Raw genomic sequence first — 121896 nt, 5'->3', positions numbered from 1 at the left:
AAACCTCTAATAATAATTGCATATGTGGAAAAAGCATGTTTTGCAGCTTTTCCACATAGCATAGGGACATTACACCCATGAAGTACAAGGTCAAATTCTTGTACTTCATGAGTGTCACAGCTGCCAATTACAAATTTAAATATAGTTTAAAGGGTCACTGTCAATTAGTTTTGGGGCAAATGTTTATTAGATTTCTTTTTTTGAGGAAAAACTTTTGTTATTTGAGTGGAACTATCACAAAGATGGCATTTAAAAAAAACACTTTTCAGGAAAAACAAGGATGTGGAGGTAGTATTGAATATTTCCATACAGTCCAGTAATGGCAACCAGTTGGAAGGGAGGGATAGCTCAGTGGTTTGAGCATTGGCCTGCTTAAACCCAGGGTTGTGAGTTCAATCCTTGAGGGGGCCATTTAAGGATCTGGGGCAAAAATTGGGGATTGGCCCTGCTTTGAGCAAGGGGGTTGGACTAGATGATCTCCTGAGGTCCCTTCCAACCCTGAGATTCTATGAGAAGAGCATTATGTCTGTGCATGAACTAAAAATGAAGGAGTCTGTACTAGATTCTTTGTCGAAGGAGAGTGGAATGCAGAAAGTAAACAAACAACATGAAAGATGACAAGTCCAAATATTTGGACATAAGTTTTATGTTTACAGTGTCCCTTTTGTAAAAGTTCTCTCTCAGATGAAAGCTTCCACCTACTGCAGGTCTCTGTTTTTCACTTAATACTTGTATTTGTGTGAGGTTGGTGCTAGGCACTGTCACTTCCCCAATGGTGCAGGGGACTCCCTCAAAGGCCTCGTCTAGAATAAGACTTAAAGATGTGATGTTAGTTCGCTAGGTTTCCCTCTTCAGCTTTAATTCGACCAATTTAGTATGTGTTAAAGGCAGTGTGCCTTGTCTACATTAGACTTTAAAATGTGTTAGCTTCCATATGCTAATATCATGCCTTAAATCCTAGTCTAGATTAGGCCAAAGGCCCAGCCCCAAGCAATGTCCCAGCTGGTGGGGGTGGATGGTCCAGAGCTGTGTTTAGTGGTGACTCCTGGCTGTGACTTTTGCTGTCTCAACAGACCTCCTTCCTGAAGCTGTCCCAGCTGGTATAGGGGAACAGGCATCTGGATAGAAGCTTCCCCTAAAAATTAGGCCTCTCTATTTCAGTAGCCCCCAGCTTTGGCCCTGTTACAGCTCAAGTGCTAGCTGCAAGTCCTGAGACCTGTTGGACACTCTCAACTGCCTCTGACTTTGAAATCAGGAAGTTGAGAATCAGAACAACTCAGGCCATGTCTATACTATAGCAAGAGAGCTAGAGTGCTGCAGCTGTACTCCTAATGGTGACACAGCTGAACTAGCAAAACTGCATTTCTGTCAGTATAGTTTACTCCAGCTAGAAAGAGCAACATAAGCCATATTGGCAGAAGCATGGTTTTTCTAGTATCGCTTTTGCCAGCACAGCTATGTCAGTAAAATACCATATCCCCTCATATCCCTGATTGACATAGCCATGCCAGCCAGGCCTTCTAAGTATAGACAACCTTAATCTTTTTGTGTCCTCCTTTATTTCAGCGTCATGGCCATTTTCTGTGTTTAGATATATGTAGCTGTGTTGATCTAATGCAACAGCAAGGCTAAAGCAGAAGAAACAAAACAACATTGCAAAGATACTATAGACACAAAATACTGATAAAATTTGCAGACAGTCTGCTTGCCTTTCCTGGAGTATAACATCTAAATTAAGAAAACTTTAGCACTTTAGCTGAGTATTTCCAAATTTTCTAATAATCAGGGGTTTTATCTAAATGTTAGTACAACATTCTAATTTAAAATGTTTGTATTTTAATGTGAATTTTGATTCTCTTTATTTTCATTTTTTAAATAGTTACAATATTGTAATATATGTAATTACAACCTTAATTTTATCTTAATGATAGGCCATTTCACATGTATACCACCTTCTGTCCAAAATCTGTGTGTAATACTCAGTAAACTATCACTCACCTACATATAAAACAATTAAATTTCACCACTTAAATTATACGTTCTTATTTAGATTGTAGGTTCTTTGGGGCAAGGACGGTCTTTTTGTTCTGTGTTTGTACAGTATCTAGTGCAGTGTGATCCTGGTCCATGACTTGGCTCTGATGTGCTACAATAACACAAATAATAAATAATAATGAGAACAGTTTGCATCTTAGAAGTTATGCTAGGCAGAAACTCTGCCTTCAGCTCCACTCTTGAGGCCTCATCCAAAGCCATAAAGCCATTGGGAGTCTTTTCATTGACTTCAGTGGGCTTTGGATCAGGCTCTTAAAGACCTTAGAAACTCTGCAGGAGTCCCAGCCCCAGCATCTCTCTTTGATCTTGCACAGTGTATAATCTTTGAAGGCTCCCTAGCACTTCTGTCCATATGGAGCAAAAGGGACACCCAAAAGCTGCCAGGACACAGACTAAGGAGACCCAACAAGACAAGGCAGCCTATAGATTTTATAAATTGTGGTGTAACAGATACACTTTTGCTTCTGGCTGCTCATGGTCTGGAATTTAAAAGACCCACAGGTGGTCGGTCTTTCTGTAGCATTTATAAACCCTGCATAAGTCCCTGCCAGCTACCCTGTATTTAAAAAAAATCTGTGGGACACCTTGCAGAGTTATCGCAGGCTAACATTAAAACATAGCAGATAACTAATCCACCAAACATTCTACAAATGATCAAATCAGTTCTCATCAATGACAACAAAACAGACCAAATCTGGGATTTCCAGGCTGTGTCATTTTTGAGATCAGCCATTCTTAAAAAATGTTGTCAAAAGTGAAAAAACCCACAATTTAAAATGGTTGCATTTAACAGATCTCTTGTTGGTTGCCTGCAACATTTCTCAAAAAAACCCAAATCCCTCCTCTGTCAGAAGATTATACATGAGAGACTTCTGGTGGATTGATTTAGATTTGGCAGCTACTAGAATTGGGTGGTATGTGGCTTATCCTTTGCTATGGAAAAACTAGAGTCTCTGGGTTTGTCTACATGGGGAAATTATTCTGGAATAAGGTAAGGTATTAATGTAAACTGCTATCTGTGCAACTTTGAGTCTAAGGAGTCCCAATCCAGTATCCTGTTCCCTAGGCCACACTACCTTTCAAATGAGAAATGATGTAACACTTCTCTCAGCATTTGAAATGAACCTCAATTTTATTAACTGTTTTGTTTGTTTTCATGCACCTCTGCATTTCCTGCACCTCAGGCATGAAGGCATTTGGTTTGTTTTATACTAGGGCTTGATTCCCTTCTGGTGGAGCAGAAGAATATTGCCCTCCTGCATCACCTCAAGCTGGCACTTCATGCCCAGAGGAGGGCAGATGGTGGTTTTGCTGGGGGAGGTCAGTTTTAAATTGTGATTGAAACCCCATGGAGGCTACCCTAAGGGTAGCAAATTGATTCATCTCCCAGCACCCTAACCACATCCTTCTCTGACATGTACCAGCCATTCTGGGGACTTCAGTGACCAAATCCAGGCCCTCTCAATCAAAGTGGATGTTGTAGGTGTCTTATGCCACCACAATCACCATCTGAATGGACTGTTTGCTCCTGGGAGCATGGTATGCTGCCTACAGGCTGAATCTAGCTCTGCACGCAGAACTGCTGCGAGAATAGGGGTTTGTGCCCCTTCCTGAGGTCCTGCCCCTATCCTGCCCCTTCCACCCCCTGTCACCTGCTGGAGCCCTAAGCCCTCACGCCCTGCCCCGAGCCATCCTGTCCCACCCCCGTGGCCGGAGGAGCTCCAGCCGAACTGCCCCAGGCCACCGGCCAACCCGAGCTTTGGCCCAGCCGCCCTGACCCCTGGCCTGGGTTAGGGGAGGCTTAGCCTTAGCTCTTAACCATTCCTTCAGTTTTCATACCATTGTTAATCTCCCCAGCCTGAATTTCCCCAGTCAGTACATTGCTGTACATCATTTAATGAGACATTTCTCCAGTCATCATTATTCCAGATCAGTGGAAGCAAATCCCTGTCTCCTGACTGCTTTAACTAAGTATCTCACACACGACTGTCTTTCCAGTCTGATCCAGTTTAACAGTCTGGTTTTCTCTTACTACATCCCTAATCTGGGGAGATGGATATAAATCTTGAGCCAAACTCCATAGGGCTTCTCTTGCATGTTCTTTTCCCTATTTGTGCAAAGTGTTCTTGAACCAGTTGGTTGTCATTGCCAAGCAAACAGCTTAGAGGTAACACTGAAAAATAGAAAGCAGGCCCAGGGGAGGAAGTTTCAAGACTCCCCCTGGTTCTTGTTCACTTTCTTCATTTGAGAAATTCACAAAGCTAATGAGAGATCATTGCTGGAGGGTACATGTGAATAACCTCTGATCTTTAGGAAACAGTGACAAGCTTTCAAGCCCAGTGATTCTTTGCATCACTTTACATTTTCAAGGCTATCTGCACAAGAAAAAGGCTTAGGAACTTCTCGGTAAAAGTGGAGATTCTCCTTTTCATTTCTAGGCCCTACAAATTGGGCTGGCTGGACTGTGGCTGTGGGATTGGTAGCCTCCTGAAAGACAGGCTCGGAAGATTTTTGTCCTTCAAGGAGTTTACAATCTAAATCAGAAACAGACAATGCAGTTCAGGCAGAGGGCTCAGGTTCAGTTTTACCTAGGTGCAGCTTTTTAAGGAGATCCCCTCCACCCCCCACCTTAAATTGGGATTTGAATGAAGTGAGGTTGTTTGGCACCAGAGACGGGAGAGTGCTTCAAAGACAGGATGGATGGCTTGTAGTGAAAGCACTTGACCGGAACAGAGTAGATGTGAGTTCTGCTACTGACTCTGTCACAGAGTTCATGTGAGACTTGGATCAAATCACTCAGGCCCTGTTCCAGCTAAGCATAGGCTTAACTCTAAGCGCGTGAGAAGTCTCACTGATTTAAGTGAGGTTATTCGTGTGCTCAAAGTTAAGTATATGCTTAAATGCTTCGCTGGATCAGGTCTCAATCTCTCTGTGTCTCAAACCCCTTATCTGTAAGATGGGGACCGTGCTTCCCTAGCAAATAGGGGTGTCATGAAGATAAATTAAGTGACATTTGTGAGTAAATACATGAAACAGGTAAAGAGTGAAGGTCGTGTGCAAACTGAGAATTTTAATAGAATCTGCTGTTCTCAGCCAATTAAAGTGTTTTGTCCCCTCCGCATTGCGTTATAAAGGTAAAATTTTATTAATGGACTTCAAAAGGGTTGGGATTCACAGTTCTGGGCCAATAGGTAGCCATATCAAACGGAGCAAAAACTGAATTACCTGTACATAGAATTTCACCATTTGTGAACTCTAGTCAAGAGACAGTTTCCTCTCTTGAACTCCAGTCTCTAAAACCCATAAATAATTTCCTATCTGCAGGCACTTCTTGGTATTTAGATGATAAATCCAAAGGCTTCTGTGCTAAGGTGAATATCATTACTTGTTTGGCACATGTATTATACTATATTAGCTCAAACAACAAGAAAGAAAAATATTTACCTTTGTTTTCTCTCCAGCTTGATTTGTGGTATGTCACAGTGCCACCTGGTGGAAAAGAAAATACGTCCTTTAGTAAGGATTTCTCTTACACTGCCAAGTTGTTTCTGGAAACAAAAGCCTTTATTATTATTACATTTGTATTGCAGTCGTGTATAGAAGACCCAGTCAGGGATCAGGGCCTATTGTTCTAGGCACTGTGCATGCGTGTGTGAGCGTACACCCATACAATGTTTCTTTATTGATATTTACATAGATAATTACATTTAAAAAGAAACCTTCAAGTGTATGTCACTGCTTGAAATCATGTACAGAGTTTTATTCCTTCAAAATACAGTGGGTCAAATTGATCCCTTGAGTTACACCAGAGGTGAAATTTACTCCGTGTATACAACTCAGTGTATACATCATGCATTGTTTTGTGTTTGTACAGCACCTAACATAATGGGGCACATGTCCATGACTGGGACTCCTAGGTGCCAACACAATACAAATAATAAATAATAATTCATTAGTATATAAGAATCACCCCATATAAACAAAAAATAACTATATTATGGCCTTAAATTTTTTCTCCTGAACTTAGACACTGGTGCGTACCTATGCACCAACTCCCAAGGGCAGGGGCGTGTGCAGGAATTTAAATTTGGCTGCTTTTGGATGGGCACATTCTGTGCCCCTGCTGCAGCCCTGCAGGAGCTCGCTCTCCCGGCTGCAGCCCTAGGGCCGGAGAAGTTCTGTGCTCCTGCTGATTACTAGAGGGGAGGAGAGAAGGGAGTGCCTCTGCTTTCCCGCCTTTGTACACAGCCCTGCCTGAGGGGCATACAAGCTCCTTACGCTCATGAAAGGGAGCTCAGCACTGTGACATATTGGAAACTGTATTAAAATGACAGGTTTCAGAGTAGCAGCCGTGTTAGTCTGTCTTCGCAAAAAGAAAAGGAGTACTTGTGGCACCTTAGAGACTAACCAATTTATAAATTTCTTTTCCTTTTGTATTAAAATGATAAGCTATTACTTTAGATGTTCCGTTCTTTCCCCTGGTCCTGCTTGCAGGCTAGGGAACTCTGCAGGGTGTGTGGTGGGCCTAACAGTAGCAGTCAGTCTGCAAAGAGCAGCTTAGAGTAAGGTGGGTGGGGGAGCTGTCTTTCTTTTAGGAAGCATCCAGCTTCATGTGTCTCTATTTTTGGGTTCTTGTGTATCTGGCTTCTAAAGTCTAAGCAGTAAAGCAGGGTTGTGTTGCAAGCTTCCAGTAAGAGTATTTTATGCTTTGTATCTAATTTCTTGGTGAGTATACTGTGAAGGTAACAAGCACAAGCTTGACCAATGCTGAGGACTTTGATGCTGGCATATTCCAGAACAGCTCCAGGGTCAGGCCGTGAGGAGTTGTTGAAGGGAAGGAGTGAGCTTTGTTCCACAAACGGCTTCAGTTGGTATATTCAGGGTACTCTGTCTCTTTTTAAATTAAATACCACGGCCCTGATTTCTGTCTGGGGCTTCATCAGCCTTTTCCAATATTGTGGACACAAAGTTACAAGTTCAATTGTACCAATTTAGGTGTTCGACTAACAGATTGTGCCGGATTATCTACAAGTTAATTAGATGTCTAAACAGATGACATTGCAGGGATAATTAATTGAATCTGCAATTTTAGACCCCCGGGTTACTGGAGGCCATTTTAGAAAATTGAGCTTCCTAAAATTTAACATCTATTGATCTTCCTTAGAATTTAAGTAAGCTATTTAGGAAAGGTACTGTGTCTTTGGGCTTGTCCACATGCAGGCTTGCATCAGTTTAATGAAACTGGTTTAGTTAAATCATTGTAAACCCCTGTGTGGATACTCCTATATTAGTCTGATTGGCTTATTTCAGTTTAGTTTAAATATTTTCCTAATAAATATAAGAGAGATCAAAATAAGGCACTCTTAAACTGAAAATGTGTCCATTCAACCTTTTGCAGCAATACAAAGTCACAGCGTAAGTTAAACTGGTGCAACTTCCCAGTAGGCAAGCCCTTTGTATGTGTTTGTAAAGTACCTAGCAAAATGTATGTTAGGGCTTCCTGGTGCTACCAAATATAGATATTTTTAAAATAGTGATAATTATAACATCAATAATTTTAAAAGTTAATGGGATCAGTAGACAACCTATTGTCATTTCATGTATAGCCCAACCAAGCATTTCAACTCAGATGATATTTTGGGTTTGTATGTGGCTTAGGGTTGCCAACTTTCTAATTGCACAAAACCGAACACCCCTTCCCTGCCCCTTCCCCAAGGCTCCACCCCTTCTCCGAGGCCCCGGCTCCACTTGCTCCATCCCTCCTCACTCCGTTGCTCACTCTACCCAGAATGAGGCGTTTGGGATGCAGGAGAGTGCTGGGGCGGGGGGTTGGGGTGCAGGGGGGTTGAGGGCTCTGGCTGGGGGTGTAGGCTCTGGGGTGGGGCCCAGGATGAGGGGCTTGGGATGCTGGGTCCCAGTGGTGTTTACGGCAGCTCCCAGGAAGCCACCAGGTCCCTGCAGCCCCTAGATGCATGGACAGCCAGGGAGGCTCTGCGCACTGTCCCTGCAGCTCCTATTCATAGTTCCCAGCCAATGGGAGCTGTGGAGCCTCCCTTGGGGCAGGAGCAGCACACGGAGCCTCCCTGGCTGCCCATGCATCTAGGGGCTGCAGGGACCTGGTGGCCCTACCAGGAGCCGCATGGAGCCAGGGCAGGAAGGGAGCCTGCCTTAGCCCTGGGCCCCCGCTGTACCGCCGACCGGACATTCAACGGCCCAGTCGGCAGCCACCAGGGTTCCTTTTTGACCGGGCATTCCAGTCGAAAACTAGACACCTGGCAACCCTTACCAAATTCATGGTCCATTTTGGTCAATTTCACGGTTGTAGGATTTTAAAAATCGTACATTTCATGGTTTCAGAAATTTAAATCTGAAATTTCACCGTGTTGTAATTGTAGGAGGTCCCAAAAAGGAGTTGTGGGGTGGGGGTCACAAGGTTATTGTGTGGGGTTGCAGTACTGCTTCCTTCAGTGGTGCTGCCTTCAGAGCTGGGCAGATGGAGAGCAGTGGCTGCTGGCAGGGACCCCAGCTCTGAAAGCAGAGCTGCCGCCAACAGCAGCACAGAGGTAAGGATGGCATGGTATGGTATTATCACCCTTAATTCCATGCTGCTGCCTTCAGAGCTGGACCCTCAGCCAGCAGCCGCCACTCTCCGGCTGCCCAGCTCTGAAGGCAGCAGTGCAGAAGTAAGGATGGCATAGTATGGTATTGCCATCTTTATTTCTGTGCTTCTGCTCGTGGGGTGCTGCCTTCAAGCTGGGCGCCTGGCCAAAAGCCCCGCTCTCCGGCCATGCAGCTCTGAAGGCAGCTCAGAAATAAGGGTGTCAATACCGCGGCCCCTCCATAAAATAACCTTCCGACCCTCCCACTGCCCTCTTTTGCGTCAGGACCCCCAGTTTGAGAAACACTGGTCTTCCCCCTGTGAAATCTGTATAGTGTAGGGTAAAAGCACACAAAAGACCAGATTTCACAGGGGGGAGACCAGATTTCATGGTTCGTGATGCGTTTTTCATGGCCGTGAATTTGATAGGGCCCTACTTATATGGCCCCATGTACCATATTTGGAAACAGTTATTAAAAACGGTCTCGGCTAACATGGTTGTGCTGGCCAGTGTGGACTATTTGTTAAAGATGTTTTAAGAAAGTTATTCTCCACCACACCAATCAGCACAGCTGTGTTACCTAAAGCCATTTTTAAAAACAAAAAGTGATTAAAAATGGTTTCATCATAAGAGAAAATACAAACAGGGCTCCTCTCTCTCTCTCTCTCTCTCTTTCGCTCTTCCTCATTCACCATAATAGCAGGATAAGATCACTCCACTTAGTTTTCTTTTCAATGATAAGGAGTCATGTGCCCTTTCATTGGTCGGCACCTTTGTCTGAGTGGTTTAATAAGAAACTGTTAAATAGATGTTGTGCAATTTCAAAACAAGTGATCCAGGAAGCCCCAAAGCCATAGAATGGATGGATTATAAACAAGGATTTTATTAACACTTAGAACATAGAAAACTTCCGCATTTCAATCTGGCATCTAAAATCCAAGGAATCTATGAGGCTGAGACAAGAAAAGTAGCAGACTGCCAGATGAAACTGTTGTTGAAGCTATGAGGAACTTTAACCTGTGGAAGCCTAAGATAGTCAGTCTTCTTTCTGTTTACTGCATATGGATTTCTACAGTATATTGTTCTTTCCTGATTAATTGTCAGAATTTATGTACAGGTGGCCTGGTAAGTTTTGGAAAAAATTATACTTAACTCTTAGATATATGATGGTTGTTACCACAATTAGCATTTTCTAATGCAAACCACTTTATTTGAAATTGTACGTAAAGAATCTATGTGAGCAAAACTGGGGGCTGAAATGATGTTTTTAAAATTGAGTTTGCAGTGGAAAAATGGATATCGTATCTATTAAAGGGGAAACCCAATTAATCATATTCCATATGAATTTTATTTCCCCTCTGTTACAATGACACATCAGATTATTATAACTAGAAGAGACTACAGGAAAAAAAACAAACAAAAATTATTTTTTTTCAGTTTCTTTTTTAATAGACTATCTAATCTACAGCTTTTGCTGTAAAATTAGCTAGTCAAAATAGCCTTCTATTTGTATGGGTCTTTCAGACAGCAACATGGAAGAATAAAACATTTTAAAAATAGGAAAGTGTAATTGTAAAATCACAACAATTGGCAGGGGACTTAAGTGCAGAAGTGGTATCTAAAACTGTCTAGCTTTCAAGTTGTTGGTGTCCCTTTAAGTAGAAGAGTGGGTTGTTATATCTTTAATCTTATGTTTTTGCAGTGTTCCTTTGGGTAGTGAAGTGGAACTTATTTGTTTTCCTTCTGCTGATGCATAAAGATGATAAGCCCAAACTCTTACTGAAACCTGATCAATAACTATGCTTCAAATTTCATTTTTATTTGGCTTACTATGTTGACTGATCTTGTCTAGAAGACCATGTACTTGTGCTCTGTAGAAATGATTTTGTGTGTCTTCTGACTAATTAGCTCTGTCAGTACTGAAAAATATACTGATTATGGACATGAAATGTACAGGATGGGTGTACCAGGTACACAATCTTATTAAAATGGCCAGTCTTTAAAACCTGTTTCTGATGCATAAAAGAGCCCTGGCAGCAGTGAAAGGGTTACTCATCTTTCCTGCTATGAGCTTAGGATGTAATAATATCCCGAACAAGGATTCTCTGATTAATTTTTAAATAAATTCTTGATGAGAAATGCTCTGTCACTCTTCATAGCACTCTTCTTTAAAAGCCAAACATGTGGCATCCATGTTCCATACGCCACTTAAAAATATTGTGACAGGTACTGAAATGAGAAAAAGCTGGTCTCAAGGTCAGTACAGTTCAAAGTTTCCATTTCCCCATCCAAAGGGTACATGTGTGATCACACCTGCTGTGGGACTGTTTTGCATCAGACGGGGGTTCTTAACCATTGCCACTCTATACGCCTCTTATCCTGCAAATGCTTGTGCATGTTCAACTTCTCTCATGAGACTACTCCTATGCTTAGAGTTCAGCACATGCCGTAAGCGTTTGTAGGATCAAGTCCTATGACCCCACATTCACCTACTCAAAGCTGGTTAGATGCATCCCAGAATCATTTGCACTTCTGAAGAGGTGCTAATCTCGCACACTTCAAACTATGTGCTCTGGGAATAGGAACCATAGTTCTGAGGCACTTTTGGTACCAGAAGAGAATCAGTTGCCATGTGATTAGGTACAGCCATTTCAGAAGGAGGCCAGAAGAAAAGCATTTGTTTTAAAGAAACAAAATCTAGAACACGCATTTTGGAGGTCAGACCCAGTTGGACTTGTGCCATTTGTGTTCCAGGTTTGTTTATGAAGCATTTATTATTGTCTCAGTAAATCAGAATAAATCGGAGACCGCTCAGAGAAGAGTCACAAGAATGATTAAAGGATTGGAAAACATGCCTTATAGGGGCTCAATCTATGTAGCTTAGCAAAGACAAGGTTAATCACAGTATATAAATACATAGGGAATGGGAATTTGATAATGGGATCTTTAATTTAGAGACAATAGTATAGCAAGACCCAATAGCTGGAAGTTGAAGCTAGACAAATTCAGACTGGAAATAAGGCATAACATTTTAACACTGAAGATAATTAACCAGTAGAACAATTTACAGAGTGTCCTGGTGGATTCTCCGTCACTAGCAATTTTTAAATCAAGATTTGAAGTTCTTTTAAAAGATATGCAGTAGTTCAAAAGGAATTATTGTGGGGAAGCTCAGTGGCCTTCAGGAAGTCAGACTGGATGATCACACTATTCCCTTCTGGCCTTAGAATCTATGAATCAGGAGACAAAGGTCCACATTCCTCCTTGAGATAACTTAATTGGCTCCAGCTGACTCCACCAACTTCCATATCCTAATGAGTCTATGATTCAAGCAAGCAAGAAGCAATTGACATTTCAATAATGGTTTTAAAAGTTTCATGTGAGGGGGAAAAAAATGGAAGGAAGGAAGGAAAATGCTGCTATTTTGCTATTTTTTTTTTAGTGGAGGAAGTACTGAATATCTAAACTAACTTATAAATACATATATTTTTTCATTTACAGGAAGGAGAGCTTGTCATTAATACTTGCAATGTTAGTGACATCAGTGTAGCTGTGAGTAATGGTTTGATTTGTTACTTATATTATTTCTGTGTAGATAACTAGGGTGCAATGGTCACATTATCTGGTTATAGCTTTGTCAACATGGTGGATCATATTAAGACTTGACGTAAGTGGTGGCAATTCCATTGATTACAGAGGAGTTACATCTAATTAGTGCAGGCCTGAATTTGGCATATTCTTAAAAAGACAGAGGTTATTTTTTTAAAAGTAAATTTCCCTCCCGGCCAGCAGGGCTTTACAGAGCTGCTGCCACTTGGGGCTGGAGCTGACTCCCCCTTTCACCCCCCCATGCCACCCAGGCTGGGGCTGAGCATCCGAGCCCTGTGCTGATGAAGTCTGGGGCTGACCCCCACAAGCTCCATGCCTTCTGTGGCTGGGACTGGGGTTGAGTGGCCAAGCTCCATGCTTCCGGACTCTGGGCCTGGGCCTGGGTCCCGCTGCCTGGCGCCTCGTGTTGCCACCCCCACCCCCAATGTTCCTCTGTGCCCCACTTCCGGTTGCGCTCGACTTTTTTTGTAAACTGAGCATTTGTTCGTTTGCTCTTGCCAATTGATCAGTTTGCAAGAGCAAACTGGACAAATGCCCAAGAAATCAAAGATGTCAAAGAAATCAGGACAGCCAGCACAGAACTTAAAAAGGGGACTGTCCCGGCCAAAATGGGAAGTATGGTCACCCCACCCATGAGAGGCACATAATTGTTACTATTGCATTCTGGGTAGTCTAGTGAATTTAAAATAACACACCCATTTTATTTTCTCATAAATTTGACAGGGAGGAAACTGAAAATACTATTTTTAAGATGTTGTGTTAGACTTCTATAGAGCTATAAATGTTTGGGTTTATACTGGAGATCTCTACCAGTTAACACAAACTTTTGATGGGGTGATTTTTGGAAGGAGTAGCAGCCTTCAGGAGAGGTTCCCTTAGAGATCTTGGATCTCTAGCACAGTTCATCTTGATAGCCACAGGCCCCTTAAAGGCTCATTCCCACTTATTTGCTGGATGCATGGAGGATTCAATATCAGTGTTATCCACAATCTCTAGTGAATTACAGTCTCTCTGCAAATGGCCTCGGGTACGGCTGGGGTTGGGGGTGGGGGGAAAGGGGAGGTGGCAGGGGTCATAGAATCATAGAATATCAGGGTTGGAAGGGACCTCAGGAGGTTATCTAGTCCAACCCCCTGCTCAAAGCAGGACCAATCCCCAATTAAATCATCCCAGCCAGGGCTTTGTCAAGCCTGACCTTAAAAACTTCTAAGGAAGGCGATTCCACCACCTCCCTAGGTAATGCATTCCAGTGTTTCACCATACTCCTAGTGAAAAAGTTTTTCCTAATAGCCAACCTAAACCTCCTGCACTGCAACTTGAGACCATTACTCCTCGTTCTGTCATCTGCTACCACTGAGAACAGTCTAGATCCATCCTCTTTGGAACCCCCTTTCAGGTAGTTGAAAGCAGCTATCAAATTCCCCCTCATTCTTCTCTTCCGCAGACTAAACAATCCCAGTTCTCTCAGCCTCTCCTCATAAGTCATGTGTTCCAGTCCCCTAATCATTTTTGTTGCCCTTCGCTGGACGCTTTCCAATTTTTCCACATCCTTCTTGTAGTGTGGGGCCCAAAACTGGACACAGTACTTCAGATGAGGCCTCACCAATGTCGAATAGAGGGGAACGATCACGTCCCTTGATCTGCTGGCAATGCCCCTACTTATACAGCCCAAAATGTCATTGGCCTTCTTGGCAACAACAGCATACTGTTGACTCATATCCAGCTTCTCATCCACTGTAACCCCTAGGTCCTTTTCTGCAGAACTGCTGCCTAGCCATTCAGTCCCTAGTCTGTAGCAGTGCATGGGATTCTTCCGTCCTAAGTGATCATGTGAGCATGAAAAGCTAGATAGTCACAATGTTTACTTGGCCATGCAGCAGTGCCCCCTTACTCACCTAGGTGTCTTTGCTCAGATCGAGAGTTGTCAATTATCATGATTTTCTTACCCTTTGTGATTTTGGTGTTTTTCGTAAAGCCCCAGCTCTTGGAGTCAGGTGATTGTGAAAGAATGTCAACTTTCTTTTTTTTTAAAAAAAGGAAGTTTGTAGAGTTCCTGGATGGAGAGAAAAGATTTAAATGTAATTAACACAATTTCAAAACCAGAAGATAAATAAAAAAATCCAACATTTATTATTATTTTTTTTAAGTCTCATGATGTTAAGCCAATGTTATGATTTTTGGAGGGTCCGTTTGTGAATGTTTTGGGCTGTTTATGGCAAATTTGTTCCTTCTCTCTATCAGTGAGTCAGGAGTAGACTTGAAAGGACCACTTGCTCCACCCTGGCCAGATCAAGAAAAGAGCTTTATGATGGGGGTGAATTAATTAATTTACTTCCTTCCTGGAGCAAAAGAGAAACTGGGGCTCCCTTGGCCAAAATTCATTCTTTGCTTTGTTCCTGGAACTTTGCAGCAGGTACCATCCCTCTCTCAGGGCAAAGTGTAAAGCTACAGTCTAGACCAAAATGATGGACTTGCACACCAGCCATTACAGTAACCTCAGTCAGGATGGCTGTGGCAAGGTCCTGTCTAGAAGTGGCTGTGTGGATCACTCACACACTCAAACTTCTGTGTTTATTCATTATATTAATTTTTAGGGGAAACTTTCAGGAGTTTTATCTGTCTATCTAGGCCCCATTACCACAGTGTCTAAGCATCTCAAAGTCTTTGACGTATTTATCTTCACGAGGTAGAGAAGTGCTGTTACCCCATTTTACACATGGGGAACTGACGCATAGAAAGTCTACATTTGCCCAAGGTAATATCAGAAGTCTGTGGCAGAGCAAGAAATTGACCCTAGGTTTCCCAGGTTAGCATCCTAACCACTGGACCATCCTTCTTCCTTGTTTGTCTGACTGCAGCTCTTTTAAAATACTAACTATTCACTGTCTTTCTTGCAGTGCACGCAGGGATGTCGATTTTGGAATGCAACAGTACAAAAAAGCTGCTCACTGCAATGTGTAAGTACTGTATTAGTCATGGTTCCACTTCCTATGCTTTGATTTTGTCTGATAAATTATCCAAAAGTATTCTACCAAACCAGTCTTTTTATAATAAAAAATGTAATAGCCATAATTTTTTCCCCAGTAAGTTGATATGTTTCTTATTGGAATATGTAACATCATATTATTAGTTCAGAAGTCTTTGAAATAGAGTACATTAACTTGGGAACCACTAGTTCTTGGCAAGGGGGTACCTTCACAATACAAATCTGCAATATGTCTGCCACAGTGTGGTGGGAACAGAGAACACTAACATTCAATGAAAATTAAACTCCCCTGCTGGGTTTTCAGTCCGTTAAATTGTCAGTGTTCAACACCTTTCTGCACCAGGCCCTTTTAGACTCCTATCTGTACAATCCATGTTATCACCATGTTTCCTGCTGTTAACCAATAGTATCTGGACAAGAACTAGCACAGGTTCTGGGACAGTTGCCAGGGAAAAGTTTGAAGTCGCTTTCTCTCTGAGGGGAGCTGGGTTCCTTTTCTTGAAAAATCTGGAGTTCAGTCAGACTTGGCGTAATTCAAATGCTGGCCTTCCCGTTTTGAATTTGGATTTTCTTCTTTTTAGCCATTTGTCACTGAAAAGCTTTTGCTGTGTACTCTCTGTGTGTAAGAAATGTCTGATGATACTACCTTATTTGGACTATTGAAGGACTATATTCCTGCTAAGCATATCTCTTTTTGTTTGCTTCGCTACAGAATCAGACCTACGTCAGAGCATGTGAGGTAAGTTAAATACCGATGAGACCAGTATAAACACCCTAAAATGATAACTTCAGTTCACACAGCAGAATGAAACACAGCTAAGATTTCCAAAATTTTAAATCCAGGTGTCTGATTGTGTTGTGCAAACCCTGTGGCATTACATCACTGTTTTCTTGTTAAAAACATAAGATACACAGTGTACATTGGCCCAGAAGTGAAGCTTGAATGTAGATGTGTATGGATGAGATTTTCAAACAGGGGCATAGATTTTCTTTCTAATTTTAAGCCTGTGAAGGAGAAAAGATGGTCTGGTGGCTAAAGACTGGACTGGGACTGAGTTCTGTTCTTGGCTATGCCACAGATTTCCTGTGTGATTTTGGGTAACATGTTAATCTCTGTGGGCCTCAGTGTCCCTTCTGTAAAATGGGGTAATAGCTCTTTTCCTCACAGGGACATTATGAGGCTACTTCATTGATGTATGTGAGTTGCTCAGATACTGCCATGCTGACTGCCATAGAAAATGTCTATAAACAAGCAATGCAATATTCTCACAGCTGTTGAATAGTATCTTTTCCCAAGAGTAGTCCCATTAAAGTTAGTGGGAGCACTAATGGAATAAGGTGCTACTCAACATGAATAAGGGTGCCAGAATCTGGCACTTAAAGGGGGAACTTCCACCAATAAGGATTTCTTGGTTTCATGGGGAATAGATGGCAAATTTGCTTTTAAAAACCTCCAGGGAAAATTTTTTTTTATTCTTCTTCTCAGCAAGAGCCAAAATCAGTTTTAGGGCTGTAGCAATTAATGTTCAGTAGGAAAAGGAAGAAGGAAAACATGAAATAAAGAAAAAAGACAGGAAATATGTCTGTTGAATGGAGCACTTTACAGTTTCTTCAAAGCAGTACAAACCAGTTGATGCGCATATGTTTAAAGAGAAGGTGTGCCCATAGCCTAAACATTCTTGACTGTCAATGATTAAGACATTATGTAGACCTGCAGCTGACAGTTTGTAAAGGATCAACACTAGGGTGACCATATTTCCTATGCTGAATACGGGACACCTGGTAAAATTACTCATATTCAAGTGAGTTCAATGGCAATCAATCAGAACTATGCAGTACAAACATTCAAATTCACATCAAGTTGACTGAGCCCCTGTTTAAAAAGAAATACTTCGTAGTTGGATTCTTTTTATTTACCTTCTTATCTTTAAGACTTTAGGGTTCACACGGGGAGGGGTGACCCCCCCACTCCCATACACCTCTCTCACGGGGTGTGGGGGGGCGACAAACCAATCCGACTCTCTCTGCCCTCCATGCCTGGCTGGGCCCCCGGGATGGACCCACCTCTCCTGGTACCTGGTGCTGTATCTTCCTGAGGCAACATGTGGTGCTAGGAGGGGTGGGACACAGGATCACATGCCCCCTCCCCAGATTTCTGCCAGGTTCACACCAGAATGTGGCCAGCAGCAGCCTTTTGGCACTGTGTGGGAGGGAGGGGACGGGAGCTAGAAGGTATGACCTGGCCCATGTCTTTGCAGAGCTCATCTCTGCTTTCCCGACTTTGTCCGTCTCCCCCCCCGCCCCCCGCCCCATATGTGGCTGGAAGCAGCTTGTCCCTTCCTGCCTGCACAGTGTTGAAAGGCAGCTAACACCTCCAGGCTGCTACTGGCCACCGACATATCCCAGCTGCCCTGGCTACAGTGCGGGCTGGAAGGGGTTGAGCCCTAACGATGCATTGTGCACCAGGGCCCAGGGAACCTCACTGCAGGGGCTTCATGGAAACCAGCCAGAGAGGTGACTCAGCAGGGGAGGGTGCCTGGGGCTCTGGGGGCAGGACACAGGGCAGGGGTGGTGGTGGTGAAGAGGATACTATGCCCCTCTCCCAGGGGCTGCTGTGGAGCCTGCAGGTTCGGGGTGGGCACAGGATAGAAATTGCTTCCTCTCCCCCCACCCCCATGCTCCAGAGCTTACCTGAGTGGCAGAGAGGCTTCCCTGTACTGCGCTGTGCGGGGCTTTGCCACATGCAGGGCTTGGCTCCTCCTAGCCAGCACCCTGGGCCAGAGGATCTTGGGCTTTCCCTGGATCTGGCCAGCAGCAGGACTCCCCAGTACTGATGCGGAGGGGGGAGGGGGAAAGAAAATACCAGACAATTTTCCCATTTTTAAGAAAAAGTCTGGACACCTACAAGAGGGCTTAAATATGGGATTGTCCCTTTAAAAATGGGACAACTGGTCACCCAATTCAACGCTGTCCTAGCAGCACACAGAAGCATGAGTGCTGGGATTTGTACTGTTTGCTTTTCCTTTACCAAGATATTTCTCTTGGAAACATTGTGCCTTGCTAATAATATTAAAACACAAAGAGCCACTTCTTTAATGCATGAACTTGGGAAATAAACCTCTACTTTGTGCTAGGACAATTTTCTCTTATCAGTTTCAGTGAGCTGCAGGAAGTGTGTACAGTTGAATCTTTGAAAGTTACCAAGACAAACAATGCCACCTAATATAGCACATCACCTTAATGACCCCAAAGTTAATTATTACTTGAGAGTTGTTTGCTGTATGAACAGAGATTATAAAGCTGGGACATTTTATCTTCTTCAGCTTTTGTAAGCCAGACAATCTTGCAGTGTAAATGACCTTAAATAAAATACAGCAAAGCAAATGCATTCTCACGGTGGGGGAGCTTTGTCTGGACTGGCATAAAAAACAGGATAGTAGCTCCTTTAAGGGTTCCCCTCCTTTGGGAATCGGGAGGGGGAGGGGAGAGGAGAAGGCATCACCTGAATTGATGGGCAGGCCGGTGGGACTCAGGTAAGCGATTGGCCCCTGCACACCTGGGGGAGTGTATATAAATCCTGCCCCTCCAGCCTGAGCCCCCTCTCATTCCTGACTAGCAGTCAGAAAGGCAAGCTGGAGTCATTGCTTATTTAGTTATTGACTTTCAGTAAGACTCAGGCTCCTATGTGCTTAAGTCACGATTAAAAGTAGGCTTAGGATTGTCGGTCATTTGGGTGCCTTAGAAAGTTTTACCCTCCGCGTCTCAGTTCAGTGGAGCTGTAAAATAGAGCTAATGAGGCTTCCTTTGTCTGTCTTCTCTATTTAGATGGTAAGCTCTTTGGGGCAGAGGCTCTCTACTTACGATATACATTTTCAGTGTGGGCTGCATTGGGGCTCCGGGGGTGGTTAAGACCTATAGACACAACTATAACACAGACAAAAAATAATAACAAGAAGTTAGATGGTAGACGTGTTTTTAAAGAAACTTCTAATACAGCGTATTGACCAAGAGCAAGGAGCATTTGTGAGAAATAGGTGGAGCAAGAAGGGCTGGGCTCAGTGTTCAGGCCTTCTCATCAATAGTAAGTTAAATGGGCTATATTCTGCTTCCCTTCCTCAGATATTCTCACTGAAGTCTTAAATGTATAAAGTGAGCAGGAATTGTCCCCAGATTTCTGCATTGCAGCAAATGGGCAATATAGGGAATACAGAGCCTGATCTAATGCCCATTGAAGTCAATGGAAAGACTGACAGGTTTCAGAGTAGCAGCCATGTTAGTCTGTATTCGCAAAAAGAAAAGGAGGACTTGTGGCACCTTAGAGACTAACCAATTTATTTGAGCATAAGCTTTCGTGAGCTACAGCTCACTTCATCGGCCGATGAAGTGAGCTGTAGCTCACGAAAGCTTATGCTCAAATAAATTGGTTAGTCTCTAAGGTGCCACAAGTCCTCCTTTTCTTAATGGAAAGACTGCCATTGATGCCAATAGATTTTTGGAATGAGCCTAAGGTGCCAATGTTTTTAGAATGAATATAACTACTTTTGTGGTATTCCTGTGTATTAGAAATGTGTCTGGATGCTTCTAACAAGACATCCCATTGAAGCAATACTAACTGGCAAGCTCTCTGTCTTATACAGAGAGTTTCCTGTAAGTTTGGCTGCAGCTGTGCAGAGGAAGCTTATGGTGCTGAAGTACAAGGTAAGCATGGACATAGTGCTGTGTAGTAACCCAGGGTCTGCTGAACTCATTTCTAGGAATATCCTTTTGCTTTTGTTATATGATTTTCTTTGAACAGGGCCAGGAAAGTCTTGTTCCTTTTCTGATTCTTACACAGCTAGTGTAGCTTAAAAGTAAAGAGATGGCTGCTGTATTACAAAAGTAGGCTTTTTCTTCCAGAAACTTGGGAATTTTTGGATATAAATGCAGAAGTTTATGGTGGGATTTTCAAATGCACTCAGCTATGGCCCAACTCTGCTTCTGTTGAAATTAATGGTAAAAACTCCTTTTGATTTCCATGGGAGTAATTAGGCCAATGCTTAGTGCATTTGAATCCCACCCTGACTGATCTATGTAGGAGTGCTGGAACAATTTGTCTCGTGGAGGTGCTGAGAGCCACTGAACCAAACTGAAAACCCTGTATTTGTTGGAAACCAATTCAAGCTGGGGGTGCGGCAGCAGCTTCAGCACCCCTAGTTCCAGCACCTATGGATCTACCCGATCTGACTGGAAAAATTTAGGGATTTCCATTCAGCAAAGCTTTATAGTAAAAGCTTTGCTGAGCGCTGTATCATAATAAAAATATATTGAAGTGTTCGCATGCTGCCCATTGCTTTGGGAACTTGGTGCCTCACATTCAGTTTCAAAACAAGCATGTATATACTAAATATGGGTGATACCAGGGGAAGAAGATTTATATAAAGTTGCACAGTGAACCCATGCTTTGCCTGAATGGAAATATATTCAAAGGCATGACTGAACAGGTACACTTTACTTTGTGTCCTAATATGATCAAACCCTATCTCTGACAAGATGTCGGAGAGCAAGTAATACAACTGGTTGCATTCTTCTGAAAAGTTTTGCTGTCAGCCCCAGAAAGGTAAATCGGGGGGACTAAAAGCATGAATACCCCACATCAGATCTTCCCAGCTATGACAGGACATAGGGAGGGAGCCATATTGCGATGGTTTTAAGTTACAGTATAATTCTGGCATTCCACAAATATGCATTGAGAAAAGCAGCCCTGATTTTGTTTATGGACTAGGGACTTCACTTAAACCAAACCAAACCAATTAAGAAAGTATTTCTGATTTTGTCACACATAGTACTTTCATCCTGGTTGCAAAATTCTAAGTAGAATGGTATCAACATTTTAAATGGAAGATGTCCTATTCTTTATTCCGTGTCTAGTTTCTGTAGTGTCTGTCATCTGCAAGTTCATCATTTGACAGGTCATCCAATCATGACCTTCCACAGGATCATTTAAATATTGGTCCCCAATCCAGCAAAACACTAAGCATATACGATAGTAAAACACTTCACTGGGACTATGCATGTGCTTAAAATTAAACACATGCATTAGTGCTTTGCTGGTTTGGGGACCAGTATTTTAAAACATGTGTTTAACTTTGAGCATCCGAGTAATCCCATTGAAGCATGTACGTGACTGCACATGTGCTTAACCTTAAGCACATGCTTTAATGTTTTGATGGAAGGGGTTTCCCTTCAAAGTTTTACCCATCACTGAGTGGAGAAGGAAGTGAGGACAGTAAAGAAATGGACAGATCTCCCAAAGCTTCCAGTTAAGGGATATAGCTTAACATAATAGGCCAGATTCACCACTAACATAGATAGGTATATCTCCATTAACTTTAGTATAGCTGCACCCACTTACACCAGTGATGCGTTTGGCCCAGTTAATATTAATATCAATTGTCTTATAACATTACTGTGGTTCATTCTGTAACTCTTTCCCTGATATGCATGTTTTCCATGTTTTTATCAGCTTCACAACTGCTGAATGTGCCAGGTCCCTGGGGCAAGATGCACTTTACTTTTACCCAATGTACTAGGTGTGTCACCACCAAAGTGTATTCCAGCTGAACATCAATCCTTCAGAGAATGCTGCTGCATTCTCCTACTGCCCAGAAGCTGCCACAGAATACCACTGAGAGAGGATTAATGACTTAAGCCCTGTTCATGTTTTATTGATTTTTCCCCGCAGATTATTTGAACTCACCCACAGCACCATTTGCATCTACCATTGGAAGCCACAATGTGGCACTGAGGTGGAAGTCGGCTAATATCTCTGGGGTGACATATATTATTCAGTGGAAGTATAGTCAGCTCCCTGGAGACTGGAGGTATGCTGAGGTAAGGGAGGACAAAATAAGTTCCAACTTATTTTTTAAATTAATCTTTTAATAAAACAACCTAGTCCAATTTATAATCCAGTCTTGATTCAATTGGAAAGGTGTTCTTCACTTCCTCTCCTCACCTATTCTCTATTATTCTTGTACTCTATAAAATAGTTGCCACATTTCACACTAGAAGTGGCTCCATTTGAGTGGTGAATGACATGATTCTTGCGTATAATTTTGTTAAGATTGTAAAGCATTGGGGGATTCTTTGTGTATTTTTTTTATGTTGGTGGTGGATTGTTGGGGATGTTTTTTGTTTATTTTTGTTCTTGGATTTATTTGGATAAAATGACTATTATGTTAAGTTTAAGTGTATTTGTTAAGTACCCAGAAGCCTGTGGGTGAGTGACAACAATTTAAAATTTACTGATGTTAATATATTTAATATTTTACTGTTTTAAGCTATTATTTGCTTAAAATTAGAATATTCTTTAAAATTAATTCAGGCTGGAAATTAGAAGGTTTCTAATGATCAGAGAAGTGAGTTCTGGAGCAATAGGCGTAGTGGGGGCAAACAACCTAACTAGTTTTAAATGGAGCTTGATAACTTTAGGAGCAGGAGTATATGTTGGGTCGCCTGCGATAGCAGGGGATTTGATCTGACCCAGGGTATCTCTTCCAGGCCTATGTCCTATGTACCTAATATTGTGGTCCATCCATCCAATATTTGATGAAATTTGGCAGTGGGTTTTGAAGGAAGTGTTAAAGGAGGAATCAGTACATACTGTTTAAGGAAAATGAATCACCTAAAACTTGTTCTGCTTATAAGAGAGTTAGGTCTGTGACATTCTAATATGTACATGTTTTATGTTGTCATATCAGGCTAGACTGACATCCTACATGGTCATTTCAGCTAGAGGAACAGTGATAATGATTATATGTATGTGTATTGATCTAGGTAGTATCTGAGCATTCGTACACAGTGAGTAACCTTCAAGCCTTCACAGAATATGAGTTTCGAGTAGTTTGGATCATCACATCTCAGATGCAACTCTATTCTCCATCTAGTCCCAGTTACCGGACTCATGCATTTGGAGGTAATTACACTGTTGGTCACAGTTCAAGGGCAGTGCTAAAAAGTTTTAGTTTCTTTTGATGTCATGATTCTAAAGTAGAAAACTACTTACCATTGACTTTCATAAGAACAGCCATACTGTATCCTGTCTCTGACAATGGCCAGTGCCAAATGCTTCAGAGGGAATGAACAGAACAAGGTAATTTTGAGTGATCCATCTCCTGTCATCCAGTACCAGCTTTTGGAAATGGAAGGTTTAGGGACACTCAGAGTATGGGGCTGTGTCCCTGACCATCTTGGCTATTGGCCTTTGATGGACCTATCCTTCATGAACTTATCTAACTCTTATCTGAATCATACTTTTGGCCTTCACAACATTTCATGTGGATGAGTTCCACGGGTTGATTGTGTGTTGTGTGAAGAAGTACTTCGTTTTGTTTGTTTTAAATCTGCTGTCTATTAATTTCAATAGCAGAAGAAAACGTAGCAATGGCTGACATGTTAAATGCCTTTTTTGTTTCAGTTTTCACTAGAAAGGTTAGCAGTGATTGGACGATAAACATCAGTGTAAATTGTGTACGATCTGAGGCTAAAATAGGGGAAGAACAAGTTAAGACTTACTTAGACAAGTTAGATGTCTTTAAGTTGTCAGGGCCTGACAAAATACATCATAAAACACTTAAGGAACTGTGTGAGAATCCATGGAGGATGGGAGAGATCCCAGGGGCCTGGAAAAGGCCAAATATAGTACCTATCTATAAAAAGGGGAATAAGGACAACCCAGGGATTTATAGACCAGTCATCTTAACTTGGGTACCCAGAAAGAAAATGGAACAAATAGCCAATCAAGTTGTAAGAACCTAGAAAATAATAAGGTGATAAATAACAGTCAACATGTATTTGTCAAGAACAAATCATACCAAACCAAGCTGATATCCTTCTTTGATAGGGTAACAAGTCTTATGGATGGGGGGAAGCAATAGATGTGATAAATCTTGATTTTTCAGAAAGGCTTTTGATACTGTCTCACATGACCTGCTCATAAGCAAACTAGGGAAATACAGCCTAGACTAACCTACTGTGAGGTGGTACACAACTGGTTGGAAAACCATACTCAGAGAATAGTTATCAAAGGTTTGCAGTCAAGCTGGAAGGGCATATCAAGTGGGGTCCCACAGAGACCTGTCCCATAGGTTCTTGAAATAAGCATGCCGAGGGTGCTGCCGCACCTCCTGGTTTGAGGTGGTTTCCATCATATGAAGCATTTACAGTTTGGTTCAATGGCTCTCAGTAACCCCACTATACAAATTGTTTCAGTACCCCTGATCTGTCCTGGGTCCAGTTCTATTCAATATCTTCATAAATGATTTGGATAATGTCACAGAGAGTACACTGATAAAATTTGTTGATGATACCATGCTGGGAGGGGTTGCAGGCGCTTTGGAGGACAGGATTAGAATTCAAAATGATCTGGACAAACTGGAGAAATGGTCTGAAATAAAGAGGATGCAATTCAACAAGGACAAATGCAAAGTACTCCACTTAGGAAGGGATAATCAATTGCACAAATATAAAATGGGAAAAGACTTCCTAGGAAGGAGTACTGCAGAAAAGGATCTGTTTGTTATAGTGGATCACAAACAAAATATGAGTCACCAATATACTACTCTTGCAAAAAAAAAAAAAAAGCAAACATCATTCTGGGATATATTAAATACAAGAGTGTTGTAAGCAAGACATGTAAAGTAATTCTTGCAGTCGACTCAGAACTGTTAAGCCTCAACTGGAGTACTATGTCCAGTTCTGGGCACTATATTCAGGAAAGATGTGGACAAATTGGAGAAAGCTCAAAGGAGAGCAACAAAAATGATGAATGGTCTAGAAAACATGATCTATGAGGAAAAATTGAAAGAATTGGGTTTCTTTAGTTTGGAGAAGAGAAGACTGAGGGGGGACATGGTAACCGTCTTCAAGTACATAAATATTGTTATAAAGAAGAGAGCAATAAATTGTTCTCCTTATCCACTGAAGACAGGACAAGAAGTAATGGGTTTTAAATTGCAGCACGGGAGATTTAGGGTAGACATTAGGAAAAACTTCCTAACTATAGGGTGTTTAAGCACTGGAACAAATTACTTAGGGAGGTTGTGGAATGTTTTTAAGAAGAGGCTAGGCAAATACTTGTCTGGGATTGTCTAGATTATATTTAGTTCTGCCTCAGTGCAGGGAACTGGACTACATGACCTGTCAAGGTCCCTTCCAGTCCTATATTTCTATGATTCATGGGTGACCCCCAGTGTGATGTTGCACCCCATAATGCTTTATGGGAATATACTTATTCCAGTTATGTCATATATACTTTCATATGTTTTATGCTACATATGCCATGTAACATATCTCTGTAAAGGTTTGGGTCTACGGAATATATTTGTAGACCCCTTAATCATCTCTGGTTTGAGATAAAGAGTCTCAGTCTTTTTAATCTTTCCTCATAGGGAGGCTGTTCCATATCCCTAATCAGTTTCTTTGCCCTTCTCTGAACCTCTGCACCAATATTAATATACCTTTTCTGAGACAGAGTAACCAAACCTGCATGCAGTGTTCAAGGAGTCGGCGTACCATGGATTGATCTAGTGGCATTATGATGTTTTCTGTCTTATCTATCCCTTTCAGAAGCATATGTTCATTATATGTTGTAAAATTGCAGACTGTTGGGTAATATTACTAAAGAATCTTTAGCTTAATCTGAAAGAGTTTTGGCTGAATTTTCAGTTATGATTCCTATGAGGACTTGTGGCACCTTAGAGACTCACCAATTTATTTGCGCATAAGCTTTTGTGAGCTACAGCTCACTTCATCAGATGCATTCAGTGGAAAATACAGTGGGGAGATTTATATACACACAGAACATGAAAAAATGGGTGTTATCATACACACTGTAAGGAGAGTGATCACTTAAGATGAGCTATTACCATCAGGAGAGTGGGGGGTGGGAGGGGTGAGTGGGGAAAGAAAACCTACATCTTAAGTGATCACTCTCCTTACAGTGTGTATGATAACACCCATTTTTTCATGTTCTGTGTGTATATAAATCTCTTCACTGGATTTTCCACTGAATGTATCCGATGAAGTGAGCTGTAGCTCACAAAAGCTTATGCGCAAATAAATTGGTTAGTCTCTAAGGTGCCACAAGTACTCCTTTTCTTTTTGCGAATACAGACTAACACGGTTGCTACTCTGAAACCAGTGACTTTTAGGTGAGGTTCAGAGCACCAGGGCAGGAAGAAACTATCAATTTAGTAACATTCTTGCTATGGAAAGAAGCAATATTAGTTTAAGCAAATTTCACAATATTTGTCTGCAATTTGGCTTTAAGTAACCATTTAACTTAATGGCTACTTTACCAGTTTGTCATAAAATGGACATAAGAAACGATGCACTAACTGGAGCGTTCAGATAGAACCAGCTTCAGGATATGAGCTCTCTTTCTATTAGTGATGTAGAACCTGCTTCACATTGATAGGAAATATGCTTATATATATCAATAAGACATAGTGAAGGTACACCTTGTTACTTTTTCAACTCGCATCGAATTGCATGTTAAATCTCATCCTGTGGTAACACTGGAAGTCACCGGAGATTTAAAGTTCCCTGTATTTGCAGAAGTCTTCTTCCTAGGCTATGCACAACATGCTTCAGGTGGCACATGACCAGGATGCATCACAAAAATTTGGTCCGCTGGTTGGATCATTAGCTTCCTTGGCTTGGGCTGGGTACTGACGGGGAGTGCGACATGAACACTGATCTGTGCTCCCCTTTGCAGAAACTGATACTGGTGTTCAGTAGGGGAAAGGAGAAATAGTACTTGTTTTAGGCTTTAGGCTTCAAAGCTCATTGAAATCAATGTGAGTCTTTCCATTCTATTCTCTGGGCTTTGGATAAGGGTAGACCCTTAAGCAACTATAACTAAAGTGTTAGTGCAAACCCTTCGTTTGAGGCATAAAAAGAATCTTTGTTCAAGTTCCTTTTTGTTGCATTCACTTGTATTGCGCTGGTTGTGAGCCTGTTATGTAAATCATTAGATTATATTTAAATTAGACGTGGCTGAACCTCAAAAGATTTAGATGTTTAAGTGGCTAAGTTTCTAAAAGTTTAGACATTAATAGTAATAATGAATTTAGATTTATATAGCGCCTCTCGTGCTGAAGGAAATGGGGAAAAGCTTTCAGAACTAAAGGCAGTGCTATCGAAAATTAGCCAAAGGTGTAGGCTACATTCTGGAGGTAGGATGACAACCAAATGGGTGCACAACACTTTGTACAATGGAGTGGAGGGCAATTTTGGCTAAGGACATGTTCTTACAAAAAGTATCTCAGGATCTATAGTAACTAGTCACAGCAGATAGCCCCATAGTTTTTAAAGTCCCCTCCGAAGCCCCCTCACAGAAAGTTATGTGGTTCTAATTTGTCTATCTCAGAACGATGGAAGGATGGGCTGACTATTGGGATTTTGACCCGTGGCTTCAGGTGATGTGCTGACAAAACAACAAAGGTTCCCGCAAAATTTTCCTTCTTTGGCTTATGATAAACCCTGTGACCCAGGAGTGCATCATACTGCCAAGAGGAGTGTGGGATTGATAAACCTATTCATATGTTTTTCCAATTAAACAGAGATGATTTCTCACAGCCACAGGAAGGGAAGGTGACAAAGAAACAAATCTATACTAAGTACACCTCACTGGAACCTGGTTCTTCATATGTATTTTATAAATCCTAGGGATGAATCATCTGTGAGAGTGATAACTCAACAGTATCCATGAGATCTTAAAAAAAAAAAAAAAAAAGATGGAAAGTGATTCATTACAGGCAGAGAGATCACCTCAGTCTTTCAGTTTGTTGGTAAGATTAAAAATAGGGGTTCCTGTCAGTGCTCTCCAGAACATCACCGAGTGTAAGCATTCCAGACTTGATGTTTACACTACTGGGGCATCTCCGTGGTTACGTTTGGGTCTTATGATGTATCAGAAACTTGTCTATGGATTATATGAGATTTATTCTCCCCCATTTAGTGCTTTCCTTGCAATACTTTTTTGCTTTCCCCTTGGAGCAAAACTAAGAAACACTGAGACATGTGGGGGAAAACTATGTATGTCTATATAATGTCATAAAAGGTTTGAATGTGCTTTTTGTCCCTAAATGAAATGTTGATGTTTTAATTTTCCTGGGCCAGTTTGCATCCTCCCATGGAAAAACCCACAGGATTTATTTAAAGGAAGGAATAAAACTATGTGAGATGTACTTCATGGAGACTTCTCTACATGGATGTAGTGGATGTTGGAGGCCAAGCGCCCACCAGACCCCTGGATTTCAGGATCTGTGGGTCTGGGAACCTAAATCTGTGTGGAATCAGAAGCCACCCTGTAGCAATGTGGTTCTTGCCTCCCTTTCCTTTGTGTAGCTGGATCACTCCATAAACATCTGAGAAGGAATCTAAGGGTCCAGCATGGAAAAACAGGCACTGAGCAGAGGCTGGTGCCACATAGAGCTGACCCTTTCCTGCCCCAGTTCCTAGAATTCTGCAGAGCCCCTTTTGCTTGGAACAGTCAGTGAAGGGCAGGCATAAAGGGCCAGGAAAGGGGAAGAATGTCACACAAAATTGACACTCTCCACCTTCCATGATGCTGCATGGAGGGCATCTTCCATGCATGAAACTCCAGGACATGATCCTGGCCCTACTATTTAACTTCTCAGCAGCATATAACACCAGCAAGAATGGACTATTATATTAACTCATCCCCCACATCTTCTCCCAGCCATCCCCAAAAAATCACTTCTGAAAAACCATGTCTACAGTAAATGATTTCTGTCTTTTACAGTTCCTGTTTCAGCTCCTATCATTAAAGATATTCAAAGTTCGGGGCCTGAAACCGTGGAAGTCAGTTGGTCTCCACCACTTTTCCCCAGTGGATTGATTGTTGGATATAATTTACTGTTAACCAGTGAAAAGCAGGAACTGCGCACAGCATCCAGAGGTCAAAGTTTCCAGTTCTACTCCACCTTTCCAAACACCACTTACAGGTACAAAAGAAAAGGTGATCAGCTGGACAGAGTGGGCCCTTGGTGTCATGAAGTGGGCAGTAGAGTTCCTACAATTCAGAAACCTCTGTGTGTGTGTGTGTAGGTGGGGTGATGGTGGTTCTGACTGACAGAACAGCGTGCATGTTAACACTGCTTTTGCAGAATCAGTGGGCAAAATTCTCTTCCCTGTTGTGCTGTTGTGAAAATTGACGTGTCTCACATTTAAATTGATGGAGTTGTTTTAGATTTCCTCATGTATACTTGAGATCAGAACTTAGGCAAAAGCAAATCGATTTGGGGAGTGGGGTGACAATCTGATGCAGTGCCAGAATGTGGAATTTTGAATTCAGTAACCTTTATATTCTTATTTTCCCCCTCTTGGTGCCCATTTCTGTTATATTCAGAGAATTATAGGGGAGCCCTCTTCTAATTAATTGAGCATTTGTAAATTTCCCTTCAGTTTAGTTTAACTCCAAAGGCCACGTTCTGCTCTCAAAGGTGACTATAGATCTTCCCTTGAGATGAAACTGAGTTGCCCACGTAACTCTGAGGGCAGCAGAGCTATAGCTATAGGGTAGCTATGTAATTTATTAGATTGTGTTACCTTATCTTGCAAAGCTAGTGAGTTCAAATCCTCATGTGATTATATTTGTATTAGAATTTGTCCCTGACTGACTTTATTTCAACAGCTTCTTTCACTGGAGAAACATGATAAAGTACGTGAGACTCCATTGTTCTAGTTGAGAAGGCATTTTTTCGAGCATTTATAACGTTCCGTAAGATCTCTCTTTGATTTACTTTAGGTTTACCATCGTAGCAGTAAATGAGGTTGGTGACGGGCCACCTGCAGAAGCTAATATCACTACTCCAGAACACACAGGTAAACATGCAACATATTCCTTATATTTCCTGGTAACTGGTAACTAATTCTGGTTCACCTGGATTATGGAGTGTATAGCAGAATAGAATGATAGTTAGACTGTACGCTCTTTGGGGAAGCAACAGTCTTCTACTCTGGGCTTATACAGCACCTATACAATGGAGCTCTGTTCTTGGTTGGTCTCTAGGCACTATGGTAATAAATGTAGTAACAACAACAGCTTGGTTGTTGGGCACAAAAACACAGGCTGGTACAAGTGACAAAAAGGTGAACCAGTATCAAATGGGTTTAACAGAAGATGCTTTCATTTTCTGGAACACATGGTATCATTGGAGCATGTGGGGAATTCATGTTAATATTAACACTGTGACCAGGGCCACAGGGGAGCCAACTGAGGTCACTCAATTAGGGTGAACTGCAAAGAATGGGGTGGCCAATCCCCAAAACTGGTGGATATTCCAATACTTAGATTTACCAAGCCAGCACAAAACAGCTTCTACAATACCTCACAGGTTACCTAGAAGCCAACAACACAGTTCCCTTACAGTAACCCAGCCTCAGGCCTCCACCCAGATACCCAAGTCAGACACGATGAAGACTACTGAAAACCTTATTCATCATATAAAAAAGTTCTACCAATCCCAAAGGATCGGACATTACCTCCCAGGTTAATGAATATTCCAGATCTTACCCAAATACACGCTTACAGCTAATTCTTATTAACTAAACAAAAATTTATTAAAAAAGAAAAGAGTGAGTATTGGTTAAAAGATCAGTATTCATTCAGACATGAGTACAATTCTTGAGGTTCAGATTCATAGCAGAGATGGTGAGCTTTGTAGTCACAAAATTAGTTCATAGGTTATAGTCCAATATTTATATTCAGGGTGGTCCAGTCAGAACTGGGATCTCAGCCCTATGGCTTGAGCTTCCCTTGCATGAAGCCTCAAGCAGATTGAGATGACAGGATCAGGCCCCAAGGGTCTTATATACAGTTTTAGGCCATCTTGTGACAGTTCTTAGGTGAACAATAGGCACTTATGGGGATTTAGAAGTGGACCCTTTTCCTAAGCATCACCAGTAATTATCTACACAGATTAACATAAGGCAATTGTTCGTTTTCCATCATTCTCAGGTGATTTGCTATACATTTCAAAGAGAGATGAATACAGCGATATCTTATGTTCACAGTTCATTTAAATGTTAAGATGTCCTTTTGATCTCTGAATTAACAGAATACAGTATAGACAGGGACTGTTTGATTACATTGTTAACCTCTACCATTATATATGTAAACACACAAAACCACAAACATTATCTACCAATATGTCTTTAAGGGTTGAATCTGAGTCATTTATCCTGCAGGATGCTTAATCCTTTCTGACCAAGCGTCACAAACAAATTTCACATTAGACTTTCAAGTAAAAAATTCCTGAATGATCTCATGCAAAACAACATCAGATCATATCCTTTTTTTTTTTTTTTGGCTATTTCTCTTCCTTTGTTCTTTCTCCCCCCACTAATGGCATTTCACTATACAAAAAACAATACATTATAGCCACCTATCTATCTGAGTCTCGTAAGGTATTTTACAAATATTAATTTATTCCCAGGGAGAAATATATTAAGATAGAGTTATGGATGGGCATAAAAGTATTGTTACCAAGCTTAAAAAACCTAAATGCTAGAAACTCAGGAAATTCTCCATGAAGGTTACAACAGTAGCCTTAACTCTGTTCCTGTATCCTCACCCACCTTCCACCTTCTGTGGGTTGCAGACACTGAAGCTGTGTCTACATTAGTGTTTTTTAAACTCATGTTAGTTGATTGCCAGTTGACTCAAGTTGGCTAACACACTGGTACATGCTGGACTGGACACTCCACTAACATTTGTTCCAGGGTTAACTGAGCCCTGATCACAAAAATGTGTGTCCTGGAACCAGCATTTGTGGAGTCTCCAGGTTAGGATGCACCAATGGTTTGGTTAACTTGAGGTAAGTGACAAGCAATTAATTTTAATTAAAAAAATTTCTAGTGTTAAACAAACCCTCAGTAGCTGCCACATCAGACTGTAGTTTGTCCATTTGCGTATCTGAATTCTAACAATATGTATATGATTTGCATGATGATATAACTTGGACCTCTTCAAGCCTATGTCAAATACAGAATGGTTTTTGGTGCTGCCAGCTATGAGTCTGTCCCAAACCCTTGTGAGGGGCCTGGGCATCCACTAGGGGGCTTCCTCTAGCTTCTCCTGCCCAATTCGCCCCACACCCAGGGCCCAACATAGCTGGTAACTCGTTTACCTGCAGCAGGTGATGCCCTGCAACGGCAATTCCTGACCTTCCTAAAGGCACTGAACAGCGAGTGACAAGCACCCGGTATGTGACCTCAGTGGTTTTTGTTACATAAAGGAAGATCTCTGAGTACTTAGGATTTGAATCCCATACATTAAAAAGATTGTGTCTGGCCATTGTGCAGGTATATAGGTATGGGGCAGAAGTATAGGGGTTTAACCACCACAAAGGCTGCCTTTCCCTTCAAAACTGCCTGAGAGGACTGTGTTCCTGGGGGATGATGTAGCTGAATAGGTCCAGGTTCCAAATACCAAGCAGCGGGAAGAGAGCATTCTTAGAGTTAGGATGCTGGTTATGGAGCTCTTTGCCAGAAGGAATCAGACTGAGTCCAAGTCTGATTGCGTTCAGATCAAACTTCAAAACACGCCATTTGATACAGCCCACAGAACTGATACTCTTTAAAAATATTATAATAACAATTCTGAAAGATGCAAACAAACCAAACTACAAACCCTGCAATCACAAAGCCATTCTCCTCTGCTCTGGAAGACTGGAGAGAGGAAAAAAACCTCCATTTTGGACTTTTGGGCAATTTTGTGTAGTGCTTACATATAACAGTGATAGTTGCTATATAAATCTCACAGAGAAGGGGCTTCCTCCCTGCTCCCAACACAGAAGCCAGGTGCAATTGCTGTCCCTGCGCTTCCCCTTCTCTAATCACTAGGCAACATTTCCTGTACTGGAAGACAGAATTTACCTGTACATGAAGGCATGGGGCCTGATTTCCCCTGTGTTACCCTAGTTTTGAAATGAATTAAATTATACCAGTGTAAAACTAGGTTAACACAGTGGCAAATCAAACCCAAGATCTTTGTTCCTTATTTCACCCACTGCTTCTGATCTAGCTGAAGATCATAGTTCTCATCACAATATTTTCCCCAGCAAGAACCTCATTTCCCTTTCTCTCCCAAGTTCCTGTCTCACTCTCCTGGGTTGCTAGGTAAGGTGAGCTCATTTGAACAACATGTGTTATATTACAGATAAATCCAAAGTTGTACATCTAGTAATAAAGAATGTAGGTTGTTTCTATAAGCTAGGGGACTGTATCCTGGAAATCTGTTACTCTGAAAAGGACTTGGGGGGTCATGGTAGATAACCAGTTGAACATAAACTTCCACTGCAGGGTCCAGTCCCTCCTGCTCCAATGAATCTTTAATTATTTATCCACAGTTAACAGCTTCAACAGGAGAGACTGATGGAGCCCCACATCAAAATATCTCATAGCCCAATGGTTAGGGATGGTTGCAGATCCCTGTTCAAAGCCCTGTTCCTCCTCAGGCAGAGGGGGGACTTGAACAGGGGTCTTCCACATTCCAAGTTTGTAGCCTAACCACTGGGCTAAAAGTTATGAGGCGGGTTCTCCCCGTCCCAGCTGTTTTGTGTGAACTCTCCTGAAGGGACCAATCCAGTAGGTGTGCTCATAGGGCGCCTTCTGGATTGGGCCCCACATACAATTTATGTGGCCAAACGCCTTTTGTCCCCTGTGAATCACTTAAACGGTGATGATAAGCTGCGTAGCAGGAAAGTATATATTTCGCAAAAGTTGTCTAGCCTTAGTAATTATGCATATCATTGCAGCACTCAGGAATTATGTTTTTGCTGGATGTGGTGGTGGACTGCCTTGTGTCTGTGGATGTGTGTGGGAATGCAAATGGTGAATTGTGGATTAATGATGTACAAGTTAGGAAAATTGCCCTCTGATTTTCATTTCTGTCTTCTATCTTGATTTTAAAATTGTCTTTTTAATTGTCAGTTAAGGAAAAAGTGAAATGGCTCTTTCTAGCCAGAAACCAATCTCTAAGAAAGAGATCCACGGAATCTTTCTTGGAAGTCGCACAATGCCTTCAGAATGACATCATACACCACAATATTACAGGTCAGTTCTCTTTCTTTCTCTCTCCACCATTGGTACTGATACAGCTCCAACTACTGCATTATGCAAGTGCCTCCCAAACACCAGTGTGAGGTAGAAAGCTTGTCTGAGTCAAAGTGCAGAGTTAACAAAAGAGCCTATCAAAAGTGACTTGGGCACTTAGGAGCATAAGTCTCATTGCAAGTCAGTAGAACGAAATCCAAACTCACTTGAGTGCTTTTGAAAATGTTATCTTTGGGAGATTAAGTGGTTTTCCCAAGGTCACCCAAGAGATCTTTGGTGGAACCTTGAATGAAGTAAGATCTCTTGAATCCCAGTCTCATGCCTTATAACTACAAGACCACCACTCCTCCATGCAGCTGCAGTCTCCTCTTTGTAGCAATGTGGGTGATCTCAAACTCTTACCGGTTTTACCCAGACATTTGAAATGATTTTAGATACCAATTGTATGTATTGAAGGAGTTCAAGGGGCACTAGGAATCTGTTGAATGAAACTGTGGAAAGAGAGGCAAAAAAGAAATCTGGTGGGTGAGATATACTGCAATGTGGAGGGTGGTTTGCTATGGGTGGCAGGCTTGTTAGGCAGTGGAGGGACTCAGTGAAGAAGGAGGAACCAGGAGAGAGAGAAATCTCACAATGGTCAGGTGTAGGTACAGCTCAACAGCTGAAGATGTTGTGCCTTTGCAAATGAAATCTCTGAACTTTCTGATGTTCACTGAGCCATAACCAGAAAGGAAGACAGTAGAGGGGAGTGTGCTCTCAGGGCTATCGACATATTGGGCCAGTTTCACTCCTGGTTTATTCTGATTTCTGGCAGAAGAATGTCCTTTAGGGGTGTGTGTAGATAGAGGGAGAGAAAAATGGCCACAGCCTCCTTTGACCTGGTAGAATGCATGAGGGGGCCTGCACCACCTAGAAATGGTCAGCACTGCTGGGGAAAGGATGTGGCCAGAGCTGGAGAATGTGCTGATTCAGCCCCTTCTGCCTCAGCAGTATATGGCTACGTTGTCGTCACTGCTGGTTAACCAGGAGCTAAGCAATCATGGGTTAGTCTGTGCACGGTAGCATAACTGTTTAGAGCGGAGCCATATTGTTTATAGCTGCACGTTGCTGTAACACCCGTGTGTCCACTGATGCTTTGTCTGGGCATGAGACATAAGACAGGTATCTGGGCTCCTATCCTAACACCGGTGCCAACAGGGCTCCTTGGGATGCTGTACCCAGCAGAAATGAAAGCTGCCTCAGGCTGCAGTAATCGCCCATCACATGGTGGTGGTGCAGAGACCGGTAGTTCTCTCCCAGGGGATGAGCCCCCACCTTGGAGCAGAGTGAATTGTGCTTTGTGTGGTGGGATGCAAATTGCGTCTTTGGGCCCCAGGTAGGGTGAATTGCTGTCAATTGGTCTGTCTACCCACTAATTTTGTCTTTCTAGCTAATCTGTTCATTGGTTTTCTGCAGTGCCCACTGTAGTATCAATTCTAAGGGCCGTTGTGTACAATCGTGCCCCTTTCAAGGATTGTGGGAAATATTGTATAGTATGGGAATAAATACTAGAAATGAGGGAGAGAAATGTTAATATTTTTTCAGGTCATGTAAGGGTTCAGACTGAGAGCTGCTCACCGCATTCTATGACCTTATTTTTAAAAAGTAATGAAAAATCTAAATGTGTTTCTCATATTAACCGTGTGTATGTGTGTTGTTTTGCTATTTCTAGGGATTTCTGTGAATATTTACCAGCAGGTTGTCTATTTCTCAGAGGGAAATTCGATCTGGGTGAAAGGAGCTGCCAGCATGTCTGAGGTGTCCGATTTAAAGCTCTTTTATGCAGGCCCAGGGAAAATTGCATCAATCTCAGTCGACTGGCTTTACCAGCGGATGTACTTTGTCATGAATGGAAAGGTTGGGCTCCGGAGCTTAATTATTTTCTTAATACTCATGAGCTACGCATGTGTGCCCTATTTTATAGATAGCAATAAAGAGCTCAGGGGTTATGGTAGGGGTGTATGGCATACGGTTGATTATTATAATGTTTTTATTTTTAATGTGATCTTTTTTTTTTTGGTCAAAGGAATAGAACAAAATAGTAACGTCTGCCTCTACTGGGGTCTATAGGCATCTCCGGTCACGTTAAAAGTAAACTGACGTCTTAGAATTCCAGCTTCTTAGCTAATTCTTATCCTCATGAAAGAAAAAGTCATGTCATTTCCGAGACTGACTCCACTCGTGGCTCATGCCTTCGGTGGCAAGTCGTTTAACCTTTAGATCTCAGTTCCTCATGTGTACAGTGCTTTCTTACTGTACCTTGCAGGGCTGTTGCGAGAAGTAGTTAGTTAACAAATAGAATGAAAGTGATACGAGAGATTGAAGTGCTCAGTATTTTCTTGTGATGATGAAAGTGATGCAGGATCACAGCTGTTTTGTCCTGAGAGAAAAAATAGATGGCAGCCCTGCATTTAATTCTTCAGTCTTGAAACTTTAATGACTTTAGTGGTGAGGTCTTGGTTGGCTCCTTTGCTCCTCTCATGCATATGAGACAAAGGGTGAGAAAGCTGCCATAAACAGGGATTCCTTGTGCCAGTGCCATGCCACTCCACTCTCCACTTATTGCCCAGGGTGCTTATAGGTACAGGATGAGATGTGGCCAGAGATGTCTGCACTCTGGTAGCCCTAGGTTAAAACAATGGCTGTAGGAGTCCACTGCAGCTAAGGTAAGTTAAAAAAGTTATGAGGACAAACTCATGTCCCAGGCTGCTCACAGGATCAGCACAAAGGTAGTTGTAAACCACCTCTTCCCCGCCCCTGTCAGGTCCTGCTAAAAGCATAGCTTGGCTGGACCCCAAAATCTGGACCTTCTCCAGCCTGGAGACAACAAGGTAAGTGCAAAGCGAATGGACAGTTCCTTCATGGTAAGCATTAATGGATGCATTCAGGCTTGGCACAGTGAGCAAGCCTTGTAATTGAATGACTGGAAATGCAGGTGCTTGGAAGTGCCTTAGGTTAGTGTCTGTCTCTGTGGTTCCCTGTAGGATGCTCAGGTCATGTTGCTGCTCATCAGTAAACATCCTACTGATACCCAAGAGCCTTTCTCTTTATTCTGATTCCCTAGGTATGTGTCTGTAATTTAGAGAACTGCACTGTAGCTGAAGATATCACTTTTCCTTCCATTACCTCCCCTAAGAAAATTGTAGCTGATCCATATAATGGGTAAGTTTTTTCTCCTTTGATGACTTGGTGTCAGATGTGCTGTTGATCTTTTCAGCAATCATCTTCACTTGGTTAGCTATCCAGTTACTAACTTCTTCAGAAACCGTCCCCCACACCGTCCCCTGCCCCAGTCGTACAGACTGCCAAGTTTGCTCCTCTGTTGTTCTTCAGCTTGCTCACTCCTCACCATGTTTGATTTGTTTCAGGGTATGAAGTCTTTCCGATGTGTGAAGGCTTTGGAGGCATTGTTTTTTTTTTAAAGACATTGAATTCTTTCATCAAAACAATTGTTTGAATTTTAAATATCTGTGTCTAACATTGGAGCTATTATATGAGTGCTCTTTTCATTATTCTTCTCATTATTATTTGTATAACTGTTATCACCTAGGAGCTCTAGTTGTGGATCAGGACCCCATTGTGCTAGGCACTGTACAACCACAACAAAAGACAGTCCTGCCCCAATGGGCTTATAATTTAAGTATAAGACAAGAGACAACAGATGGTTACCAACAGAGGGGGGTGGGAGCACAAGGAAACAAGAAGGCAATATTGATCAGCATGATAGGCTCAGCATACCAGCTTGACTGTTGTCAAGTTTTGCTAAATTTTTCTTCTATAAATCAGGGGCCAGACCTTCTGCCAGTGTAAATCAATGTAGTTTTATTTTATATTGGCTGAGAATTGGGCTTCCTGTATTTAATTCTCGTAGGATATAAATAAATATGAACCAAAATAATTTCCCTATATTTTTTTAGAAGGACAGGTGTGTCTCTGAGCCAATAGACCACTAAAATATCAGTGACTCATCTACACTGTGTTCTATGGTGTAACTACTGTGGGCTGTTTTGTTTCATTGCTAGGTATATCTTTTATCTGCTGGAGGATGGAATTTACAGGGCAAACCTCCCAGTCTATCCTGGTCAGGTCCCTGAAGCTTTGCCAATTGTGAGAAGCGACACTCTGAAAGACTTTGTGATAAACTTCCAGTCCAAAAGACTAATTTACTTCAACAAAATCAATCAATCCTTTGTGTCTGGTTTTCTGGATGGCTCAGAATTTAATATCCTGCGACCTCAAGTTTCATTTAGAGACATAGAGAGCTTTGTTTATGAGAATAATACTTTCGTTGTCACAGACGGCAGGGCAGTTTTCCGTGAGGAGTTGTCTCCAACTGGGATCAAAGCCTTTAATGAATTTGTGGTGGATTGCGATTTTACCCAGGCCGATTATTTTGGATACAACAACTTGCTTTCTTATGGTGCGGCAACGCAGCCTTATCCTTTGCCAACTCATCCCCAGCTTGTCACAGTGCTGTTTGGATCAGACCAAGCTGTGGTCTGCTGGAGACCACCTGAACCTACTATTGGAACCAGTAAGTTCAATTACTCCATCCTACAGGTCCAGTCCACGTTCAAGTGTACTTAATGGAAAGATCTTCCTGATTTTCCTTTCCCTAACACTGGTGTAAATCAGAAGTGACTCTACTGAAATCTGTGGAGTTACATCAATATGAAACAGGTGCGAGAGAAAAACCAGGCCCAATAGTTTATGATAAAGCTGCCAAAATTTTAAGCAAAGATTTGCTGATAAAATAAAGAACACACCTGGCCAAATTAATGGAGGCTTACTTGAGTGAGTCACTCACAGTCTTTCTGTCTTGCAAGGTTTAAAAAAGGCTGCATCTTAAATCACGGTGTGTAATGACTGCAGTGTTGACTGCTGCTATCACAGTCCTGTCACACATTTACGGAGAGTCACACATGGTGGCTGCTGGCTGGCAAAGTCTGCTATCAGCTCTACCACACACGCAAGTGTGTTTGTACCGTGGTGCGTGAAGCACAGCTAGTGCTGTGGAGATTGCCGGTCACTCCCGGTTAGGTTGTTGGGAAGGGCATGCTGTCCCCATGGCACCAGGGACGAAAGTTGTACTCGTTTTTAATTTTCTCCCTGGCTGATATCTCTGATATTGGGAGCTTTGAAATGGGTCTCTAAAACTGCAGTTTTCCTGGCTTCTGTTGAAGTAGTTTCTTGTCCAATAATGTGATTGTCTGCGCCATTCAGGTCCTTCCGCCTGGCAGAACTGGACTTACATTGTGAAGGTATCAGCCCAACATGGTGCTGATGAGGATCGGGTTGTCTCCAGTATCAGTGACACTAGGTTTACAGTGAAAGGGCTGACCTACTCCACAACATACGAGGTGTCAGTGAGAGCTCTATCTCCTGCTGGAGAAGGACCCTGGACAGAGTCTTTTAGGGGCACCACTTTAAAAGAAGGTAAGAACTACTTTATTGAGCAGTAAGGAGAAACTTGTCCTGTGCATACTCTCCACCAGGGGTTCAATCCTCTGCTGTGCCTACTTTCCACATAGTACTTCCTTTGAAGTGACACGAGCAGCTGGGACCTCCTTTAAAGTGCTTGGGGACCAGTGCAAAGGTGGCATCTGAAGACCACCAGTGGCAGGTAGCTGAGCATGGGCGCACCGTCAGAAACAGTTGAGTATCCCCATCACCATGTAATGAATGGGAGAGAGTGGCTTGCTGGGGAAATGCAAAAGGCCCTCGACAAGCATGTGTACAATGGCTGTAACATGTACACTGTTGAAATATTTATTTAAACGTAGTTTATGTAGAATAACATATGTGGAAAGGAAAGGAGGGGTTCGTAGTTAAGAGTGAGGCTCAGGAGGTCTGGGATCAGTTCCTGGCTTCACCACAGATTTTGGGCATTGGGCAAGGCACTTAATCTCTCTGTGCCTCCATTCCCCATCTAAATATGGGTGTCACATACTTCTTTTTTGTCAGCCTTTGTCTCTCTTGCATATTGAGATTTACAGTTCCTAGGGGCAGAGGCTGGTTCTTACTAAGTTTTTGTACAGCCCTTAGCACAATGCGCCTCTGATACTGGTTGCTGGAACAGGAATAATGCATAGTTACAACTTTTTCATTGTTTCTCAGTTGAAGAAGAACCTTATATCTTGGCTGTGGGGGACGACGGACTTTGGAAGCAGCCGTTGGATAGTTTGGGGCCAGGAGAATTTTTCTCTCCTAATATAAGAAATGTCTCAGGTAAATACTGTCCAGGCTGAGTGTTCCTGTAGCGGACCTGTCTGCATTGATCAGAGCTCCTGACAGTGTATGAAAGGCAGTGAAAGACGAGAATCATAGAATCATAGAATATCAGGGAGGGAAGGGACCTCAGGAGGGTCATCTAGTCCAACCCCCTACTCAAAGCAGGACCAATCCCCAACTAAATCATCCCAGCCAGGGCTTTGTCAAGCCTGACCTTAAAAATATCTAAGGAAGGAGATTCCACCACCTCCCTAGCTAACACATTCCAATGTTTCACCACCCTCCTAGTGAAAAAGTTTTTCCTAATATCCAACCTAAACCTCCCCCACTGCCACTTGAGACCATTACTCCTTGTTCTGTCATCAGCTACCACTGAGAACAGTCTAGATCCATCCCCTTTGGAATCCCCTTTCAGGTAGTTGAAAGCAGCTATCAAATACCCCCTCATTCTTCTCTTCCGCAGACTAAACAATCCCAGTTCCCTCAGCCTCTCCTCATAAGTCGTGTGTTCCAGTCCCCTAATCATTTTTGTTGCCCTCCGCTGGACTCTTTCCAATTTTTCCACATCCTTCTTGTAGTGTGGGGCCCAAAACTGGACACAGTACTCCAGATGAGGCCTCACCAATGTCGAATAGAGGGGAAAGATCACGTCCCTCGATCTGCTGTCAATGCCCCTACATATACATTCCAAAATGCCATTGGCCTTCTTGGCAACAAGGGCATACTGTTGACTCATATCCAGCTTCTCGTCCACTGTAACCCCTAGGTCCTTTTCTGCCGAACTGCTGCCGAGCCATTCGGTCCCCAGTCTGTAGCGGTGCATGGGATTCTTCTGTCCTAAGTGCAGGACTCTGCACTTGTCCTTGTTGAACCTCATCAGATTTCTTTTGGCCCAATCCTCTAATTTGTCTAGGGCCCTCTGTATCCTATCCCTACCCTCCAGCATATCTACCTCTCCTCCCAGTTTAGTGTCATCTGCAAATTTGCTGAGAGTGCAATCCACACCATCCTCCAGATCATTTATGAAGATATTGAAAAAAACCGGACCGAGGACCGACCCTTGGGGCAATCCACTTGATACCGGCTGCCAACTAGACATGGAGCCATTGATCACTACCCATTGAGCCCGACAATCTAGCCAACTTTCTATCCACCTTATAGTCCATTCATCCAGCCCATACTTCTTTAACTTGCTGGCAAGAATACTGTGGGAGACCGTGTCAAAAGCTTTGCTAAACAACAAGGAACAACATGTCCACCGCTTTCCCCTCATCCACAGAGCCAGTTATCTCATCATAGAAGGCAATTAGATTAGTCAGGCATGACTTGCCCTTGGTGAATCCATGCTGACTGTTCCTTATCACTTTCCTCTCCTCTAAGTGCTTTAGAATTGATTTCTTGAGGACCTGCTCCATGATTTTTCCAGGGACTGAGGTGAGGCTGACTGGCCTGTAGTTCCCAGGATCCTCCTCCTTCTCTTTTTAAAAGATGGGCACTACATTAGCCTTTTTCCAGTTGTCCGGGACTTCCCCCGATCGCCATGAGTTTTCAAAGATAATGGCCAATGGCTCTGCAATCACATCCGCCAACTCCTTTAGCACTCTCGGATGCAGCGCATCCGGCCCCATGGACTTGTGCTCGTCCAGCTTTTCTAAATAGTCCCGAACCACTTCTTTCTCCACAGAGGGCTGGTCACCTCCTCCCCATGCTGTGCTGCCCAGTGCAGTAGTCTGGGAGCTGACCTTGTTCATGAAGACAGAGGCAAAAAAAGCATTGAGTACATTAGCTTTTTCCACATCCTCCATCACTAGGTTGCCTCCCTCATTCAATAAGGGGCCCACACTTTCCTTGACTTTCTTCTTGTTGCCAACATACCTGAAGAAACCCTTCTTGTTACTCTTAACATCTCTTGCTAGCTGCAACTCCAGGTGTGATTTGGCCTTCCTGATTTCACTCCTGCATCCCCGAGCAATATTTTTATACTCTTCCCTGGTCATTTGTCCAATCTTCCACTTCTCGTAAGCTTCTTTTTTTGTGTTTAAGATCAGCAAGATAAGCAAGGATTTCACTGATAAGCCAAGCTGGTCGCCTACCATATTTACTATTCTTTCTACACATCAGGATGGTTTGTCCCTGTAACCTCAATAAGGATTCTTTAAAATACAGCCAACTTTCCTGGACTCCTTTCCCCCTCATGTTATTCTCCCAGGGGATCCTGCCCATCAGTTCCCTGAGGGAGTCAAAGTCTGCTTTTCTGAAGTCCAGGGTCTGTATTCTGCTGCTCTCCTTTCTTCCCTGTGTCAGCACATCACATCTGACTAGACTTGAATGTGCAGTGAAACAGTTTGAACTGAACTGAGTCTTGAGGCAGAAGCTCCTTGCACTCCCTGGGCCAAATTCATCCCTGGTGAAACGCCATGAGTGTGAGTTACAGTAGGGATGAATTAAGCTCTACAGCTGGGTAACCCCAGTGTTACAAAGTAATGCAGTGGTATTGTAATCAGTGGGGCTGCACTCATGAAAATGAGGTCCGTGTAGTAAGGTGATTGCTGTACGTAAGATAGATCATGATGACGATCTCGCTATCAATTGAGTTTTAGAGCTGAGCTGTATCAATCTTTGTACATTGTTCCTGCATTTGTAGCAGGTTTGACCTGTTTCAATCTTAAGGTATACACAATGCCATAAGTGTAGACAGAGGACGGACACTGCACGACCCCTAGCATGGGTATAAATAGCAGTGTAGGCAGTGAGGCACAGCTTGAGTGAGTAAAGACACACCTGTACCCCAGGGTATATACCTTACACAGCTCTCTACATGCCCAAGCAGTGCCTTCCCCATCTACACGGCTATTTTCAGCAGTGTAATGTCCTGCTGCCTACCTGCTGCCAAAGCCTTTCCACACCACAGTGGAAGGCTCCGGCAGCAGAGAAAGGCTCTGGCGGGAAGAGACAGTGGGGAAAGGCTCTGGTAACTCTCTGCCACCAGACTTTTCCCCACTGCGTCCCCCTGCCAGAACCTTTCACTGCCACATCTAGCTACACATCACACTGTGGATGCAGCCTGCCTTTTACAGTGGCATATAGCAACAGGCATCTTGCATGCAGCCGCTAATGTAGACAAGGTCTTGGTTGGTTGGATATTTTTAATTGTTCTTGAAAAATTGTAGTTTTATTGACGTATTTGAGAAATAGCTGCTAGTGTCCTTTTTCTTGCTTCAAGACATGGACTGGTATAATGATACTCTCTACTGGAGCAACTCAACGGGGGAAGTTCATATGTGGTCATTGACCAGACGAGCTGGTGCCATTGTGAAGTTTCATATATCTGACATCAGAAAAGCAAGGATATTGGCCTTTGATTGGTTGGGTCAGTATTTGTACTGGGCTGGCAAAGCAAATACGGTATGTAAGAGTGTTACACTAAGGAGAAACTAAAGTAATAAATAACAAAGATCATTCAGTAATATTTGGGAAGGTGTTTACTATCTCCTATAACTTGAGTTGCTGTTGACCCTTTACTTTTATCGTAGATCAACTTGTAGCAATTACACCTTTCTTTCCATTGAGATATTTCCCTTTCCAGTTATGAAAGGGCTTGAGGTAAAATATAATTATTAATTAAAGCCGGGTTACTGAACTGCAGGTGCAAAATATACAAATAAAATCTACTGACAATAGTTTCATAGTCTTAGTGCTCAGCTAAAGATTGCCAACTGAATCTCAGTTCATGAAGAGATGTACATTTATATTTATCCTTGCATTAGATCCTTGTGTAGCAAATTTTAGGTGTTTTGTTAAATATAGGGGTGGATTTTCAGAAGTCATCTCTGATGTAGTACTTTGATATTTTGTGCCCCCAAACTGTAAATGCACTCTATGCACCCACAAATCAGTTGCTTAGCCATTTCAGTTGTATAAAATAGGTCTGCATTAAAAATGGAGTGCTAATTTATGTAGTGCTATAAAATTGTACCTGTAATTACTGGAGTGCAAAGTTAGAGGCCCTTCTGAAAATGAGAACCGTAGGGTTAGATTCTCCACTACCTTGCGTCCTAATTTACAGCTGTGCTTAGTGAGTGCAAACTGGATGTGAACTCTTATCCGCTCAGAAGGCTGGTGAAACAAGGAACGATAAGAGGGATTAGAAGTTTTAGTTTTTGATTTTGTCCCTTAACAGCAGATCCTAAATACTAATTTTGCATAATTCTTTATGACACTTTAAACACTTGAAATCAATAGCTGTGATATAGTCATATACATGTATTCAGATGCCTTAGGCTGATAAATAATGTGTGAGGTGTTACGCTATTTTCTCCACCCTCCCCTCCCCAGATCTACAGAAAATCACTGCTGGTAGGACACACAGATGTTGTGGTGCACGTTGTATTCCTGGTGAAGGATCTTGTGGTCGATGCAATCAATGGCTATCTGTACTGGGCTACAACTTACACAGTGGAAAGCACCAGACTGAATGGAGAGCACTACTTTATATTACAAGAGCAGCCACGGTTTTCTGGTAAACAGGTGACTGATCTTTTAAAAGGAGTGTTTTAGTGTCTAGCTGCATAGGATACAGTCACTATTAGTGCTTGTCACATCAGATATAACAATATGGCTTTCATTTGTTAGTTGGTGTAACTTGTACTTGCACCGTAATGGTTAATTCATACAATTATTACTTTATTGAGTAATCATCATGGAGGTACAAGTTTGAATAACTGTATTTAACAATAGTTGTGTTAACTGAGTTTTAAATTTCAGTGGCTGCCATTAGAAAGTGATCATTTATCTACTGCTATCACATAGAATGTGTGCTATTTTGCATTTGGACAGAGCTGTGGTATCTCATAGAATCATAGAATATCAGGGTTGGAAGGGACCTTTGGAGGCCATCTAGTCCAACCCGCTGCCCAGAGCAGGACGAATCCCAACTAAATCATCCCAGCCAGGGCTTTGTCAAGCCTGACCTTAAAAATTTCTAAGGAAGGGGATTCCACCACCTCCCTAGGTAACGCATTCCAGTGTTTTACCATCCTCCTAGTGAAAAAGTTTTTCCTAATATCCAACCTAAACCTCCCCCACTGCCACTTGAGATCATTACTCCTTGTCCTGTCATCTTCTACCACTGAGAATAGTCTAGATCCATCCTCTTTGGATCCACCTTTCAGGTAGTTAAAAGCAGCTATCAAATCCCCCCTCGCTCTTCTCTTCTGCAGACGAAACAATCCCAGTTCCCTCAGCCTCTCCTCATAAGTCATGTGTTCCAGTCCCCTAATCATTTTTGTTGCCCTTCGCTGGACTCTCTCCAATGAAGGGCAACAAAAATGAAAATAACCTTGTACAAAATAGCCTTGTACAGCAGCAACTGTTGGCAACTATTGACATTTTAATAATGACCACTGTAGATCCTGAAGATCCTCAGCTGGTGTAAATCACCTTGGCTCCATTGAAATCCTGCCCCTGAGTGTTTAAAATGACATTTAGAGCAAAATATTGTATTACTTGTTTCCTGCTAGTCATTTTGCCATCTCTACCCATATTGTACCCACTGTTTGGCTTTTGTGTCACAACCAGTAACTAGGCTATCACTCCCATGAATTTTACCTGTCTGTAAGCAAGAAGATGGACAACGTGGTCTCCAAAGTTTCCCATCTGTTCCAAAATAGAATTACTCTAGTGGTCGGTTTTGACTCTTGCAAACAAATTAGTCTTATCATAGCAAGTTGTTACCTAAAAAGTAGATGAAGATCCCGATTCTCCATTGCATCAAGGCAGCTTTCTGCCATTTCCCCAGCAGATGTATCCAGCCATTTGAGGATTCCTTTTTCTTGAAGGGATTGTCAGTTGATATGGAGCCACAGTAGCCATTTCTGTGTCACCTGCTCTCTCAGCACTGAGGTAGCTGGGGGAAAGGCATTGTGAACCTATACCCTGGGAAAACCCTGTCTGTAGGAATGGATCCTGGGGGACACTGGCAGTCAGTGCAGCCAGAGGACTGGCCCATGCTCGTTACTCCCAAGATTAGGGGAGTGCAAATTTGGCTCAAAGCTACCTTTCCAACCCCGTTCTCAGCTGCATTGGGCACTTTTCAGGAGCAGCCCAGGATATGGGGCAAATCTTTAAATGCACTGTTTTTCCCTATGAAAAGGCTTTGCGAACTAGCAGTCTCATTTAGGTCCAGCACCATGAATATTCATCAGCTGAAAGCTGTCTTCTTTCATGACATGTACTGAATCACTCTCTTGGGAAAAAGTCCCTGTTCTCAGAGCTTGGATTAGTCATAGCCAAATTATCGTTGAAGAGTTCAAGAATACCAAAAAAAGGCAACCTGCTGTAGCATACATCTTAAATGTTTTCTTTAAAATGCATCCCTTCCTGATACAGGTTTTTCCTTAGGATTATACAAGATGTGCTCCCGTCTTACACAGATACTGCTCATTATCAAAGATCCTTTTTGCACTCCAGATGTTTCCAAATCCACTGACTTCTTCCTGCTACCTTCACCACAGTTCCTGGAATCCTTAAAGTTTTAAAAGTATTTTTCTTCTCCATAGAGAGTAACCACTAACCATCAGGGTTTCTAGAATGTAAAACGTAAATACTGAGCAGAATGGGTTTGTCCTTTTAAAAGTGACTAGCAATTCAAAAGATCAGTTAATCTTATAGGTCTTTTTTGTTACATCCACTCTGTGTAAGAGGTCTCAGCTAGTACATCAAATGGCAAATTCTAATAGTAAAACAACCATATTATAATCCTAAATACTGAAGAATTAAGAAGTTTTTGCCACACAGAAAAATATTTCCATGGTGCAAGGGATCACTGGTCACCTGCCTTACACCCCACCTTGGATGCTGGCCAGTGCTGACTTCTTCAATGGAAGATGTCAATTTCCCATGCCTAACTGTATCAGATTTTTCCCTGGTGATCAGCTTCTGCTCTAACGCATAAGGATTGATAATTTCTACATTAAAAATAATCTTTTCCGTTTGTTCTGCCCTTATCATCCATTTCTTTGAATCGTTGCAATAGCTTCCCACATCCACTTCAAGCTTCTCATCCTCAACTTCAAGGCCCTCGCCACAACTCTGCAGCTGCCTGCTTAGTTGTTGTCGTGTCACTCCGGTCGCCATTTCTGTGATTGGGGCCTTTGGGTGTTACCGCAATGCAAACAATATAACAGCCAATAAGAATTATTATTGTCCTCTAGCTATTGTAACTGCAGATGGTAAATTTAGTTCTATGAATAACTAATTCTTTGCTGAAATTTACTAAGCTTTTTTAAAAACAAAATTAATAGACTATTAAATAGGTCATTGCAAGATCTTCAACAATCCATAACTATTCACCTTTTGGGCTTTAAACCTGAATCTTGGAGTACATCTCTGATTTGGTATTTCACTGTGCAGGTCTGAGATGGCTAACTATTTTATCCAAAACTTAGCACTTAGGTAACACTTTGTAACCCAGACCCTCAGGTGGTGTATTTTGGCATAGCTCCATTGACTTCTGACTTACACTGGCTGTGAGGATCTGGCCCAGTATGTTCAAAATGCCATATAAACATTGATTAGCTAATCTTTACAATATGCTTGTGAGGTCAGTAAATTATAAAGGAGCAGCAAAGCATGCTGCATGCAGTATGTGCCAGAACCCTGTTGAGTACTGCCTCATGACATATGGTAAATCAAAGGTTATTTCAAGAGGCTAAATTTATGTTGCATCTTATGATATAGGGTTACATTGCAGGATAACAACTATACATCATGTTCAGAGATTAATGTCTGTCACACCATGGAAAAAATCTGTCTATTTTTGTAGCACATGAAAGGGGAGGTGTTAAATTACTGCATGACCCCTGAATATGAATAGTACACATTTTTCTTTGCTTTAATGTAAGTATTAATGGAGGGAGATGGACAAGCCTGAATTGGTGGAAGAAGGTAGTAGTGGTAAAGAGAAGGAGAGGGGAAAAGAGGAGCCCAAAATGGCTAAAGAACATAGATGTGGGACTGAGGTGCTCATGAGAGACAGGAAGACAAAATTTGATGTAGAACATGTCAGCAAGAGCAGGTAAAAGGAATAATGTATATAATCCTAATCTGACTACACACACTCTCATACCAAAAGTAGTTTTTACAAAGGAAACCTACCAGAGCAATAATTCAAACCTTGATTTTCTGACATGCAATATCAACAGGAATGTGATGGGAATTGCATACGGGCCAACAGAGATCCAAGTACGTGATATGGCATTTGTTTTTCTCTACCTAATGCCAATATCTTTTGTATCTGATTAGTGAAGAGTAAAAGAATGGATGCTCCATTCACATCCATAGTTAAATCTTAACTTTAAAAAATGAGATAGATCTATTATTTGACAAGAGAGTAGAGGTTGGGAAATGTTGAGGCAAAATTTCAGAGTGGTGTCAACCTAACTTTAATTTTGCACTTGCAATTTTGTACCTGCAACAACATGCAGGCACAATTAGCTGAGGTTTCATATGATAGAATTCATCTACCTAATTTGTGGATGCAAATCTTATTTTCACTCACAGACCAGGTCAGTAGATTCTTATTTCTATCGTTTGTGCATACAGTATTGCACACGCTGTTAATTGCAGATACGAAATTATACGATTTGTTTGGAACTTTTGGTCTAATTTTTAAAAAAACAACAACTTATTTTTCTGCCATGTAGGTGAGAGTAGGGATAAGGGCCAAGAAGAGTCCTCTAATGTTTTTTCAGGTTACTACTAAATAAAAATGATGGCACTCTGCTCTAACTGAAAGTTAGCTATTTTGAATGTGAACCTTAATTAAACATTTTTCAACTAATTAGCATATCATTTTCCATAAATAATGAGATCAGACGCTGTACAAGATGCCCTTCTTTTGATTGCCCAGAAGTGATATAGCCTATGTAAAATCAAATTGTAAAAACACAATCGGAGACTGTGAAATATTACTCTAAAGAGTGATACTGCTTTTCAGATTGGAAACCAACAAACTGTTTTGGACAGAGGACATTAAAATGCCAGAGGTGTTTATGCAACCTTAGGTATGGACGGTTCACTAATTAACTGATAAACTGCTACAGTAATATCTGAGGTCCTCAGGTGCTACAGGGATGCGCAACATAGCAGATGTGTATAAATATAATTAAACACTTTATATAAAATCCTCAGCTGCTGTGAATTGGTGTCACTCTGCTGACCTGAATAGAACTATACTGATTTACACTAACTTATTGTTTATTGTTATCCCCTTTTATATTATGTCTAATTTGGACCGAAAAATCATTGTGATAGAGACTTGTCATTTTTGTTTTCTGGTAAAGAGCCATTCTTTTCGTGGTGCTGTATAATATAAACAACAATGATGCAACATATCTTTCAGAATTGAAGGGGTTTTTTCCAGGATGTGTTCATTTTGTTCACTTTGCTGTTTGGATTTTTCTATCTTGTAGGTAGTTGCTCTAACCTTGGATCTCAGTGACGGCTTCCTCTACTGGCTTGTGCAAGACAGCCTGTGCCTAAATCTGTACAGAGTATCACTTTGTGGAGAGAGGTAAAGGTACCTGTGTGTGTGTGTGTGTGTGTCTCTCTCTCTCTCTCAAATACATTGAGCAATCAGAATTTCACTGCATCCTTTCTTCTGTGTTTCTGCTTTTTAGACTGTAACTGCCTCGAGGCAGGAACTCTTTATTTTTTGTGTATTGTACTATGCTGAACACATTGTTTGTGCTAAACAAATAATAAACAGGAAGAATTGATGTCACCTGTAGCTAATGGATAACTCTGTGTTGTGTTACCAGGAAGTTATTCATATTTTTCATAGTGATAGAAACAGCATGGATATGGGCACTTGATTCAGTTGAGGTCATACTCATCTTCATGTTGGACTTGTAACATTAGAAAATAAGTTGTTACAGTTTTCCATATTATCTTGAATCTGGATCATTTTAAAAACCTGACATTTCTCAAATATCAAGGGCAGCAACTAATACTCCTTGCCCTTGCCCTTGAATCTGCAACCCTTACTCACATGAGCAAGCAGTAGTCATATGGTAGTCCCTTTGACCCCCATGAATATAAGATGGCTGCCTTATTCACAAATACCAAACCCACAAGTGAGTTCCATAGATTACGTCAGACGAGTGTTGGTCAGCCTTTTATATCACTTTATCATGCATTCTGCATGTGCCGTGGATGCACAGGAAAAGTACTTACAAGGGTTGTAAATTATATTCATTCCATATGTAAAGCTTCTCTGAGTTACTGCAAGTCCAACTGTACAGGATTCAGAGTGAACCTCTACAGATTTCACGTGGAGTCTTTTATGCTGCAGCTAATCTCCGAGCTGGGGGTGCAACCCCCCGGATTGTCTACGCATATTCCTGCTAGTTTTCATTGAGCTAGCGAACGTATAAATACCGGCGTGGCTGGGGCAGCGCTGGTAGTGGCCGTGGGAGGCATGGCTGAGCCGTGCCCAGTACAAACCCACCGGAAACCAGCGGGCAAGTACTTGGCACAGCTCAGCTGTGCTTCGGCTGCCCCTACCACGGCTACTGCTGCCATGCTGCTATTTATATTGGCGCTAGCTCCGTGGCCGTTAGCGCATGTACGGGCACGCGAGCAGGAGAATCACAACCCGAGCTTGTGCTGTAGACCCAGCCCTGTATGCAAGCAACTGAATTTTAAGATTGATCCCAGACTCACTGGTGGCCAGTGCACTGTGAACCCCTAACAATCAAAATACATTGATTAGATTGCATGTGAGGGGCTGTACTTGCAACTCAGTTGTGAACCAACTGCAAGGCATACATCATCGTCTCTGGCATTCCAGAGCAGAGAGAGTAGGAGCAATCAATCTTAATGGACCAAACAGCATGTCTGAGCCTTTCAAATCTCTTCTGGATAGCACGTGTCAAAGCTGAAAGATATTTCTAAGGTGGTAAAATGATGTGTTGGTAATATATCTAATCTGTTGCCCAGAAGATAAATTGGGATCAGAGAAAACCTAGAAGTCGCATGATAGATCAAATCACCATTAATACAGCTGGAAAGAAAGTTTAATAGATTTTAATAAATAAGAGTAGATTACCCTGAAGACAATCAGGCAAATTCAGCTTTGGGGTCTGATCTTGTTGCCATTGAAGCCAATGGCGTGTTTTCTATTCATTTCAGTGGGAGCAGAATTGGGCTCCTAATGTGAGCGGGAAGTCCATTGTGTCACTGGAACTGTGAGGGAAGGGAGATCAATTTTCAGAATGTTCAGTTCTGCATTTAAGTTCTAAAATGAGCATAGATAGGTACTGATTGGTGTACCATCTGGTGGGACCGAGCTTCTGAATTGGGCTCCCAAGTTTAGAGACTGGGCATAGAGTTGCACTTCTCATACGGAAATAATGTGGCAGGGCACTGGAGATTTTCCAGCAAATTATTTGTGTGGCTGCTGATTGGCTGGTTGCGGATTGCCTGTGAGTCATTTATACTTTTTAGGACTAGGTGAACTTTATTACATCAGCAAGAAAATGAAGAAGAAATTAGTGTCTATGCTAATAAGAGCCTTTCCCAGAGGGCTGAACAAGGTCGATGAGGGACATTTACATCAAGTCTCCATTACCATTGCCCCTAACCCATGCAATGGATATGAAACTGTCTGTGTGACAGAGGAGGTTTGTACTGAGCTACTCTGCCAGGTGCACACACAGATCTTTGTAGAAAGCCATGTCTCGTTTGTCCTGAATGGATCATTGTATCTTTAGTATTTGTTTTCTCTGCTAGGAGCATGAGAGAGGAAGGGTTGGGAAACTGACCACTCTGTTGTGGCACCAAAAGCCAGGCCTAGTTCAGCAACTTTAGTTAAGTTTTCACTGGTCTTACCCTCTTTCATATTTGTTTGTGGATAACATCATCATCCTGGAGTCATCATGGCCTTCAACTGGGAGGGGAGGCTGCAGTTGGGTTTGAGGAGAATGCAGCATCTTTTGTACCATGCCTGATGTTAGAGTGGACTTCTTCTAGCTACTGGAGACATCATCCCTTGGCTGGGCTCACTGAGTGGGCATCCGGACTGGTACTTCTGTGTGCTCTGTTGGCAGCAATTATACCAAGTGAGCGAAAGGGAGAACCCCTTCGGCCAGCCTATAGAACAGGGATGGGCAACCTTTTTGGCCCGAGGGCCACATCTGGGTATGGAAATTGTATGGCGGGACATGAATACTCACGAAATGGGGGGTTGGGGTGTGGAAGGGGGCGAGGGCTCTGGGGTGGGGCCAGAAATTAGGAGTTCAGGGTGTGGGAAGGGGTTCTGGACTGGGGCATGGGGTTGGGGTGTGTGTGGGGGGGTGAGGGCTCCAGCTGGGGGGCAGGCTCTGGGATGGGGGTGCAGGAGGGTGCTCTGGGCTGGGACTGAGAGGCTCAGAGGACAGGAGGGGGATCAGGTCTAGGGCAGAGGGTTGGGGTGCAGGAGAGGGTCAGGGGTGCAGGCTCTGGGTGGCACTTACCTCAAGCAGCTTCTGGAACCAGTGGCATGTCCCGCCTCAGGCACCTCTGCGTGCTGCCCCAACTGCAGGTACCACCCCTGCAGCTCCCATTGGCTGCGGTTCCTGGCCAATGGGAGCTGTGGGGGTGGCACTTGAGGCAGGGGCAGTGTGTGGAGCCCCCTGGCTGCCCCTATGCATAGGAGCCGGAGGGGGGACATGCTGCTGCTTCTGGGAGCCACACGGAGCCACGGAGCAGGGCAAGCCCTGGACCCCGCTCCCCAGTGGGATCCTGAGGGCTGGAATAAAATGTCTGAAGGGCCGGATGTGGCCCCCAGGCCACAGTTTGCCCACCCCTGCTATAGGACCAGATCTAACACTCTTTAAACTTGAAGTCACTGTCTGTATATCTTACAAGGCCATCGGGGAATTCCAGTGGAGTGCAAAGGCTGCAGTGCAGAAAATTAAAGGGAGAGAGAAGGACAAGAAAGGTCACCTCTGGACAATGGCACACTAATCTAGAGGCCCCTGTCAATCAAAGTGGGAGAATCGTTTTCAGTTATACAGAAAAACAGGGATATCTTTAATAAATTATAACATACGGTCTCCTTTTGAATAAATTACAATATTTTAGCATAAATGTTTACTTCATTTTAAAGGTGTCTTCTTATAAGAGCTGAAGAAACAAAGAATTGTGTTTGGTGCTCCAGTGGTGCATCAGACTAAGGAATGTTCAGTGGAGGGGAGGGGCAGGAAATGAAAGAACCTTTTTATTGGTTCTTATTATTTCTGTAGGGGGAAGGAGAACTCAAAGGATAAAGTTTAAGCTACCAAAGTTTATTGCATAGATCCTTTTTTCCTTACAAAGCAAGTTGAGGCTTAGGTAATGCCATATTTATTTTCACAGTTGTGGTGATGCTGTAGTCACTGAATTTGCAGAATGGAGTTCTTCAGAAGTATCCCATAGTGCACTGCTGTATTACAGTGGACGGCTGTTCTGGATTAATGGCTACCGGTTCATTACGGCACAAGAAGTCAATCAGAGTGTTAGCATCCCCTTTTCGCAACCAGCAGAGTTTGCAGCTTTTACACTTGCTCAGAGGTCACTTAAACCTCTGCCAGGTATTTGATTTTCTGATCAACAGAACTTTAAAAATGTATCCACTCTCAGCTTGTCATTCTTGGTTATTAACATCTGAGTGGGAAAAGATGTGAATACAAATATCTTGTTAATACAATTATCAGAATAGAGATGGGTAACTTGTAACTATATAAACCAGTAGAAGCAGAACCAAATGATACTGATGTGGCCTAAACAAACAAAATCATTTTATTATTAATAATATACTAATGGAAGTTAATGGAACTTGTGCTCATAAATCACATAGGCAGATTTGTAAATTCCACCCATTGTTCATAATTCTTATTTTTTTCCTCATTTTCTGGACCACAGGAAACTTTTCATTTCCACCCAAAGTGATTCCAGATTCAATTTTGGAGTCTTCCTTTAGGATTGAAGGGAATTCTTCACATTTTCACATCCTTTGGAAGGCTTCCACAACTGTGGAATGGGGCACTGTCTTCTACTGTGTGGAGTCCAAGGTTCTACAGACCAGGGTATTCATGAGATTCCTTCCCATTATCTAAAATTATTGCTCCTAGACACTGACAGTTTTAAAAATTAGACATAAAGTCTGTGTTCTTTTATGCCATATTGTGCCTTTGTGTTTCTTTTATAGATATATGGACAGATCTTCTAACTCTTCTGAAGTTTGCTTGTATGACTTTGATTTAACAATCAATCAATGTCGACCATAATATGTCTTTGACCACCTGAACCATAGTTATAAACTTCATCTGCACTTGATTTTAGCCCATTTGATAAACTATTGTTACACTTGATTCAAAGGGGCAGATCCTCAGGTGGTGTAAATGGTCACAAGTCCATAAAAATCAGTGGAGCTATGACAATTCAAAACAAATTTATTCTCATTTTGGTATGGGTTTTTTGGAAAATCAAAGTTAAAGATCAGGAATGTTTACAAAGTTTTTTTTCTGAGAGGAGAAAAATGTTTTGTGCTTATTTTAGTTTGTGGACAGTGAACGGTGCCTGCCTCCTTGGAATCTGACTGTAGCATCTTACAAAGTTGAAGGGCTGGAACCCTATATGCAGTTTGATTTTATTGTGACTCCTTATACGTACTGGGGGGAGGGACCTACGACATCCATATCCCTTCGAGCCCCTGAAGAAGGTACCGGACTTTCAAATCTCATTCCTAATATTTAATGGGTGCAGTAAGGCCTACTTTATTTCAGGAGGTTGGGCCTTTCTTAAGAGGCGTTAAGCTGCTTGCAGGGCTGGCTCACTGTGAGTTGAGACGAATCACAGAGAATGCAGATACACATTCTTGAATGTCTTTGACAATCCACTGTCACATGTGCATACATGCAGACATTTGAACAGATAATACATGGTGATATCCACTCCCCTTCCTGTGATTTTTAAGATTGATTAACTGAAATTTATTATGAAATGAGCAGTAAAATCCTGCATATAATACTTTAGACGGTTATTTGGGTTTTTAGAAATGGTACTTATTTTTTACTTCATAGGTGTCTTATTTTACTCAGGTCAGATCAAAGATGAATCAGTTAAATGGACACCGCAATATAATTACTGTAGAATTAACGCATCTGAACAAAGCACAGGGAAAAACTGTTTGGTGCAATATGCCAGTTTCACAGAGTTTGAAAGACTGTGGGCCAAATGCTCTGCTCTGTGTAAGTGACGTAAATAACGACAGCTCCACTGACATTAGCTGAGTTCCATTGTATCGAGTAGTGTCAGTTGTGTGGGTTTTTGATGATCAAGCTAAAATCAAATACACAAGTGACAAGGAAAAACACATAGCCATCACAGTCATAGCTAGGGAGTTTTGGAAGTAGCTAGTGGAACTATCTTACCATTAGAACACACACTCATGCCTTCACATACCTATCTATTTAATGAAATATTCACATTTCTACCTTAAAATCAAATTGTTTTTAAAGGACAATTTTAGGCTGAAGAATGAATTAATACAACTCTGAATGTTTTATTTTCTCTTTTTAAAAGCCTAGGTGCCATAAACTAACTGTAGAGCCCAGGCTCAGGGGTAAAAGCAGGGGCTATCAAACATCATATTTTAACACAAGTTCTCCGCTATGTTTGTGTGTATTTTTAATACAGTTCCTTCAGCCCCTGCAAATCCCAGAATATATGTGTCACATAATGGTACATATGGCGGCAAAGAGAGAGCCGTAGTGGAATTTAGGTGGAATAAACCTAGGAGAGAAAACGGAGCGTTAACAAAGTTCAGAATTTACTATCAAATAGTAAATCAAAGTGGCACCAATGAGACTTTTACAGAATGGACTATAAGCAACATTGCACCCTCTCTGATGTCCTTTTCGCTCAAGGATGTGCTTCCCAGGTTGACAGTGAGGTTTCAGGTATGGAAAATTAATAAGGTGATGATCTGGTTCTTTGGTGTTATAACCATGACAAGATGGAGTGCTTTGTTGTGCCTGTCAGTGTGATGTGGACAGCAATAGTGTTTTACCTCTCATAACTATTCCACAGGCGTGGAGTGGCCTTAAGGAAAATTTCCCATTTTCCAAAGCCCCTGGTAGCAGCAGCAGGTTAGGTACAGATCCTATTGTAGCTCTGAATCCTGGGCTGGCTGAGAGTCAAAGACCCAACAGAACTTAGTTCCACAGATCAAGGACAGCCCCACCACGGAAGAAGCGTTAGGATTCAGGTGACGCCTGGTACCAGCTGGCCTCTGATGACTCATGTTTCAATCTAGAGTGGCATTGTGGTTTTCATTATGAGGTGAGAACGGAGACCCCCTCCCCATAATGCACAGAGCTGGTAATGCATTAAATTCAAAATACCAGGCACCAGGCGAGCTGTGCTGCATGCTAGTCCAAGAATGAAGCAGCTGGGCCTGCTGGAGAATTACAACATGAAGCAGCAGGAGAGAAATACTTCCTGACCTCTCTCTGAAATGAGAAAAGCCTGTCTCCTTTACTTGGGGATCTAGAAGTGGTTGGTAGACACACGATGAACTATCATTGCCCAGACCACCTTTGGAAGCCCCCCTCCACTTAGGCCCTGATCCAGCAAAGCACTTAAACACATGTTTAAATTTAAACATGTGAGCGGTCAGAGAAACTACTCATGTTCTTATCATTAAGCACATGCTTAAGTGATTTAAGTGATTTCTGAACTGGGGCCTTAGTGGACATTTCTCCTGAACATTTCTCCTGTTCCATTTATCTCCAGGTGCAAGCCTTCACGTCGGCAGGTCCAGGACCGCTATCTAATATAGCAGAAGCTAACTCCTCAGGTATCAATATTCAGCTATCACCCCTTGCAATGCAAATGCTATTGCATGGTGGACTCAATAATACAGGTGTTTGGTAATGAGATATCGAGCCTTTTACTACTAGGATGACGGTTCAAATATAGCTCAGATTGGCCGTGGCCATGGATGATTTGTTCAAACAACCACAAATTTACATTCTGTGTATGAAGGCAAATGTCACATACTGAGTCCTGGCCACTTCCCACTGTAACAAACTAGGACAATTATTTGAACTTTTCACAGGGCTGTTGTAAAAAAATCCATAGCTGCAAACAACAGACACTTTGCCAGTTTAATAGCATGTATGCAGTGTGGGGCATTAGAACCCATGACCCGCATCAAAAATCCTAAATCTCTACCCTTTGAGCGAACAGAGATTATCCATGAGCTGTAGCTAGTATCAAGGCTTACATCCACTTGTACACAGTCCACTAAAGAATGACATAATCACAAACAAGGAGCAGCTGGGAGCACTCCATCCAGTAAAAGGCAGTATAATACACACACCAGTCAGCACATTATACTGTGTTGAAACTAATATAAATGTTACCTTGAATGGCACCTTTGTGTACTTGCAGCTCTCAGCTGTAAAAGTTCCTGTGTAGATATTGTTATTCATTTAGTCCCAGTTCTCCTTCTGGTTGAAATTATGCAAGCAACAATTGTGTTAAATTCCAGAGTGGTTAGGGCAGTTCTCACAGTTTCCCTGGACACTGTGAATTGGGATGCTTTTCTGAGAACTGTACTAGCTGAATGACATTCTAGGCTATCTCCTGAAGTAGTCTAGGAAATTATTGTAGAACATGGTTCTTAGGGTGGGGGGATGGCCATGATGCAAAACTATGATAAAAATATGCTTTATAATGATGAATGAATGTTATTGTTTGAGAGTTTGGTATCAGTTGTTCTGTATCATTTTCCCCTCCAGATCTTTTTCCAGTTCCAGGTCTTATAACTATTTCTGCCAACAAGATGGTCTTTACTGACATAGACAGAAATCAGACCATCCAGAGTCTTTCAGCAAAAGGAGATATAAAGGGTGTCTGTTACACTGCTAATGACGAGACAATGTATTATAGCCAGGAAGATTCCCTTTTTCTTCTGAACATACAGAATAATTCCAGGCTTCAGGTATTCTATTGTGTATTTCCTTGTTTGAAAGGCGCATGTAAAATATGCATATTATTGCAGTTATTTTGGGGCCAGCTATGTCATGAATTAAAGCCCAATTATAGTTTAAAAACTGAAAAGAAAAGCCTGACAAACAAATCACTTCTAATGGGGAAAACAGCATTAGAAATATGGCCCATTCTGCTTTAATTATTGCCAGCTTGTATGAGATGCTTAGTTCAAGTTGTAGATGACTGGGTTATTTGATTTCTAGTAATATGATAAAAATCCTCATCCAGTCTGGAAAAATCCATTTTATCTGTAGCTGTTAGAGCTTGTTGAAAAGTTTTATGTGGAAAGTTTTCCTATAGAAAATATGGCTTTGTTGAAACAAAGTTTTTCCTGGAAAATATCAACGCTGATAAAAAAGATTAATTTTCCAACAAGAGATGTCCTGATGACAATTTTCATTTTGTATCGACATTTTGAAATAAAACAAATTTTCATTTCAACATAGAATGGCATTTTTTTTTATTTTATTTTATTTTTTGATTTAAGAAAACCAAAACAACATGTTATGTTGAAATGTTGACTTGAAATGACAATTTTTGCTTCTGTCAAAGAAGTCAAAATTTCTCATTTGATGATTTTTTGGTATTTTGACTTTTTATTATGAAATGAAACAGAAACTAATTTCTAAATGTCTACATTTCCCAGGGGATTAAAAATTCTACTTTCTGAATTGCTGTACTAACTGTTTTCTTATTTCCCTTAAGCTTTTCAAACATGGATTTCTCCGCAATGTCACAGGTCTTGCAATTGACTGGATTGCAAGACACCTCTTTGTTGCCTTGAAAACATCACAGAAAGGCACTCAAATATTTATTATGGATCTAGAACTCAAAGCAAAATCCCTTAAAACTTTGAACATACAGTCAAGTAACCAATACTTGACTATATCATTTCTCTCAACATATCCTTTCTTAAGGTATGGTATGAAATGACTGATAACTTTTGTTTTTAATTGAGTTGAAATACAGCAATTTAAATAAATTAATAGGTTTTTAAAGCCAGAAGGGAACATTGTGATGATCTAGTGTGACCTCCTGCATAACACAGGCCATAGGAATTACTGGGTGAAACTCTGTCTCCACAACTTCTGGTTGAGCTAAAGTATACCTTTTAGAAAGACATCCATTCTTGATTTAAAGACTTCAAGTGATGGCTATACTGACATGAAAATCCATTTACAGTGAAACAAAATGGAAGTCGGTAGCTAAATTAAAATTTTCTGCAATCTGCACATTGCAGTTCTGGTCATAGAGGACCTCTGTTTAAAGATGTTCTGTTTAAAAACAAATAAAACAAACCCAAAAACAAATAGACAAAAACCAACAAAAAAACCTGACACCACTCTGAGGGAATTGCATTTACCCTACAATAACTTTAATGATTCTATGGCTGTATTAATTCATAAGACTGTATTTAAGGTAGGTTGCCTGGAGCAAGGTTTTCTATTGTAAATGATACATTTTATTTGATAGTCGTCTGTACTGGATGGAAACCTTTGATTCAGGCTGCTGGATATTTTATTATGATATCATGAATAATACCATCCACCACATTTTGGGACACACACCTTTACAACATCAGACAAGAAGAAGCTACTGCAGTTGCAATGTGACAGAAACAGACCTCGGAAGAGCAATGACTATAGATATGTCTGACTCCAAGAAGTCTCAGATTTTCTTTATCAAAGGAAGGGATGAAATCTGGGCCTCAGATTTAGACGGATGCCACTGCTGGAGGGTTATCAATGTTCCTAGTCTTCAAGGTGAGATTGCTCTGATGCTTTTTTTTTAATTCTCAGTCTGTTCCATACTTTTCACTGTTCCAAAGAATTTACTTTTCAGCAAAAATAATGCAATACTTATCATGGATTTTCTCCACAACATTAACCACTTTGAAGTGAAGACAGAAAAAAGAAGTCTACGTCTGAGTATTATATATGCTTGCCATTGAAACAGAGCAGGGGAAGGAACAGTGTGGGATATTTGCAGGAATTATTGTTTCCCGTTAAATCATCAGTCAGATACACAGTGTTGCATCAACTCCTGCTGCTTTTCAATGGATGCCACTGTATCTACCACATTGTCACATTACATAGAGAGGGTTTAGTATTGGAAATATCTATTTGTTGATAGGATTTGTGTGTCTCCTTCCCACAACCAAAAAGATATGCCAGAGGGTAATACAGGCCTTAGTGTCTCCCTTCTCCCCATCAGGGGAATGGCTTGAATGTGGTGAAGGTGTTCCATGCACAAAAAGTCTTATAGGATGACTCATACCCTGATAACTCTATAATGGTAATCCAGGCTCTGTTTTCAGCCTGGTCCTAGACACTGTAGCCAGAGAGACTTGGCTAAAACTGTCCTATTACAAAAGGATCTATGGGATGTGTAGTGTTCTTGCTGCACAGAGCAGGAGCTGGTTTTTAACATCTCATTTCAGAAGTGAGGGGTCATCTCCTCCTTAAGTAAGGGTTTCCATTCAAGGTGAATGATAATCTACAATTTTGTGTTCTATAATTACTGGGGTTTATCATCATTGAATTACACTTCCTGTAATTAATCTTAACCATAATAATTGGATAAGAAGAGAAGACATCAAATCTACAGTTTGTTAAAGAGGGAAATGTTTCACCTTTATGAGACATGTCAGAAAATGTCAGAAGTCTTTTTTTTTTTTCAGGAGGAGCTTTCCAAAGACTCAGATGCCAGTTAAATGCTCAACTCATTTTGATGTTCAGTGGGACTGGGTATCTAACTGCACTTTTGCCTTTGAAAATCACCCCCTTAATTTTTATTCTGAAACTTAACTCTGTAATATTTTTCTACAGATATGACCATTGGTAGTTTGGCTGTCGACAGACAGTTTATATACTGGAGTGTTGTAACAAAGGACTACATGACAATTTATCAAGGAAATAAAGAAAGCAAAATCCTCTTCTTTCAGGAAAGAGCACATAAACAGGTGCAAATCTTAGCCTACAGCACAGCCATGCAGCCCTACCCAGGTAGCAGGTTTTTAAAATTTTAACACATCTTTTTAAAATAATTTATTTGGATTGTAAATTATTCTAAAAGTGTTTATCTAAAATTTACCAGCTGACTGCAGATGGATTTCAGAGGAAAATGATTTAGATAGGGCAGTGCAATAGACTGTAATACAATGCCAATTTTAGAAGGTAGAATGAAAGCTAAGAACTGGCCTCATGTTATATCGTGTTAGAGTGCATCATGATAATAGATGCTGCATACATTCCATGAGCATGGGATGTGAGTTGTGGACAATACCTCTTTAAAAGAATTTGGAACCTGAATGTCATACGAAAAGAGGTGTTTTACAGTGGAACCACAGGAAACCTGTAAGTGTGGCATCCTGAAGACAGTATGATGACTCAAAGTAGAATTGTGAGAGTTAATTTGCGAGCATGAACATTGCTAGTGAGCAGAGGGATGAAAAAAGGTAGTGTGAAAAAACATCACTGAAAATGAGATTTTGCATGGCAGCTCTTCTGCTATGACAGGCAAATTCAGTCTAATCTAGCTATAGTGCACTCGTAACTAAGGGCCAGTTGTTCAAAGGTATTTAGGTTTCTGTTGGAATTATTATTTATGCAGGGTATTGCCATGACACTAATTTAACCATAAATTTTTTTATTAAATCCTAAGGCTACAATTGCTCTAAACAAGCCTAAAAAGCTAAATAATAAGCAATTTACTGCATCCAAGCAGTAACAAAACATTTATAAGCATTTGATCAAGATACTTACAAAAGGGCTGATCCAGGGTGCTTAGCCCCATGTTGGCTGGCTCCAGCTTGGTCAGGCAGGTGTTAGTAATGAACCTTGAAAGGGTTTACTTTTTTTATACCCTTTAACAAACAAGTGAAGTCATTGCCAGTTATTAGACCTTAGCTGAGGCCAGATGAAGGAATTTCTTATGTAGCCAATTATTTACTGCACCTGGTACCCAGTTAATTGTGTTTTATTTCTATTACTTCAGCTCAAAACTGACATAAAATAACACAGGTATTCTGAAGGCTCTCTACAACTTCAACACAACAATTATTCTTTCTCAGGATCATATTCTCTTTGGTCAAATGCTTTGGGCCTATTGCTCATGCTAATATCCCAACTCAATTTAATACTATTGTTCACCCAAATCTAATGTGGGTCTATATTCCTACAGTGCCTAAGGATGCACCTAAATACATTTAGAAATCTGTCCTTGAGTAACTTACAAGAAAATAAACAAATCCTTCACTTTGAAAAAATTTACTTTTACTGGCTGCAAAAAATGAACCCAAACTATTAAATTCAGACTTTTTTTCTTTATCTGTTTATGAAACCAGTGAAAAGATAGTATTTGCTACTTATACTTTCTGTTGCTAAAGGCAGAAGGATCACATCTAAAATCTGGAATGTCCCTACAGCTGTTATACTTCAGAATGTTTTCCCTCCCATCCCTTCTAGATAAAGGATGCCTGACTCTAGCTTCAAATGCTGAGAAACCTACTATCCTTAATATTACGAACACCAGTTTTACAGTAAGCTTAGCACCTGTCAAAACACAACTTCTGTGCACTGGCATAACCCTCCCTACTTCAACGTACCTGGTGTACTACGGAAAAGTTACTAATGATGGCAGGAGCTCAGCCCGCTGTTTGTCTGGCCTACATTGTACAGTAATGGTAAGACTATTTTGGAGCAAAAACTTGCATGGCATCGTTTATGAAAAGGTGATTCCATGACACTTCTAAGTATTTGATATTCCATTATGAAACCTTGTTTCCACAGACAGACACTACTATGTGTTAATTTCCCACTCCATAAAACCATGCTACCCTTTCTGTATGACTCTTCTTGCCATAAATGGCAGCTTCCCTGGCTTTCTGTAGCATATTTTGCACACAAGATGATTCTCTGATATTCTACTTTCTTAACATTTCCTTGCTAAAGCTCATTTGAAGGGACCCTTCAGTTTCTACTCCTCAAAAGTAGGTTGTGGCTCTTATGAATCTATTTAAATAACCATTGAGACCAGTTTGATTTCGTATCTTTGTGTGCGTCCCATAGGAAATGAGTGTCCTTTTGCTCTTACTTTTTTTCTTTTTTTTTTGCAGTTGCTATTTCTAATCCCTCTGACAGTGGCTGAACAATATGGTTTTGTAACTGTAATTACTGCACCTAGCTCTTGGGCCAGTGCCTGCTGAAATCAGTGAAAAGATTTCCATTTACTTCAGCGGAGGCTGGATAATCCCTAGCTCACATCTTTATAATACCATGAAAATGACAAAACATTTTGTGGGATGGAAGAAGTTCATTTTCTGTGCATAAAACGATACAGTTTGATTATTCCTTGGTACTTTACATGAAATGAGTTGCAGATCTCAGTTACAAAAATATCATTACACTTGGTACTAATTAACTGAAATCCTTGTTGGCAATCTCAGTAGAGAGGCCAGGGATTAAAATGGCACAAAAACAGACATACCCTACTTCATTCCTAGAAGTGACCCACCAAAATCAGGATTAAAGTACATTGGTCAGTTGCAGGACCATGACCTGTCTTGTGCCTGATCTGTTAGAGATGTTAACATTCTAATGTGGTCAATCTGGCACCTTTCATGATCATTAAATTTACTTTTTGGAAAAAGTACTGCGATATTTTGATTTTTTTCCTATGTAATTAAATCATATGTTCCCATTTCATTGCCAGATGCCTGTTTGGACATCCAGTGCTTTATTTTCTAAAAGTATTTATTGTCTGTGATTCTGCCTCTTAATTACAGGAACTTCAGGAAAATACAGCACTTATTGAAGGCCTACAGCCATTTTCAAGTTATGTGATACAAGCTGCTGTGAAAAACTATTATTCAGATTCTTCTGAGCAGCCACCTTTGGGAAAAGAGACCATTGGCACAACTCTTTATGGAGGTGAGTTTTAGGCTCTACTCTGACTTTTGGGCCTAAATCTAATCTCACTTAGGCAAATGTAACTCTATTGACTTCAGTTAGAGTTATTTCTGAATTACACCAATGTAAGCTAGAGCAGAATCAGGCCTTTTATCTTTAATTATGTATCATCTGTTAGAGAGTTTGGAAGTGTCCGTCATAATTTAATCTACTCAGACCTGCACAAAAGCCTGGAGGCCTAACAGTATAAATAGGGTTTCTGATTTTCCGTTTTAACCAATAAACAGAGATAAAACACACTGCTATAACAACAGTAAAAAAACAAAATCGGTGTTTATCCAATAGACACCAGAAAAACACCGGAAATGGTTACTTGGATCTAAGGGCTTGTCTACATAAAGCAGTACTGTGAGCTAAGAGGATGTAATTTCCAAAGTGCATGAACATGTTGCACATTAATTGGTCTGTGTAGACTCTACTGGTAAGCACTAAAGATTCTTTTGAGCGCTTTAATGTAGTACTGTTTTAAGCAGTATACTATGTAAAAGCACACTATGGAACATTACAAATGGATTACTTATTTTGGTATGTACTACTGTAATGAGTAATATATATAATTACTCATTGTGGTATATATAAGAGAAAGTCCTCAAAACCCCGATTTGTGGACATCTACATAAAACTAAAAAATTGCTAAAACAAAAAACCCTTGAAAAATGAAATTAATAAACCCTGAAAAACTGAAGCCCTAAATATAAACCTGTGAAAGATCTGAGTCCATAGGGAGTGATCTGGCTTGTTGACTTCCTGAGAAGGCATAAAGCAATAGCTAAGAAACTGCAGTGATTCTTTTTGACTGAGGCAGCATTTCAAAATAATTTTATGTGTGCGCAATATGAAGTCTCCTCCCTCCCCCCGGCATCTAACTTCTACACTGCTGTTGGAATGTGTATGTTTCCTGACTTTTGTTCTCTTAGTTTTCTGCATGTGATTAACGGTTTTATTAAAGCTTGGAATTAAATCGGCTGCTGTCAAAGCTTCTTCGTGTTCCTAGCTTATTTAACAACGCATCAGAACTTTTGTGGATCCTCTCTGTCTTCCCATTGTTTCTATGTCAAAATGAGCGAAGCTTGAATCAACCTTTACATCTCTGCATATATAGAAGAGCAGGGAGAATCAAACAAAATAGGGCTAAGAAAAATAAATGCTTTGGTCTTGCCACTGAGTGTCACTCTTACTCCACATATTGCTTAGCAGGAAATCTGTTTTCCTTATCAACACAACTCATGCAAATTTCACTTGAATAATCTATGATATTGCAGCCAAAACATTAGTGTACTTTAGGGAAAAATACATATAAAAATTAAGTAAACCATAGAAGTAAATGATGATGATTTACAAAGCACATCCTCCTCATTCTGATGTGTTTGGGACTCTACCTTGTTATAAACCTAATATGGACATTTGCCTGTCTAGTTCTCCATTTATAAAATTATTTTCCTGTTGAATCTGTATGGACATATCATATATCAGTTCAAAGCTTATCTGTAAATGTCAAAAGAGGATTTAGTTTTTCAAAATGGTCATCAAGTAACCAACTGACATGGATAGGAAAGGAAGTGGAGGAGAAATCTTTAAGCTTGGCTGTAATAAACTTATTTAAAGATGTTATTGAATATTCACAGAAAAATATATACAACGACCACACAGCTCTAGTTACAATTCTGTGTGCATCCGTATTAATATTAAAATGCCCATATTCTATTATTTGAAATGGCTTGGAATGGATTCCATAGTGTGAAGGTATAGCTGGGAGAAATGGAATGAAATCAAAATAAGCAATATAGAAAACACATTATGGAAAACTTCCTAACAGTTTGATCTATTGGATTAAGAAACCATTTCTCAAGAGAAATGGTGAAAGGCTCATTGTTTGATAAACTTAAAACTGGGCAGAACAAAGCACTGGAAAATATATTGTAGGAAACAATACTAGAATGGACAGGAACTTGGTTAGCCTAACAATCCTTTCCATGTCTAAGTGTTATGATTCCATGACTTGTGAGCTGATATTTTATTTATGTTTCTTTTACAAATTAGCTAATTGTTCATTTGAATGAGATGCAAGAATATGATGGTTTTCACTAAAGAAAATATCAGTGCAGCGCATCTGCTCAGTTTAAAATCTCATTGTATATAAACCTACGAAAGATCTGAGTCCATAGGGAGTGATCCCTATGTGTGTGCAATATGAAGTCTTTTTTCTCCCAGGCATCTAACTTCTACACTGCTGTTGGAATGTGTATGTTTCCTGACTTTTGTTCTCTTAGTTTTCTGCATGTGATTACCGGTTTTATTAAAGCTTGGAATTAAATCAGCTGCTATCAAAGCTTCTTCGTGTTCCTAGCTTATTTAACAACGCATCAGAACTTTTGTGGATCCTCTCTGTCTTCCCATTGTTTCTATGTCAAAATGAGCGAATGAGTAGGATGATTGATACATTATTAAATATTTCTCCTTATATATGGATGGCTGTGCTTCTCTTGGCAGATCATGAACAGAGTATCATTTCATATGTTCATAGGATATGTGCCAAAGGCCAACTCAAGATCACAAGAGGCAACATTCTTGTACTTTAAGAAAAATCTATAGTGCTTCAAAGCATCTGACATTTTGCTCTGTTTTTTAAAAAAGAGAGAGAGAGAGAGAGAGACAGAGTAACAAAACAAGAGATGTACAGAAACTGTATCATCTTTAATGTGGAACCTGTCAAACACAGACATCCCTAAAACCAGGCTTTCTAGATCTTGCTATCCTTGCATGAAGCCTCATTCTAACTTTCTAGCTTTTAGATCAAGCAAAGCAAAATTAAAACAGCATTTGACTCCCGGGGTAAATATGCACACTTTATAAAATTTAAGCTATTGAACTTTCTTTCTTCAAACTTGACTTACTCCTTATATTTCAAGAAGATCAACTTAACAAGCCGAACTTTCACATTTCTACCTTCAGACATTGTTGAATTATCAGTGTGCAACATTTCTGATTTCAGTATATGGACTTTTTTTTCTAATGCATGCCTCGAGTAAATTGCATATCTGAGATCCCAGGTAGGAGTCTAGCAAAGAGCATGAATTCTACAGCAACACTGCCAGGCTGGCAAAGAAGAACAGTTGTAAGTGTACCTGCTGGGACTGTGGCATAGCCAAAGACATATTAAGCACTTCAAAATATTTTTGAGTCAGTGCACAGTTTTTGATGTACAAGAATGTAGATTTTATGTGTATGGTTTGTAGGGATAGAGTGTAACTATTAAAAATGGATCACACGTCACATGTTTTTGTGTATATTTAAAGCCTTTTATACTGATACTTTCTTCTTGATTTCTCTGAAAATAACCCTTGCCCCCCAAATCTACAAGATTTTTGTTTTTCCCCTTTGTTTCAGTACCAGAGGCAGTTAACCTCATTGAGATACTGGTTATGTCTGATAACACCATCAATATATCTTGGAGTGAGCCTTCACAGCCAAATGGACCCATAGACTCTGTCCGCTATCAAATTACTGTCAACTTTTTACCCCCAATTCCTGCAGCTCCTTTGAGAAAAAATGAATTTCCAAATGGATCACTTGCCTGGTCTATTAACGGCCTCAATGGTGGAACAAAGAACATATTCAAGGTATAGTTATAAGTGACTTTGTCTACTCAAGAAGCCTGAAAATATGATATACTTATTACCCAACAAGTGACCAAGCCACTGTTTTGTAAAGTAAAAGCATACTTACACTTTGTAAATATGGGTTCAGACCCTTGGCAGAGTTGTCTCGGTCCTTCAGCTTTCTGAGGAAGATAAATCAAACTTCATCCATTTCTCCTTGTGTGGATCTTTCAGATGAGATCTTAAAAACTGAGCTCTGGGGCCTTTCTGTTTTGTGTGGATACTTAAGACCCCATGCATATGTGTAATGCTCGGCTGTGATATCTTTAGCCAGTACTTCTCCTCTTGGCACTGTAATACAGCATGCTGTGAGTTGATCAGATGGCTGCCAACCTTCCCCCTGCAACGTAGAGTTTTTCAGTCCTATTGTATATGCAGCAGTTTGAGTTCAAATGGGATAAACGGAGCTATATAAATGTAAAATGTTATTGGGTCAAATCGTGAAGTCCCACTGCAAAACTTCCATCCTGATCCATTGAGGTCAATGGGAGACTTTCCATTAACTCCACTGGCAGTAGGGTCAGGTCTTTGGCCTATTATTAGTATTATTGTTATTATTATTAAAATATTTTTTATTCAATGAAAAATGGAAAATTTCTAGTTCTTCCAAAAAGCTGTTTGATCCAGATCTACCGAGGTACTTACCAAGAACTCCAGGCTTAGGTGCCTGTGTCTGACATTTAGGCTCTACTGAGATCCAGAAAACTTCTGCCTAATGCTGTAGGTGCTAAACTCACTTGATGCCTAAATTGTCAGGGTAAAAGTTCCCTTGGTGCCTGAGTTCCTCCCCAGCATGCACTCTGCTGCCTCACTCTAGGCATTTGGAAGCCTGTTTCCCGCCTAAACCCAGGACGATCCATGACTGGGAGGGAGATAAATGAAGGATAAGTGTGTGGTGCCTGATTTGGTAGGCATGCTCAGAGGCTGCCTGCAGGGTTGGAACCCTTTCAAAATCTGGTCGGTGGTGGTACTCACCTTGCAGCTTTTAGCTCCCTGGCCAAAGCACTCACCTGGGAGATGGGAGACCTGAGTTCCATTCCCACCTCTGCCTTTGGGGGGAAAAAGGATTTGAACAGGGGTCTCCCACACATCTCAGGTGAGTGCTCTAACAGTTGAGCTATGGGATATCATGATATAGCACTCCCTCAGTCTCTCCTGTTGACGCTCTTCCACTGTGTGTAAGTAAAGTCACTGCAGCAGTGGGACTGGATCCTAGGTCTTCCATATGCATGCCCTCACCACCAGGCTACAGAATCATTCTCTCGCGCTCTCTCTCTGGCCCAATAGCTCTTTCATTATTTAATCCACTTTGGTACAGCTTCAACAGAGAGACTGAGAAAGCCCCACATCAGAAAATCCCATAGCTCAATGGTTAGTGCACTGTCCTGAACGGTGTGGGAGGCTCCTTTTCCCCAATCAGACAGAAGAATGAATTAAACCTGGGTCTCCCCACCCCAGGTGAGTGCTCCAATGACTGGGGTAAAAGGTGTCACCAGACCTCCCCATGCATTTTGTGTGGAGTGAAGCAGGTGTCTGTCTCACTCTCACAAAAAATGACTTAGGTGGCTATGCTGCCTGACTCTAGGAGAGGGTTCTTGGCTGTGTATCACTAAGCAGAAAGCTTATGCTCAAATAGATTTGTTAGTCTCTAAGGTGCCACAAGTCCTCCTTTTCTTTAAGCAGAGATAGGTGCCTCCCTGCAGCATGAACTAAGAGCCTATCTCGGAGAGAAGGGCAGGGCTTTAGGGCATACCCCTCTCCACAGCATCTCCTACAGGCTTGCTAAGGCAGCTCCCCACTTAGCATGCTGGCTTTTGAGGCTCTCATTGTAAGGTGCTTGTCTCTTCACACATATTAGCCTACGCACCTAATTCAGGCTTTGTGCATCATGGTGTTGTTGCTGTGATTTTTTTAGTCACCTAAACGTTAAGCATTGGGAAGCTGAGCATCGCAATGCCTCAGTCCCTTTGTGGCATCCAGGGTTTTCTGTTTTTTTCCATAGAACTATACTTGATTATTTCACTGAAAGTTGACAGACTCATAAAAGTGGATTCCACCTTTCAGCAGTTTATAAAATTTAAAAAAAGCATACTGCAACTGGAGGAACAATACACAAATTCTGGTATTTCTTTAGTATTAGCAAGGACAGGTTAACAAGGGTCTTAAAAATGCGTGCAGCGCGTTGGCTGTTTGGTGGGTTTTAGGAGAAAAACGTCTCTCAAATTAGGATGTGCCTCAGAGAGAGGAGCGCAGGGAATGGTCCTTAACATCTAGTTGGTAAAAATGCCGCAATTCCTTGTGGCTCATTGAATTCCACTGAAGTGTGATGCTATTCATGATACTGTCCAGGCAGGCTGCAGACAAAGGAAGGAGACCTATATGGACAGAATAGGTGATATTTTAATTGGTGATTTTAAACCTAAGGAGAAGACTCGGTGGGTGTCAAAGCGCCATCCAAAGGTTTGCGTGAATGCTTGTGTCCCTCAAGGAAAGAATAGGAAGGGAGCAGTTCTGTGGGAAAGATGAACTGGGGAGTTAAGAAGAGTCTAGTGGATGGGGCTTGTGGCCAAGAGGAGTTTTGTCTCAGGATCCCCAGAGTGTTAGTGGGAAGGCCCAGAATGTTTGGATTCAGGCCAGACATAGTCTTAATCTTCCCCTGAGTATCAACGTTGTTTAAAGCAGTTAAGTAATGTTCCAAGGTACTTGAATGATGGAAGGGAGCATTCATACTGCCATAACAACAGCCACCAAAACCAAATCAAATGCAGTTTTCAGAGTGGCTTGAGACTGTATGTTTCGTTGTTTCTCCTGTTAGGTTCTTGCTTTTCATCCAGAGAAGAACTGGTTTTCTGAGAGTGCCCCTGTGTTTGCAGCAACGTTTGAGACTCCACCTGTCCCAGTGAATATAATTGCCCGAAACACCAGTTGTCAGTTAGAATGGAGGTCTCCTTTGCATGGCAACATAACCAAATTCTGGTTTGAAGTGCAGAAGGTAAAAAATACCCTTTTCGGATTAAAGGCCAGATTCTGTCCAGCCTTGTAGAGGGTGGGGAACTAGGGAAGGCTGCAGGGAGTCCCACTGGGTAATTCAGGCACCATAATGTCACTGCCAGTAGTAGTACCCCAACAAGGGGCAAGGTGAAGGCAGCACTGGCCAGGAACAAGGGAGAATTGCCACTGCAGCAGGCATTCTCCAGGAGATCCAAAAGATTTTTGGCTGAGTCATCCAGAACCTCTTGGGAAGGAATAGCCCCCTTATGCACTCTCCAGTGTGTGCCATGGTTAGAAAGAAATAGGTGGGCTTCAATTTTTTTAAATGTTGAAATAATTTTTTTAAAACAGTCTATGAATTTTATTTTCATCTGCTACCTGGGGCAGGCCTAGAAAGAAACTGCTGGGGAAACAAATCAGTCCGGCAGCGTGCACTATGAAGTAAATGCTACAACGGTAGCAATCTACATGGCAACTTCGGGTTTAATGTCTGAACCACGATAGTCAGAAAATAACATAGGCGCTACTAGACTGCATGAATGTCTTAACAGAGCTGATCATAATCGCGAAGGCTTCACTTAGGATCAGCCTGGCAAGCAAAGCTCACAGCAAGCCAAAGGTACTGGCCAAACACAGGTGTGGAAGGGGCAGGCTGCTTATGGTCTCTCCTGCACTGGCATACCTATGCAGATGCCACCCACTCTGTTGTCCCATGTGATTTCTAGGCCTTGTAGATCTCAGAAGAATAACATCAAATTTCTGGGTGGCCTTGGTCTGTCGGAAGAGGGTTTGTAGTTCATGCTCTCCAGCCTCAAGAGCCTCTCAATACTTATGTTTGTATACACACTTCTTTAAAGGCCCCATGCCAAGGCCACTGAAGTCAATAGAAAGACTCTGTTGGTTGCAAAGGACTTTGGATCAGGCCCTCACAGAGTGAGACTATTGACTCAGATGATATTTTATTTTTCTAGTGGCAAACAAAAAACGGCTGGTTTTGTCCTGCAAACATTACGTGTACAGAAGGTCCCGTGTATAAATGTCATCTCACGGGAGTTCGTCCTGACACCAACTACTTTGTGCGAGCAGCAGTCATTTACATAACCGGAGCAAAAAGCACCTCACCTCCAGGAAGCTTTAAAACTAGGGGTAAGCCCTCAAAATCATCTGATCCTAGATTAACACTATTCTGAGGGTGAAAGTAAACATTTTCAGGGTGCTTTGCCACATAATAATCATCTTATAAGAATCACTGATTTCTCTCTGTGTGAACTCAAAAAAAAAAAAAGGCACAAAATAAATATCTGCCAAAAATAAAATTGGAGGACTCTTTCAAAGGTGGGAGACGGGGAAGAAGAGAGTGGAATTGAAATAAACTACTTTAATGTTATAAGAACTCATGAATCCAAGCAGAAGTCTGAGTGTGTGTGAAAGAACCTTATGAAGTTTTCCATCACGAATAAAAGTCCAAAGGTTCCTTTTCCATGAGTAGCCTTTTAGACCAGAGTCTGCAAATCTTCAGTTCCTTCCCATGTCTCAACACCCCGGTGCATGTTTAAGTTTTGCTCTAGCCCTTGCTCGTGTCACTTTTTTCTCAGAATATGAAATGTGTGTAGTAAAATACTGTCTTTTCAGAATTCTCCATTTTCTCACTTTGCACAATAGCTGGAGTTCCAAGTAAACCAGGAATCCCCAAAATAGCAGAGGAGAATAAAAATTTTGTACAGTGGGAAAAAGCTGAAGACAATGGAAGCAATCTTACCTACCACATTTTAGAAAGCAGGTAAGTGAATTGCAGAGCACGCTCCTGCTAGCAAATGATCATTTGATGGTTCATTTGTATATAGGTATCCAGCAGAATGTTTTACAGTAACAAAGTAGGAAATAGGTTCAGATTAAATACTAATGAACCTACATTCCGGCCCAAATCCCAAATTGAACTCAAGCCATTTTAGAAATTTCTAAATGTTTAATATCCTTGGTTTTGAAATTGTATTTACATGCCCCTGCACATCTTGTTTTCAGGTAAGATGGGAAGGAAGATCACCCATATGATTTGTGGCTGAAGGGGGGAATTCGGGCTTTCAGCTTATTCCTAACCTGTGCTTACTAATAGAAGAGGTAGGCTGAGGAGCTCATGATGAGATTTCCAAATTTTCCAAAGTGACTAGAAATGTTAGGTCCCTCAATTTTTTGGGTACTCAACTTGACACAGTTTTAAGGGATCTGATTTTCAGAGGGCTGCTGCTCAATTCATTATGGAAATCACCCCCTCTGAGGTATCTCAGGCTTCCAAAAATTAAAATGTCCTAAAACACTCAAAATCAATTTTGAAAATTTAGGCCAGAGACCCAAGGAGCTTTTAGTCTTTCTTATGGCTAAGTCTTCCTTATGTATGTGAAGATAATATTGAAATAATAGAATCATAGAAGTGTAGGACTGGAAGGGACCTCGAGAGGTCATCTAGTCCAGTCCCCTGCACTCAAGGCAGGACTAAGTGATAACTAGACATTTCCTGACAGGTGTTTGTCTAACCTGCTCTTAAAAACCTCCAATGACAGAGATTCCATAGGTAATTTGTTTCAGTGCTTAACTACCCTGACATTTAGGAAGTATTTACTAATGTCCAACCAAAACCTCCCCTGCTGCAATTTAAGCCCATTGCTTCTTGTTCTGTCTTCGAGGTTAATGAGAATAATTTTTTCACCCTCCTCCTTGTAACAACCTTTTATGTACTTGAAACCGTTATCATGTCCCCTCTCAGTTTTCTCTCCTTCAGACAAAACAAATCCAGTTTTTTCAATCTTCCCTCACAGGTCATGTTTTCTAGACCTTTAATCATTTTTGGTGCTCTCCTCAGGACTTTCTCCAGTTTGTCCACATCTTTTCTGAAATGTGGCACCTAGAACTGTACACAATGCTCCAGCTGAGGTCTTATCAGCTCAGGGTGGAAGGATTACTTCTCATGTTTTTCTTGCAACACCTCTGCTAATATCCCAGAATGTTGTTTGCTTTTTTTGCAACAGTCTTACACTGTTAACTTATATTTACCTTATGATCCACTATGCCCCACATCTCTTTCCACAGTACTCCTTCCTAGGCAGTCATTTCCCATTTTGTATGTGTGCAATTGATTTTTCCTTCCTAAGTGGAGTACTTTGCATTTGTCCTTATTAAATTTCATCCTGTTTACTTCAGACAGTTTCTTCAGTTTGTCCAGATCATTTTGAATTTTAATCCTATCCTCCAAGGCACTTGCAACTCCTCCCAGCTTAATGTCATCTGCAAACTTTATAAGTGTACTCTGTATGTCATTATCTAAATCATTGATGAAGAACAGAACAGAACCAGGACTAATCCCTGTGGGACCCACTTGATATGCCCTTCCAGTTTGACTGTGAACCACTAACAACTACTCTCTGGGAATGGTTTTCCAACCAAGTATGCACCCACCTTATAGTAGCTCCATCTAGGTTGTATTTCTATAGTTTATGAGAAGGTCATGTAAGACAGCGTCAAAAGCCTTACTAAAGTCAAGATATACCTCATCTAATGCTTCACCCCTATCCACAAGGTTTGTTACTCTGTCAAAGAAGGCTATTAGGTTGCTTTGACATGATTTGTTCTTGAAAAATCCATGTTGACTGTTACTTATCACCTTATATCTTTTTGGTGTTTGCAAATTGATGCTTGATTATTTGCTCCTTTATATTTCCAGGTAATGAAGTTAAGCTGACTGGTCTGTAATTCCCCAGGTTGTCCTTATTCCCCTTTTTATAGATGGGCACTAAATTTGTCCTTTTCCAGTCCTCTGGAATCTGTCCCATATTCTATTAGTATTGGAAGATAATCTCTAATGGCTCTAATATCTCCTCAGTCAGCTCCTTGAAGCTTAAGAAATGTCTTAGGAATGGCTATCCTCTCAGTATTTCTGACTCTGATAAACTCAGACAAAACCAGAAAGCTCTAGAAATCTCATAAGAAAACTAGTTCTAATAAGATTTTCAGGCCATTTCCCAGATACATAGATCTGTTTGGATAAACTGGTTAATCAGATGAAGTTTTGGACGCTTTTCCAAATCAAACCTCTGAATCAATTAATGCATATTCATCACTAATTGAAGTATAGATACCTCATTATCCAGAGGAATCTGGGGGGAAATGTTAATTAGTTGTCAGACAAGGGCATTAAATGTTCCAGGTTACTGGGAACTCCTTGAATTAATCCTCTTGCAAATGGTTAGCTTTAGTGAACATGTCTATCTATACTCATAGGCATCTACACAGCAGTAGCTAAAACTTCAAAAAAAGGCTTGTTCTGGGATCAGATGGGCTAACAGTATAGCCTAGAATATTTTTTGTAGGAAGAGTTGTCTTTGGTCCTTCCAATTCCTGATAAGGAATCTGGAGGGGAATCTTGCCAGGGCATTCCAGAGTCAATGTAAGTATTAAATCTCCTGAATATTAATAGATTGCATAATATCAAAGGGGTTTCTTCTGCTGGGATAGTTCTATGACATTTTGTAGATTAGGGGTTAGGGAAAGAACCAAAAAATAAAACTCAGTGCATTGTTTTTCCCAAGTTAATTTTGTGCTCATGATAGAGAAAGACTGACAGCACTGCCAGAGGCTGGCATACTTCAGCAGCATAAGCTTTCACCCAGGCATATCTTCCTGGTGTTGTAAGCTTCTACCACAGTTCTGTGAGTACACGGCAGGACTGATCTGCATATGATAACTGAGATAGATGAGACCTGAAGATTTTGATCTGCTAAAGGCCAGATTGCACCTGACCCATGTGTGGGAGTCCAAGGTGAAGAAAGGCATGATGAGGAGCCTTATCTCATGTAAGGGTTATGCACAGTCACAAGCTTTGTATTCTGGCTCCAAAGCAGCCCATAATCAATCCACAATTCATTTTTGATTTTTCATCAGTTCTGTGAAATTTACTTTTCTCATGTGGTTTTGATGTAAAACCAGGAGAAAGTCAATGGTTTCAACTGAGTTTTGCAATGTGTCCAAGGTTCATTTGAACCCAGTTAGGTAACTGTGAACCCAGCTAATCAATACCAAAGAAACTATTTGCATAATATCCTTGAGGATACCCATGGATTTTCACAGAGCTCTGTCAATAACATGAATAACCCAATAACATATACATTTAGCTTCCACGTGGCTTTCTGGGCTAGAAGTTTTTGTTCTGTTGTTCTGCTTTAGAGTGAGTTGTGGGGTTTGTTGGCATACAGTACAAGGCCATTTCACATGAAGTATACCTGTATCATGTAACATGAAATGACGATTCAGACATGCCCTACAAATCTAATGTATGCTCCTTCTTCAGATGATGTATAATCTGCTCTGAATTTGTGTTAAGTGATCCAATCAAAGCCAACTTAAAAAGGAAGCAATATGCCCGGCAGCCAGCAGATACTGTGGGAAACTGGCTAGCTAAAGGATTGTGTCTTCCCTGCCAATGACATGCTTTCTTTATTAGCTTGTGAAACCTGATACACAAGAGGCACTGAACTGCTCTAGGCCCGAGAGAACTAAAACCTCTAATAGTACAAAGAATAAATGAAGAGTTTTGCCTAAAATGAAATAACAATGTTTTGAGATCCTAGCTATGAGCTGCATATTAAAACAGCAGAAAGGATGCCCTCGCCATGTATGTCCAAAACATGCTGGCTTTTCATTTTCTATGCCAGGCTAAAGAGGTGTCATCTCCTGCGTTACTGGAACGGCATGTTAATATCACTGTGTTTCTGCAGCCAAATCCACATGAATGGAATGGTACTGAGTGTGGAACATGTGCACGAAGAGAGTCTTCACGTAGGCCATGCTGTTGAAATGATGTATGGCAGAAGCTGTAAATAACACAAACTAGCTAATATATCTCTGTTGTTTTGCTGTGCGCTTTGTAGGAAGGGGTCCCGGAACACAAGCGAAATGAAGCCTTCTTGGGAGGTGGTTTACAATGGCTCTTGCAGCAATATATGCACATGGAAGGCCAAGAACCTAGTAGGAACTTACCAGTTTCGAGCAGCAGCTGCAAATATGCTGGGACTGGGTGCATACAGTGGCATCAGTGACGAGGTAGTGTTGGTTAAAGGTATGTGCTGTACTTTTTAGTTGGTTAATAAGCTAACATTGAAATGGTCGATCACCAACACAAATCATTTTTAGTCAGGGCAATCCCAATGATTTATGAACAGAGACAACTATTTGTATGAAGATGTTGTCGCATCTATAGTGTACAATGTGTACGTGGCAATTAATAGCAGTGTTTCTGTGAAGATTCCCAGTTGGTAGTGCTAGGGCTAACTTTCTTCTCAAAGAAACACTGGGGCCGAATTCTATCTGCACTTGTTATCACTGGGTTGGATATGTTTCTCTACACTGTCTGGAGATGCCGAGGGATATGGAATGAAGTAAGGGTGGTGTTCAGAGGAGCTCAGCGTTTGCTCAATTCTGCTCCCATTGACTTCAGTGGGAGCAGACATAGGCAAGCACTGAGGCTTTTGAAAATCCCATCCTAACTGTTCAACGGCTCAGCACTCGTCTTTCATTTACGACAGTCGGAGGGGTAGAGGAATGGCACAGAGCGGGAGTTCTAACAGGCTCTGTCTACACTGCACACCTTACAACGGCATGTCTGTGCCGCTGCAGCCGCACCGTTGTAAGGTGCGCAGTGTAGCCGCCCTTTGTCGCCAGGAGAGAGCTCTCCCGGCAACAAAATCAAATGACCCTGAACAAGGGGCAGTAGCTTCATTGACAGGAGGGCGGCTCCCGCTGACAAAGTGCTGTCTAAACAAGCGCTTTTTGTCATTAAAACTTTTGTCATTTTTCACGAAAGTGCAGTGTAGAAAAAGTCACAGTTTTGCTTAGCTGAGTATTGCTCACCCACATTGCATTGTCAGTGAACGACTCGTTTCTTCCTTAACAGATGCTATGCCCCACCCAGAGGCAACTATTACCACAGCTGTTGTGACTGGAGTGATTGCGTTCATCTTCATTGTGATTGCACTGTTTGCTTTTGGTACGTGATTACGAAGTTTAATACATCTTGTGGGTCTGCCAGACCACAACAAAAGGAAACAAATCAGAAATGTAAGAGAAGGACCAGCTGGCATTTTAGAGCTAGATCTTGTGAGGTACCAAGCAATCACTGGAGCATGTTTCATGGTCTTAGCCCTGGCTAATTCCAATACTCAGCACAGTATGAACTTGGATCTCTGCTAGGTGGTGCTGTATAGCCCCATGCAGAAGACCTGGGGCTAGAAGGGACCTGGGAATGCTCATGTTTTGGGTCACCAGAGATTACCAGTTATGCTCACAGTGGCAAGTTTCGTTGTAATGATTTTAGTTCTCTGCAGGGAGAGTAGAGGGACACTGAGGGTGTAGTTGCGTTCTTGCATTGTAAACTCACACTGGTATGGTTAATAATCGTTTTGTCAGGTATGTCACTGATCATATGTATAAACCCAAATGCAGGAAAGGGACTAGAAAAGGGTCTATGATATAGAGGAAAAACAAATGTAATTATTCAGTTTACTTGTGTAAAAGGATGTCAAAGTGCAGTCTCCTGTGTTCTGCTTTTCCCTTCCAGTCTGGCACAGAATATGGAAGTTCAGAAAGTCTGCGCAGAATGGGCAGATAGTGCTCGTCAGGGAAGATAAAGAATTAGATCAACTTAGGGGGCTGGCTGATGCTGTGGGATTGTCTAATGCTTGCTATGCTGTGAGGTATGTAATTGTGACGTGTAAAAGCTACTTACAGAGCAGAAAATTTAGCCGACCTTCGTGGGCCCGTCACAGATGCTGAGTGCCTAAAACTATGAGTGAAGGCAGTGAGATCTGTGGGTGCTCAGCACTCAGAGAATCAGGCCCAGAGAAAGTGACTCAATGCCAACAAATGGGGCCAGATTTTTAAAAGAGTTCAGCTTCCATCTAGGCACCTAGATAAGGTCCAGCTTTTCAAAAGAGCGTAGGACCCAGCTGCTCCCATTGGGACACCGTGAAATATCAGTCCATGAATTCTCAGCATTTTCTGTGCTGTGACGTGTATAAATCTGGCTCTAGGTACACAAGAGGTGTAATTCCCTCCTCTGCAGAGGGCATGCAAAAATCCAGTGCATCACTTTAGTCTTTTGTGAACTGTGTTTGAGACAAACTGTACCAAATTTGTTTAAGGCAAAATGTTGAGAATATTCCTCAACCACATATTTATTTGAATGATTGTTTATTTTGAAAGCTATAACAAGCCATACTGTTTTGTAGCACTCTCCCCACTAGGGCTGAGATTGAATGCTTGCCAGCCTTTCCTCGGGACAAACTGAATTTGCATAATCTGCTGGGAAGTGGAGCCTTTGGAGAGGTGTACGAGGGGACTGCGGTAGATACCACAGGAGCTGGAAGTGGGGAATCCAAAGTGGCAGTGAAGGTAATTTCAGCTGTGTAGCCCCCTAGCAACAGCATGGTCTAAGGTGGGCAAACATGGCTTTGTGGTTAGGCCATAGGAATGGAGGTCAAGAAACATGGGTTCTATTTCTGTCCCTGCCACTAATTCACTCATGACCTTGTGGAAATCACTAAGGGCTGAGCTCCCCTCATAACACTTGTTAGTGTCCAGTCTTGGGCCTTTCCTTAACTGAGACAGTCAATCACGTTAAACATTTTAACATATTTAAATTCTGGATCACCCTCCTTTAGGGACTCAACTAAGACAAAATCTACATTCAGTTGCAAATCTTGGAATGTGAGACGAACTCACTAGGCAACCCACGGCATGTCTACCCTGCAGCTGGGAGTGTGCCTCCCAGACGGGGTAGACAGACTCACTAACTCTACTCAAGCAAGCACACCAAAAATGGCAGTGTGCATGCCGTGGCACGGATGGCGGCTTGGGCTAATCACCTGAGGCCCCTGGATCAGTCCTTGGGTGGCTAGCTTGAGCCTCCACCCATGCTGCAGCATCCACACTGCTGTTTTTAGTGCACTAGCTCAAGCAAACCTACTGTAAGCCTGTCTACCCAGGCTAGGAGGTGGGCTTCCGACTGCAGTGTAGATATACCCCAGTAATGTGACTTGACAGAATGATCCAATCTCCCTCCTGTTTAACTGTCAGTCGAAGCAAGAACTGGGGAGCAGGGAGGTGTAATAGCATGTTCAGGAACACTGAATATGTAGCTTTACCTTTATCAAGAGCATGTTGAACAGCCGCAGAAGAGGAAAGCTGAAAACAAACGGGATGCATCTGAAAACACGGTTAAAACCGTCTTGCGCAACTATAGGCAACTCCTTTCAGCTGGAACACAGTTTTCCTAAGTGTCTTTAGCCTCAGCTGTTACCCCCCTTCTCCATACCCTGCTCTCGGTTTACTAGTCTGTCCTTACACTGTGAGCTCCTCAGAGTAGGAAGCGGGCATAGATGCCTACTTCTGTTTAGAAAGTGCCTATTACATTGTAGCCACTCCTGGAAATAGAGATTAAGTGTGTGTGTGTGTTAGAAGAGGAAAGCAGCCCATTGAATTTTTTCTGATATAAATGCTACATGGGTTACACTGGCAGTGATCGAATTGTGCCAACTACTTGTTTTGGCCTTGTGTTGCATAGACTTTGAAGAAGGGTGCGACAGACTATGAGAAGAGTGAGTTCCTGAAGGAGGCACACTTGATGAGGTAATGCTGGATCTGCCACAAAATTTCTTTCAAGAATGATCTAAATGAAGGCTCTGGCCTTCAGGAGGGATTAGGGAATCACTTTCATCTGAATGGGGTTTGTGGGTATCTTTTGTGTCCCTTATTTTTGCTAAAGAATTAAAACATCCCCAATGAATCATACCAAAATGAAGCTGCAAAATTTGTTTGCAGAGTAGATGGAGATTGAAAGTTTATTGCACTAATTTCATGGATTGACTGGACCTTTGGACTGGGATGTTTCAGTCTCGCTGCTCCTCCCTCTGAGCCAATTAATATAATAATAACAATAGTAATAATTAGTAAACAATAGTAATACAATAGTAAACAATAGTAATAATAATAATGACAGTCCCAGTTTATCAAGATAAGAATAGGCCCCAAAGTTTTAATTCCTTGTTGAAAGTTGGTTTTAATATGTGGACATTCACCAGTAGAGGTTGCCACATATCTTTACCTATTCAGGGCGCAAATATATGATATATGTACATGTCCTTTGAGAATGAATTTACATGAAGACGTCAGTGTTTGAGCTGGAAATCCAGGTTCTCTGGAGTCCTCAGTGAATGTGCCATGATTTGAGATAAAAACTTCATTTAGGAGCATAAGAATATGAATAAGGCTTAATTTTCAGAGGTGCACTTGCAATTCTCTGACTTTAAATTTGGGCACTCACAATAAGAAGCCAGTATTGAAAATTTGGAATTTAATTTCCCATACTGAAAATATAATATTATTGAATTATAATAGACAGATAGCAATTATAGTGTGTGCATACTCCCTCTTTGCTTCTGTTTCCAGAAGTTTTTTAAAAATCAGTGTCACATTTCCTTTGCTCATTTGCTGAATCGAGCATGGAATGAGACAGGGCTCCTATGAAAATACTTATATGTGATTACGTAATTAAAGACTATCAAAATGCAGTTTCATAAAGGAGAGGAGTAAAGGTTTTATGTGCATTTCCTGACTTTTGAATGCATCCTTTCCCTTCTTCTTTGAGTGTTGGTCCCTCTGAGTGTGGGTGTGCCTCTTCGGTTTGTCTTCTACTGCCTGTGGTCTGGGACAGAATCCACCTGTATTCTTTTCTTTCACTTGATGTTTTACCTGTAAATAATTGTAAATAGTTGTTTCATTCTTACGTTTACATAGTTGGTTAGCTTAAATCTAGTTTAGTTAGTTAGTTAGAGTTGGGGAGGTTCCTTCCCCCAACCTGTCTCCCCTATGCCCAGGGTTCCTCGCTTCAAATCTGCCTTGTCTGTCCCTAAATCTCCTTCTGAGTGACCCTCACAATACCAGTCCCCGCTGCTTCAGGGAGTCATGCATTCTATCCACTTGTCTCCCCCTGTACCAGGCAGGCTCTGGGAGTTCCAGGTCTGCCAACCTCTTTTGGAGCTAACCATGAGACCTAGATCAGATCCAGGGCCATCCCGTTCTCCAACTCTTCACCTGAATCACTGAGCATGGCTCCACTGGCACTGGCAGATTGTCCCACCAAGCTGAAAGACCAAGTGGAAGCATGACAAGGGTAAGAAGCACAAAAGAGCAGAGAAGTCTGTTCATAGGTCCTCAGACAGGAAAGCAGTTTCACTCCTTCTCTCAGGTTTGGACAAGACTCTGTGCCCCATACAGGGTTCACCTAGAACTCATGGTGAGATTGGGCAGGCATCGATGATACCAGCAGCTTCTGCTGTTCCAAAACTGTCCTTTAGTGGTGCAAAGATAGTAAGCAGTGCACACCCTCTACGCTGGCAGTGTCATACTGTGTGCCTAAGCCTGCACCATCGGTCCCGAAACCAAAGACTCCAGCCAGTTCTCTTACAGCTCAACTGAGATGCGCCCTTCAAGATGTTCTGGCAACCTACCTGGATCCAGAGTCCCTGGTCCTCATGTAACCAGTATTAGTATAGGACATTTGTAACCCATGCACCTCCTGAGCGTGGTGTTCTGTCCCCTATCATGGCACCAAGACCACTTAAAGGTTAATGAGTCTGCTTTACAGCCTTAGCTAAGGGCCAGTTGGCTTTGAGCTTATGCGGTAGAGGCTCATGCACTAATCTCCAGAGGCCCCAGGTTTGATCCTCTCTGCCGACGACCGGAGTCTGTCAGTGTTACACATTGAAACACCATCTATTCCCCAACCCCACCTCCAACAGAGCTATGATATCAGGATGCTGTCTCTGTCCCACCTCCAGCCACACCACCCTCACCCAGGTGACACCATGGCACTACCTCCTGAATCAGAGAAATTCTACTCCGAGAGCAAGAGATGGTAAACCAGTTATAACAAGGGCTTCCCTATAAGAGTTTAGACCTGACAGGGCTTCATGGGGACCCTCCCCTGCCCAGGACCCATATTCACCCCCAAAGGAGTACTGGTTCCAACATATGGTCCACCTCCCTACCCATATGACCCTATGTGGTCACATTCGGGTGCATGGAACCCTTGCCACTGGGCCCAGAATCGTAATACTTCAGATATCAACCTCAGCCTCCAGCGTTTAGAGAGAAAGCTCTGGCAGAATATCAAGAGACGCAGCTGGTATGGCCAGAACCCTCTACGGCTTCATCCTCGTCCCCAGATGAGGCGGTATTGCCAATCTTCCCCCCTCTGCCTGACAATTACAGGCTATACCAAGAACTGCTTAGGAGGATAGCTGACACCCTTCAGATCCCATTGGAGGAAGTGCAGGACCTACATGCAAAGCTTTTAGCCATCCTCCACTCTGCAGCTCCTGCCAAGATGTCCTTATCCATGAATGAAGCCATCTTGGACCCGGTTAAGGCCATTTGGAGGACCTTGGCCATCTGAGAGAGAGAGAGAGAGAGAGCGAGCGAGCGAGCCAAGAATAGATGTTTTGTCCCCTCTGGGGACAAAATATTTATATTATCACCCAAACTTGCTGGTAGTCCAGATAGCCCCTGAATGCAGTAGACCCCATCACCCAAAAATCCAACCCCTCAGAGAAAGAGGCTGAGAGGCTGGACCATTGGTACGAAGAACTTCTCTTCAGTCAGCTTGCTTTTCAGGATTGTGAATGACCATAATGTCCATATTGAGTAAGCCTCAATTTCAGGCCGGACCTGGTGAGGGGAAGGCCAGGTCATCATTAGTGGACATGGCATCCTGCTCAATAGCAACCTTGATGGTCATGAGATGAGCTTACTGGTTACAGACATCTGGGTTCCCTAAGATACAAACAACAGAGGAGGCCCTCCCTTTAGAAGAGAACACCCTCTTCAGCAAGAAGATGTATGAAGAACTCCACACACTGAAAGATTCTCATGACTGCAACAAGGCAGATACACTGCTCCATTAATATCTTCCCTCCAAACTCATCAGCCCTCTAAAACGGTGCTTTTATGGATTGCTCAAGAGCCATTAACCAGTTGTTCTGTCACCACCATCACCCCCATTTGGCACTCACCTAACCCATTTCCTTCCTATATATGATGGTCAATCTGAACCTTTGGCAAATGGGTTGTGGACATTATTTCCATGGGCTAGATCGCTCTGAAGGGACATGGTACAGCTATAGAACTGGTGCATCCATCACATCACCCTCTCCGCAATGCACCTTCTGGGATTCATGAATTCCCTGGCAGATCAGATCAGCAGGCAGTTCAACAAGGACTATGAGTGGGAGCTCAACTCTTCAGTGGTTCAGCAAATCTTCCATCAATGGGGGTACCCATTCTGGGACCTCTTTGCCACCCAAGAAAACAAGAAATGGCAAACTATTGCTCTTTCAATGGCCAGGGTCTGGACTCTAGAGGGGATACCTTCCTGCTTCCATGGTCAAAACCATTAATGTATAACTTCCCTCCCATTCCCCTCATACCTCATGTTCTCTGGAAAATACAGAATTACAGAGCAACAGTAATTATAATAGCCTATGATGGCCCTACAAATGACCCCACATATGTGCATTCACCTACAATCATCCCCAACACTTCTCTCTCAGTATGGGGGCAGAACCAACTATTTCAGCCAGAAAAAAAGGAGTACTTGTGGCACCTTAGAGACTAACAAATTTATTTGAGCTTGAGCTTTTGTGAGCTACAGCTCACTTCATTGGATGCATGCATCCGATGAAGTGAGCTGTAGCTCACGAAAGCTTATGCTCAAATAAATTTGTTAGTCTGTATCCGCAAAAAGAAAAAGAGTACTTGTGGCACCTTAGAGACTAACATGGCTGCTACTCTGAAACCTATCCCAGCCAGGCTTCCCTCCAGCTCCTAGCCTGGTTTTTAGTGATTGGGTGACAGACTTTGAATGAACCTGCTCAAAAGAAGTGCAATATATCTTGCTTAATATTAGAAAACCTTTTACACTGAAGTGTTATGCTGCTAAATGGAAGTGCTTTTCCTTGTGGTACCAGCAACATCACCTCTCTCTGGAAAAGTCCTAACTTTCCAGTATCCTGCATGACTTCCTCTCCCTAAAGATATCAAGATTTCCAGTCAGCTCACTGAGAGTGCATCTCGCGGCTATCAGTGCATTTCACCCTCCAAGAGAGAGTTACTCAGTTTGCACTTATCTCATGACAGTCCAGTCCTTAAAGGCTTTGTTAACATTTCCCCTCTGGTATCTTGCTCTCTCTGGGATCTGAATTTAGTACTAGAAGCACTTATGAGGCTGTCCTTTGAGCCCTTGGCTTCATGCTTCTTCCTGTATTTATTGCTGACGGTGGCCTAGATCCTGTGTTTGTTCTTATGATCCTGTCGGATTTCCATCTGAGTCAAATGATTCATCTACCTGTATTTCACCCGAAGCCCCATCTGAGAGATGAAAGGAGATGACATGCTTTAGATGAAAGTCTCTCCCTGGCTTTCTACTTGGTTTGGACAAAGCCATTTTGAGGAGCTTCTCGACTATACATTTCATTTGCTGGAATGAAGGGCAAGGCCATATCTTCCCACAGATTCTTGAGGTGAATCTCTGGCTGCACCCTCCTTTGTTATCAGCCTGAAGAAATTCCTCCTCCTCCATGTTGTACCAAAGGTCACTCACATAGGGCACAGGCTGCCCCAGTAGTATCACTGCAAGGTGTCCCTCTTTCCAAAATCTGCAGGGCAACTACTTGGAGCTCTGTCAGTACATTGACTTGGCACTACTCTCTGACTTATGCCTTGGCAGATGATGCATCCTTTGGTTCAGCAGTCCCAGAGTCTGTGGTGCCAGGTACCTTCTTGCACCCTTCTCCAAAATAAACATGGTTTGGGAATCGCCCATAGTTAATACAGTACCAATGTTCCCTCTAATTTTTTCCATCCATGTGTGGAATAAATTTTGTTATATGCACCAAAATATGTGTGGATGTGCACCACCAGTAGAAACCAAAAACCTAGATAAAATACATAGTTTTAAAAAGTTACCATAGGGATAATTACTCCAGCCAGCACAGGTTAGGCATTTTAGAACTCACTACTCAAAGAAATACATTTAAGTGTAAGAGAGAAATAAAAGTGATGAAATGCATAGACCAGTCAAAAAACTCAAATAACACACTTTGAAAAAATAAAATTACAGAGAATATCTGTGCATTGCAGGAAGTACCAAGAAGTAACAACAACAATAATACAAGTATGTGTTGGGAGGTGAGGGTGAAAGACTGTGTGTGTGTGAGAGAGACAGACACACACACACACAGACAATGTGTGTGCTGGCTACTAGGGAAGTCTCTGAGAGACACCGTGCACTGTCTCTTTAAGGTACCCTCACTGACCGTGGGAAGGCTCATTCAGACCTCAGACCACAGCAGCTCTCCTGCTTCGGAGCACTGCCCTCCTCCCCTGCTCTGTGGAGATGGGGTACATGGGCAGGGGGGAGGGGAGAGACTCTGTGTGTGTGTGTGTGTGTGTGTGAAGGTTCCTTCCCCACTCTGAACTCTAGGGTACAGATGTGGGGACCTGCATGAAAACCCCTAAGCTTATTTTTACCAGCTTAGGTTAAAACTTCCCCAAGGTACAAACTATTTTGCCTTTTGCCCTTGGACTTTATTGCTGCCACCACCAAGCGTCTAACAGATATATAACCAGGAAAGAACCTGCTTTCTCCCCAAATGTCTTTCCCCCCAAAATCCTCCCCAAACCCTACACCCCCTTTCTTGGGGAAGGCTTGATAAAAATCCTTACCAATTTGCATAGGTGAACACAGACCCAAACCCTTGGATCTTAAGAACAATGAAAAAGCAATCAGGTTCTTAAAAGAAGAATTTTAATAGAAGAAAAAGTAAAAGAATCACCTCTGTAAAATCAGGATGGTAAATACCTTACAGGGTAATCAGAGTCAAAACATAGAGAATCCCTCTAGGCAAAACCTTAAGTTACAAAAAGAGACAAAAACAGGAATATACATTCCATTCAGCACAGCTATTTTATCAACCATTTAAACAAAAAAAATCTAATGCATATCTAGCTAGATTACTTACTAAGTTCTAAGACTCCATTCCTTTTCTGTTCCCGCATCACACAGACAGAGAGAACCTTTGTTTCTCCCCCCCTCCAGCTTTGAAAGTATCTTGTCTCCTCATTGGTCATTTTGGTCAGGTGCCAGCGAGGTTATCCTAGTTTCTTAACCCTTTACAGGTGAAAGGGTTTTTCCTCTGGCCAGGAGGGATTTTAAAGGTGTTTACCCTTCCCTTTATATTTATGACAGTGTGTGTGTGTGTGTGTGTGTGTGTGCTGGCTGCTGGGGACATCTCTGAGAGACCATGGGCTGTCTTTTTAAGGCACTCACTCACCGCCTGGAAGGCTCGTTCAGACCTCAGACTGCAGCAGCTCTCCTGCTCCCGATCCCTGTCCCCACTCCCCTGCTCTGCAGAGATGGGGTACAAGGGCAGGGGGAGGGGGACACCCTGACATCAGTGCCTCCCCCTTCCCCCCACTCTGCACAGCCTGCAGCTGGCCAGGGGCTCCAAGGTAGAGGGCAGGAGCAACATGGCTGAAAAGTAGCAGGGGGAGGGGTACCTGAATACATGCTGCCAGATGTGTGCAGCTCTGCTAATCAAGTGCATGGCACTTGAATCACTCCTGGTCAGCCACCCAATCGTGCAGCTTAGCGGGAACACAGATAGGGACCAGCACTAGAAGAAGCAAGGAAGGTTACTTACCTTATAACAACTGGATTTCTTTGAGATGTGTGGTACTTGTGGGTATTCCTGACCTGCTCTCCTTCCCCTCTGATTTGGATCCTCACGTGATTCGCTGTGGAATAGGAACTGAAGGGGCAGACTGTTGGCACCACCATTTATGCCCTCGGTTTGTGGCATGAGGAGGAATAGCATTGCAGATATGGACCAATGGAAAAAGGGGTAAACAGTGAGGTGGCAACATTTGCAGGTGATACAAAACTACTCAAGATAGTTAAGTCCAAAGCAGACTGTGAAGAGTTACAGGGGATCTCACAAAACTGGTTGACTGGGCACCAAAACGGCGGATGAAATTCAGTGTCGATAAATGCAAAGTACTGCACATTGGAAAACATAATCCCAACTGTACATATAAAAGATGGGCCTAAATTAGCTGTTACCACTCAAGAAAGAGATCTTGGAGTCATTGTGGATAGTTCTCCGAGAACATCCACTCAATGTGCAGCAGCAGTCAAAAAAGCTAACAGAATGTTGGGAATCATTAGGAAAGGGATTAGACAGAATGTATCATATTGCCTCTCTATAAATCCATGGTACGCCCACATCTTGAATACTGCGTGCAGATGTGATCACCTCATCTCAAAAAAGATATATTGGAATTGGAAAAGGTACAGAAAAGGGCAACAAAAATGATTAGGGGTATGGAACAGCTTCCATATGAGGAAAGATAAGACTGGAACTTTTCAGCTTGGAAAAGAGATGACTAAGGGGGATATGATAGAGGTGAATAAAATCATGACTGGTGGGGAGAAAGTAAATAAGGAAGTGTTATGTACTCCTTCTCATAACACAGGAACTAGGGGTCACCAAATGAAATTAATAGGCAGCAGGTTTAAAACAAACAAAAGGAAGTGTTTCTTCACACAACGCACAGCCAACCTGTGGAACTCTTTGTCAGAGGATGTTGTGTTTTTGAAGGGGTTCAAAAAAGAACTAGATAAATTCATGGAGGATAGGTCCATCAATAGCTGTTAGCCAGGATGGTCAAAGATGGTGTCCCTAGCCTCTGTTTGCCAGAAGCTGGGAATGGGCGACAGGGGATGGATCACTTGATTACCTGTTCTGTTCATTCCCTCTGGGGCACCTGGAATTGGCCACTGTTGGAAGACAGGATACTGGGCTAGATGGACCTTTGGTCTAACCCAGTATGGCCGTTCTTATGTTCTTACATAACTGACACTGTGATTGAAGAATTTCTGGTCCTAGGCGCACATAGCGGATGCATACCCTACAGCAAATACCCACAGGGAGAACACATCTCTAAGAACTCCACTTACTGTAAGGTAAGTAGCCTTCCCTTTGCGACCTTAAGTTCCAGCTACATTGTGCTATAGAATAAGTTCTCCAAAAAGTGTGACAACTCTTCACTTCCTGGAGGACTTTAGGAAAGTTTGTAACCTTAGTTTTATACATCGTTACTGTTCCTAGTAAGAGTTTAACTTAAAATCAGTCTGCTTGTCACTAAGATACTACAAACATATATTTTTCTAGGTAAAATGAATATGGTATATATCTGTAGACAAAATATTTTATGCATCCCTACTTACTGCATTATTTCTTACAGATAAATAATTTAAACACAAAATTCCTGGAAATAGAGACCCCTGAAAATTAGTACAATTAAATTTACACACACGAACACACACAGTGGGACTTAGAGATAGGCAGAATATGAAACAAAATTTAAAAATTCATTGTTCCCATTAACCTTCACTAAACCAGGAACTTTTTCATGTGTTTCATTTGTTACTGAATTTTCATGTGAGGCACTTACCAAAATGGGAGATATTTTCATTAGCTGTCAAGAAGGTCTAATGGTAGATGCTTGATATTTATCTGTTAGGTCTCATAAATTATTGAAGCTGAGGACTGACTGGGCAACATAATTGCAGCTGTTTAAAAAATCCTGATGTGCTTTTTATCTAAATATAATCTTTCTGTTGCTTGTCTGTCTAAATGAATATTGCAATGCAGACTGTAATGCTATGCACACTGTTGTGTTTAAACAAGGAGTATACATTGCTCTGTTACTATTATTATGCACCAGTGATAAAATACTTGGGTTACATTCTGTTTTCAAACAATCATTTGATATTGGATATTGGTAACTGAGTCTCTTGTGTTCAAAAATATATTGCAAAATCTCAGGAGATAAAGAATGACAAGTCTGTGGAGAAACTGTTGGAGACTTGTAAGGGAAGTACCAGGTGCTCCTACTCTTACTATTGTTCTTGAGAGCCAAAGTTTATGTATGATTGAGAGGTATGTGCCAGGCGGGGGAAGGGAACTGTCAACTTAAAAATCACACTTCTCACGGAAAAGTTTTTACCTACTATTGTTACAAGCAACACCTAAGATTCCTGGAACTGAAAGAGGTTAGAGGAAAAAAGTTTCTCCGTTTTATTTGTTTGTTTACATTTGACAGCACTTTGACTAAAGTAAGTTTCACTCTATCCCCTGGATAGTTTCCCAGATTGTTTAGAATCTTTCACGCAGCAGTGGGGAGAAAAAAACATTTTAAATCATAAGAAATTGTGATTGTAGAAACACAGAAACTGACAGAATCTGGAACTGCTTTTAATTCCTTCTTTGAAATGTACTAGATTTTAGAGAGTCCCTATAATATCGCTATTTGTTTGGACACATAAAAGTCTGTTTAATGGGTTTATGCATGCAAACAGATGCGATTGCAAGTATTCTTCACACAGTTTTAGATTTCCCTTGAAAATGTACTATAGGAAGCAATACTGCATAAGCAAGTGGTTGGGCTGGGTAACCTAATAGGTCTTTTACATCTCTAACTCTCATGAATCTATGGTCATTTGCCCCTAAAGACTATATGATGGCAACCATCTGTTTCAAAAAGTGATGGTGTAAGTGCCAAAAAAGTTCAGTTACTGTGTGTCATTCGGCAGCATCACAAGTGGCTAAAAATTCCAATTCTTGAGTGACAGTCCTTGCCACAGATAACGCAGGCGTAAGGTACAGGGCCAGAGGAAGAAGTCAGCTCATTACTAGCGCTTGAGAACTGCTGCACTTTGCTATTCGCTCTCTTCACTTTCCTCTCTCACAACCACTCCCTTCAGCTCTTTGACTCTCTGCTAAAGTGCAGGCCTCTAGAGCAGCCTGTTGCCAGCTGCACCTTCCCAGCTTATGGTGTCAATGTTGAAAGTTTTCAAGTCCCTCTTGCAAACGTCCTTGTACCTGACCCTAGGTCAGTCTAGTGGCCTCAGGGTATTTATAAGTTCTCCATGCAGGAAATCCTTTGGACTATGCTCATCTTCCATTAGGTGTAGATGACCAAGCCAACGGAGACATCTGTGTTCGAGAAGAGTGATTAGACTTGGCAATGTTGCTTTCTCAAGTGTCAGGAACTTTGGTTTCCCACTTGATATTTAGAATACGGGAAAGGCAGCAGGTGTGTGAAAGATGTTTAGCCTTCTTTCATGTCTGTGGTAGGTGGTCCAGGCCTCGCCACCCAACAGCAATGTGCTCAAAATGCAGGTCTGCTAGATGTGTATCTTGGTGTTCAGTGTTAGTTTCCTGTTATCTCACATGCCCTTGGTTAGTTGGCTGAATATGGCGGCTGCTGATGCAAGAATTAAGCTTGTCATCTCGCAATAAGTTCTCCAGTACAGATGATCCTAGATAGCAGAACTTGTGCACAATATCTAGTATGGTTTTAGCTATTGAAACCTCTGGTGCAGCCAACACACCCTGTGCCATAATCAGAGTCTTCTTTAGACTGTTGGTTAGTCGAAATTCATGACAAGCTAGTGTAACCCACACACCACCTGGGTGTGGTGTTCTGTCTCATCTAGTGGCACCAAGACCACTTTAAGAGAGAAAGTTAAATGCATTTGCTCTACAGCCTTAGCTAAGAGCCAGTTGACCCAGGTCAACAGTTGACTCCAGAGGCCCCAAGTTCGATCTCGCTCGCCCATGACCGGGGTATGTTGGCGTTACAAGTGGGGGCTCATCCATGATTCCAACTGGGAAGTCTCTGAAGCTCAGGATGCACTTCCTTGGCTAGGGGAAGTATGTAACCCACACACCTCCAGGTTATGGTGTTATGTCCCATCTAGTGGCACCGAGACCATTTAAAGCGAGAGAGAGAAAAACGAGTCTGCTCTACAGCCTTAGCTAACAGCCAGTTAGCTTTTCGCTCATGTGGTAGAGGCTCATGCACTAAGCTCCAGAGGCTGCAGGTTCGATCCTGCCTGCTGACGACCGGGGTCTGTCAGCGTTACACGAGCACAAAGCTATGGCAAAGCTGCTGAAGCTCCTCTGCACTAAGATGATATGTTGCCCCACAGACTATATGATGGAATGGATTTCTCTGGGTGAGTCATTCCACTCTAATAATAGTAATTGTAAAATGTCCTCTTTTTTCTCATTTAATGTTATGTTGCAGAAAACACTATAAATGTAGTAAATCTCCAGAATATCAAGGACAGATTGCAGTTCGTATTAACTTCAACCAAGAGGAGACAATCACATGGGTATTCTTCCTCTGCACAGTTCCTTTTTTTCTAGGAACACTAGGGTGACTGGATAGCAAGTGTGAAAAATCAGGACAGGACACTGGGGGGGTAATAGGCGCCTCTATAAGACAAAGCCCCGAATATTGGGACTGTCCCTAGAAAATCAGGACATCTGGTCACCCTAAGGAACACTCTGAAGTCCATGCCTAACTACCCTACCCCATAGAATAACATAAAGCTACATTTTTGGTATATATATTCTTGAGCTCTCTTTAAGGTTGAGGAGATACAGAACTTTGCAAGTGTCAAAAGCCTGCAATTGGTACAGACAGGATTTTAGAGATGAAACACTTAGTACAGTACTGGTAGCAGGAAATGGGTGCAAGTCCAGTTAGGTAGTAAAGTCCATGATTTTTGTTGGATTTTTCCTCCTACATATGTTTTGTTTTTTTCAGCAAATTTGATCATCCCCACATCCTGAAGTTACTTGGAGTTTGTCTGTTGAATGAACCCCAGTACATTATCCTGGAACTGATGGAAGGAGGAGATCTACTCAGCTATTTACGAGGAGCCAGAGGGCAAAAGGTAGGCAGTGGACTCCAAAAGGTATGTTTTATTTTTAGCTGCTGGTGGCATTCCTGAAGGATCCCACTGTTTTCCTCTTTTACCCTTGGTGAAAGGCCCTGTGTCTGTCCAACCCTTTTTTCCATCTGAAGGTCTCTGAACTGGCTTCTTCATAGCAGCCCAGGAACTCAACATTGAGCTCATAACCAACTTCAGGTCTCTTGTGTGGCAATAGCTTGATCTGCCAATAGGCCTAGGACTATATTTTCAAAAAACATTTTTAGTCCTAAAATGCCCATTGAATTTACCTAGTAAAATCATGTATCCCAAATAGGCATAAATAAGGCTGATAATATAATATTTTCTCTTTTTATGATTTGTATTGCAGAAGCATCTATAATGGAAAGGCAGTTCTCAGACATATAGGAAGACACTGTCCCTGTCTCAAAGAGTTTATATGCTAGTGGAGATCTACCAACTAATGAAGGGTTGTGGAGGAGAGATAAATCTCTTACTTGGGTGATTCATATTTAGTATGTGGAATAATAACATGGATTATAAAGTCACTGGCAGGGATGACTTAAAGCCAGGATTTTATGGCATTGTAGCAACAACCTAATTCACCGCCATTCCTATGCCTAGTCCAGATCCAGTGTACTGATCTTAGCTATTGATCCATACTACAGAAAGTTTGCTTGTCTCGGGCCTGATGAGAGTGTTTAGTGATTAGCTCTTGAGTAATTAGCCTGTCCTCAATAATGTCTTAAAGGTGGGGGATAATTTCCAGGGGCCCAAGTCTCCCACTACATGGTACATATATCTCCCATTGACATCAGTAAGTATTATGTTTACTCTGAAGTCGGCAAATAGGGTTTGTTTTGCTATCTCTCACTGATATTACTTAGATAATAGAGAATCCTCTTGTTCTTGAATCATGAATACCCAGAGTTGTCTGTCCTGGTAATATACAGAGATTTTTCACCTACCTGCTTTTTGCACTTTTGAAAATCTCTGGTAATCTCAAAAGGAGACAAGCAATAAATTTTGTCATAACAAGTGGTCTTTTTTGTTTTGCCTTTGTAAAGATGGAAGACATTGCTAATCACAGCCTCTCTTTCTTTTAGTTCTGCGGTCCTTTGCTAAAAGTGGCTGACCTTCTGGCTATCTGTCTGGATATTTGCAAAGGTTGTGTCTATTTAGAGAAAATGCACTTCATTCATAGGTACAGGGTTAATTTCCTTGTAGCTCTTACATGTTGTTACCTACACTTTGTAGGAGCAAATAAACTAAACTGAAAATGATTGCCTGGCAAAAACTATTACAATTCCATCATTGTTTATGCTTGTATATTAGGGACCTGGCAGCTCGTAATTGCCTTGTGTCAGTGAAGGAATACACCAACCTCTCCCGAATAGTGAAGATTGGGGATTTTGGACTTGCCAGGGATGTCTATAAAAACGATTATTACAGGAAAAGAGGAGAAGGGCTTCTCCCTGTGAGATGGATGGCACCTGAAAGTCTTATTGATGGTGTGTTTACTAACCGATCTGATGTATGGTAAGTTCCTGGAGGTACAAAGAGGTGGGAAAAATAATAAATAGTAAAGCAGGGAAAAATCAGTTTGCAGTAGCAATAGTGTGTTATTTATAGTGCCATCTCTGGTCATTTTTATACTGAGGGAAATAATGTCTGCTTGTTGATGTTTTCCTGAGTTGATAAAAGGTCCCGCCTTCTGACAAATACCTGCATGTATATATTTCATTATTTAAATCCATGGAGTCTCACTTCAGTCCAGCTGGAAGTAACTAGGGTCACATGACCAAAACAAATTTATATGTATGTCCACAAAGTGTCTATTTTGCTTTTTTTTGTCAATGAACTGACTGCTGACATCACATTCTTCCCACTCCACTTTCCATTAGACCAAACGGTGCATCCTCCACAGAGGCAAACCTTTTCTCCTTAGCACTATTTCCCCAAGCTCCTCAATGACCTTAAGTTTTTAATACACTACTTTAGACCTTTGTCCCAGTCTGGATCCTAGCATCAGCACAGTTAGAATTTTCAACAGTACTTCACTGCAGCCATTTAATTTTCACTCTTTTTATTTACATAAGGGAAATGTATAGTGCTTCAAGTCCAGGCCCCAGATTGTAGGTGCTGACTGCCTCCCGAGTGATATTAAGCAAGTGTAACTCCCAGTGACGCCACTAGAGGCTGCTTAAATAAATATGATACAATTGTATATTACAAGGTGTCAGTGGAAGGTGAGGGTGCTCAGTTCCTTACAGGATTGATCCCAACGTGCGTGAAGGATAGGTGGCATAATAGGTTACTTCCTGTAGTTTTTTCTAGGAGCTCTAGAGACCTGGTTAAGAATGTATGAACTGGTTCATATGAAATTAAAACCCTTTAGCTCTGTTTTTTCTTATTTAGAGGTTAGCGAAAATTAGGTTAAATAACAGTAGACATAATTGTCTATTTATGACATCCATTAAGCTCATTAAAATTCTCCCTTTGCCTTCCTTAGGGCTTTTGGAGTCTTGGTTTGGGAAACTTTAACTCTGGGTCATCAGCCATATCCAGGTTACTCCAATCTTGATGTTTTACATCATGTACAATCAGGAGGCAGGCTGGAGTTGCCAAACAATTGTCCGGATGATCTGTAAGTTAATTTTGTTTGAATAGAATCATGAACATTAATGAGATACTGAGGGCCACATGTCCACCTGCACATCATTTTGCATGGGAACTTTTGCACATGCAGTAGCTTTCCCCTGCAGCATTCAGTGTGTTCTCTTTTTGGCAGACAAAATAATCTGCATTTGCATGCCCCAGCTGGCTAGCTACTCATCCAATGGCCCAGTTTGTGAGTGTAGAGCTTTGGTTGTGGCTGAAAATTCAGCCCTAAAATTAAATGGTGTGTATTTGTTGTTGTACATGCAGGAACCAAGATATAATTTGGACATTCAGCGTTGGGAATGAATCTTGTAGCAAGAGATGTATCTAATCAAATTCAGTGGTAATTTCAGAGAGTGCATCTTCTGTCCCTTAAATTTAACCACTTGAGTGCAGAAGTTGGGTTTTCTCAGTCTGTGCATTATATTGCCACTCACAGAATGTATCACATCCAAGCAGTTAAACATAAGATGTGTGGACTGGTAATGGCCTATGTAGCCTTCACTTATATAGGTCACAGGTTTGACTGCAGCCAGTTCAGTAGTCAAGAGAAGTCATGATGGCTTTAAGAATTTTAGTCTCAGTCTAGTTCCTAGTGTACAGGTGCCTATGTAACCATCATGGTTAGCACCCTTGTTGGCAATTTCAGAAAACCAGCCACAGATGGAATGTGTTTGGAGACCAGGCACCCCCTCACCCTAGAAGTACTCTCTACAGAGAAAGGTTGAGGCAAAGTGAGAAGTTTATTCTTCTTCTGATTGTTCTGTACATATCTGTGGATAAAAACAGCACCTTTCCGGGCTATCTTAAGCACTACATTAAAATGAAATTTTTTAAAAAGACTGATGTGCAGAATGGCTCAATATGCCTGTCGCTTGAGGGAGATGGAGCAAACCCATTTCACCCTTTAAACTCTCTGAGGAGGACTTATATTCGAAGTTGCTATTATCATCTAAGTAGTCACAGCAGGGCATTTGGCATTCAGTCCAAAAAATGGAAAGAGAGACCAGTTGACATGCAAGATCCCTGCTGGTGTAAAAGTCCCACAAATGTCTGCTTTATAGAAGTGGCTTGGGAAGAATTGGTGAGCCCTGCCCTCTACGGCAGGGGGTTAGTGAGTAGCAGCATGAGTTTCATGGATCATTGCTGGAGAGTATTTAACAAATACATCACATGAAATTTATTTCTAGTAGGAAGCTATTCAAGGCTCTATGTTGCCTTGATAAAGATTAAGTAGACCTTCAAAAGGAACAAGGAAAATCTGTTTTAGTTGAAATAACCCGCTAAGGCTTCAGTCCTGCAATTTACAATGTGCAGGTGGACCCCTGCAGAGATCCATACTTCAGGGGGACTGCACGGAGGTGGTGGGGGTCATTCACACGTTGTAACTTGTAGGATGAAGGCCTAAGATCAATAACCTGATCTTTAAAAGCTAGGAGTCTGAATTAGCTCTTTAAGTCTTGTACCTTCATTTATCTCATTGGCCAACCACTCAGCACCTGCACGCCGATTCTGTCAGTAAAGTAAATCGCTTGTTGCTGCTTTGCTCAGTTATTAATGGAATGCCTAGATTCTTGGCATTCCTGCTTCCCAATTGAACCTGCACTGGACATCAGCAGTCATTAATCGTCTCCTCTGCACTTCAGCTCGCTCACTGTCATTTTACAAAACAAACCGTCACCGATAGGAAGAGGGTTCAAAGGCCAAACAACTTCAATTAAGAAGTGTTTAGGAATTTGTGGTAGGCTTTCACTGCAGGGACAAGTAGAACTCACATGAAGCCTAGGACATAAAAGGCCTTGAAGGGGCAGGGACTGTATTGGTAGGGAGGAGGATGTGAATGCACCCCCCCCACACATACCATTTGTTTATCAAAATGTTAATCCAGGAAGATAATAATCCACTTTCCCTGTAGGAGTGGAGGGGGTAAATTCTAGTACTGAGTTGGGACAGGGTCTATGTGATCTACAAGCATTTACACTTAAGTAAATATTGACTTTATCAACACTCAAACCCTGATATAGTAATTGATGGCCATCAGTTGGCATAACTACTTGAACCCCTAAGTGTAGACAAAGGCAAACCAAAGTTTGAACAATTGAGCTAAATCAATGCAAACTCCAAAAGGCTCTTGTCTACATGTAGGAGTGTGTACCAGCACAGCTACCCCAATAACTGAATTATGGTGGTCCCTGAATGTAGATGAGACCATCGTTTCCACACATAACCCCTCGCTATCCATGAAAGTTCTGCTGCTGAGTTTGGTGAAGAAACATTTTTGATTATGTGTGTAGCTAAGCAGTTGTACTTGTAACACTGGCCAATATTGAGAGTTCCTCCCCAGTAAAAAGCTTGATTAAATAAAAAACAGACAGAGAGATTAACTGTCTTGAGTAATTTTGTATCATCTGCACATTTTGGCACCTCACTGTTTACCCCCTTTTCCAGATCATTTCTGAATATGTTTAATGGCACTGGTCCCAGTACAGATCTTTGGTGGGGACCCCACTATGTACCTCTCTCCACTGTGAAAACTGGCCATTTATTCCTACCCTTTGTTTCCTATCTTTTAACCAGTTACTGATCCATGAGAGGACCTTCCCTCTTATCCCATGACTCCTTACTTTTACTTATAAACCTTTCATGAGAGACTTTGTAAAAGTCCAAGTACACTATATCCATTGGACCACCCTTGTCCACATGCTTGTTGACACCCTTAGAGAATTCTAATAGATTAGTGAGGCATGATTTTGCTTTATAAAAGCCGTGTTGACTCTTCCCCAGCCTATTGTGTTCATCTATGTGTTCATTAATGAAACATTCTAGTGTAAGTCACCATAGACTCATTAAAGTCAATGGAGATATGCCAGTTTACCTCAGCTGAAAATCTGGCCCTCAAAGCTATTGGTGGTGAGGATTTAATGATCCACTAACATAGCTTCATTATAATGGTGGCTATAATTACATTAGAATTAATTATTTTATTTTATCATTTATTTTTTTCTAGACGGGATTTAATGACAAAATGCTGGGCCCAAGAACCTCACAATAGGCCTACGTTCTGTTATATTCAGGACCAACTGCAAGAACTGAGAAACTCTCCGATGTGCTGCACTCTCCAGCTTGAGGACAGAATGCTTTCTACTGGAGTCCTCAACCATGCCTTTGAAGGTGAGTTTGAGTCAATGCCTTCAGTCCCACTTGTTTCCCCTGTTGACAAGGTACAGGATAATTTAAAGTAGGCAACATTGTAGTTCAGCTTTTCCTTCTGTTCTTTCATTATCATGTCTTGGTTCCATATTATTTACAACTTAGCTTTTAGTTAGTAGCTTATCACTCTCTCTATAACTGGCATTCTGTGTATGATTATACAAAGCAGAATAGGTAAATGCTCTTGTAGCTGTAAAATAGTGATGTAGTTACAAAACATAATGTTGCAGGTGTTTTAGACATGAAAAATATTTTGTTTAAATGGGCCACATAGCAATCTCACATTGGTACAAATTTGGGGTAACTCCGTTGGCATCAAGGGAGTTACTCCAGATTTCATCTAGTGTAAATGAGATTGGGTTGTGGCCCAACAAGTCTGTCAGCCAGAAAATACTATCTCACATGAAACAAGTGTCTAAGGTTATGAGCAGTGGGAGAACAGCATGTTCTAATGCTCTGAGAAAAGGAATAGGATTCAGGAATTCATTGTCATACAAATTCAGACGGACAGACACTGATACCCTTAGTGATTTCTTTACCTCAAATTCACCAGTGACAAAATGGGAACAGTACTACTTATCTCCCTCACAGTGGACTTGTGGACATTAATTGGATGATATTTGTAAACTGCAGAGGAGATCACCAAAATAAAGGGTGAGGTATTCTTGTTATTGCGATCGTTACCATAGTCATACTGCATACTCACAAGAGGGATGAATTAAGATTGCACAGACGAAATGGCTCATCCATTTTGGCTGAAATGTTCCAAAACAATTCAGCCTGAGGCAGACACCCAGCATAGAAAATTTCAGCCCAAACAGTTGAAGTCTGGCAAAATTATATGCTGCTGAAAAACGGTCTTATTGGGAGAAGTGTCGGGCAACCTTAATAATAGTTGGTGCTACCAGTCTTGGCTAAAATATATGTTGAAATCAGTGGGAACTGTGACTGCTCAGCACCTTTGTGAAGGAGGTCACTAACATTTTAAGTCGGTTTACACTATCTTTTGGGGGGAAATCTTCCACTACTGTGCTTCCAGCATTGCAGCTCCATTGGTGGGTAGCAATGGTGGAAGTACAAGTGTAGGCAGGGCACTAGTGACAGTAAGCAGCTTTATTGGGTCATCTTTCCTGTTCTGAGTTGGGTTAGACGCCCCGATGGTAAAAATGCCAGTGCCCTGTGTACACAAGTGCATCCTCTCTTGCTACCTGCTGGTGGAGCTGCACCCGTGTTAGTACACTGGCGGAGATCCTAGAAAATCTAGTGTGCCTTAGTTGGACCATCTATAAAATGGAGATACTAACTCTTACCTACCTCCTGGGGTGTTGGGAGAATCAGTTAGGTAAGAATTCTAGAGCATTTGGAAGATGTAAATGCCAAGTAAGGCTAGGTATTATTATTATTAGGCCTATCACTTCACTTCCCTCGGCATGTGACTCTTTCTCTTGGAACCAAATCTCTTGGTGACAGTGAGCATTTCTTGGCTGGAGATTTGTAACAGGAGTTTCATTACACACAAAGGCCAACGGTCATGTAACATTTTTGGAAAACAGGTCTCGGATAATTCGTCATGGAACAGACCTTTGGTTTATTTGATTTGGCCTTGGTCTTACCAGCGCTAACATAAATGTGCTTAATTTAGTCACAGCTAAAATGATAGCATGTGTAAACTCAGGATTATTCTTATTAAAAATCACTTCGATATTATGGAGCGTTTGACATTCATAGACTGAGACACTTTCCCTGCCCAAAACAATTTACAACAGAGTAATTAAGGAGTGCTCATTTTAGTTCAGGATCCCGAATTGAATTGCCACCTCTTGCTTAAATCAGCCCCACATATGGAGGCAATATTTGGGTGAATGCTATTTCAGGGGATTTACACTGCAGACAGATAACTGTTTGAACTGACCTTGGGCACAGAGATCCATGGAAAATCAGGAGACCTACTTGCACATTGTATTGACAGGAGAACTTATCTTTGAAGTTGTAATGACACTACATCAACCCTACAGCCGGGGCTGTGGAGGGAAGCTCATGTGAATGTACCCATACTAGATGCACAAACAAATATGTATCCAGGGTGTCAGGAGGATTAGTGCAGCCCATGCTGAAGCCTGGGCTGTGACATCCTTATTTCTATTTTTAGTGAGCTAACTAAAGTACAGCTAGAGCAGGTATATCTAAACAACCTGCCATTCCCAGCCCTGGCTGCAATGCACCATATACCCTAAGGACATTGAGGACATTAGGCATGCAGGTACCACAGTGAAGGGCACAGTGTAGGATCTAAAGAGAAGCCTGCTGTTGGGGAAGGAGATAGATGAGTGCTACTTTATAACCCCTGACTCTTAGGAGAAATAAGAATGTATGTAATAGAGAAGTGTGAATGACAAAGACTCCAGCAAATATCCAGCCTCTTAAAATACAACTATACAGAAGGATGATATCTAAAACAGACACGTTCAGGAGACAAGGTTCTATGCCAAAGTTCCCCAATCTGCAGGGCAAGAAATTAATTAGGAGAGGGGGAGAAAGGAGAGCTCAAAGAAGAGGAGCAGTGAGGAAGAGGATAGCTGTTGGACAACTGATCTCTCTCCCAGTCCAACTGTATAAATGTCTCCACACCTGCAGAAAAAGCGGCTTGTAGCTCCTGGAAAGCTAGCCACTTTACCTGCCTGCCTCACTGGTGACCGCCAGCTATTGTACACACAACCTGTCCTTTTTTACATGTCACACAACATCCTATTGGTGACACCAAAATATTGATGTGAGCATGGCAGTGATGCACCAAGAACAATGACCAAATACCATGGGTTGTTCTTCAGAGGGGAACATGAATCTGTAGAATATCCAACTCTAGAGTAAGCACAGCAGTGTGAACATTATAAAGGTGCAGAAGAGAGAACTTCTTTCTGCTCCATTACTCTGAGATTCAGCCTTTAGTCTGTAGCCTTTCGCTGATCATCCACAACCAAAGTCTTTGTGTTCTTCCCAACAACTACTGTGAGTGCACTGCACTGTGGCAGTTTCGATAATTTAACCAATGTGAGTGTATAGCTTTCCTCCCACAGTTGTTATTTCTATGGTTTTTATCACTGTAGTTTCTGAGTGCCCACAAACAATGAATTTATCCTCAGAACACCCTTGTGAGACAGGGAAGCACGGTTATCCCATTGGACTGGGGAACTGAGGTACAGAGTAAAATAAGTGAATTGCCCCAGGTCACATAGGCACAGCCAGGATCAAACCCCAAATTTTCTGAGACCCAGTTCAGTGCCTGAAACATAAGAGCATCCTTCCTCCAATTTCAAAAAGCCTAAATGAAAAGTATCACTAACTACCATGTTAACATTAAGGCCCCAAATTTCTGTCAGCCTCCAGAAATGTACCTGTAGAATTGTCAGGTTTATCCATTTACAGAACAACCCTCTGCATTTGCACATGCAAGCTGGGTGTTTGGTTGTGCCGTTCCCAGACTGCTTCATTTGTGGATGCAAACATGGAGTTTATACCTACAAGTGCAATTGTAGGTTTGCCAATGTCTCAGTCTTCTGGATTGGATATTTAGCAAAGCTGAGGGAGCTGATCAGCTCCCTGCCTTTTAGACCTGGCAGGACTAGTTGGGTATTTATTTATTTGGGACATTTTAACAAGTTTACAAATCCTTGCCAGAAACCAAACAATCATTACAAGAGTTGGCTTTTCTTTATAGAGACCCTGTACTGGAATATGGTCAGCAGATCTATTTTACGGGGCGTTACCATATTACAGACTGAGCATCATTACACCCCCTAGGTCTTTTCTAGTGATTTTATTAAATGGAGTGAAAGCTCTGTGTACCCACTGAACAGACCAGGCGTGTCTACCAAATGTTAATGTTCAAAAACATTGGACAGATGTGCTGGGCTCTTTTTGCAGCTGAATGTACTTTGTCTGAGGAGTATTGAATAGAAGGTAATCGAATATCTAAGTATCTGTCTGTCTGCTGGGCAGCACTAGTTTTGATCAGTGCTCTACTCAGCGCCCACTTCTTGCTCCAGCTGGATGTATCAGGCAAATCTCTAGTTGCTCAAAGTGCCAGTCTGAGCCTCTGCTACTCTGTCCCATCTAGAAACGGTCCTTCCAGACAGATCAGACAGAAGGGTGGGGAAGTTTGAAGAAGGCAGCAGTGCCACTGTCCATGGTAAATTATTTTGTGGCTATATTATTTTCTGTCTTTAGAGCTGGCAAGCCACCACCATTCTTAAATGTTCAATTCACATTTTGAAGAAAAAAAAAAAAGAGTAATAAACTAACCTGCAGGGTGTATGTCATGAGTCTTTTCTGCTGAATTCTCTGTTGCTCAGAGGAGTGATCAGATCTATTTAAACTTCTCTGCAGTGTTAAAATCTGGGATTAGAGAGCGTAGCATCTGCTGGATGACGAGTAATGGTTTTCAACTCATGTACCTTGTTAAAACCAATCACTCTTACCTGCTATTCTGCACACCTGCCTGTGTTTAAGTAAATCACTTGGACAAGCAGAAGTTTCTCTAAAACAGGTGTGCTGATAAACTACATCACCTAAACCTTGTATCTGGCCTTCTGTGCAGGCTTCTGAAATTCCATTATCCTCTGTTCTATTTAGTTCAGTTAGTGGCTGACCTAAAGCCAAACGAAGTCAATGGAAGGATTCCCATTGATTTCAGTAGGCTTTTATTTCAAGCCCTTTTGCTGTAGAGGTGGATGGCTACAACACTGCATGCAAAAACAGTACAGCACAGAACGGTCATTTCATCTCTGTTTCCTTGCCAATTACTCTTTCATTTCAGAGAGAACAAATAATGGGTACTACTTGGTTAGGGAAACAACAGTCACATCTTCCTTTAGATTTTGAAAAAATACAAAAAGTAATAATTACAATAAGTCATTATAAAGCAGGAGAAGAAATTGTCTTCTGCATTACAGATATGTACAGTGCCTAGCACAATGGGGCCCTGATCCTTGCTAGGAATTCTTAGATGACAATACATTTTAGTCTAACAAACCAGTCTGCATCTATCCCTGCTTTGACTGTGGCCCACATTGTGTTTACCAGGCGTGCTTCTTGCATACAGAGGTTTCTCTTGATAAACATCTCTTTGAAAAATGGACTTTAACTTTGTAAGTGTTGCTTTTATTTTTTAAACACTATATAAATGGGTGCACAGCACAGTTGTCCCTTGGCTAAGCAAAATTCTCACTTTTAGCGTCCTTAGGATGACAGAATAGCAAAGCTTAGTGAGTCATCCTAAAAACATGTGAGATGATATGCTTGATTAGACAGGAGACACAGATGGATCTCCACTGATATATAATACAGTGTGAAGTATTATAACAGATATATTTTTGTTCTGTTAATACTTGTTATTGAAATACAGTACCTGCACCTCCAGGTAGTCCATAGGTATCAGCATAATACTTTATCTGTAGGAAATACTCCCTCATACTATCATACATGTCTGAGACCGAGAAATACAAGGTCCCGTAACCAAATTCTTACCCTTAATATTCCTTGAATAAAGATATGTAACTGAATACTTGTCTGGAATATACTCAACTTTATGCTCTCTCCAGAAGCATCTCTTGCTCCCCAAAGTATGAATAGTTTGGTGTGCATAGAGGTGGTGGGCGAGAGATGTCATCTCAAATAATTATTAAAAAGAAAATAGGAAAGTAACTTTCAATTAGGGAAATACTGCTAATCAACATATAAAAACTGTACGATATCAGACAGCTTGTGTTGCGTCTTTATTACAAAATCATTAACATCTAGGGCTAGATACTTAGCTGGTGTAAATTGATATAGCTGCACTGATTTTGCTGGTGCTGCACTGATTTGCACCAGCTCAGGATCTGGCCCCTAAAAATAGTTTCAATGGAAAAAGTAACATTTCTAGGCCAGCTTTAAAAATGTTCTGTTTGCTCCTTCGTCACCAATCACCCCTTCTGCTGATTGATTTCCTCTTATAATTTTGTCATCTCTGAAAATAAAGGATATCAAAAGTTTCTTTAAATAAAACTATACTGAAAGTACACAGAAGATATTTATATAAACTTTATAACTATTTGCATCTTTCCACACCAGATCTCGGAACATTTACTTACATGAACTAATTGCATAACACCCACAAGGTAGTTAGGGAATATGCCTAGCGATTGCTTCTCCCACCACTGTGGTGGAATGCAGTAGCTATTTAACAGCACTGAACAACACTGCATATCAATTTAGAACAGGAGGTAACTGAAGAATACTGCAGAAATTTGGCAGTGGAAAGTGCAGGGTGAATTAGGAGAGGCCCAGTGTAATTAATTCAGCTGCAGTTTGGCCAGGGCGTTGCATTTAACAATGCTTTTCTTGGGAAAAGTGCTAAGGGAGTAAGCGCCCACTGGTGAATCACCCACACCACTGCATATAGCATTCAGACGTTGCTTGGAGGTCTCCGATTTGAGTGTTTAACTGGCTCAACCAGGCTTTGCATGTGAAATCTGAAGTGATCACAAAACAAAATTTAATGGCTGCATCTACTCACATATAACCTAGCCTGGGTATAAATCAAACATCTAATGTTAACAATGTTGAAACTAACAACAAAATCTGACAAGACCCAGGTATAAACCAGCTCCCACCCATATGTCCCTCCCTCTTTGTTCGCTTGAGAACCTAGCAGTTTTCTTTTGCCTCCCAAGGCTTATCCAAACTCAGCTCAGATGCTGGTCTATGGCTTTTCTGGCCTTTAGTGCTGCTTCGGGTGCTCACAGCCTTTTCTCTAATTTCCTGAGGCTTTCCTAACCAGCCATGACTTTTCTGTAATTGTTCATCTGTGTATCCTCTACTGGTCTGTTGGTGCTGTAATGATCCAGGTTAGCTTTTCTTGCCTTGCTAAGCTCACCTATGCAAAAGGTGACCGCTGGACTCAGTAACTTGACATCTTAGCATATATTTCTCAGCTTGTACATTAGTGTATAAGGTGCAAAGTTTTCATTGGTGTCTTCACCTGGAATGTTATGCCAACAGAAGAATAAATAGAGGCAAATGGAAAGAGCATACACATTTAACCATGTGTAAAATTCAATGTGTAAAGCATCAGTTCTGTAGTGGTTTTGTAACTAGTTGCTGTCATGATATAAAGTAAGGTATATTTAACAGGTTTGTATTGTTTCCCTGGCTTTGTACACTATATTGAATGCTTCTGCAAAATAGTGTTTCTTCTTATTTTGTCTCCAAAGCTAAAAGATTAAAAACAAGGCAAGAAGTTAGTTGCAAGATGTCTTTTTTTTTCTTTAATGGGAGTCACAGTGGCATGTCAGCTAAGGAGAAAATTATATTTTGTATGTTCTGTGATCCTTCAGGACTGATGGGGAAAGAATTAGTAATGTATCTATATATCTGGTAAAAATATCCCAGTGACTTCATGCTCACATTTCTGTAACCATCACCTCATCAGCTCCAGATACTTATACAGGAAACAAATCCAAATGCTCCTCTAGTGTTCTATACTTAGGCTGGTCAGCCGGCATATGTCTGGTCCGTAAATACCTGGTTGTACTTGGAAGTCCTTATTTTAAGGTTTCCCTCTTAAGAGTTTGTTGAGAATATGCCCTCAGTGTGTAGCCAACATGCCTATTCCAGGGCAGCTTGCCCCTGAGGGTTTCCATTAGGTGCTCTATTAAGCAAAAAACCAAATACAAAGAAGAGCCACGTTGGTGAGTGAAATCTCAATAAGGATTGGCTTACTAAATATTGCCATAATGACCCTGAACTGACAAAGAGTGTATCAAATGATTGTTCTTAGCTGTCAGTCATCACAGTACATCAACATAGTTTGATCTGTCTCCAAACTTCCCTCCTCTCAATAGGGTTCTTAAATTAAACTTCTTTTTTCTGATAATCTTTCCGAATTGACTGTATCATGTGGACCCGACTCACTTCTTAGTTCTTCATAGTACAGAGAAGGATTAAAAAAAAGCTGGTGAATCAACATGAATAATTAAATGTTATCTGGGTAGAACAGCGCAATGCTTGTGGTTCTGAAGTGTAGATAAACCTGGATGTCACATGCTTCATTTTCATATAGATGAACCTGGGTGTCATATGCTTTATTTTCCAGTAATGAAATAAAGTAAGTAGGTATCTAATAAAACAAGGTATGTGTTACTAAGAATAAATACCCAGAATAACAGCAATGATAACTCAAGCCTTTTAGTTATTCAGTTATTTTTCAGGTTTTAAAGGATATGCCCATTCCTGGTTCTGGGCACATGTGCAAATGTTAAGCAATACAAAGGTGGAATAAAAACTGTAAATTAAAGTAATCAGAAATGGACAAAACCTATTAAGTTATATGTTTCTTCCCCTAGAAGCACAGTAGAGAATGCATCAATCTATACTTTACTTGACCTTTTGCCAGTAGGGAAGAACCTGCCTAAATGGTGGGACAGTTTTGGTTAGAAGTAGGGTCCAAGAGGTTACCGAACATTCTTGCCATATGCACACAGTCTTTCCTACCAGGAAAGGCAAATCACTCATTTATAACTGTATTACTGTCCTTTTCAGCATGAGTGGTGATGAATTTTTTGTATCAGGATATAATCCAGGCATGCTGCAGTAGAGAATAAATGCAAGCTGTCACTCCTTCTGTGGTCACTAGATTCACTTTCTCTACCTGCTACTTGACTCTCTTTGCCTTCTAATGGTGCATTTGAATTGGTAGTAAAACAGCAGCCTTTCTTTCAGATGCAGATGATGATGCTCCGTGTACAGATTCGGAAAGTACTCTTTCAGCTGCATTAATGGAAACCAGGAACATCGAAGGCTTAAACTATTTGGTACTAGTCACAGAAAACAAACCAGATCAAGAAAACAGAGATTCAAATGAGCTGGGTGAAATCTGATTCCTTCAGTCTGAGGAAAGAAGAGAAGGCACCAGTGCAGATGAAGAAATAAGCAAAGGAAAATATCCTGCACTCCGCCATACTTTCAGCAGTCCTGAAGGTGTGAACTATGCCTCTGATAATGACGAGTGATCTGATAGGTTTATTTTCAGGTTAAGTACCTTGCAAGCATGTGTCTCTTGTCAAAATTAGAGATATCATCTGGGGTTTTATTTAAAAAAACTGTAACGACTAAAAATACTGGAAAATATTGCAAAGGAATTAATGATATATAACAGAATAGTAACCCGGTGACATAGGAGTTCTTGGATCAAGAATTCCTGAATTTTATGGCCCCTTGGGTATTTCATATGAACTAGGTTAATTGGACATGTAATCAGATGAGAAGTGATTTTAAAATGAAATTTTGGCACACATGCAATCATGCTCGAAAGAGAGCAATGATGTGCTATTTCATATATTACAGAAGTGGCCATCTGCAGCTTACGAGACACATTTGGCTCTTTTACAGTTAAAGTGTGGCTTATACAGCCCCCCTCCCCCATAGCTCCCATTCTCAGCTTACCAGACTGGGAAAGTGGAGCTCAGGGCTTCTCCCCTGTGGTGGGGTGGGGGGACTAAAGGCTTCTGCCCAGTGGAGAGGGGGTCCTAAGGGCTTCAGCATGGCAGGAGGTGCCTGCTGGGGGTCGGGGCTTCAACCCTGAAGGAGGCACCTTCCAGCAGCAGCGGGATTGAAGCCCATAGCCTCACCACCCTGCTGCAGAGCGGAAGCCCTGAGCCCTGGCAGGTGCACCTGGCTCTCAGCTATCTGAGGTTTATCGTATGCAGCTCAGAGGGTCAGTAAGTTTGGCCACCCCGATATATTATAAAGCTGGTTCTCACTGGCTTATGGCTTATGGCAACAATATTGCCTGAAATTTGGCCCACATTTAGATTTTTGTAAAAACAAGCTTTTGCAAAATATAAGAAAAATGTCATTGTTTTTATTTATTTTTTTCAAATTCCAGTTGAAACAGCTGCAATCAGAGATCAGCCCACTGGCTGTGCATCATTGGGTATAGCTTAGTTTATTTCTTAATTTAAAAGAAAAGACTTTGGAACCATTACGTTGTGCAAAAGTTTTTCTGTGAATCTACATGATCCTATTTTTGTTACCTCCTCCTTTTGTTTGTCACAATTAGTGTGTCTTGTTTCATGTCTGGTTGTAAGCTCTGCAGGACAGAGGCTGTCTCTTACAATGTATTTGTACTATGGATAGCACCAATGGGGTATGCAGGGACTGGGACAATGCAGGGGTACAACAGATCAGGTTAACAGACCCTGATGCAAGACCTTAGATCAGAAAATGTCAATATCCTTTTCTGTATTTGGAAATCAAACCAAACTGTTTGACAAGTTTTCCAAATGGAATGTACTGACTAAAAAGTATGGATAGTCAATTGGGACCATAATTATAATTGAATGAGTTAGACAGAGTTATTAAATGGCATCTCTTGAATTATTTATCTATTAGCGGTTACAATATCCTGTTTTCATGCAAATATATTTAGTAATAAAGGACACAGGAGAGAAATAAAGAAAACATGGTATATGGGCAGAGTTCTTTTGAAACAAAGAGCCAAATCCTCAGCTAGTGTGTAACTCCATTGAAGTCTGGCCCAAAATGTTTGTTAAGTGAGTAGAATAAGGTGTTAAAATTCTGGCCTTCTAAGAGATTATTACAAAATAAATACAGAAAATCTATTTTTAAAGTACCTGTCAAATCCCCTATAAATGATCGTTAAGAGTAGGTGATTACAACTAAACTTGAAACCCTGACCTGGTGATGCTGACAGAAAACTGTAAAACTTCTAGCACTTTTTTCCAGATTATGTTCACTGGATAAGAAAAGTGTATATTTTGCTTTCTCTTAATATGTTGGCTGATGAGCATTTTATATACATTGCTCCCATTTGGATAACCTTGAAATAATAAGTAATAGAATCTTTACATTAGAATTCTAAAGTGTAGACAGCGAGTCCCCCGCCGCCATTCCTGCTAACACATGTGGGTAACTTAACGCCCAGGAATAACTCCCTTTCATTCAATAGCATCACTCAAATGCAGCAAGGGCCTGCCTGAGCCAAAGATCATTGAAATTGATGGAAAAAATCTCCCATTGATGTCAGTGGGTTTTGCTTCAGGCCCAAAGTTATTCACAAATATGGCATTCGCAGGATTGGGGGGCTTGGTTTGGAGGAGCAGGGCTTGACCCTGCCAGTGGTGCAGGACACTGCCAGGGGTACCACTACACAGATGGGATCCTCAGAAGCACTGAGCATGGTGTGGTGACCCTATCACTGAGGATCCCTAGTTGCCCCTGATGTGGAGAGCTATGCACACTTGACCACCCCACAACCTGCTCTGCAGGAGTGCTCAGAGGACAGAAGGGTCGGGGCAAGAGGGTAGAGGCAGGACATGGAACCATACCCCCTGCAGGCACTGTGATCCAGGAGGTGGCAGCTACTCCCCACCCACCATCCAAAATCAAATTCCCCTGTGCTTACTGGCTGCAAGTGTAGGGGCCAACCATACAGACAGGGAACTGCAGGAACCCAGCTGTTGCACCCGAGCACCATGGCCCCAAGCCCAGGTAACTCTGCTGGAGAAGAAGTGTATCTGAAGGTTGGCCAACCAATGGTGTGTCTATCTCAGCCAGATGGAGCGGTGACCCCAGACACAATCCCCCTTGCTGCACTGTTTTGAAGCCATGTGCCTCTCTGTGGCATGGGCATCAGTACACAATGGGGCCCTGTCCGCTGCTGTGTGGGCAGATCCTTGTGTGCAGGCTGTCTTTGGACTGCATGCTGCTCTGCTGGCTGCTCATCTCACTCCCACGGGTGTCCACTTGGTTGGTGATGCCCTAGGACCTATGCAGCAGCAGGATTAATTCCCAAACCAGTGCAGGATTGGGTGACAAGAAGTTGTGCTGCACAGCCTTGAGCAAGTCACTTCACTTCTCTTTCCCTCACTTCTCTCATCTGTAAAATGTGAATAATAAAACTGAACTATTTCACAGTGATGTGATGAGGTTTTATTCCTTGATATTTATACAGGGCTTTGAACATGTGACGTGTTACAGAAACGCAGATCGATAGGCGGCATAGGGAGTTTGTGTAGTGCACATTTTCAGTAGAGTAAAGCAAAAATTCTGAGAAGAGGTGCAGAAGAATGGATTTCTTTGAATGAAGCTGGAAAGAAAGATCTATAACCAATAATCCATGGTTCTGCGTGTCCTAGCAGATGAAAATGTCTTCTCAGTGCCATTTTCCCCAACGGTACAGTGTGCCGCTTCAAATCTAGCGAATGTCTGTTGGGACTGAAAATCACTGCTGCTGGGTGACTGGTCAGTGGCCTATGCAAACTAAATTGGTGGTTCAATCCCGTTCGTACAGCATAGCTATCTACGTTACAAAGACACTATAGACTGCGTTGGTGACAAGCATCAGCGGGGCAAAGAGCATAATTTATCTTCTTAGCTTTAGAGCCACACTCCTGGCTTGTTATCTGCGTGCGGAGGGAACTGCCACTGCCGGTGCTGTACTTGTCTCCGAACTGTATCACCTCCAGCTGTGAGAGAGGAAGGTAACAATGGAGTAGACACCTTAACCCTAAACGTATTGGGTTTTGAGGCTAGAAATCAAAACGTCAAAGTAAGTTTAAGTGTGTTAATGAGCTTTTAAGCAAATGATATTTTTGAAGGAGGAAAAGAATCCTCCATGGCACATATGAGATGCTTGTTATCTAAGTTCGAAAGGAACTGGAATAGCCATTATGTGCATGCTGTAGTGGTAGAAGAGGTTCAGTCTCCAAACACAAATTACTGTTTCTCTTGACCTCCTCTGTTTAAGACACTCCAGTGTGCTTGGCATAAAACACAATATCCACAGTAGAAATTACATTATGGAGAAGTACTTGATGAACATATGTAGTTCCCACTTTCTTTGACTTTCAATATCTGGGCTGTTTTAGATAGTAGACCACTTTATGGACTAAGGGGCAGATTTCTAATGAGGCACCTAATTCCCATTCATTTCAATGGATGACTTCCTTCCTAAGTCTTCTCTTCTTGAGACTAAACATGCTCAGTTTTGTTTAACCCCCAGAGCAGATTTTTCTCAACCTTTTATTATTTTTCTTGCTCTCCTCTGGACTCTCTCTAATTTGTCTACATCTTTCCTAAAATGTGGCACCTAGAATTGGACACAATATTCTTGCTGAGGCCTCACCCATGCCAAGTAGAGCAGGACAATTACCTCCTGTGTCTTACATACAATACGCCTGTTAATGCACCCCAGAATGATATCAGGTTTTTTTGTAGCTGCATCATATTATTGACTCTCATTCAAACTGTAATTCACTGTAACCCCCAGATCCTTTTCAGCAGTACTACCAGCTAGCCAGTTTTTCCCTGTCTTGTATTCCCTTGTATGTCTATGGGCAGTGTTTTGGACTTATCTTTACTGAATTTCATCTCGAATTCAGACCAATTCTCCCATTTGTCAAGGTCTTTTTAAATTCTAATCTTGTCCTCTAAAGTGCTTGCTACCATTCCCAGCTTGGTGTCAACTGAATATTTTATAAACATATTCTCCATTCCAGAATAGGGCTATGGTTGGGTGGCTATTTCCTGGTGTTGGCTGCTGCTGTCCTGGTTAGGAAAGGGATTTGGGCCTGACTGCTTTTTGCTATGGCTGGTTGGACTTCTGGCCCCTAGCTGGGTGTCTAGTTCTGGCTGCTCCTTGCCCCTTGGTGGGAGGACTTTGTAGTCAGACCATTGCTCCCAAGCTGATGAGGGGGAGCACCTCTGCGTCTAGCACTTCTAGGTCCCTGCAGTCAGGAGAGCACTGTCTAGTGTTGCTTTAGCCAGAGTTGTATGGAAATAGGAGGTTAATCCTCCTGGGTGGGTGTCTGTGATTAGAGTCTTCACCATAGAGATCAGGCCTAAAGCAGCTGTAGCCATCCAGAGACAGCTTGAAGTGTCTCCTCAGTTCTCCAGATCAGGAGTGTGAACCTCCCGATCAGAATAGGAGACTTCAGAGATCTGGTTAAGTGGTCTGACAAGTACAGTACAGGTTGTCCCCTTGTGGGTGGACAGCACTTGTGTGAGCTCTTGCAGACAAATTACCCCATGACACCATTAACATTGTCTCATTTCTAATGAGCAAATACCCTAAAAATTATTTGTTGAGTAGGAAATTCCAAAAGCAGCTACCCTCCCTTCATACCCCAGCCGAGCAATTTCAGTACTTTAGACTGCAGTTGGGGTCCTGCAACATGAGGCCTGGTCCAAAGAGGTGCTAAGCACCCAAAACATCTGCACCCTAAAGCAGTCTGCATTAGTAGCAAGACTCACTTGACACCAACACCCTCGCCTCTGACAGAGGTCAACTGCAGCCATGTCCAGTATGCTGCAGGATGAAGATCTCCCCTTCCTCTGACACCAGTAGCAGACATGGGCATATTTCCATAAGAGGAAAAAGAGGATTTAAAAACAATCACCAGTGATATTTTTTAAAAAAGTTTTGCCTATAATTCTGCTTCATAGATTTGTAGATATTAAAGCCAGAAGAAACCAATTAGATCATCTAGTCTGATCTCCTGCATAACATGGGTCACTGAATTTCATCCAGCTACCCTTTACTGAGCCCAATAACTTGTCTTTAACTAAAACATATCTTTCATAAATGATCTGGAAAAAGGGGTAAATAGTGAGGTGGAAAAATTTGCAGATGATACAAAACTACTCAAGATAATTAAGTGCCAGGCAGACTGCGAAGAGCTACAAAAGGATCTCTCAAAACTAGGTGACTGGGCAACAAAATGGCAGACGAAATTCAATACGGATAAATTCAAAGTAATGCACATTGGAAAACATAATCCCAACTATATATATAAAATGATGGGGTCTAAATTAGCTGTTACCACTCAGGAAAGAGATCTTGGAGTCATTGTGCATAGTTTTCTGAAAACACCCACTCAATGTGCAGCGGCAGTCAAAAAAGCTAAAAGAATGTTGAGAATTATTAAGAAAGGGATAGATAATAAAACAGAAAATATCATATTGCCTCTCTATAAATCCATGGTATGCCCACATCTTGAATACTGCATGCAGATGTGATCACCCCATCTCAAGATATATTGGACTTGGAAAGTGTTCAGAAAAGGGCAACAAAAAATTATTAGGGGTATGGAATGACTGCCATATGAGGAGAGATTAATAAGACTGGGACTTTTCACCTTGGAAAAGAGATGAGAAAGTGGGGATATGATAGAGGTCTACAAATCATGACTGGTATGGAGAAAGTAAATAAGGAAGTGTTATTTACTCCTTTTCATAACGCAAGGAATAGGGGCCACCAAATGAAATTAATAGGCAGCAGGTTTAAAACAAACAAAAGGAAGTATATTTTCACACAATGCACAGTCAAACTGTGGGACTCCTTGCCAGAGAATGTTGTGAAGGCCAAGACTGTAACAGGGTTCAAAAAAGAACTAGATAAATTCATATCGGACAGGTCCCATCAATGCTATTAGCCAGGATGGGCAGGGATGGTGTCCCTAGCCTCTGTTTGCCAGAAGCTGGGAATGAGCGACAGGGGATGGATCACTTGAATATTACTTCTTCTGTGCATTCCGTCTGGGGCACCTGGCATTGGCCCACTGTCGGAAGACAGGATACTGGGCTAGATGGATCTTTGGTCTGACCCAGTATAGCTGTTCTTATGTTCATAGATTCATAGACCAGATGTGACCATTGTGATCATCTAATCTGACTTCCTGTATAACAAAGGCCATAGAAGTTGCAGCAAATAATTCCTAGGTCATATCTTTTAGAAAAACATCTGATCTTGATTTAAAAATAATCAGTGATGAAATAGCCTTCGGTAAGTTGTTCCAGTGATTAATTACTCTCACTGTTAAAGATTTAATTCTTATTTCCAGTCTCAATTTGTCTAACTTCATCTTCCAGCCACTGCATCATGTTATACCTTTTTCTGCTAGATGGAAGAGTCCATTATTAAATATTTGTTCCCCATGTAGGTACATATAGACTGTGATCAAGTCACCCCTTAACCTTCTCTTTGTTAAGCTAAATAGATTGAGCTCCTTAAGGCTATCTTCCAAAAAGGCACCCAGTCTTGCTTTGAAGGCATCAAGAGATGGAAAATCCACCACTTCCTGTGGTAGTTTGTTCCAACAGTTAATTGCCTTCACTGTTAAAAACTTCACTTGAACTATCATGCCATGTTTCATAACACTCTGAATAGCCATTCTGATGTGATAACTGCCCCAGATGCAGAGCCAGAGCTGTGCCATATTACCTGTGGGAACCCCCTGGGGCTTCCTCTGTCTAACCAGTGCACTCTGACCAAGATTCTTCTTCTGAAGGATAACACTGATACAGGGTTACTATATTCTGACTCCCAACTTCATTGAAGTCCAATTTTAAACTCTCTCCTGAACCACCAGCCTTTCAGCTAAGATCAGGAGCATTATCAATCAATATCTGATACATCTTGTGTCTGGGGCAATCCCCGACCCTTGGTGTGGATGAAGGGGTTCTCAGATTGTCATAAGAGGTATCATGTCTTAATAGCCATGTTGTCTTGTGGAACACTTGTCACCTACTTGTTTGCATTAGTGATCCCCATGGCAACTGCAGAAGTTGCTTATGTGAAAAAGTAACATTAGAAAAGTATGTGAAGGTGTCTTTATTGTGATAAGTGTTTTGCCCTTTTTTAACTGTTATTATGCTGCCTCATTTTGCCCTTCATTTAATTTTCCCTGTCTGTGTGTTCTGTGCCTACCTCTCCTTTGCATATGCGTCTCTTCGGCCTGGTCCCCTTCTTCTCCTCTTCCCCTGAACAAGCTTCTCTACAACTTGGTTTTTCTGCTTCTCCAGACATGCTGTCCATCTTCTCCCCTGGCTGGCTGTTTCATTCCCTCTTCCCCTGGCTCCTCTGGTTTCCTGCTGGTGGCAGATAGCTCCATTTCCACTGGTGGATGTCATTCCTGAACACATCTCCTTTTCCCATCCCCTTCTCTGGAAGCACCTATACTGCTTCTTCATTGTTTCCAGCTGCATTTACAGGCATCCAGGAGCTTTTTCTTTTGTAATGAAGAACCTGGACATCTATGGAAACAACTCCCAAAAAAGGAGGAGAATGAATTAAGTTTTTATAGCTCAGGAATTATTGGATGCCCATGCACCTACCCACATACCTGCTTTCATTATCTGCAGCTTCCAGTCCAAGGTAGCTGTGCCAGTCAGAAGTCCGCCTTTGAGTTAGGGATCTGGGCCCAGATCCTCAGAGATATTTAGGCACCTACTCCCATTGATTTCAATAGGAGTTAGGCAAATAAATACATTTGAGGATCTGGGCCTGGTTCTCCATTGCCTCCTTTCTTTACATTTAACAAAACATGTAAACATTGAGAGGCAGTATTGTTCAGGAGATTAAGCACTGGGCTACAAATCGGTTCTAAGCCAAACTCTGACAAGGATTCACTGTATGGGTTTGGGCAAGCCACCTAATTTCTCTGCTGCAGTATTGCTATCTAGAAAGTGTGGCCAATAACATTTATGATTGCGAACCTTAAAAGTACGTTGTGGTGGTTAACCAATGTCTGTAAATTGCTTTTTAAATTAAAAGTGCTGTAGTATCTGTAGCTATTGTGACGAAATTATTAAACAAAAAAATTTAAATGACATAATTCCTAACTCCTAAAGAAGGAGGGAGGGATAGCTCAGTGGTTTGAGCATTGGCCTGCTGAACCCAGGGTTGTGAGTTCAATCCTTGAGGGGGCCATTTAGGGATGGGGCAAAAAGTGGGGACTGGTCTTGCTTTGAGCAGGGTCTTTGGACTAGATGACCTGCTGAGGTCCCTTTCAACCTTGATATTCTATGATACACTAATTTCAATCAGTCCAAAACAATGGATTATTCTGCACTAGCTAGCAACATAGATCTATGATTTCCTGTGGATATTTTGGGGGCAGGTGTGGGTGTGTTCTGGGACACCACCACGTGAACAGCCAGCTCTCAGCAGACCACCAGCAAATGCTCTGTGGACTACCACAGGCTGAAAGACCAGTTCAGGAACCAGTGATTCTCTGGGTCTTTCCATCTGTAACCACTATCAAGATTCTATAGAACATGAAATAAATGCTTTAAATGACAGAAATACAAGGATCTTATTCGGTGACAAAGAGGTAAGACCCTATTCTGCAACTCATAACCCTGTGAGTAATCCTTACATCAGTAATCCCCTGGATTTCAATAGGCTGACTCATATAATTAAGGTTTATCTATGTGAATAACGATTGCAGGTTTGGGACCTCAGCGATTTAAAATTAGAGCTAAGGCAAGCTAGTTATCACAAACTCTGAAGAGTGAACTTAAACAGATATAGAAAAGGACTTTTAAAGGCGATCTGCAAGTGGAAATTATAGTCTTTTGTCTTTTATTGCTTCTTTACAATGTATAAAGAAGAACTTTACATAAAAAGAAAAGGAGGACTTGTGGCACCTTAGAGACTAACCAATTTATTTGAGCATAAGCTTTCGTGAGCTACAGCTCACTTCATCGGATGCATAAAAGTGGAAAATGCAGTGAGGATGTTTTTATACACACAGACCATAAAAAATGGGTGTTTATCACTTCAAAAGGTTTTGTCTCCCCACCCCACCTGCAGGTGAGGCCTCATCTGGCCTCATCTGGAGTACTGTGTCCAGTTTTGGGCCCCACACTACAAGAAGGATGTGGATAAATTGGAGAGAGTCCAGCGAAGGGCAACAAAAATGATTAGGAGTCTGGAACACATGACTTGTGAGGAGAGGCTGAGGGAACTGGGATTGTTTAGTCTGCAGAAGAGAAGAATGAGGGGCGATTTGATAGCTGCTTTCAACTACCTGAGAGGTGGTTCCAGAGAGGATGGTTCTAGACTATTCTCAGTGGTAGAAGAGGACAGGACAAGGAGTAATGGTCTCAAGTTGCAGTGGGGGAGGTTTAGGTTGGATATTAGGAAAAACTTTTTCACTAGGAGGGTGGTGAAACACTGGAATGCGTTACCTAGGGAGATGGTAGAATCTCCTTCCTTAGAAGTTTTTAAGGTCAGGCTTGACAAAGCCCTGGCTGGGATGATTTAATTGGGGATTGGTCCTGCTTTGAGCAGGGGGTTGGACTAGATGACCTCCTGAGGTCTCTTCCAACCCTGATATTCTATGATTCTATGATTTAACTCCAGTGACTAGTGAGCATTATGGATAAAGGCTGCAGCAGTTGCACTTCCTCCTGCCTCACATATCTCAACCATCCTGCCAGGCACCAGGGTGAGAGATTGGACAGCGGACACTCCTTGGTAAATCCTCTCAGCCCCATGGTCTCTTAACTAACAAATAAAATATTTGCTTCTGAGAATCACAAGATGCTTCAAAACATGGGTATTAGCACTATTTCTCCTGATTGGGAAAATGAGGCACAAAGGTTAAGAGACTTACTAAAGGTTACAGGGCAAAGCCCCTTGGTCCCTCAGGTGAAATTCTAGACTCATTGTACTCGGTAGGACTTTTCCCATTGACTTCAGTGGGGGCAGGATTCCACCCTTTCTCTCCCATTCCCATGCTTCAACCATTTGCCACACTGATTCCTCTCTTATCTTGCCACATATCCCCAGGCAGCATAGCTCTACTGAAGTCAATGGAGCAATGCCAAGCTACACTAACTGAAATCTAGCCCATTCATTTTTAAACTACACTGTGCAGGACAGGCAAACTTCCCTCCATTCCATACAAAACTGCTCTCATTTCAGTTCTATCACACTATAAAAGACAGTAATTATATAAGATAACATGTGGATGTGTTTACAATGGAACCTGTTAGCTGCTGTATCTCACTTTGGAGCGTGCATGCCGGGCGGATTTTTCAAACGATCACAGTTCTATTTACAATGACAGCTGGCATGGCTACCTGACGTTGTATTTTAATGCTAATAAATTACCAGAACTCTGAGCTTCAAAGCCAAGTGATGATGCCACAATAGTGACATTATTCCCAGTGACATGACCGATTTTAGAGTGAAAAATAAGGCATTTTACAATGTGTTAACTATAGTTCTCTATTAAACTGGGGGTGAATGGGGGGAAAAGGGGAAAGCAGACTGTTGACACACTTGTTTTCTCTTACCCTTCTTATCAACAATTGGTTTGGGCCAAGTTTTCAAAACAAGGTGGTACATATTGTGCACATGCACACCTCACTCACATCTGCAGATATTCAATAGGTGTGCACACTGAGTTTGATCAGGTGCCCATTTAAGTCAATGGGAGTTTTGCCGTTGGCTGAATGGAAAGACAGTCAAGCCCACAATGCTTAACTGGACACAAGCCTCAGCAAGATACCTGATTTGTGCATGTGCTCATTGGCTATTTTCATACCTAGGTTAGGAGCCAACAATCACATGTGCAGAATGACATATGCCTAATTCTGATAGTCTGACCCTCCACTTTTACATGCTGTTAGAGCCTAAAAATGTCTGAGGAATTTTTGACCCAAACCCTCAAGGGTATTCAGACACCTAACTCCTGGGTACCTATCTTTAGATGCTGGGGCTTTCTTTGTATTCCATCAGGTTTAATGCTAACAGAAAGGTGAGATAAGATTGTGTTCTACCCTGTTCACACCGCCATGCTCGAGGGGGTGTTAGTTTAAAAAAATATAAGGATGAACTGATCGATAGGTGCTGATCCTGCATCGGCCTGTGCAGAACTGCAACTTGATGGCCAGTAGGTGTGCAAATAGTTCCTCTTGTCTATGCCTGGAGGCAGCTGCTGGTAATAGACAAAGAAAAGAGTAAAATTATCACCTGCTCAGCAAGAGGTGCTTGTCTTTCTTAGAGGTGCTGCTGCCCCCACTCTTGGCCAGTGCAGAATTTGCCCTATAACTGTGAAAGATTAGTACCAATATCAAAGATGGAGAGGAAAAGGTACACTTCAAAATAAATATACATCATTTTTTCAGGTTATCATCAGCCAAAGTCTGCTCTCAGTGACACTGATATGAATTTGAAATTACTTCACTGACATCCAGTTATTTCAGATTGACATTGGAGTCAACGATAGCAGAATTTGCAACTAAAATAGTTAAATGAGTCAATGTCTGTGTATTACTAGCCATCCTATGGTTCAAATAAAGGATTTCCACTTCCCTTTTGGGTAGCGCCTAATTTTTTCAAGTTTTTCCCTTCAGGCTGAAATTTCTCATGCTTGCGCCATTCCAGAGGTGAATTTTTGGGGGAGGGGAGTGTAACCAAAATTCATTCAGCCCTCTTGTAGTAAATGTTATGTTACACACTTAAAACACATCCGTTTGAGGAACCATATGGACACAACTTGAGAGGGCAACAGCAAAGTGATTGGGACGGGTGGTGTTTTTGTTCTGTTTTTGTAGTGGGCCTCGCACAGGGGAGCCATAATCTATGACTAGGACTCCTAGGCCAGTGATAGTCAGATCTCAGTGGTTCAGGAGCCAAATTAATGATAAACATTATCCAAAAGAGGCACAGTAGTGTGAATTAATTGTTTTTTTTACTATAGCACTGTTCATATTTAAACAGTATGATGGGGAAATATTTAGTTTATATATATTATTCTCACACCGAATAAGTTGTTAACTTAGTGCAAGTTGACAACTTAATAGATTAATAACATAGTAAAAGCATCCTGATTGGTTAATAACTTTGACTGAGTAATAATTAAATCACACAGTGTTTTACTATCATGTGCTGCAAAGAGCCGCAGGAGATACATTAAAGAGCCACTTGCAGCTTGCGAGCCACAGTCTGAGTATCACGGTCCGAGTATCCTTGGTGATACAGGAATACACATAAATAATAAAAAAATAAAAAGGAGCAGCACTGGGACAGAGTGCATACTTTTGGTGACATTGTTGAAGAAGGAAGTGTATACACTGCTGTGTTTTTGAGGCACAAGAAACAAAAAATTGCAATCGATAAAATGGCTTTGCTGAAACTGTATTTTATTTCATCAGGCTCTGACTGAAGTCAGAAATTGGTCAGCATCACACTGAGGGCTGTGGAAACATGTGAGTTACTAGTACTTATGTATGTTTTAAAAACTTTAAAACTGAAGGTCTGGAAACCTCAACTTAAAAGCAAAAATAATTAAATGGCCTAGGGAATAAATACTGAAGGAAGGCAAAGGAAGACACACGCACTGTTAGCATTTTCTTATCAGAATTAGTTTTCAGACACCCTCTGCCTTGACTCTCTATGCTCTCACTGAAATGGAGGTCATGGCCAGTGACAACTGGAAGCTGTTCTTGGCGTCTCTCTTGCCTTTTTAGGTTATGAGGGTCTCTGTGTGTTTAGGATAATATGATTGACGGCTCCACTCCGGCCCCAATTAGCACCCTATAATTTATTAGCTTCTGCTTTCAGATTATGCGTTAACTTCACAAATATTTCAACCACGGAAACAGCAGCTATCGAGTGTCTCTTGCCTGATCCAGCTCACTGGGGTTGCAGTTAAATACAGGGAGAGAGCTGTGCAGGTCTGTCAAGCGAGAATAATCATTTGTGTCTGTGTGTGACTGGGATGGGCACAGCTCTTTAGGGCTTCACTGATGGAAAAAGAGAGATGTTTCACTGGATTAGAAGTCAGTTCATGCTGGGGGCGGGGGCAGGCTGTAGGGGTGGGATTCAACCTGTTGGCTCTTCTGAAGAAGGTTTGTGTTTGTCTAACTCTCCTACTTAGATATATACCAGTGCTTCAGTTACATGCAAACAGCAACTATGAAAACGATA

The 121896-nt window shown here is 41.7% G+C and overlaps 1 protein-coding gene and 1 long non-coding RNA gene across 2 annotated transcripts; one reads left to right on the top strand and one right to left on the bottom strand.

Annotated features, from left to right (window-relative positions):
- Positions 1 to 2065: 2065 nt before the first annotated feature.
- On the bottom strand, positions 2066 to 14309 carry LOC142071553 (uncharacterized). The gene is made up of 3 exons (XR_012667648.1): positions 14210 to 14309; positions 5500 to 5544; positions 2066 to 2146 (listed from the first exon to the last, which is right to left on the bottom strand). It is a non-coding gene; the product is annotated as an uncharacterized LOC142071553 (long non-coding RNA).
- On the top strand, positions 9596 to 111088 carry ROS1 (ROS proto-oncogene 1, receptor tyrosine kinase). Its single transcript, XM_075126659.1, has 44 exons — positions 9596 to 9779; positions 12156 to 12206; positions 15161 to 15220; positions 15962 to 15988; positions 19887 to 19947; positions 21971 to 22119; positions 23065 to 23203; positions 29057 to 29258; positions 30062 to 30138; positions 34249 to 34371; positions 36083 to 36267; positions 37475 to 37572; positions 38433 to 38944; positions 39634 to 39846; positions 40528 to 40638; positions 43865 to 44046; positions 44977 to 45168; positions 50112 to 50212; positions 54037 to 54251; positions 54583 to 54746; positions 55219 to 55381; positions 56359 to 56621; positions 57457 to 57520; positions 58467 to 58669; positions 59425 to 59636; positions 60193 to 60482; positions 61548 to 61724; positions 63186 to 63403; positions 64505 to 64649; positions 68076 to 68308; positions 71163 to 71339; positions 72310 to 72484; positions 73001 to 73118; positions 77257 to 77444; positions 78279 to 78371; positions 78942 to 79077; positions 79612 to 79774; positions 80946 to 81010; positions 93119 to 93248; positions 94352 to 94449; positions 94581 to 94784; positions 95758 to 95892; positions 98914 to 99077; positions 107874 to 111088. The coding sequence occupies exons 1-44, from the start codon at positions 9657 to 9659 to the stop codon at positions 108029 to 108031; spliced, it is 6957 nt and encodes a 2318-aa protein (XP_074982760.1). The 5' UTR covers positions 9596 to 9656; the 3' UTR covers positions 108032 to 111088.
- The last annotated feature ends 10808 nt before the right edge of the window (positions 111089 to 121896 follow it).

The sequence above is a fragment of the Caretta caretta genome, chromosome 3 (assembly GCF_965140235.1).
Source record: "Caretta caretta isolate rCarCar2 chromosome 3, rCarCar1.hap1, whole genome shotgun sequence".
In the NCBI taxonomy this organism is placed as follows: domain Eukaryota; kingdom Metazoa; phylum Chordata; order Testudines; family Cheloniidae; genus Caretta; species Caretta caretta.
This window is presented reverse-complemented; position numbering and strand designations above follow the sequence as displayed.

Excerpts from the sequence above, each read along its gene's own strand:
- ROS1 (XM_075126659.1), top strand. The coding sequence starts at position 9,657 with ATGAGGAACTTTAACCTGTGGAAGCCTAAGATAGTCAGTCTTCTTTCT. Across the intron at positions 15,221-15,961 it reads AAAGCTGCTCACTGCAATGT|AATCAGACCTACGTCAGAGC; the intron begins GTAAGTACTGTA and ends GCTTCGCTACAG. Across the intron at positions 22,120-23,064 it reads GAGACTGGAGGTATGCTGAG|GTAGTATCTGAGCATTCGTA; the intron begins GTAAGGGAGGAC and ends GTATTGATCTAG.